At 42.8% G+C, this 144,179-nt stretch overlaps 1 protein-coding gene across 2 annotated transcripts; it reads right to left on the reverse strand.

Moving 5' to 3' along the window:
• Positions 1 to 24,942: 24,942 nt before the first annotated feature.
• KCNG3 (potassium voltage-gated channel modifier subfamily G member 3) lies at positions 24,943 to 104,551 on the reverse strand. 2 transcript variants are annotated; one of them, XM_082251805.1, is made up of 2 exons: positions 102,722 to 104,551; positions 24,943 to 26,014 (listed from the first exon to the last, which is right to left on the reverse strand). In XM_082251805.1, exons 1-2 carry the CDS (start codon positions 103,369 to 103,371, stop codon positions 25,369 to 25,371), a joined length of 1,296 nt encoding a protein of 431 aa, XP_082107931.1. In that variant the 5' UTR covers positions 103,372 to 104,551; the 3' UTR covers positions 24,943 to 25,368. The 2 variants fall into 2 exon arrangements, with proteins under 2 accessions (XP_082107931.1, XP_082107930.1); XM_082251804.1 differs by having other exon boundaries at positions 102,692 to 104,551.
• Between the last annotated feature and the right edge of the window lie 39,628 nt (positions 104,552 to 144,179).

Genomic DNA, 144,179 nt, shown 5'->3' on the forward strand with positions numbered 1-144,179 from the left:
TGCAAACGTTTAGCTTGTATTTTGCAAATATTACTTTTTGAACACTCTGCTGTATTTTGTTCTACTTATTTCACATTTTTTATTAGATGAAACAGGAAAAAGCCATGAAACATTCATGAAGAGTTCAAATGAAGATATTTATTTTTGAAATTTCGTTGATGTCTACGGCATGAACTTTTTATTTGCAGAAGGCTTTTAAGTCCATTTTGGAATCACATAAAGGGAATCTTCTGGTTCATGAATATTCTAAAAATTGACCTACAGTGGAGCCAAATTTGTGTAATCCTTTTAGGCAGTCATTCCAAAATGGTATTTTCTTTGCAGTCATTTTACTGGTGGTCAGGATGGCTTTCTAAATCTTGTGAGGTTATGTAATTTAAATTTCTACTTTAAGGTTTGCACAAGACACAACCTCATTTTGAAAAGTTTACTAAAGCTAAACTCCAGGCTACCAGCTAAACCAGTATTTCTCAACCTTTTTCCAGTCAAGCCACCCTTTTAACCACATAAGCATGTAAAAAAACAAGCAGAGCGCCTCTAAGTGCAGTATTGATTTATTCCAAGGAGACACACGATAATGTACAAACTCACATGGGGTAAAAGATCATGGCTCAGTCTGATGCCGGTGGTCCGCGGTTATGGCTGTGGGATCCAGCGTCCGGAGATGTGATGGTAGCTGTAGCCGGGTGGATGGAGCCGGGAGAAGGAGGGGCCGGCTTTGAGTCTTCCGGGTTCTGCTAGTTTCCATGTATCATGCTGGAACGCAGCTTATGCCGCGTGACGTCACCGGGATCAGGAAAATGACACGACGCGTTTCAGAGCATGCGCCAAGCTCACAACGGGCATGTGCGCTCTTTTCTCAAGTGTAGGTACCTTTATATGCATATGGTTCCCTATGCATATGATTGTATTGTTATACTACCTGTATTATACCATCCTCTTACATTTATGAGCCAATTGTTTTTGTCGGATCATTAGCTTGTATATTGGTTACATCCAACCCTCCTACAGTAGGCCAGAGCGCTTGCTTTCTGTTTTATTTTAACCACATAAGGACTGAAAGGTTTTATCCGCTTAATGACCAGGCCTTTTTTTGCGATACAGCACTGCGTTACTTTAACTGACAATTACGCAGTCGTGCGACGCTGTACCCAAATAAAATTAATGTCCTTCTTTTCCCACAAATAGAGCTTTCTTTTGGTGTTATTTGATCAACTCTGCAGTTTTTATTTTTATGCGCTATAAACAAAAAAAGACCAACAATATAAAAAAAAACAATATTTTTTACTTTCTGCCATAAAACATTCACAATAGAAAAAATCCTGTGCAGCAGGATTCCCAGCCGTTTTGCTGGATATGGGTCCGCCAGGGTTACCGCTAGCAACAGCAGCAAAATTAGGCATATTCTCCAAGTGTGAGCACTGAGACAAGAATCAGTCCAGTATCTTTGGGTTTTTAGGTATATTGAGAACTTGGATGGCAGAAGGGATAAGTGGGATACTCTTCTGGCTCAACTATGCACAGTATTTGGGGGACAACTGAAAAAATGGCTGCTGACGCTGACTTGACGCTGGCTGAATGCCGGTCAACGCCAGTTGGCGCTAATGAACGCTGACTTGCAGTCTGTCTGCTCCACTCGGTCCACAGCACACTGAATCCCTCTCTGCAGCTCAGCTCAACCTTCTGTCCTCTAGGCCGACCACCCAGGACACCTTTCCTGACACTGACAGGAGGAGAGACAGCCGTCACCCTCCTCTTGGGACTCCCGCCAAAGATGCTCTGTCATGTGCTCCCCTCAGACTTATACCCCCTCCCAGTATGCATTGCTGCAAATTCTGCCCTCTGGGGTAGATACAAGCCCTGGTGTGCTATTGGCCAGGTTTCCTCCATTGTCCAATAAGAGCCCTCATTGGACATAGTGGGGAGACTCCCCAAGCTCAACAGGCACACCTGGAAACACATGACAGCCTAGCTGAACAATCAGGCCCCCCTGATAAGCAGACAGGGCCTCCCTTATGGTTTTCCTAGCACCTACCTAGGAGGGTGCTACATCAATTTTTTCATTAATTTAGGCTCCATTCACATATAGGCTTCTCGGATTGTGAGCAGAATTGCTGCGATTCTGCCTGCATTCCCAAACTATTGCAAGTCGCGGGACACCGTGCGATTCCCATGACTTGCAATGGCACCCCAAATTTTGCCGTGATTGTCGCCCGATGAATTGCGGTAAAGTCACGCAAACAGAATTGCGGGATGCCTGTCGCCCAAAAGAAGTTTTTTTGTCAGCCTAACTGACATTTTTGACACTTTTGGGGGGACCAGTGACATTACTACAGTAAGCAGTGCTTAAAATATGCACTGTTACTGTAATAATGCCATTGGCAGGGAATGGGTTAACCCTGTGGGTAATCGAGGGGTTAAAGGTGAGCCTAGGGGAGTGATACTAACTGTGGGGACGTGGCTTCTGAAATGACCATAGAGACATGTGATCCTATATAGAAGGATCACAGGGGCTCTATGATCATTCCAGAGAGAAGAACGGTCGGCTGTGTTTTGTTTACAACAGCTGACCGTTCTCTCTCAGCGGGGAACGATCACGGGTGTCAGGCGGCAATTGGAGCCACCTGACCCATGCATCGGCTTCCCCGCTGCCGACTGGGGGCAGAAGCACGCCACCAGCGGCATGCACTCGCCCCCTAGCTCCCTGTTTGCGACTGCCGTACAGTTACAGCGATTCGCACAGGAGCGGCTGCCTGCCGCAATACATCTGCGGCAGGCGGTCTTAAAGAGCTTAAAAAATCTTCACTGCAAAGCTACCCTATCCTCTTTCCACTGCTGAACTTCCAGCACTGTGGGAATGAACAGCTTTGAGTCTCTGGATTCAGCTACACTAATTGATCTGATGGGGGTCCTTCTCCACTGATAAAAGTTCTTAGACTGATTGCACTGCCAGAAAGAAAGAAAGAAAGAAAGAAAGAAAGAAAGAAAGAAAGAAAGAAAGAAAGAAAGAAAGAAAGAAAGAAAGAAAGAAAGAAAGAAAGAAAGAAAGAAAGAAAGAAAGAAAGAAAGAAAGAAAGAAAGAAAGAAAGAAAGAAAGAAAGAAAGAGACACTGCTTAGGCTGGGAACATTTATGCACTCAGTCTGCTGCAAGCAGAAGAAAGCATTTCTCCTCTTCCTCCAGTGATTAGATAGCACCATTGTGAGTTTGAAGCCAAGAAAAGAAGCTTCAGCGGGCGCCTAATGCCTAAGTTTAATAAAAATAAATAAATAACTTACAAATAAATAAATAATGTAACCCTGTGAAAATTCACGCTAGATAAATAGGATGAAAATTTGGAGACAGCTGCTAGCAGAGGTCAAGCCACGCCCCTGTTGACGTCAAACATATGATGAAACGCGTTGGGTGGTGCCTAACGGGACGTCACCACATACAGCGGCTGCCAGCTGGAAGGGCTTTGTTTCCGATACTTTGCCAATTTTTATAATACAGAGACGCATGTCATTTTCTTCAGAAATGTGAATGCAATGCAGTATTTTTAATAAATTCATACCAATATACACTCACCAGCCACTGTATTAGGTACAGCTTTCTAGTACCACTTTTGCCTTTAGGATTGCCTTAATTCTTCGTAGCATAGATTCAACAAGGTGTTGGAAACATTCCTCTGAGGTTTTGGTCCATATTGACATGATGGCATCACGCAGTTGCTACTGATTTGTTGGCTGCATACCCATGATGCCAATCTTCCGTTCCACCACATCCCAAGGGTATTCTATTGGATGAGATCTGGTGACTGTGGAGGCCATTGGAGTACAGTGACCTCATTGTCATGTTCAAGAAACCAGTGATGAGATGATTTGAGCTTTGTGACATGGTGCATTATCCTGCTGGAAGTAGTCATCAGAAGATGGGTACACTGTAGTCATAAAGGGATGGACATGTTCAGCAACAATACTCAGGTAGGCAAAGAGGCCCAAAGTGTGCCAAGGAAACATCCTCCACACCATTACACCACCACCACCATCAGCCTGAACCGTTGATACAAGGCAGGATGGATCCATGCTTTCATGTTGTTTACGCCGAATTCTGACCCTACCCTCTGAATGTCGCAGCTGAAATTGATACTCATCAGACCAGGAAATGGATTTTTAGTCTTCTATTGTCTAATTTTGGTAAGCCTGAGTAAATTGTAGCCCCTATTTCCAGTCCTTACCTGACAAGAGTGGCACTCAGTGTGGTCTTCTGCTGCTGTAGCCCATCTTCTTTAAGGCTCGATGTATTGTGCATTCAGAGATGGTATTCTGCATACCCTAGTTGCAACGAGTGGTTATTTGAGTTACTATTGCCTTTCTATCATCTCAAACCAGCCTGCCCCATTTTCCTCTGACCTCCGAAATCAACAAGGCATTTTCCACCACACAACTGCCACTCACTGGATATTTTCTCTTTTATGGACCATTCCCTGTAAACCCTAAAGATGATTGTGCGTGAAAATCCCAGTAGATCAACGGTGTTTGAAATACTCAGACCAGTCTATCTGGCACCAACAACCATTCCCCCTTCAAAGTCTCCTAAATCCCCTTTCTTCCCCATTCTGATGCTCGGTTTGAACTTTGGCAAGTCGTCTTCACCACGTCTAGATGCCTAAATGCATAGAGTTGGTGCCATGGGATTGACTGGTTAGCAATTTGTGTTACCATGCAATTGAACAGGTGTACCCAATAGAGTGGCCAGTAAATGTGTACTACACTATGGGTTTTTATGTCTTACATGCCCCCTTATATTGAGAGTGGAGTCGAGAAGCTGAGAGTGTCTGAGGCTGTCCAATTAGTGTGGATTTATTTGGGGTTTATCCCCTAAAGCTTCTTCTGGCTTTTCATTTGTTTGAAAGCCAACAATCTCTGGTAAGCAGCCACTTTTACCTTCACTTCTACTGGGTGTTTGGGGATCCCTTTTCCAGAGGTGGGGGACTCGAGTCACATGACTTGACTTGAGTCAGACTTAAGTCACCCGTTTGAGGACTTGAGACTAAGGATGATCGAACTTTTGAAAAGTTCGGTTCGGCCAGAACATCTGAACTTCCCGAAAGTTCGGCCCGGATTTCAGAACCCCATTGAAATCAATGGGACCCGAACTTCGGTAATCAAAAAAAACAATTCTTAAGCCCTAAAACCCAATAAATTCCTCTAAAAAGTGCCTAGGGTTCTGGGTCATGCCCCATTAACTATTAATCACACAAAAAAAAGTTCTTAAAAATTGTCATTTTTGATAAAAAAAGCCAATTATTGAAAAAATTAAAAAAAAAAAAAAAAGAGAGATTTTTTGATTTTGATTTTTTGATGTAGCATGTCCAGAACCATGAAAAAAAAAAGATAATTTTTCAGTAGAACAGGGATGTGGGACCCTCCTTTTACACCTATATGATCTTTTTTTCTGGTTCTGGACATGCTACAGTGCTGAAACTTCACAGGTACACCTTTTAGACCACCCAGACACAAAATCACACAAAAAAAGTTCTTAAAAAATGTCAATTTTGATAAAAAAGCCAATTATTGAAAAATTAAAAAAAAAAAAAAAAGAGATTTTGATGACTTTGGATTTAGTATCTGGGGGGTCTAAAAGGTGTACATGTGAAGTTTCAGCTCTGTAGCATGTCCAGAACCATAAAAAAAAGATTGTTTGTATTAGAAAACTTTCTGACAGGGGGTTGGCTTCGCTGCTGTAACACCTTGCCGGTTTAATAGAAGGCATTTTTTTGGGTTCTTTGCAGTCAGGAAAAACATCTGAACTTGTGTATAGTGGTACTGTGCACAAGTTCTGATGTTTTGCCTGCCTCCAAAACCCCCCAAAAAATGCCAGCAAAAACACACCTGGGCATTTTTTTTTTGACGCTAGGGTTTTTTTGGCATTTTTTGGGGTTCTTTTGAGGCAGGCAAAACATCTGAACTTGTGTATAGTGGTATATATACACACATAATTATATGTATATAGACACCTAGCCATATATAGGTGTGATAGTAGCAGAAATATATTACTGCAAATGATTTCATTAGCGCAAGCATTTATTTCTGCTACTATCACACCTATATATGTCTAGGGGTATATATGCAGACATATATGTGTATATATACCCCCTATACACATGTTCAGATGTCATGTCTGACATCAAACATGTCCTCAAAAAAGCACTGGCAGTGGCAGCCCCTGCAGCATAAAAAATGCTTGGCTGGTGAGAAGCCATATGGGTGTGCCGAAGCAATTCAGAGAAATGATCATTTCTCTATAGCGGTCACCCTGCTATGGAAGGGTTTTGTCACCCTGCCATAGCAGTCACTGCCAGTTAACCCTACACTACACTACGGTCCCCTTACACTTAACACTTTCCCTACAGAAACAAAATTTTTGAAGCTAACTTAAGTATAAAGGAGCACTCTAACTACACTAGATATCCCTTTCCTCACACTAATAAATAGCTAAATTACACTTTTAAAGTAAAATTAACAGAACTGCTTCCACTCTCTTCCATGTCCAGTATAACAGTGCTAGGAATATGGCGGGGGCGATCTTATATACTGGGGGGCATATTCACTAATGATTGGTCTAGGGACCCCCTAGTCACTCCAATCACATTCCTAGCATTCTCCTGCCCCCTCAATTGGCTTTTGCTAATGGTTCTGGTCCAATCACGGGCTTTTAAAGCCCATTTCCTGAAGCATTGCATTTTGGTCGGTTCTGGTTGCCGAATTCCAAACTTTTTGGGCAAAAAGTTCTAAATTCGGCCGAACCTCGAACACCCAATGTTCGGGCCGAACCGATGGTGGACCCGAACCGTTCGATCATCCCTACTTGAGACTTGCTTGACTAAAATTAATAAAAGACTCGACTTGACTTTGACTTGGTATTCATGACTTGAGACTTGACTTTGACTTGAGACATGACTTTACTTTTTTAAGTTATTAAATATTTGCATTTACTCAAGATGTGTTAAAGCAAAATGAATGTGCCTGTTATGTTTCTGACACCACAGTCACTTAAAACACCTCAGTGTGTTCTGATTTTTAGGACACTGGCTGTTTAACAATGGAAATACTTAACATGTTTTTAGTGACTGTGGTCTTGAAACATGACTGGACGAAGGATTTTGAGCTGTTTTGGGCATTCAAAGTGTTTCTTTAATATGCCAAGAAAAAAGCACTAAGCAGTTTTGTTAATGTTGAAAATAAAACAAAACCTTTCCTGACCACTGACTTTTATCTGATTTAAAAGGTGAAAATTGGGGTAGATCAGTATTTTGACTTGATTTGTGACTTGACCAAAATAAATGACTTGACTTGACTTGCTTGATTTCTAGCAGGGACTCGACTTGAATTGCTTGCTTTTCGCCACAGTAACCTGGGACTTGCTTGAGACTTGAAGGTTAAGACTTGAGACTTGCTTGTGACTTGCACATGTGTGACTTACTCCCATGTCTGCCCTTTTCTGCCTATCTTCTTTCTTGGAGTCATTTCGGGAAGCATCATTCTTTTTGCACATTTGTGGACTTTTCATCCATTTATTATTTTTTTAAACACATCATCACTCATGTATGGGTTCTTCTGAGGACTATTTTACAACTTTTTTTATTTGTATATTTTTTTGTATTTATTTTGCACATATTTATGATAATCGCTGCACTTTGTATGAACTGAACAAATAAATACAAAATCAACAGAAGGGATATTACCTTCAATGTGACATGTCCCTTGTGCTGATGTGTCTTGGTTTAGCAGAAATCTTCCTCCTCCGATGTCCCCATCTACCCCCGATGCTGTAATATTTTGGTGCAGCAAGGCTGAATAGAACTAAGGGAGTTGTGACAGGGATTCATCAAGAGTGCCTGACTATGCCTGACATTTCTTCCCCTCCTCCTATAAAAACAGAAGCAATACTATAGTGTCTATGAATGAAAAGCAATCTATGAATGGGGTGCAGACCTTTCCATCATATTCCCACCTGATATCAACACGTAGCTTGTAGCACCACAGCAACCCCCTTTTTAAAACCTTTATAGCACAGTGACTGTAATAAAGATTAGGGATGATCGGACGGTTCGGGTCGACCATCGGTTCGACCCGAACATTGGCTGTTCGAAATTAGGCCAAATTCCGAACTTTTTGCGGTAAAAGTTCGGAATTCGGCCACCAGAACCGCCCAGGAACTGGGCTTTAAAAGCCAGTGATTGGCCCAGAAACATCAGTAAAAGCAGATTGGAGTGACTAGGGGGTCCAGAGGCCAATCAGGAGTGAATATGCCCCCCATATGCCCCCCAGTATATAACATAGCCCCGCCAAATTTATAGCACTGTAATAGAGAGGCTGTGCAATAGAATGGAAGCATTTCTGTTACTCCTGCTGCTCCAGTGTCATTTTGCAATTATTAGTGTGAGGAAAGGGATATGCAGTGCAGTTAGGGTACTATATACCACTATAGTTAGATTCAATAATCTAGTTTCTGTAGGGAAAGTGTTAAGTGTTAAGTGTCAGGGTGACCGTAGTTTAGGGTGAACTGACTCTGCTATGCCAGGGTGACCGAACTCTTCCATGTCAGGGTGACCGCCAGAAAAAAAAGATAATTTTTCTTAGAATTTCAGTAGCGCAGGGATGGGGCCCCGCTCCGTTCACACCTGGGCGTTTTTGTTGCAGGCGTTTATTGGGCATTTTTTGGGCGTCTTTGGAGGCAGGCATGACATCTGAACTTCTGTATAGGGGTATATATACACACACACACATACATATATATATATATACACATACACATATGAAAAATAATTTCAGTAGCGCAGGGATGGGGTTCCGCTCCTTTCACACCTATATGTGTGTATGTGTATTCATATATATGTGTGTGTGTATATATATATATATACCCCTATACAGAAGTTCAGATGTCATGCCTGCCTCCAAAGACGCCCAAAAAATGCCCAATAAACGCCTGCAACAAAAACGCTCAGGTGTGAAAGGAAACCGCATCCCTGTGCTACTAAAAATTCTAAGAAAAATTATCTTTTTCTTCTGGTTCTGGACATGCTACAGAGCTGAAACTTATCAGGTACACTTTTTAGACCCCCCAGACACCAAATCCAAAGAAATCTCATTTTTTTTCAATACATTTTTCAATAATTGTCTCTCTATCAAAAATGACAATTTTTAAGAACTTTTTTTTGTGTGATTAATAGTCCCTGGGGCATGACCCAGAACCCTAGGCACTTTTTAGGGGCATTTATTGGGTTTTAGGGCTTCAAAATTGTGTTTTTTGATTCCAGAAGTTTGGGTCCCATTGATTTCAATGGGGTTCTGGAATCCAAACCGAACTTTCAGGAAATTCGGGTGTTCTGGTCGAACTGAACTTTTCAAAAGTTCGATCATCCCTAATAAAGATGCCAGCATGTGGAAATGGTTCTTCTGGAGCCTAAATCATGTGGTCAAACATGTTAATTTCAGTGACATGGACTTGTGTTTACCAATAATTTGAATTATTTTCAGTAATAGTATTTAAAAAGATAAGAATCGCCTCAATTTTGTCACACAAGTGTGACTAGGCCTCAGTGAAGCAGTGAAGACAGCCTAGACCTGGAAGTGTTATAGCAGCCAGCTCAGTTCAGGAGTGGCTGATGATCTGATGACGAGGCCCCAGCAGTGGAGTGGTCAGTCAGCTTCCATTGGAGAACTTGTTAGAATGTCTGGGCTAACGTTATAAGGTCCTCAGTCATTAGGCTGGGCTCACCTATGCACCGGATCTGGAATTACCATGAAAGTGAGACCTAGCGAGGTATAAAATGAACTGTACTTCTGATAAGGCACATTGGCTGAAATTGTTCTGGAACCTGTGAGAGGAACACAGCCATTGGGAAAAAGTTGAGCGAGGCTTCTCCATTTCTGCAAGGCTGTAGTGCTTTTGATGCCTAGGCACGGGAAGTGGTTCAACAACCCGGTACCTGGACCAGAGCTGGAACTATTGGGAAAGGAAGACCTCGCTATTTCTAAAGCCAACTGTTTTCCTGATCAAGCATATTGGCCAAAGACCTGCTGGAACCTGTAAGAGAAATAAAGTTGTTGGGATGGATTTGAGCCATCTCTTCAAAGCTATTGTGTTTTCGGTGCCAGGGACAGCAAATGATGAGAGACCTTGGCCACTGGGTAGCCGGTCCTTTACACTCTATCAGATAGTTATGAAAGCCAGTAGTCTTATTGGATAGATTCATAGATTGCCTATAAGGCAGAAGCTGAAGAACCTCGGGATACATTTAAGACTTTGTGATATACAGCTAGACTTCAAATTAAACCATCAAATGTAGATTTCTACTTTCACATTAATATGACCAAAACTTTCATTTCATGAAGCAGTTCAGTTTTTATTCAGCTAAGAAAATACATACTTTATCACAAGCTCTTAACAAAATGTTTATTCGTTCTTACAAAAAACCAATGTATAGAAACAGAAGGATATTTGTCTTTTCAGGTGCACCACAGTTGGTACACTGGCCTATTTTTATCCTTCTGAACACGTTATTTTGTCAATAAATCACTACGGGAAATCCAATTGGCTCCACCTGCTGTGCGCAGGCAGAAGTGCAGTTAACCCCTCATTTTCTAATGCAATTACAGTGCTGTCCATTTCATACTGATATCGTTGCCTAACGTGAAGACGGTATGGTATGTTTTACATAGTTTAAAGCCCAACTCTTGGCACAATAACCTTATCTAGGTCAAAGAATTTATCATTCGCTTCAAAAGCAACATTATGTCCTTCAGACTTTCTTCTACATCCAGTAAATCTTCTAGTTTACGTGCTGGGATTTGTACAGCAGGTCTCATAGACCCCAGTGCTTTAGTTGTGTCTCAACGCCCCCCCCCCAACCATTGACAAAATGAAGCCGGGAGCTGTGTGTTTTGTGAATGTAATATATGTAAAATGTACTATATTGTAGCTTATCAAGCCTTGACTATAATGACTGCATTCTCTTTCTTTTTTTTTTACTTTTTACCTAGTGATCCTGCCAGCTCTGTGTAATGTATAGACGGTCAGCGTTGTTAACCTAGGACAGGGCTACAAAACACCTCCACCTGTTCTCTTCTTCATGACATAGTGAGAAGTATTTTGTAGTTTAAAGGGATAATTATGAACAATATAACTGATAACAACTAGCAATGGCAGAGAAAAGTTATCAACTCACACAATTTCTGACAGGATCAACGGGTATTGTATGCACTTGGTTAACAGATATAACAAATCCTTTCAATTGTACATTTAACAGACCAAAATGGAGAAAAAAAACAAGTTCATTGTTAGGATTTACATACACTTTAAATACCAATTCTTTGAAAATATATAAAAACTCTTTTTATTAACAAAGGTATTCGTTCTTAAAAAAAAAAAAAAGTTTAACTAATGTAATTATCCAAAGTCATATAGTGCCTGTACTTTTGCTTGCTGCCCAGATAATCTGGCTGGTTTGGGGAAATGTGACACTCTACCACCTCCCAACAGTTCAGCAATGAGCAGCCAATCATCAGACCTGACAACTGTCACATGTGGCTGGGAGGAGCTCTGTAAGCTCTGTGTCAGTTTCAACCTTTTGAAAATTTAAACTTGCCTTGGAATATTTGGGTGGTCTGGCAGGAGAGCATAAATAACATAAAATAAAGTAAAAATAGGCTGCTTGTGGTGCCTCTTATGTAGTACACCTTTTAAGTGCAGGAATATTTTGGAGCAGAAGTCTAATCTGCTTAAATTTTCTCTTCCTGGTTCTTCCCTTTCCCCCTCATCAACATGCTAATGGCATTTCTAACCCCTTCCTACAGCCTCCTCTGGGCGTTTTAAGAGCTTCTAAATGCCAGGAGGTGGTGGTGGGCTTTCTGGTCATGTGACTGTTGTGATTGGCTGCCACAGAGGTCACGTGTTCGGAAAGCTCCCAATCGCTAATAAACATCTGGAGCATTTCAGTCCCCACTGATAGCTGTGTTGGAAACGCGTAGGGCGCGTGCTCTCAGCAAAGAAAAGTGTTTACATAGGGAGTTAAAGCCCTACCCGCTGGCATTGGTGGGAAGAGGTAAATATAACCTTCCAAATGCTTTGATGGGTGGATGCCAGTATGGAGGTGTGGACATTCCCAGGCAGAAGGCATTTGCATGCAGATCACCCTAGTTTATGCCCATTTGGGATGTTGAGCCTCCACAAGACACTAGATTTCAATGAATTAAAGGGGCAAGCCAGGGAGAGTCAGGAAGGAAAGGAAAGAGTTAGCTAATGTTTGAGGTCCTCCAGGGAGGGAATGAGTCAGATTCTATCCTTTTTGCTACAGCTTCTAATGCACATCATATGAAGCTCTCAGTTCAGAAGATGAGTCTATATAACTGTACAAAATTTAAGGTAAGGCTGTAGTTCAGGTTTACCAGCAAGCCAGCACAAACTTTTATCTTATACAGTGAAACAAATTGCAGTATATCTTTATTTTTTAATTCGATTTTGCAATTCCGCAACACTCTATATTTTCATATTACTATAAGGGTGATAAACCGAATACCTTATTAACAAAGTGTTTTCATAAAAGACACCAAAGATAAATTACATGGTGGTTTATGTACTGGAGGAGTAAAGTAGTGGAAGGAGAGGATGACTATAATGAATCACATATCATGGTAAAGAATAATTGTACATTTAGTGTATACAGCTTTTATTGTCCATGCATACTGTAAAAAAAGAAAAAAAATGAAAAAGATTTGAGTACGTTAAAGCCTACCTTAAAGAGTATGGCCTGCAGCCCCCCTTCTTCTGCTTATAAGTTATGTGCTGTGCTTGAAGTTGTTGCAACCAACTACCACTAGAGGGAGAACTTGAGAGACAGAAAAGTGCCTCTACCTTGTGATAAATGATTACCCAACTGCTCTCTCCTAAGAGCTCCCTCTTTTGGTGGCTCTTCAGTAACACAGCAGGATATAAACGGCAAGTGGTAGATTGCGTGTTGTGGAGTTAGAACACAGCCTAATTTATTTGTGTAGTCTACAAAAGCAGCCACAGCTGAATGTGAAGTTATTCTTCAAACACATAACGCAAAAACACAGGTCCATAAGGTACCACATCCATGATATAACTAGAATGCAGAGAAAATAAAACAGACTTTACTAGTACCATTCAGAGATAATATAAAATTCTAATAATTTTTATTACTATTGATACATCAAATTAAAAATACTACACTATTTTTTTTAAATTAAGAAAATTACATATCTAAATAAAGCATACAAACAATTATTTAACTATATGCATAATTACTTTAAAATACTGCAATACCCAGCATTTTATTTTAATTATGCATTGTTAACAAAAGTTTATGCATGCTTTAGGCTGGTCATACATGTTCAATTTTCTTGTACAATTTTCTGTTAGATTTACCAAAAACCATATAATATGAGGTCAAAAGTAGCAATGCTTTCAATTGTATCCTATAAGGCAGGCCTTTGTACTACATAGTTGAAGGTAAATCTAAAGAAAATTGTACACCAAATTGTAAGAAAATGGTATAATGTATGGCCAGCCTTATTCAGATATGCTAGGGTTTTAAAAAATGTATGGATATAAAGGTTAATGTAAGATTAAGGTTTTGATTTTTTCTTTTCAATGTGTGTTTAGTGTGGAATTTTTATTCCATCCATCCATAAGAAGCAGACAAAGTCTGTGAAACGCGTAGAGATGGCATGCCAATGCACCACTAAATACACCAGCTTTTCTTAACCTTTTCAACACAGCGGAACCGTTCAATTAATGTTCTGGTCCTAGGGAACCCCTGCTAAAATTACAATATCTACAACTCATGATACATTAGTGTGATAATTGTATGTAGGGGGTATGGGCCTATGCTGGTCTGCACACCAAGGGAGTACAGTCCAAAGCATTGAGCCTAGGGGTTTAGGTGTGCCACGAATACCAATATGAAAATAAAAATACCTCCACACTTCCAGATGGTATAAAAATTAAAAAATTGTACTACTTGTATAATACTGATTTTCCTCATATATTTGCCAATCACTTCTCTTCATGTCTGGCCCTTTCCCAGACATACCCTGGACTTCTCATCCAGGGGTTGCTGGGGTTTGGCCTAAACGCCCCCCCTCAAGCTTCTCTGATGGATTACTTTATATACAAATAATGAGCTTTATTATATTTAATTATTATTATTTTTTTTTTTTTCCCCTTTTCTTTCTTGTCATTTTATATAATTGAATGTCAAATAAGATAATATCCGCTAAGTCATTCCTAGCTTTAAAATCTAAGGAATATACAATAAATATATATTCATCCAATACTGGCTAAAATGAATCAATTTGTGTTTTTAAATGAACAATTAATATCTGAATATTTAGAAATATTTAATATTAAACAATATTGGTAAATAGTTAAACCTTTTTTATTATTTTTTGTAATTATGTATGTTTCGATTAGACGTGTTGTATTACAAGAGCATATATTTCTATTATAAAATAATACATATATTGTTTATCTCATAGAAGTACCTATATCCTTAACCTGCTGGAGCCTGAAGAAGCATATTTTGCGAAACGCGTAGTTCCAGCTTCTTTTCTATTCTGTAAAGCTCTTAAAAATGAATGATCTTTTTGCATCATTCTTTGTTTTCTCTTTGGTCTTTTGAAATTTAATATGTATTGTCATATGTAATTTATGTATTGTCTATCCAATTCCATATATCCCTAAATTATGTAAACGAACTGTGAATAAACTTATATTTTTTTAATTTTTATACCATCTGGAAGTGTGGAAGTATTTTTATTTTCATATTGGTATTCGTGGCACACCTAAACCCCTAGGCTCAATGCTTTGGACTGTACTCCCTTGGTGTGCAGACCAGCATAGGCCCATACCCCCTACATACAATTTTTGCTTTTGAGGGGAGGTGCCAATAAAATATATGTTTAAATAGCCACTTTCCCCCTCCACCACATTTCTCACATTAGTGTGATAGTTAGTGGAAAGAATTGTCCTTACACTTGTGGATATTGGGAAGAATTGCCCCCTTCAGATGGCTAAAAAGATCAATGGTGTCAGTGGGAACTTATCTGAGATACAGAACTTGCTTGTTGCTCAAGGAACCCCTAACAACCTCTAAAGCAGGGAAATGCAAACTGTGGCCCTCCAGACTCTGACAGCCACAAGCATTACACCCATAGGCAGAGGCATGATGGGACTTGTAGACTTCAGCAGCTGGAGGGTGACAGTTTGCATATCCCTGCTCTATAGGAACCTTTGACATAATGGTGTTAGGCATACCTATTGGAATGGAACTATTTATATTAAAGCGGAGTTCCGGCCTATTTTGCAACTTTAGAGATTCCTGGAGTGCTCGCAATGCTGATCAAGCATTTTTGATTGTACTTCCTCCTTCTCCCCCCTCTGTGGCCACGACCACCGACATCACTTCCGCCTTTGCATTGCATCCTGGGAGCTGTTTGTCATCACTCCCAGGTGGCTGGAATCAGGAAGAACTCCCAGAACACTCCCTGGAATCAGGAAGAAGGACACAGCAGATTACACACTTCAGATGCCCACATCCAAAATGGCTGCCCCCCGACAGCGTTTTTAAAAGTAAGATTTTGATTAAAATCCAATACTATACACCTTGTAAGTATGAGAATAGCGGTTCTGTAAAGGGCGATGGATTAGTATTTTAGGGGTATTTTTAGTTAAAAAAGGTATTTGAGGCCGGAACTCTGCTTTAAATATATAGTATATATGGAATGGAATAAAAATGTATGGAATGGAATATATTATGGTTAGACATATGCCGGTTTTCGGTAATTCGATATATCGCGGTATTGCATAGCCACGGTATTGTTATTGTGGCATTTTTAAAATACCGAGTTTCTCTGCTCCTGGGTCTGACTTGTGAATTGATACATTTCAGTGAGCTGGATGACTCATTCACTCACACAGCTAACGCCAGTAACTATAAACAAAAATGATTACATTGTATCTTTTCCTTCCCTCTGCCAGGGAGAAAGGAAGTTTAACCTCTTAAAGACTGGACTTTTTTCTGACACTTGTTGCTTGCAAGTTAAAATCAGTTTTTTTTTTGCTAGAAAAGTACTTAGAACCCCCAAACATTTTATATATTTTTTTAGCAGAGACCCTACAGAAAAAAAATGGCGATTGTTGTAATATTTTATGTCACACTGTATTTGCACAGCAGTCTTTCAAACGCAATTAATAGACTTTAATGAATAAAAAAAAAAAAAACTTAACAGTAAAGTTATCCCAATTTTTTTTTGTTACACAGAGAATCGTGAGAGAATCGTGATCTTTATTCCAAGCTAAAAAATCGTGATTCTCATTTTGGCCATAATCGTGCAGCTCTAATATATATATATATATATATATATATACACACACACACACACACACACGCATTACACACATTACATTATTATATAGCCATCAAGCAGTGTCTGGCCTACCTGGTGATGACTGGTCCTGGCGCTCTGATCCGATGGCCTGGTCTTTAAAGGGGCAAATCCTTGCGGTCCAGAAGTGGTTAAACCTGCAGGAGGACCGGTGTTTTAATCTATTAATTACTTTACTATTGCTTTAGGCCTGGTTCACATGTATGCGGGTTGGTGGTTCACATGTATGCGGGTTGGCGGTTCACATGTATGCGGGTTGGCGGCCCACATTTGCACAGGCATAGCAGCCCATTGATTTGAACGGGCTGCTATGCCCTCATTTTCCGCAGAAAAAAGGTGCATGCAGCATTTTTTTTAAAATTCAGTGGCCTTGAAATCCATCCTGCTTTTGCACCATGTGACTAACCTGCAGTTCCTGCTCTGGCAAGCTTTCTGCATTTTTTGCATACGTGGGCACGGAATTTAAAAACAGTTTGCGTGTGCAGCAACAGCAGGTAAGTCGCATGGTGCAAAAGAAGCATGGATTTCATGGCCACTGCATTTTTTTAAATTCTGCATGCACCTTTTTTCAGCTGAAAATGCAGGCATAGCAGCTCAAGCCCATTCACATCAATGGGCTGCTATGCCTGTGCAAATGTGGGCCCCCAACCCGCATACATGTGAACCAGGCCTAAAGCAATAGTAAAGTCATTAATAGATAAAAACACCGGTCCTCCTGCAGGTTTAACCAATTAATGACTTTACTATTGCTTTAGGCCTGGTTCACATGTATGCGGGTTGGGGGCCCACATTTGCACAGGCATAGCAGCCCATTGATGTGAATGGGCTTGAGCTGCTATGCCTGCGTTTTCAGCTGAAAAAAGGTGCATGCAGAATTTAAAAAAATGCAGTGGCCATGAAATCCATCCTTCTTTTGCACCATGCGACTTACCTGCCATTGCTGCACACGCAAACTGTTTTTAAATGCCGTGCCCACGTATACAAAAAATGCAGAAAGCTTGCCAGAGCTGGAACTGCAGGTTAGTTGCATGGTGCAAAAGCAGGATGGATTTCAAGGCCACTGAATTTTAAAAAAATGTTGCATGCACCTTTTTTCTGCGGAAAATGAGGGCATAGCAGCCCGTTCAAATCAATGGGCTGCTATGCCTGTGCAAATGTGGGCCGCCAACCCGCATACATGTGAACCGCCAACCCACATACATGTGAACCACCAACCCGCATACATGTGAACCACCAACCGCATACATGTGAACCACCAACCGCATACATGTGAACCAGGCCTAAAGCAATAGTAAAGTAATTTATAAACAACACCTCCTTCAGGTTTAACCACTTCTTAACCACAAGGATTTGCCCTCTTAATGACCAGGCCATCGGATCGGAGCCGAGCCCCAGGACCAGTTATCACCAGTTAGGCCAGACACTGCTTGATGACCTATTTTAGGCCTGGTTCACAGAGTCTGTACTGACTGACTATATAATAATGTGCATAAGTGAACCAAAGCCCCTAAATTCAGCAATGAAATTGAAGTGAGGTGGAAATTTAATAATTTAAATTTAATAATAGAATACCGTGATAATACTGTATACCGTGGCAAAACCTTAATCAATTAATCGCAGCATGAAAATCTGATACCGTCACAAGCCTAATTATGGTAAGAGGCAATGTAATTTTCTACTTTTAAAAATGAATACAATTTTTTAAAATCTGATGTATCAATATCAAATAGTGGTACTGGTAAAGTCTGTTTTAATTTTCTCTGCATTCCTAAAAACACAGTTGACTTTCTAACCATTAGGAAAAATCTATTAACTGTCATTTTAGTACATCTTTTATTCTTGCCTAAAATGGCAATAAGAGTAGCCCAATAGGCTAAGCAAAAATGTTACATTAATGTGATAAACTGTATATCAGCTTCTGTATATAGGGAGCATTATTAGAAGTTCTTTTACATAATGCAACTTGTTTCAGGCAGAGTAACACCTTAAAATCACTTACATTGTTCGTAGAAAAATATGAAGCTATAGGTTGAATTGATTGTACACAATTATCAGTAGTTGCACGGCTACATTTGCCTTTATTAAAACATTCACTTGAAAGGTATCTACAACAGGCAGCACTAAAATTGTAAAGCCTTTAAAAACTACCCATTTCCTTTTGAGTGGACAACATGAAAGACAATGACTTGTTGGCTATTCCAAGGATTTGGGCAGGCCAGAGATTAAACCTTTTCATAATATTCTAACATCCCTTCTCTACCATGGCAGTAAACCAGTTCAGTTTAAGTAGTTGTGTCATCCAACCCAACCCTACATGCTATTACAGAGACTCCTGGAGTGACTATGGCCGCTATTCGAAATCATAGTCTACCTGACAGGGCCCCTTGAACATCCAGAGGACAATAATGAGGCAGCATGCCAAGCATGCAGTCGTGAATTCTGGGTATGGAAAAATTGTGCTACCAGTGGGAAGGGCTTAAAAATTGAAACTGCTGTACATACAGAGTGCGGGTGTCAGAAGTATGTATTAGTGATCGACCGATATAGTTTTTTTTTATTGCTGATACCGATATTTTGGTCATCGCATATCGGTATCGGCTGATATGACCAATATTTTTGTACATTACATTTTTTTTATTTATTATTCATTTTTTTTACAGTTACTCTTGTGGAGGGACCTTGGGGTCTAAAAGACCCCAAACCCCTCCTCTGCACTTAAAAGCATTCAAAACGCCAAGTTTGGCTGTTTTGAATGCTGTCATTAATTTTTAATTTGGTGCCGAGTACCTGGAAGTGATGTCATGACATCACTTCCGGGTTTTTACATGGAGACCCGATCAGAGCCAAATGCAGCTTTGATCGGGTCTTTTCTTCGGCGGCCGTGTAGGCTGGTTGCCCGAGTCTCCCGGTGGGACGGGATACCCGGGCGAGCCGCGGAAGGTGGCTGGAGGGGGGGGGGGGGCGTCCCTCTCCTTGTAATGACAGCCGAGCGGCTTCTCAGCCACATCGGTTGTCATTACAAGACAGCCGACCGTCGGCTATGGACGCCGGTACTGGGGTGATGCCTCTAGCTGCAGGCATCACTCCGGTACATGCACTTTCCCGAAACATCGGCAATATCGGTCACCTTGGTGGCCGATTCCGATATATCTGGGAAAGTGCAGATCGGCCCTCGATATATCGGCTTTGCCGATAATCGGTTAATCTCTAGTATGTATCATACTAAATGCAGGTAACAGGAGTATATATTTTACAGAGTGCAGGTTCAGGAGTGTGTAATGTACAGAGTTCAGATGTCAGGAGCTCAGTCTCTTATTATTACTTCATCTGCTCCCAAAAGCAAAAAAAAAAAAAAAAAAGTCCCCTTTCTGGCCTGGTTTCTTCTTCTAAACTAATGGGGCTCAGGAGAACTTTACTATAAATGCTGGGAGCCATGGCCCAAAGAAATCTTCTGCCTGTGCCCCATAAAAAAATACACATTCCCCTTTCTCCCTTGAGACCCCCAACTGGACTAATGGCATCAGGGCCGAGTCCAGAAGGGCCGACTCTACCCTCCATCAGCGGCCCAGGTATTAACACCCCATCTTACTATTAAAGGGGAGCTAAATATATCTTAAGGGGTAAAAATGAAAGTTTGGGTAGTATCTTCCCAATGCAATCTAAAGTTTTTTTGACATGTTGGTAGCTAGCTGTAAATACACAAGAACAGTACTCAATTTTGAAATAATTTAGTCAAACACATTACAGCGATTAGAACACCCAGTTTGTTTTCTCTAATTGTTTCCATTGAGTACCATTTAGCACAATAAGACTACTCCTAAGATCATGCTATTAATCAGGGCTTCATTATTTATAAAACAGGCAAAGTAAGGTCTAAACTGCAAGGGTAATTGATAGGCAATTTGCAGATAATTTCTAGTGTTGCTAACCTATCCCTTTAATTACTAATATATCTAAGTTATAGAGGTTCCCCAGTCATTAGATTTACTTAGCGCCTTATCTGCATTTAATCAGCTATAGAACCCAGGCAATCCATTTGAATCAGCAATTAAAAGGATGGTATTAGTAGCCTGAGTGTCTGTTATTAGATGCAGCATTTCATTACTGACTATGCTACATTATTAAATGACTGTTGTGTAATTTTTTAAATCATCATTCTTTTTTTATTTATTTTTTTAATAAAGGGTACCGCTGGAAATATAACAGTTAAAAGACCCTAAAGTGAATTTTTAGTTCTCAGCCGAGCTTGTTGATTTAAGTTGACCCCTGGACTCTTAGGGCCCTTTCACACAGGCAAACCGTTCAGATCCACCTGTCAGTTTTTTATTTGGCGGATCTGAACAGTCACCACATGCATCTCTATGGGGCATCGGATGTCAGCGGAGACATGTCCACTGACATCCGATCTGATAAATCTGGACGGATGGAAACCCTATTTTCCATCCGTCCAGCGGATTGGATGGGATCGGATGAGAAAGGACAGACGGTCCGTTCCCATCCGATTCCCCCATAGAGATACATGGGGACCTAACAGCTGTCATCCTCCTGCTCAGCGGGGGATTGGCGGATCGATCCAATGCTGAGAAAAACGGAGTCCGTGTGAAAGGGCCCTTATAAGATGAAGGGCGTGCCACCAATGAGGCAAAGTGAGGTAACCACCACAGTTGGAACTCGGGTGGGTGAGGGGGGGTATACATACCTGCACCATACCAAGAAATGGTGCTGTAAGAGTCAACCACCTGCATCCTAGCAACCAGTGACACTGTGTGGCTCAGACACCATCACCCTAGCAACAAATAATGCACAGCCTCATTGGTTGCTGACTGTGCTGGTGTCCCAGGAACCAAAGAGGAGGGGGGTGCAAACATGGGGTGGCATCTGGAGTGTCTATGGGAGGGTCAACAAAAACAGTTTTTAATCTAGTCATACTTCTATATAGGATTCTCCAGCAGTGAGATCTAAATAGCCTGACTCTGTTCTTGTCCACCATGGCATTTCTGGTGTTCACACCCATCTGTGTGTATTTCAACACCCCCTGTTATCCCCATAATCTAATATATACCATATATTATGGAGATAACTTTTCATATTGCAAAGTTTGTATTGGTGTGTTTATTCCACCTTACCATCAATGGAACTATGGAACTAGCCATGCAAAATGCTCTGAATATTTTTATTTTTTTTATAGTTATTCTGGGTGCTAATATGTGGGTACTAATATTTATAGGTAAAGTTGATCCAGGGAATATCCGATTGCCTCTCGGGGATCAGGAAGGAATTTTTTTTCCCCTGCTGTAGCAAATTGGATCATGCTTTGATGGGGTTTTTTCGGATTCCTCTGGATCAACTGCGGGTATGGGATTGTGTATATAGGATTGAATGGTTGAGTTTTCATTACTGTTTTTTTGTTTTTTTATTGGTTGAGCCAGATGGACTTGTGTCTTTATTCAACCTGACTAACTATGTAATTCTTTAAAGACTACTGTGTTTGAAAAATGAAAAAAAAAAATAAGACCAAACTTAAATAATAAAGGGACAATCCATAATGACCAATCAGGTTTCAGTTCATCGATTGCTGAGTTATTTTTCTGATAATGTAAAATATGCAAAAAGTTACTACATTTTGCATATTTTACATTACATTAAACAACATGTCAAAACATGATTATTCTGAGAATCACAATAAATGTTTTGTGAAATGTGGGTCTAATGTAGTGAATAATCTTAATATATCTTGTATATCAGTTCAGTTTTACTTTTGGAATTTGTCAGAAGTGCTGTTTTTAGGCCTTGCTGAAAGTTACACAGACACTAATAATGGTTTTAAGGATTGCTTTGTTAGCAGTTGTTCAGGGAGTTGTTCATTTAGATAGTGGACTATATGGTGCTTTGATCCTAGGTGGATTTTTCTCGCTACCTATGATCCAGAGATATTAGTCATAATATAACAGTTTATTGGAGGATATCAAAACAACATTTTCTAAAAAGAGAAAATGTCAATAGGGCAAAAGGGCAGAGCACATACAGTGATTTATTACCATAAATGATCTAGATGTTACCATCCAAAAATTCAGTTTTCGTTGTTTTATTGCATGGATCGACTGAATGCGCTACACACTTGTTGTATTATATTCCATTGTTGAATTTTCAATGTAAAAGTCAATTATCATATATTATTCCATGGGTTTCTCCTTTTAAAAATACTGGAACCTTCTGTCTGATATAAATATGAAGTTCTAGTCTATTCAGGAGAGAAATACATAGAAATAATCCAAGTGGGGACAAAAATACCACTTCATAGGATAAAATAGTGATTTGTGAGAAATAAGGTTTTGCAGTGGGTATATAACTACGGTACTTCAAGTGAGAAAGAATGAATTGCTCAATTATGAAATATTTTGATATGTGAATTGTATGGTTTAAGGAATAAATAACCATGGGATAGAAATAAAGAATACTGTCTACTCATACAGCTAAGCGGAATAACCCTTATATCAGTAAAAGATAGTGAACTGGTTGTGCAGAGTAGTGCAAAGGACATACATTGAGAACTTCACAAGACGTCCTGTAAAATAAAGGAGTGGAAGTCATTATCTAAAACACTTTCTAATCCGGTTCCCCAGTTCTAGGCAGAAGTAGGGACAGTACTAGTTGTGCACTTTCGCTTGGGCTTGGAGAAGGAAATGGTCCCATTCACTAAGTATCTGCTTATGTAGCTAAGGAAGAGTGGGTGCTTTGTAATAACATTTGGTGTTGTGAAGGTTGACATTAGTAACCTTGCAGCTGTTGGGGCTTGTGGTCAGTTATCACCAGGGACCTTATCTGCATGTTCTCCCCATTTTTTTTCTTCCCTGATGTTCTGTTTCTGCCACAATCTAAAAACATACAGGTAGGTTAAGTAGCCTTCATTAAATTATCCCTATTACATTAATTATTTATCTATTTTATCTAATTTTATCTATTTATCTATTTTATCTATTCTATCTAATTTATTTATTTTAAATTAATTAATTATTATTAATTAATTATCCCTATTAAATTAGCCCTATTAAATTATACCAGCTTGGGTCTGAATATCTATAGTAAATGCATTAAAATGCCATCCAGTTCCAGTCCCAAGTACTCAGAAAGGGTGTGCTGGAGCTGGAGAGAGTCCAGAGAAGGGCAACAAACTTAATAAGGGTACTGGAGGACCTCAATTGCGAGGAATGACTACAAGTACTAAATTTATTCTCCCTGGAGAAGCGACGCTTGAGAGGAGAAATGATAGCGGGTTACAAATACATCAATGGTGATCCCAGCATAGGAGAAAAAAATATTCAGTCTCAGGGAGTGTAAGAAGACACAAGGCTACACAATGAGCTTGGAGGAGAAGTGGTTTAACCTTTAGCTGTATAGGGTTTTTTTTTTTTTTTTACTGTCAGGGCGATAAGGATGTGGAACTCTCTTCCACAATTGGTGGTGTTAGTGGGAAGAATTTAAATTTTTAAAAGACTCTAGGACGGGCATATTAATGAACACAACATACAGGGATACGGGAAGTGATTATCGACACTGACACACGTACATCTACGCAGGTTGAACTGGATGGACTATTGTCTTTATTCAGTCTTACCTACTATGTAACTATGTAAAATGGAAGCTTGTTTTGTGGCAGGGATTGATTTGGTCTATGCTCTGCATGACAGAGTATCTGGACGATATATATAAATGAAAGAAAGCCTGTACTAAAAGATGCTATTGCTGATCTCCTTAAAAAAAATGCTAGTTGCTTGGCTACCACTGACCTGTAGTCAATGACCTGGAAGGAGCATGTGACAAGTTAAGTTAGAGGGAAGCCTAAATGCTTTTTTGTCAGGTTACTGACTCAAAGAATTGAAGATAAACTAGTATTTTCAAATAGGCTAACAACATCCACCACCTACTTATTACCCTTTGTATAGGTTTATATAGAAGTTTAGTTCACATTTTCAGAAATATAATATGAACAAACACCATACATTCTCCCCACTCCCCGATCACTGCTGTATTTACCTTCATAGGTAATGAGCTGTAAGTGCTCATACAGCTGGTGAAGCGGTCCAGAGATCTAAAATCCATATTCTTCTTCCCCTACTTGTAAGGCTTCTGGGACAGATCTGAGTGATTCTGATTTGTCAAAGTCGTCATGTGTCAAGGCTGACCAATCAGAATTGCTCTGATCTGTTCTGCAAGCCCTAAAGAAAGTAGGGGAAGAAGAGCGTGAATTTTGGAAATCCTGGACCACTACACCAGATGCATGGGCACAGACTGCTCATTACCAATGTAGGTAAGTACAGCATGGACTGAGGTGAGAGGTGTTGAGTGTTAGTCCACCTTCTCATTTTCCCTGAAAAGGGGAAGTATCCCTTTAAATAATACAAACAATTTAAACCTTTTTTCTGGAAGATATAAAAAATGTAATATTACAGTAGCCTAACCCCCCCCTACCCCACACTGCAAGGGATAAATGCTAATTTTGTCTAGGGGAATTGGTATAAGCAGTAATGCTCCAATACTTATCTAATTCCTTGCACCTTCAAGCTTCCTCCCTACTGTACGATCGGTACGACAAAGCCTCTTCCATTGCTCTTCGATCGCCGGCTCTCTTACATCATCATGTACAATACAAGACCAGTGGGAGAATAGAGAAGAGCAATGGCTGCCAGGGAAGTGAGGAATAAGTGTTGCTTCTAATTCTAATCCCACTGCACAAAATGACCATTTCAAGCATAATTTTTAAAGCTAGCTGTAGCTTTAAAACCAATGTTGGTTTATACCAGGGATGAGCAGGATGACACTGTGCTTCCTACTTGTGCTGCCTGTTAGATACTGAAATTGAAGTAGAATTGACTACCATTGCGTAATAAAATAAATATATAACAAAGCTTTTGATCCTGTTAATTTAAGTATTCATTCGATAAAGTCCTGCCATACCTGGCAGATTTAAATTTCAGTTCGTGATAACACTGTACAAAACTGTGGTATATAAATGTTATAGGCAAGGCCAGGAGAACAATCCCGCTGACAACACAAACTCCACCGAGTATCCTGCCAGGGACAGATATCGGGTACATGTCCCCATAGCCCACCGTGGTCATGGAAATGATCACCCACCAGCAGGCCGCCGGTATGCTGGAATAATCCTCGTTTTTTGTTTCAAGGTCCAGGCCATGCTCCAAGAGCTGAGAAAGTGCTCCAAATATCGCCATTGCAACACAAATAAACACCAACAGCATGACCATCTCCCGATAGCAGCGTTTCAGAGTGAGGCCCAGTGTCTGCAGGCCTAGGAAGTGTCTGGCAAGTTTTATAACCCAAAATATTCTCATCATCCTTAGGACCCTCAGGGTCACCCCAGCTCTCTGCAATTGGGGGTTTTCGTCAGTGAAAATATTCATGATGACAGAGACATAATAAGGAGTGATGGCCAGCAAGTCAATGATGTTCAAGGGCTTTCTGACAAAGTCACATTTATTCTTTGAGACAATGAACCTGACGATGCACTCTGCCGTGAACCAGCCAATGCAGATAGCTTCAATTATCCTGTGAAAACAAAACACACTGAATTATTTATTTCCATAGGAACATTAAAAGGACATCATTCTCTGAAATAAGATAGTTTTATTTATCATTTTCTAGATTAAGCAACCTATAAAAACCTGCAACACTGCATACTGTAATGTAAATGCATATACATTAAATTAGAGTATAGCTAAAAGGTAAGTATATTGGTTTTATATATATGTTTCATTTTAAGGTGGAGACTAAAAAAAATAAAATGTATAATTTTTAATCTGGTATGAAATATTTAAGTTTACATTTTTATTTCCAGCCAGCAGGTGGAGCAGTAGGCTTTCTTTATGTGTTTTCAAGGCTATCCTTATTTGCTTTGCTGAAAAAAAAGTTCTGTTTGCAGAGCTTCATAGCTCAAGCTGAAATTTACACAGATAACTAAATATGTCTGAGAAGTGCCTCCTTCTGGCTCTTTCCTTTTCTCCTCTTTATCTGCTTGTGAAAATGCTGGACATTTTAAGCAGACAAGGGTCTTAAAATAAACAGCTACTGCTGTACTCTCTCTTGATAAATATCACAGTGCTTTGTGTGCATAGTGCTTTTTGTGTTTTAAATGTTTATTTATATTGTATACAGTCTACATACTAAAAACAGACATGAAATATTAGTTTAAAATATTATAAACTTAAAACTATCTGACCCAAAACAATAATGCTTTCTCTTTATATAGTAAAGAAAAAAATAATATAATATAATATAATATATTATATTATATTATATTATATTATAAACTTAAAAATAAAATTGACCCAAAACAATAATGCTTTCTCTTTATATAGTAAAGAAAGAAAATATAATATAATAGTATATTATAAACTTAAAATAAAATTGACCCAAAACAATAATGCTTTCTCTTTAAATAGTTAAGAAAAAAATATATAATATATTATAATATAATATAATATAATATACTATAATATAATATAATATCATAATATATTATGTTATATTATATTATATTTAATAAAAATCAGTTTAAAAGCATGCAAACTTAAGAAAACTAATTTGACTTAAAACCATTTTAGTTTATTTTTAGACGTTAAAAACAAAACTTTTTTTTTACATAAAGTGTTTTATAAAATATCAGTTTTACGGTATTCCATTTTATTTATAATATTACTTCCCTGTTATTAAAATATAATATTCTAGAATTATAGTAAACATTGCCCTCTTTTATAAAGCAATGTGTAAAACTTTTCCCATGTTCTATTCAGGTGCAAAGCTGCAAATGAGGCAACACCAAAGTGTTAATAGAGCTCAGACTTTGTACATTGCGGGATGTCAACTCTTTGCTCCCCAGTTTTAGTTGCACAGACTTCTGAGGGTCTATTAGTCACTATGTTCTTATTAATAACCAGATTTTATTCTCTTCATCCACCAAACAAATGGTAACCTGCCCTGCAAATTTAAATAATATTGGTGGCTACGGGGAAATAATTCCATTTCTTAGTGAGAACACATTGATACATAAGGATCTTTGTGCATGGAGCCTTAGAAGACTTCACAGGTAATTAGGAAAAGATGAAACCAGGTGGCAAGCTCTGTCATTGCCTTTCGAAGCAGCTCACACATGTCAGCTTCAGAACACAATTATTGTCATAGAATGCAGACTGTCATGATTATTCACTAAAACAATACAGAAAGTAAAGTGCCATACCTATGACAATCAGTCAAATACTTTCTTTTCTAGTTTGCCTCCAGTAATGTAATATTTGACTGATTGTTATGGGTTTTTGCAATGTGCACTTGCTATGTTTATTGAATGACCCTGCATAAGTGAACGAGACAGGTATAGTATCAATTCTAGTATGTACTGTAGCTATGTCATTTGAAATTGGATATAGTTTTTATAATACACAGAATACCCATGTAGCTTACAATGAACCTGCGCTATGACTACAAAGGAGTTTACATAGGGCTGGGGACTCTCGCAGGATTCCTGTTTGGTCTTCCAGGATTCCTCTCAGGATTTCCGGGAATCCCAAGACCCCCACTACTTCCAGAGTTCCCAGTAGGTTGACTTGTTCCCTGTGATGTTGGGGGTGTCCTATGACCAGAAGGATTTTAAACCTATTAGCACCGACAACACGCAGATATGCAGCCTCTTGGCTGGTGGTCCTTGGTGCAGAGCGGCTGAATATTTGCGTGCAATATTGCAAAAACAGCTGTGCTAAGACCACATGCCCTGCACGCTCCCTGCACAGTTACTGGTACTTCAGTCTTTGAAGTAGTTGATGCTTAGTCTTTTTGCCAGCTTACCTATGACCTAAAAGCACTATAATACTTACCTGCTAGTTGCCTGTATTGCCAATCTTGAATAACCTGACAAATGTCTTGCCGGTCTAGACCCCTGCTTGGACCTGACTACTCCCAAGCATACAAAAACCCCTGCCAACTCTATTGTCTACAGTCCTATGAACAGTCTCTGCATCATAGTCTTTCCATTCCAGCCACTCCTTTGGTGGGGCAACCTGGCCATGACCTGGTGCCAGTTTGCAGCAAAGAAAACCAGGATCACTAGGGTTCAAGCCCATCTTCACCAGCAGGAGCTCTGGTGAAAACCAACTGCCAATACATCCAATACCTTGAGTAAGTCCACATCATCTTCTGCGAGGGGTGCACCATGACAGCGCCTAAAAGACCAAATGCCAACTAACATCACTAAAACCTGGGGGTAATGGGAGTGACTCATATGCTCCCTCATACCTGTATGAGTAAACACAGGGTGACTATGTGTTGTTGGTGGTGCTGCCATTAAGGTGATATTTTTGCTTTACCCCTTCTTGGCAAAGCATAGTTTCTTTCTATAAAATCTCCCTTAAAAGTGCTATTATTAGCTAGACATTGTAGACACCAACAAGAAAGAGCAGAAATAAATAAAATGTATTATATATAGTCATCAAACTTATGTTGATCTTGTGGTCATTAAGAGGAGAATTGCTAGCAAATGCCCTTCTGCACAATCATCAAAGCTGGTAACACAGTGTAAAAATGGTTGGGTTGAATAAATAGTCCCCACTTTACACCTCACCTGACCATCCTATTTTACCTGTACCAGCAGCAGCACCACCTATAGTTGAAATGTGGTGGCTCAAAGCTTTATGTAGGGTCTACTTTTAGTCTGCTGTCTATTATGAGCTATACATATGGGCAGGTTAGCATATCTGCAGCACTAGGGTCGTCAGTTGGAATTCCAGCCACAGCACTACCTGCCTAGAGTTTGCATGCTCTCCCTGTATCTGCATGGGTTTCCTCCGGGTACTCCATTTAACTCCCACACAATAAAGACATGCTGGTAGCTTAATTGGCTTCTGTCTAAATTGACCCTTGTATGTGTATGTATGAATGTGAGGTGGGGACCTTAGATTGTAAGCCCTTTGAGGGCAGGGACTGATATGAATGTACAATATAGATGCAAAGTGCTGCATAAATTAATAGTGCTATATAAACACCTGAAAATGTGGACATTTAAAAAATCTATTTCTGATTCACACATGTGCAAATTGGAGCAATTTGGGTTAGATCTCAATCTGCCACAATCCAGTAGATTACAGTAACTCACTTAGGTTGGTTCACACTCCCAAACTCATTCTGAAGTTTCATCTGGATGATCCAGGACAGACCAAATAAGTTCCCTGTAATGGGGGAGCTTTGATCAATGCCAAGCACCACGGACTTTAACCACCACTGATCTGGGGAAGGTATTTCCAATTTAATGACCAGGCCATTCTCTGCTAGTCAGCACAGCGTTAATTTAACCAGCAATTGCTTGAACATGCAACTCTGTACGCAAATGAAATTTATAATTTTTTTTTTTTTTTTACACAAATAGAGCTTTCTTAAGTAGTATTTGATCAAATCTGGGTTTTAAAAAATGTCAGTTAGGGGTCCGATCTGTCCGCCGCAATGTCGCAGTCCTGCTAAAAATCACTGATTGCCGCCATTACTAGTAAAAAAAAAAAAAATTACATAAATCTTTCCCCTAGTTTGTAGATGCAATAACTTTTGCACAAACCAATCAAAATAGGCTTATTGGGATTTTTTTTATCAAAAATATTTAGCATAATACAAATTGGCCTAAAATAATGAAAACATTTAATTTTGTCATTTTTTTTTCTGGGAATGTTAGATAGCAGAAAGTGAAAAATATTGTTTTTTTTCTTTTTTTTTAGAATTGACGCTCCTTTTTGTTTATATCGCAAAAAATAAAAATCATACAGGTAATCAAATACCACCAAAAGAAGGCTCTATTTATGGGGAAAAAAGGACATCAATTTTATTCTGGTACAGCGTCGCATGACCACACAATTGCAGTGCCAAATCGCAAAAAAAAGGCCTAGTCATTAAATCGGTAGTATACTCCGCTATTTCACTTTTGCCTACAGGTTAGCCTATAATAAGACTTACTTGTAGGTAAAATTAATATCTCCTAAACCTGCAAGGTTTAGGAGATATTCGCCCTGCAAGCAGCCGCTTCTTGCCGGAAATTTAACTCCCGAGCCCATGCGCGGGAGTGACGTCATTGCGGCTCCAGCCACTCACAGCGCCGGAGCCACCGAACCCAGAAGAGACGCCGAGGGAACATGACAGCTCCCTCAGCGGCGTCTGGGCGACCGTATGGGGGCTTTGTTCTAAGGTAAGTATTTCATAATGAGCTAGTATGCGAGGCATACTAGCTCATTATGCATTTGTCCTGCAGGGTTTGTTTTTGTTTTTTTTTTTGTGAGGATACAACCGCTTTAAGGGGGAAAATCTTCCCGTCCAGAAGTGGTTAACATTAGAGAACAAATCTAGTGACTAGAATGTGACTAACCAATACTAGCAATGACATAGGCTCCTTTCACACGGCCGCTCCGTGTGAAAGGTCCGCTGCGGGACTTTTTTTTTTTTTTTCCATGGAGCGGATGACATTTCTGTCATCCGCTCCGTGTGCCCGCATATCATCCCATCCGTTTGCGGATGATATACGGACATAATGTAAGTATATGGCACTGCGGATGTCAGCGGATGACACCGCTGACATCCGATTTTCCTTCCTTTCCGTTTTTTACACGGATAGAAAAATGGGGTTCTGTTCCGTTCCAAAAAACGGAACAGAACTGAAAGGAGGAAAATCGGATGTCAGCGGATGGTATTCCGCTGACATCCGCAGTGCCATTCACTTACATTGATGTCCGCAAATCATCCGCAAAAAAATAGGATGATTTGCGGACACACGGAAAGCAGCGGAGCGGCCGTGTGAAAGGACCCTTAATCAATCATAATCTTAACAGACAATATTACCATTTTTACTTGACAAAGAATAAATATATGAATAAATAAATCAATTCTACTGTTTTTTTCAAGAATGTAACGTATTGGGTTTAGTTTACTAAAGGGAAATAGGCTGTCCACCTTATTAGAGTAGTTGCACTTTGTAAGGGAATTTGCCCAGAGCTTAGTAAATAAGGTAAGCTCTGCTGGCTTCCATCGTCTAATCATGTGCAAGCTATTTTTGAACTTCTCCTTGCACCTGATTGGGAAACTTCACCACATTCACTAAGTTCTGGGGCAAATCCCCTTGCAAAGTGAAAAGCCTATTTGCCTTTGGTCAATCAGCTTCAATATGTACAAGATGCTACACATCTTATTTTAGTTGCTAGATGGACAATTGCTAACAAAGTCAGTGACTTATTTATGAGGGTATTGCTGCTATTAATTGTACCACATTCTAATCTTGTACGTAAACAAAGAAAAAGGAAAAAAAACGGACTTTACTGGTGCTAGAGAAGAAGCAAATATGTAAAATCTTAATTCCATTTATTACATGATTAAACCATACAAAGATTAAAATCAAAATGGGAAATAAATCCCAAGCATACGGTCACATCTCTGATAACTATACTGTATACACATAAATATATCATTCAAATGGTTACACATAACTCCTTTGTCTCAAAAAATCCAAGAGGTCAATTTGCTTCTTCAGGACATTTTTTTGGAAACAAAAGAGTATAAACCGATTAGAAAAAAATATAATATAATGCACATACTATGGTACAAACTTTATTTTTATACAACCATAAAGGTAATTATCTGTGCAAACCCACATGTCACTTCAAGCCACTAGTAAGTATACTATAACAAAAACCATAAACAGCAAAGGAATTACTATGGGATACATGCTACCTCATAGGAAAAGAAGGCTATACCCTGCCAATCCCCCTATGACCCCCTCTGAGTTAGTTTGTATCTGTTTAATATATTGATCCAGCCCATATAGCCATAGGCCGCCGTTACCTGCTATCCTCACCTGACATTCTGAAGTGACATGTGAGTTTGCATTGATAATTCCCTTTATGACTGTAAAAAAACATTTGTACTATATGTGTGTAATAAAGGTTTTTATATCTATTTTACAGTATGAATTCAATTTTTTTTTTTTTTTTTTAGTCAGATTAAAGGGAAAAGAGTCCTGAAGAAGCCTGTATACGAAATGTGTTGGCCTGATTTTTTTAATAAAGGAGTTATTGGTAACCATCTGAATGATAGATTTATGTATACAGTGGGTATAGAAAAGAATCACCCCCTTTAAAAATAATCACATTTTGTTGCTTCACAACCTGAAGACAGAAAAATTTTAGTTTTATCCAGCTGTACGGAATGGTCCAGCCAATCATCTGATTTGAATCCATTTGACAATCTAAGGAAAGAACTAAAGATCAGAGTTCATAGAAGAGGCCCACAAAACCTTGAAGATTTAAAGACTGTTTGTGTGGAAGAATGGACCAAAATCTCACCTGAGCAATGCATGCGACTAGTTTCTCCATACAGGAGGGGCCCTGAAGCTGTCATTACCAACAAAGGATTTTCTACAAAGTATTTAATAAATGTCAGTGTTTAATATGTTTCCCTTGTGTCATTCCATTTTATTACACATAACCTAATTTCTGAACTTATTTGTTTTGATTTCTTTGTATGTATGGATTGCCCTGGTTGTTACCATAAAATAAAATAATAGCATTTTTCAAAATATATTTACCTATAAAAATGGTGACGTGGTCAATACTTATTTTACCCGCTGTATCCAAACAAACTGAAGGCTGTAATTAAAACAAAATGTGGTCCAACAAAATACTGACATGGGGGGGGGGGGTGATGCTTTTTCCAACTCTCTTTCTTTTTTTCGCTCACCCTCCATCCCTCTTTCTTTCCTTCTCTCTTTTTTTTCTTTCTCTCTCCCTCCATCCCGCTTTCTTTCCTTCTTGCTTTCTTTATTTTTCTCTCCCTCTTTTTCTTTCTTTCTTTCTTTCTTTCTTTCTTTCTTTCTTTCTTTCTTTCTTTCTTTCTTTCTTTCTTTCTTTCTTTCTCTTTTCTCTCTCCCTCCATCCCTCTTTCTTTCTCCATCCATCCCTCTTTCTTTGTTTTATGTCTCTCCCTCCATCCCTCTTTCTTTGTTTTATTTCTCTCCCTCCCTCCATCCCTCTTTCTTCCCTTCTCTTTTTTTTCTTCTCTCTTTGTTTCTTGCTCTCTCCCTCTCTCTCTGTCCCTCCTTCCCTCTTTCTCTTTTTCTTTCTCTCTCTCTCCATCCCTCTTTCTCCCTTTATTTCCTTCTTTTTCTCTCCCTCTCTCCATCCTTCTTTCTTTCTTTCTCTCTCCCTCCATCCCTTTTACTCTTTTTTCTTTCCCTATATATTACCACATTCTCCACTATATAAATAATCTCAGGCTCTATTTAACCTCACCCATCTAAACCACGCCCATTAGTTTACCATAATTGAAACCACACCCGTTTTTACACTCCCATTAGACCATACCTACAGATGAATGCCCCACCCCTAATTAAAATAATACTCTGCCTATAGGCAAAAAAGTGTCTCTAAACATTTTTTGAGAATGTTGGCAACTATAGTAGAGCTGGGAACTGAAATGAAGAGATCATACTGGTGGAGTCACTAAGAAAGCTGTTAGGTGTTTGCTGAAATTCACTTGCAAGTTATAATTTCATTTTGGGCTGACACAACCTTTAAAGTACACCTGTCATGAGAAAGATATGTATGGTTTCTTTTCTGGCCTCTCTTGAAAATGCTAACTACCTACCTATCACACTGATGCTTTGTGACATGAGTTTCATAGGCACTCCAGGCTATGATTGGAAAGGTCAGCGATCTGTGTGTTACGTTCCTCCAGGGAGTCCCTGAAAAGGTGAAAGGTCTTTGTCCTTTGGAAAGCCTCATAAAGGTGTCAAGTTTTTGTTGCAAGGCCATAGTTCCATGTTGTGACTTCTCACAGTTTTAGTTTACATCTTATATTTTAAGGTTATACTATTTTACATACATTCGAGGGTATGTGATTAATATTTATATATCAGCTTTCTGTTGCATAAATTCTTAGGTAACAGCTGGTTGAACGCTGTCTAGTCTATCCACTGAGATGCCAGTGGTGGAACTAATACAAAGCTTCTATGGGATTGAGAGAGAAGAGTATCCATAATTAGATTCTTCAGTCTTCAGACAATCCCACCAGAATCTTATTTCATGATTCCTGTAAGCTTGAACGAATATACTGTAAGTAAATCCGAAAAAAACACAACATTTTTAGTATCTACTTAAAATTGTAATAACTTAAGGTGTTACTAAACCCAGGAGCCTGCATTCACTATATCTGGTCTCCCACAGTACACAGAACATGGAAATGCAATAGTTTAAGTAAATATAAACTGCTAAATACCTTTTCTCATCAGCAGTATATAGCAGTCTTGTGACTTCTATCAGTGTCTGGCCGAGCATTGGTTAAAGCTTACAAGCTTTAACCAATGCTCAAGTGGCCACTTGTTTGTATTTTGATTATATTGGTCAGGCAATGCACTGCCACGTTTGCTGCCATAGTGTTATGTGCTGGGTGTTCAGTGCGCCCCTGTACCTTTAAGGAGGGCTGGGCTCCTTTCAGGCTCACCTGACCTCTGCCTATCTATTAAAATGCATGTGCTCCCACTGTGGAGACTCCCAGAAATTAGAGGTAGGGACTACAGAAATCAGGGTACCTTGACGGGGCCTGTAGCTTACGCATGTATTTGCAAATTTGTGCAGTCTAACCCCTGTTCTTAACACATATTGTTAGACAGGTCAATTCGGTTGGTCGCTGGCTGGTTGGTAAGTTTGAGCATGGAAATCTCTTTGTATATGCTTGACTGGTTAAAGCTTGTAGGAGGAGTTTTCATTCCACTCTGACTTTCCTATGAGGCTGCAGGACCCTTGACCCTCTGTCTGGACTGATTGGCCCTGTGCTGATTACATGCCCCCTCCCAAAACAAATTTCTAGCAATACACACCAAACTGAGCATTTGCAGAATGCCCCCAAGGCTCTGTTCTATCAGCAGATGGGTTGGGGACTGTGGAAGAAGGGGAGGATCAGAGAAGACAGGATCATATGGCCTTTTTACACAATGCGCAGGATTAACCCCTTAGGTTCCACAGTGAGTATAAGAAGCATGTTTTTCTGCAACCAGCGACGTTGCTTATGCGCCCAGCCCCTGCTGCTCATGGCTCCAAGCTCCCACTCTTTGCCAGCCACGAGGTATGATATCTCGCAGCTCCCCCCCCCCCCCCTGCAGCTTGCCACCTCTGTGGAATCCTGCCATCAAGCACATTTTATGTTAATGGCAACTCTGATGGCCACATTTTGTTGTGCCCATCAGAGTGAACCTTAACATAAAATATGCCTATCAGTATGCCCCTTAACAAAATTTGCCTATCAGCGTGCTCCCTTAACATAAAATAAAGGGTATGCTGGGACAAAAAATGTGCCCATCAGTGTGCCCCTTAATATAATATCAACTAAATTTGTCCCACCCCAGCAGCTTTAAAATTGCACACGCAATTGTACAACAATGACAAACGACTTAAATTTTACTATCCATGTGTGATGCTTTAAATGCCTTTACAAGTGACTACTTTAAGTTTACACAGGAGGCCTAGTACTAGAATTACTGCCCATGATCTGATGTTCTTGGTGATACCTCAAAGTTGCAGGCATCATCCCAGGACAGGCGCGGCCCCCTTCAAAAATGCTGCCTAAGGCAAGTGCCTTGTTTGCCTCATGGTAGATGTGTCCCTAATGGCCATCAGCGTGCCCCTTAACATAAAAAAGGGGCATGCTGATGGGCACGTATTATGTTAAGGGGGCACTCTGATGGGGACACCTGATGTAAAGGGGCACTCTGATGGCCACACCTGATGTGATGGGGACACCTCATGTAAGGTGGCACCTTGATGGGGACACCTGGGGTAAAGGGGCACTATGATGGGGACACCTAATGTAAAGAAGCAATCTGATGGGCATACCTCATGTGATGGGAACACCGGATGTAAAGGGGCACTCTGATGATGAAGCCTAATGTAAGGGGGCACTCTGATGGGGACAAATGATGTAAGGGGGGGCACATGGATGAGAGACACTAGGGGGGCCTTCTGATGCAAAAACCTGATGTACAGTGCCTTGCGAAAGTATTCGGCCCCCTTGAACTTTGCGACCTTTTGCCACATTTCAGGCTTCAAACATAAAGATATAAAACTGTAATTTTTTGTGAAGAATCAACAAGTGGGACACAATCATGAAGTGGAACTAATATTTATTGGATATTTCAAACTTTGTTAACAAATAAAAAGCTGAAAAATTGGGCGTGCAAAATTATTTAGCCCCTTTACTTTCAGTGCAGCAAACTCTCTCCAGAAGTTCAGCGAGGATCTCTGAATGATCCAATGTTGACCTAAATGACTAATGAAGATAAATAGAATCCACCTGTGTGTAATCAAGTCTCCGTATAAATGCACCTGCACTGTGATAGTCTCAGAGGTCCGTTTAAAGCGCAGAGAGCATCATGAAGAACAAGGAACACACCAGGCAGGTCCGAGATACTGTTGTGGAGAAGTTTAAAGCTGGATTTGGATACAAAAAGATTTCCCAAGCTTTAAACATCCCAAGGAGCACTGTGCAAGCGATAATATTGAAATGGAAGGAGTATCAGACCACTGCAAATCTACGAATACCTGGCCGTCCCTCTAAACTTTCAGCTCATACAAGGAGAAGACTGATCAGAGATGCAGCCAAGAGGCCCATGATCACTCTGGATGAACTGCAGAGATCTACAGCTGAGGTGGGAGACTCTGTCCATAGGACAACAATCAGTGGTATACTGCACAAATCTGGCCTTTATGGAAGAGTGGCAAGAAGAAAGCCATTTCTTAAAGATATCCATAAAAAGTGTCGTTTAAAGTTTGCCACGAGCCACCTGGGAGACACACCAAACATGTGGAAGAAGGTTCTCTGGTCAGATGAAACCAAAATCGAACTTTTTGTTAACAATGCAAAACGTTATGTTTGCTGTAAAAGCAACACAGCTCATCACCCTGAGCACACCATCCCCACTGTCAAACATGGTGGTGGCAGCATCATGGTTTGGGCCTGCTTTTCTTCAGCAGGGACAGGGAAGATGGTTAAAATTGATGGGAAGATGGATGGAGCCAAATACAGGACCATTCTGGAAGAAAACCTGATGAAGTCTGCAAAAGACCTGAGACTGGGACGGAGATTTGTCTTCCAACAAGACAATGATCCAAAACATAAATCAAAATCTACAATGGAATGGTTCACAAATAAACATATCCAGGTGTTAGAATAGCCAAGTCAAAGTCCAGACCTGAATCCAATCGAGAATCCGTGGAAAGAACTGAAAACTGCTGTTCACAAACGCTCTCCATCCAACCTCACTGAGCTCGAGCTGTTTTGCAAGGAGGAATGGGCAAAAATGTCAGTCTCTCTATGTGCAAAACTGATAGAGACATACCCCAAGCGACTTACAGCTGTAATCGCAGCAAAAGGTGGCGCTACAAAGTATTAACTTAAGGGGGCTGAATAATTTTGCACACCCAATTTTTCAGTTTTTTATTTGTTAAAAAAGTTTGAAATATCCAATAAATTTCGTTCCACTTCATGATTGTGTCCCACTTGTTGATTCTTCACAAAAAATTACAGTTTTATATCTTTATGTTTGAAGCCTGAAATGTGGCAAAAGGTCGCAAAGTTCAAGGGGGCCGAATACTTTCGCAAGGCACTGTAAGTGGGCACTCTGATGGGAATACCTGATATAAAGGGACAGTATAATGGGGACACCTGATATAAAGGGGTACTCTGATGGTTGCAACTGATTTATGGGGATAGTCTGATAGGGGCGCCCAATGTAATGAATTACTCTGGTAGGGGCACCTAATGTAAGGGGGAACACTATTGGGGACATTTACATTCACAGAGTATTACCAGATGTGTGGAGAAAACAGTAACAAAAGCGCCAGAGAGCGTGGCTTGCGCCAAAAAAAGGAAAGTAGACACGTACAATCTTTCAAAAAGCATGTAGGCTGACCTGGGTTTCTGATTAGAAAACAAAGCCTGGTGTACAATTTGAGTGCAATAGATGCACCCAATAATAAACGCTTAGTAAAAATAATATGGAATATCAATTTACTAAATCAAAAGAGTATGATAAAATTGCTTTTAACCACTTGCCGACCAGTCACTGGGACTGTACTGCGGCAAAGTGGCTCGATTCCATCCAGCGACGTAGGACTCCTCCCCTTGTGGGCGGCGCTCGCACGCCGCCGGAGGCTCGCTCCCGCTGTTTTCAGTCACAGCGGGAGTCGGGCCAGGGGACGAGCAGTGGCGATCGCCGCTGCTCTTCCCCGATCATCGGGGAATCGAGTTTGGAGATCCGCCCGCTTGTGTAAACAAAGCGGGCGGATCTCCTAAGTGACAAACAGTGACAGATTGCAGGGTTCAGCGTAGCTGAACCTGCGATCTGTCCCTGTGTCACTCAGTCACCTCCCCCCACACACGTTAGTAAGCACCAGGCATACATTAACCCCTCCCTCTCCAATAAAATTAACCCCTTCCCTGCCAGTGTCATTTTTACAGTAACAGTGCATATTTATAGCACTGATTACTGTAGTAATGTCACTGGTACCCCCAAAAGTGTCAAAAATGTCAGTCAAGGGTCCGATCTGTCCGCCGCAAAGTTGTAGTGCCGCAAAAAAAATCGCAGATTGCCGCCATCACTCGTTAAAAAAAAAAACACCAAAAATGACAGAAATCTTTCCCTTAGTTAGTAAACGCAATAACTTTTGCGCAAACCAATCAAAATACGCTTATTGTGATTTTTTTTACCAAACATATGTAGCAGAAAACAAATTGGCCAGAAATTTAAAAAAATTTAGATTTTTACATTTTTTTGGGGGGGAATTTCATATAAAAAAATTTGAAAAATATTGTTATTTTTTAAAAATGTACGCTCTTTTTTTGTTTATAGCGCAAAAAGTAAAAATTGCACAGGTGATCAAATACCACCAAAAGAAAGCTCTATTTGTGGGAAAAAAAGGACGTAAATTTTGTTTGGGTACGGCGTCGCACGACCGCGCAATTGTCAGTTAAATTCGCACAGTGCCGAATCGCAAAAAGTGGCCTGGATGTAAGACAGCAAAATCCTCCGGTGGTAAAGTGGTTAAATGTGTCTCTCCAGTATTTGTATTGTAATAAAATGTTTGCTTGACTTTTCTAAGTAGGTCATCTAAACTGCCCACACTGCATTGTGAAATGTCTTTATTATGTTCAGCGTTAAGAAATAATACATTTTACATTTTATTAAGTTTCTCTTTACAGGTAAAAGACAGTAAATATAAAAGATTGTACATGTAACAAGCAGGCACTACCCTTGAGAAAGTTAATTACAATTTTGCAGGGTCATTTTATTGCTCTGCTGTAATCAGAGGCAGACTGGCAACTATCAGCCCAGTGGGCAAGTACAAACCAGAGGCTCATGGTGCAGTGCCTCTGCCCCTTCCCACTCTCCTGTCCTCCTCCTGACCCCCATCCAGGCTGAAGCCCTGCTCCAGGTACTCTCTACTTACCGGCTGACTCCGGGTTCCAAACCTAGCCAGCAGGGGGCTGTTTGGGGGAACTGGGACAGCTTGGTTAGGGCTGGCCAGGGGAGGAGAGTCTCAAGTGAGGCATGGAACCGGCCTCTGCTCAGACACAGTTTACACCATCCCTTCTGGGGAGGGAGGCCTGTGCTCTGTCCTAGTCTTCATCCCGCACTCAGTAGGTCAGTGGCAGAGACTTTTTACTTCTCTTCACCAGGAATCCTAGTTGGACATGTCTGTGGCAGAAGCAGGGCAGCCTTTTACAGGACATCAGACAGCCCAGGGCCCCCCTGGCCAAATCCTCCCCTGGCTGTAATCAACCTGGCATAAATTGTTGTCCTGTTTTTTTAATGCTGTTACCACACACATAGTTATTCAGAGGATGCCCATCCTCCCCTCTGTCTTTAGCTGTGCCCCATATGCAGTGTTGGGGTAGTTACTCAAAAAATGTAACTAGTTACTAGTTGCTAGTTACTTCTGTAAATTGTAACAAGATTACTTTACTAGTTACTGCATTTGAAAAGTAACTTCACTACTTATTACTTTACTTTCCTCTTTCTTAAAGCGGAGTTCCACCCTAAATTTATACTTACCTCCATCTTCTCGCTCCGGGTCACCTGAAAAACAAATGGATAATCGCAATTTTTTCTTTTTTTTTTTTACTTACCTCGTATAGAAGAAAATATACTTACCTTACTTCCTTCTTCCTCCCCTCGGCAGCCACGGCGATTCGTCACTTCCTGGCTTTGCAATGATTCCTGGGAGCTGAACGTCATCGCTCCCAGGAATCAATGCGCCTGCACCGGCCCCGCCGTCACTTCCGGTGCGCTTGCGTCATTCCCTTCTAAACAGCTTCTGGGCATGCCCAGAAGCTGTGGAGGGATGACGCGCGCGCAGCGGAAGTGACGGCGGGGCCGGTGCAGTGCATCGTGGGACCGAAGAAGACGGAAGAGGACGCAGAAGAGGATCGCGCTGGCTTCAAGCTGCCCACACCTGAGATGGCAGCGCTGGACAATACTTTTTCAAGGTGAGTATTTCTCCTAAAAGGTAAGTGCAACCCGGGACAGATCAGAGGGTAGCCATTGTGAAATGTACTAGCCCTGATTGTCCCGGGGGTGTTTTTATTAAAAAATGTATTCCCAGGGTGGAACTCCGCATTAATTGACCGTGTAGAAGAAGATACATGATACTCTTTCTGCATAGAGTTTATTGTATAAACACAGGCTTTGGGAAACATGAGAACAAAACCTGAAAAAACAGAATAAAACATAAAGTGCAACAAAAAGTCATAAACTTCCTCCCTCTCTATTCTTCGAAATAACGATTGTATCGCACGGCTTGGGTAACGCAGGAAAGCGCGTTCCTATAGCCTAGTAAAGTAGTGTAGTTACTTCCTATAGCCTAGTAAAGTAGTGTAGTTACCAATATTAGTATTGTAACTAGTTACTTTACTTAGTTACCAAAAAAGTAATGTAGTTACTGTAATCAGTTACTTTGTAACTAGTTACCCCCAACACTGCCCATATGAAGTTTAAAGCTATTTTAAATGGGAAAAGGATCAACCCTTCCACGGAGTGTCAGAGTGTGTCTGCTCTCTCCACCACATACCTTCCTTTTGGCCTATCACTATGATAGACTACTTTTTGGATGGTAAGAAAATGTGGGAGGAGATAGTACGAAAAAAAATGAAAACTGAACAAATAGTTACTTTTAAAGAGATCTTGTTAGGTCTCTAAATGTTTTATACCAGCAGATCCCTTCAATAGAAAACAGCTAGTCTCATCTTTCAACTTCCCCATTTTACTGCAGGACTCATCAGTTACATTGGAGGAAGGAGCAAATGCATGGCAAGAGACATAGACTTCCACTACTACTGGAAATGTTGACTGCTGAAAAGGCTTTCCAAGGTTGCAGCACTGGAACGGAGGATAGGTTGGAGAAACAGGCCTCTGGAGAGGGGAATATATGCTGTATTCAATTGGAGGGACCTGCTGTGTTGAAACATTTAGGATACGTGCACACCACCTCAGGAGGGACATACAATGTAATTGCAGGTGTATTTTTGTTCCTGAGAGACACAATCGCAGTGTACATCCGCCCATAGCAATGAATGTCTATGTGCTAGCTATAAACACGAGCACAAGCGTAAATCCATTGTGCGTGTCCAGGAATTTACGCCTGTGTTTATGCAAGCACTATATACAGTATCTCACAAAACTGAGTACACCTCTTAAATTTTTGTAAATATTTTATTATATCTTTTCATGTGACAACACAGAAGCATTGGCGCTTTGCTACAATGTAAAGTAGTGAGTGTACAGCTTGTATAACAGTGTAAATTTGCTGTCCCATCAAAATAACTCAACACACAGCCATTAGTGTCTAGACCGCTGGCAACAAAAGTGAGTACACCCCTAAATGAAAATGTCCAATTTGGGCCCAATTAGCCATTTTCCCTCCCCGGTGTCATGTGACTCGTTAGTGTTAGAAGGTTTTAGGTGTAAATGGGGAGCAGGTGTGTTAAATTTGGTGTTATTGCTCTTACTCTCTCATATTGGTCACTGGAACTTCAACATGGCACCTCATGGCAAAGAACTCTCTGAGGATCTGAAAAACTGTTGCTCTACATAAAGATGGCCTATGCTATAAGAGGATTGCCAAAACCCTGAAACTGAGCTGCAGCACGGTGGCCAAGACCATACAGCTGTTTAACAGGACAGGCTCCTCTCAGAACAGGCCTCGCCATGGTCGACCAAAGGAGTTGAGTGCATGTGCTCAGCATCATATCCAGGGGTTGTTTTGTGGGAAATATACATATGAGTGCTGCCAGCATTGCTAAAGTGGTTGAAGGGGTGGGGGGTCAGCCTGTCTGTGCTCAGACCATGAGTCGCACACTGCATCAAATTGGTCTGCATGGCTGTCGTCCCAGAAGGAAGCCTCTTCTAAAGATGATGCGCAAGAAACACAAGAGGACATAGATTACTGGAACCATGTCCTGTGGTCTGATGAGACCAAGATAAACTTATTTGATTCAGATGGTGTCAAGTGTGTGACGGCAACCAAGTGAGGAGTACAAAGACAAGTCAAGCATGGTGGTGGGAGTGTGATGGTCTGGGGCTGCATGAGTGCTCCCGCACTGGGGAGCTACAATTAATTGAGGGAACAATGAATGTCAACATGTACTGTGACATACTGAAGCAGAGCATGATCCCCTCCCTTCAGTGACTGGGCTACAGGGCAGTATTCCATTTCCAACATGATAACGACCCCAAACACACCTCCAAGATGACCACTGCTTTGCTAAATAAGCTAAGGGTAAAGGTGAGGGAGTGGCCAAGCATCTCTCTAGACCTAAACCCTATTGAGCATCAAATGGAAGATGGAGGAGCGCAAGGTTTCGAACATCCACCAGGTCCGTGATGTCATCATGGAGGAGTGGAAGACAACTCCAGTGGCAACCTGTGAAGCTCTGATGAACTTCATGCCCAAGAGGGTTAAGGCAGTGCTGAAAAATTATAGTGGCCACACAAAATATTGACACTTTGGGCCTAACTTGGACATTTCCACCTAAGGGTGTACTCACTTTTGTTGCCAGCAGTTTACACATTAATGGCTGTGTGTTGAGTTATTTTAAGGGGACAGCATTTACATTGTAGCAAAGTGTCATTTCTCCAGTGTTGTCACATGAAAAGATATAATAAAATATTTACAAAAATGTGAGGGGTGTACTCACTTTTGTGAGATACTGTGTACCCACATACAGTTAGTGTACAGCCATGCACTACACAGCACAAAAACATGCTGTTCTTACATTGTACAGCCTCATGAGCTCATGAAAAAAAAAAAAAGCGTGAAAACTGCGCTATTACCATATAACATAAAAAGCTACACTAGCAACTCTTCTGTGAGAGACGCACAACACCAAAAATATATACCCTTATAGAGTTGCGCTTATTATTGAAAATAATTAAATAAAGAACGTGCAAATTGTGAAAAATTCCTTCAAATGGTCAGTGCATCATCTATCCCCAGAAAAAGTGCGTGATCCTGAGTTAACACCTCCATCTTATAAAGTGCCCCAGGACGACCGCACAGTGTGACTAAACGTGTTGGGTGGAGCGACGTGAAGGGTACACATAGCCAGCCGGCTTGTACATTTATGCGTGTTTAAAGTTTCTGTCTGTAAGTGTAACTATTTTTTATGGAATACATGTCTAAAGGGTTTTATGCTATGGCAACTTTTATCTTCTTTTGGGGATCTTATATGATCGAGTCCTCCGAAAAGTGGGGAATTCTCCTATCTTCAATTGCAAGTCCTCCTGAATGGAGAGAGGCCCTGGCTGGGTTTTTTAGCCACAAGTGATATTGTCCTTCCGTAATAGGGGGTCGCCACTAGCTGGTAAGCGTAACTTTGTAGGGTGGAGGTGTTCACTCAGGATCACGCACTTTTTCTGGGGATGGATGGTGCACTGACCATTTGAAAGACTTGTTCACATTTTGGACTTTCTTTTTAATATTAGGCACAACTCTATATGGGTATATATCATAAGCTCATGCGCATAGGGCCTTAGAGACCTGATAAGATCTTTTTAAAGTTCTTCACTTTCTCAATCAACACTGACTATGTTTAATCCTTATGCTGCTAAATATAGCTGGAAGGTAGATTATATTTACTTGCTCTAACCTTTTTTTTTTTATTTTTATTGTTACTTCCTGGTTTCTAGCCTAGGAATACGATGTAATACAAGTTTCCAGGAGGGGAGGAGGGGTTTTCTCAGCTAAGTCCACCCTCCTGCCTGCATGCCTGAGGTAAGAGCAGATAGATTCCAGGAAGTAAATGCTACATTAATCATCTGCCCTTATTCAAGATGGCCAGAGCCAGAAATGCTAGCGGGGGGTGATTTCTCAGCAAAATAAAGCACGGAGACATGGATGGATGGGTGAGTTTGCTTTGAATAATTAAAATGAATTAAATTGCGTTTTTGGCTCGGTCACGACCCAAAAAAAATGCAATGCATTTTCTTTCTGCCACACGGCAACTAATTTCCAGATTCTGGAAATCCAGTTCCACCCCTCCCCTATCTCTGTTGGTAGACATAGTCAATGACACCATGCTGATGGAGGAGATGCAGGCACGAGACCCAGACATGTGGGATAAATTTACCACTCTGTGGTACATTTGGATGCATAGTTCGGCTCCCTCTAAACTCAAAAATTTGTTTTCCCAGTAGTCTTTCTGGAGTCCGTTTGTGTGTGCCCCAACCACGCCCCTACCCAGCTTAATCTCTGTTTTAGACAGTTGAACACCATGTCCTGAACACCATTAATGTTGGGCTTAGGGCCCCACACTGTTTGCGGATAGGCTTGCCTAGCACCTTCTCATTTCATTTTGCATCCTGAATATCTTCTGAATATCATTGATCATGTACACCACATACTAGATTGTTGCTTGCCAGCTGCTTCCCTTCACCAACCCCGCCCTTTTCCTTTCATCTTCCTTCCTTCTCCCTTCCTTCTCCCTTCCTCTACCCGTTTTTTATTTTTCTTATTTTTTTCATCTCTTACTTCTCTCTCTTCCGGTATTGCATTACCCCCGGTCCAAGTGGGGCTCCTGGTGGATTCATTGTATACTATCAGTTGTTAATTTTGTTTCAACTGCAGTCTCCTTGCAGTCCCTCGGGACCTAGTTACATTTGGAATTATTTTTTGGTGCCAGCATTTATGCCTTTTTTTTTTTTAGTTCTTTACATTTGCATTAGGATACACTTATTTGCTGTGGAGCTGATGGCTATTATTACGTTATCTTCCATGCTATTGTAATGTTTTTCAAAACCAATAAACATATATTCAACCTAAATAGCGTTGTTGGTTTGTGGTGCTCAGATGCAATGTAGTTTGGTTTTAGGTACCGACTTAGAAAACAGTTTGGGAACTGTATACAACAGTGGTTCTCAACCAGTGGGCCATGGCCCACTGCTTGCCCGTGTTGTCATCTCTCCCGGGCCTCCAACCCTTGGCAGATATCCTAACCTCCCCCAGTGCCTCCCATAGTGCACCCCAAATTCCCATAGTGGTCCATAGTGTCCTGAAGCCCACTGAGAGCTTGCAGCCTCCACAGTGCTGCCCAGCCTCCTACAGTGCCCTCCCAGCCTGCTACAGAGCGACCAGCCCTCTACAGTGCCACCAACCTCCCACAGTGCCCACCAGCTTGCTGAAGAGCCCTCCAACCTCACACAGATCCAGCCAGCCTCTCCTTGTGCCACCCAATCTCCTGCATAATCTCTATCCTCCATAATGCCCCCACCTCCAACAGTGTCCCACAGTGCCCCAATGTTCCTGAGCCCCCTCCAGAAGCCTCATTCCATACAGAATCAGCTGCAAAAGCCCCTAACCCTCTCCACAACCCTACCCTGCCACAGTGACACTCAGCCCCATTCAGAACCAAGTTCCAGCATATCAATACATGATTTGTAATATAAGTTTCATTCCTTACTATTCGGGCATTAATAAAGGTTTTGGAAGAACTTCCTGACCTTGGTTTCAAAAAGGTTGAGAACCAATGGTATACAACGTATGGGGGCTGCTATTGCATGAAGATGCCGGTTTCTTTAGAATTTTCTGAAGAGAGATGCATTTTAGATTCAATGTTTTGGTGGTATGTGCTGTCTCCCTGTGAATTCTGGCTGGTATGTGTAGCTTGGCAAAAGCCAATCTGTCTGCGCTTTGTATACAGTTCGGCGAGGTGTCTGCGGTGTGTACATACTATGCAGTAAGCCAGGCTCAGCAGTAAAACGGATTTCTCCGGCACAATACAAAACCTTATAAAAGGACACTAACAAGGCAGTTGGCAGGCAAGCCAGAGGTTAAACGGATGGGGTCAACCACTTTATAAAGTACATTCTGCAAACATTCTGCCCCGGGAAAAAGACGTTTCCCTGAATTGTTAATGGTTTCTATGGATCGCGCTGTGAGTCTGTAGATAAATACATTAGACTGTCCAATGTTCTCTTCACAGTTTGCAGTCTCTGCTCATTTACTGTGAAACCACTCAAAATGAAAACATATTAATAAGCAGGACAGAGCCGGTCCTCTGAAAACTCTATTGGTTTTCCAGTTTGGGCTCTCCCTAGGTGGTAACTAACGTGAAATAATCCTTCAAAAACTTCTCTCCCAACCTTTCCTTTCTAGAAATGTAAAATTCAAACTGCAAAATATAATATATTACAGGTTAGCAGCCCATGCATGCATTTGTTTACTTTTTCCCTTTTTTTGTACTTGGTGATCCTGTAAATAACACATTTCCTGTACCTTAAAGTGTCACTAAACGCACAACAGTAAAATCAGTCTGTATATGCAGTAAAGCATGCTTAATATACTCACTGTGGAACCTAAGGGATTAATCCCCTGCATTGTGTAAATGTTTATTGTCCCAAATCCAGTGGTGGCTGGTGCTCAAAATGTTTTTTTTTTGGGGGGGGGGGGGGGCACAAACAGAAAAATCGAATAGGCATTGCTTTGTGTCGAAAAAAACGGCAAAGAATTGCATGACTTTGAGGTCGCAAAAGTGTGAAAGGGGCCTTCAGTAATCAAAGTATAGTGTGCCCCCTTGAATGCAGAGTTACCACAGCCTGCCCCCTTTCAATGCAGAGTTACCACAGCGTGCCCCCATTCAATGCAGAGTTACCACTGCGTGCCCCCATTCAATGCAGAGTTACCACAGCCTGCCCCCTTTCAATGCAGAGTTACCACAGCGTGCCCCCATTCAATGCAGAGTTACCACAGCGTGCCCCCATTCAATGCAGAGTTACCACAGTGGGCCCCCATTCAATGCAGAGTTACCACAGCGTGCCCCCATTCAATGCAGAGTTAGCACAGCTTGTCCCCTTTCAATGCAGAGTTAGCACAGCGTGCCCCCTTTCAATGCAGAGTTAGCACAGAGTGCCCCCTTTCAATGCAGAGTTAGCACAGCGTGCCCCCTTCAATGCAGAGCTAGCACAGCGTGCCCCCATTCAATGCAGAGTTAGCACAGAGTGCCCCCATTTAATGCAGAGTTAGCAAAGCGTGCCCCCTTTCAATGCAGAGTTACCACAGCGTGCCCCCATTCAATGCAGAGTTACCACAGCGTGCCCCCATCAATGCAGAGTTACCACAGCGTGCCCCCATTCAATGCAGAGTTAGCACAGCATGCCCCCTTTCAATGCAGAGTTAGCACAGCGTGCGCCCATTTAATGCAGAGTTAGCACAGTGTGCCCCCATTCAATGCAGAGTTAGCACAGCGTGCCCCCCATTTAATGCAGAGTTAGGACAGTGTGCCCCCTTTCAATGCAGAGTTAGCACAGCGTGCAGAGAGACCAGCGTGCGCTTACCTGATGCAGCCACGGCTTCTCCACAGTCCTCCGTGTCCCCCTCCTACTCCTCCTCCTTGGCCAATCGCAAAAGTTTGCCTTTCGGCCAATCAGGAAACGGGTCTCGGACCAGTTTCCTGATTGGCCAGGAGGAGGATCCGTGTGACAATAGCGAATATTCATTCGCTATTGTCACACAATGGGTGGGCCCGGGGCGCACTGCTCTGCGCCCCGAGTCCACCCCTTTTATGAAGCCTATTTGAACCTTTGGCTCTAATCACGTGCTTCAGAAGAAAAAAAAACCCCATTGAACTCCATGCGTCCGACGACCCGCATGCAGATTAGGGGGCCGGACGCATGGATGGGGGGGGGGGGGGCGGCGCCCCACTGCCCCAATCCATCTCCTGATAAAACACTCTGTACACTCTATACATGCTCAGTTTGTGTATTGCTAGAGATTGCTTTTTTTTTTTTTGGGAGGGTGCATGCGATCAGCACAGGGCCAATCAGCACTGTGCAGACAGAGGGTCAGGAGTAATGCTTCCTCATAGGACAGTCAGAGTAGAATGAAATATTCTCATACAATCTAAAAAATATTGTTTTTGTTTTTTAAATTGCCGCAAAATCTAAAAACCACAGAGATGTTAAAATAACACCAAAACAAAAGCTCTATTTGTTGGAAAAAAGGACATCAATTGTATTTGGGTACAGCGTCGCACGACCGTGCAATTTTTTTGTTAAAGTAACACAGTGCTGAATCTCAAAAAATGGCCTGGTCATTAAGGGGGTAAAACAGAGCTGAAGTGATTAACAGACCGAGCTGTCCAGCAAAAGTGGCGGTTAGAGGGTTGAGGCAAACCATTTACCACTGACCAGGGTGCTTAATAAGGTCAGCTTTTATTTATTTCTGTCTCAATGTTTTTATTAAAGTGATACTAAACACATACTATTTAATTTACATTGTCCCTTCTATTTCTGTATATAGATGATTGCACTGTAATTATTTTAATAAAAAAAAAAAACATCTAAGTACCTTTTTCCTTAATGATATACAGCTGTCACATGACCCTGCTCTTTCCCAGCCTGTCTGCAGGGAAAAATAAGCAGAAAGAGCTGCTGCACGCATGTTCAAAATAAAAACAAAAATAAAAAACAGCCTTTGCAATACAGAGTAAATATAAATAATTAAAATCAATAAACTGTTTTAAATCGTCATTCAAATAAATATTTGAATTAAAATCTTTACTATTTTTTGGCAACAACATGGTGTGGGCGGATTTCTTCCAGTCACAGGGGGTGTCACACCCCTCCAGCCTGTGTCTTAGAATAACAGGGAGGTGAAGCCTCCATCAATCTGCATGTAATATCCTGCCCTCATTGTGTTTTGCTGGTTAGTGGGCATGGAGGAGGGAGAGAGTGGGCTGTCATTTACCACTGTGTATACACCCACATGTGTGACTCTATAGTCACATGGGCTGCTCAGATATGATAGGGAGGAAACGCTCAGCATAGAAACTCACTGAAAACTAAGCATGTGCAGAGCTGCCAACACTGCTCTGCAAAATCCCTGGCTGAATTGGGGACATGAACAGAAGGGGGAGATAGAGAGCAGCAGGATCAACCAGGTTTTTTCCAGAATATAGATATAGAAAATCTAGAAAAGGAATCTCATAGTGAGTATGAACAGCATGTAATACAACATTTATTGAGAGTTTTTTACGATGTGGGTTTAGTGACACTTTAAAGTTTTAAAACAGGAGAAAAATACATTGGTAAACCTTTGATGGAAAAATCCTGCAACACATATGTAGGCACAGGTGGTGAATGCAGTAAACTTGCACAGGTTGCAATATACAATCATGTATCAATCAAAGATAGTCAATGATAGAAATGAGGAGTGGCTGTGCTAGATTGATGAATAGGCAAGTAGGCTGGAACTGGGCACCCGTGACATTCCACACCGGGAGATATTGCGGGCATGACCATCATAACACAATATGACCCCTCATAAATCAATAAGATATCATTGTAATAGCTTTTATTTTTTATGTAAAACTTTTATCCAAAAAGGAAAAAAAAATCAGATGCTGTAACTGCTTATAAAGTGTTTAATTTGGTACTCAAGTCTATCTAAATGTGCTAACATTCCCCTCCCCCCCAGACTGGCAACGCCGCTGTCCACAAGTGTCTCCTTTGCTCAGATACCATGCGATTGCTCCGCGATCACTTCTCACATACTGTAGTAAACAATAGTCATGAACAGAATTTATTCATGCCATCATTGTTTACTACTGTTTGTGATCCGTGATTGGTCACCAGTGGTCACATGCTACCTGAGCCAATCCCGGCATCACAATAGTAAACAATGAGTCATGAATGAAAGCCTTTCATAACAGTTCAAATGATTGCTGTTACAGTGATCATCACTGTAACAAGCAAGCACAGTATTAAAAAAAATCCTAATCACCCCTAGTACAGCATGGTGACACCAAACTACTCTAATGACAGTGTGTAAAAAAAAATTCTAAAAATTTTTATTACATACTGTCACCAGTCAGTATCCCTGATCACTGCCTTACCAGTCATATGATGACACTGTATTGCACTGGTGACAATTGTTTTTAATTTTGGATAGAACAAAGGAGAGTTATAACCCCTGTCAGATATTTTTTTCTCCATCTCTGTCCCATTGAGGAGATTTCCCTTCACTTCCTGTCCCATAGCTAAACAGGAAGTGAGAGGAAATTCCTGCAAATAAAGGGAAATCCTCGGGGACCTCCAGGCCATCAGAACTAGTGTCCCCATAGTAAGATTTCCCCGCTATTGCTTTTATGGGGACAACCCAAAATGTGAGATTTTCTTTTACTTTCACTTGCAATGATAATGGTAAACAGGACAAATAGAGAGGGTGAATCTCCCTAACAGGAGCACAAACAGCAGTAAAAACTGACAGGGGTTCTAATCCCTCTCCACTATGTCCAAAACCAAAAAAAACTTTTGCTTTTAATCATACTTTAAGTATACTGTATTTACCATCATTTCTGGACTCTATAACTTTCACACAGACTTAATATTATACACTGATTGGGGTTATTTTTACCAAAGAATTGTAGCAGATACTTTTTGGCCTACATTTATGAAGAAAGATTATTTATTTGCAAACTTTGTTTTTTTTTTTTTTTTAATTTTTGTATTTTTTTGTATACATAGCAAAAGATTAAAAAAAAAAAAAACCCAGTGGCTATTAAATGACACCAAGAGAAAGCTCTGTGTGTGTGAATAAAATGAGGCTCGGCTCATACACGTCCGGCTGCGGTTTGCAGTCCGTGCGGTTTTGTTCACCGGTTCTGGTGCGATTCAGGGGCAAATGTTTACTTGAATTCGTACCTGAACCTAAAATCCCACAGGACCCATTTTAAAAACAGACCAAGGCCGTCCCGGAAATGTGTGAACCGGCTCTATTGCAAGCCGGTCTGGTTCACATGTTATGCGTTATATAATTCCCATATACAGTATGTGAATCAAGCCTGATATAAATTTGATTTGCATACAGCATTGCAACACTGAGCAAAGTTAAAGTTAACCACTTGCCTACTGGGGACTTTCACCCCCTTCCTGCCCAGGACAATTTGCAGCTTTTAGCGCAGACACAATTTAAATGACAATTGCGCCGTCATGCAACACTGTACCCAAATTCAATTTTATTATTTATTTTGAGACAGACAGGGCTTCCTTTTGGTGGTATCTAATCACCACTGGGTTTTTTTTTTAAAAAGATCAACAATTTTAGTTTTGGTTATAACATTTTGTAAATAGTCCCCCCCCCCCCCACTGATGTGCACCAATGAGGCTGCACTGATATGCTGCACTGATAGGGTGCAGTGATGGGAACTGATGATGTGGCACTAATGGGCACTGATTGGCAGCACTGGTGGTAACAGATTGGTAGCACTGGTGAGAACAGATTGGTAGCACTGGTGGGAACAGATTGGCAGCACTGATGGGCACTGATTGGCAGCACTGGTGGGAACAGATGGTTAGCACTGGTGGGAACAGATTGGCAGCACTGATTGGCAGCACTGATGGGCACTGATTGGCAGCACTGGTGGGAACAGATTGGTACCACTGGTGGGAACAGATTGGAAGCACTAATGGGCACTGATTGGCAGCACTGGTGGTAACAGGTTGGTAGCACTGGTGAGAACAGATTGGTAGCACTGGTGGGAACAGATTGGCAGCACTGATTGGCAGCACTGATGGACACTGATTGGCAGCACTGGTGGGAACAGATTGGTAGCACTGGTGGGAACAGATTGGCAGCACTGGTGGGAGCAGATTGGTAGCACTGGTGGGAGCAGATTGGTAGCACTGGTGGGAACAGATTGACAGCACTAATGGGCACTGATTAGCAGAACTGGTGGGAACAGATTGGTAGCACTGGTGGGAGCAGATTGGCAGCCCTGGTGGGAACAGATTGGCAGCACTGGTGGGAACAGATTGGCAGCACTGGTGGGAACAGATTGGTAGCACTGGAGGGAACAGATTGGCAGGACTGGTGGGAACAGATTGGTAGCACTGGTGGGAACAGATTGGCAGCACTGGAGGGAACAGATTGGTAGCACTGGTGGGAACAGATTGGCAGCACTGGAGGGAACAGATTGGCAGCACTGGAGGGAACAGATTGGTAGCACTGGTGGGAACAGATTGGTAGCACTGGTGGGAACAGATTGATAGCACTGGTGGGAACAGATTGGTAGCACTGGTGGGAACAGATTGGTAGCACTGGTGGGAACAGATTGGCAGCACTGGAGGGAACAGATTGGTAGCACTGGTGGGAACAGATTGGCAGCACTGGAGGGAACAGATTGGCAGCACTGGAGGGAACAGATTGGTAGCACTGGTGGGAACAGATTGGTAGCACTGGTGGGAACAGATTGATAGCACTGGTGGGAACAGATTGGTAGCACTGGTGGGAACAGATTGGCAGCACTGGTGGGAACAGAATGGCAGCACTGGAGGGAACAGATTGGCAGCACTGGAGGGAACAGATTGGCAGCACTGGTGGGCACTGTTGGGGCTGCACTGATCATCAGGACACTCTTGTGTGGATTTGCCAGTTTTTGGTTCTCCTCCCCTCACACGCCGTCAGAGTAAGGGGAGGATTGCCCATAGCCTGCAAATCCTGTTGACATCTGTGACCAGCTGTGATTGGACACAGCTGACTCCGTAAGAAAAGAGCCTGATCTGTGACCAGCTGCATCCAAAGGACTCAGTGATCACAGATCCCTGCCATTTTGCACCACAGGAAAAAAGAAAACCCCCCTGAGGGAATGGGATTTTGGAGGCCAAAATAACACCAAAAAATTGATTAAAACATACATTTATTAATTAGACATAAAATCATCTAAATAGAAAAAAGCGCCAGATGTACAATACAATTATATGACATGATAAAATGCTTGTCGGGGGGCACGCAAGCAGCAGAAGTCCATTATATGACAGTCTCCCAGCAAAGTGTGGCCGCGCTGTAGCTGTCATTCGGCTATAGTCCGGTCGCGAAAGGGTTAAAGTAGCACAGTGCTGAACAGCAAAAAAATGCCCTGGTCATGAAGGTGGTAAAACCTTCTTGAGGTCAAGTGGTTAATGTCTACACTTATTTCTCTACTGTATGTATGGAATCAGCCATGATTGTCATACAGGTTGGACTTGAACTATCGATTCCCCCGAAACGCGTTAGCTTGATCTGTACATGTTTTAACAGATTTTATTCTTCATTAAGAGTTCCTTATGCTGGACACTGGACGCTCCTTTCTCCCTACTCAAGTACCACATAATTCTATCAGGAATCATTCTACTGGTCCAAGTGCAGTCTCCAGCTCAAACTAAGGTCTTCAAACACGTCTGTCTTTGCTCATGGTGGATTGATGGGACTAGTAGTTTACACAGTGAAGATTAGGTTCCCTGTGATTTCTGTTCAGATCACAGGGACAAGGACAATGGATTTCCGGAGTTTTTTTGTACATGCTGAAAGTGTTCTGGAAAAAAAATATATGCAGCCACCACATGTAAGGATTTGTAAGCTGCAATATATTAAATGTTTGTGTCTGCGTTTATTTATGCTTTACAGGAGGGAGCCTATAGCAAACCAAACAAATGCAAAAAATTGCCATTGCTGACATATTTGTGAAAATACTAGCAGCCTGGCTGTCTGTGACTTTCAGGCTCCATGCACACTAGCGTTTTTTAAGCTCCTAGAAGCCATTATTAGCATTTTTTAGAAGCTATAAGTGTTTTTCTATGTGTCCATCCACACTACTTTGCTATAAGTATTTTTTGAGCTTCAGCGTCTAATGGCAGAAAAAAAATAGTTTTTGTAGAATTTTTGGGAGTGTATTCCTGACAGAATAAACATTTCTAAAAACTACTAAAATGCTCAAACAGCTTTTTTCCAAAAGTTTATTTTTCTTCATGTACTGTAAACACATTAATGCTCCTAAAAGCACTCAATCCTCATACACACTGCGGCTGTTATGCTCACATTTTTGAGAGTTTGGGTGGTTTTTTTCCTGCCCTTAAACTCCTCTCTTTGTTATCCTATGTACACGTGGATGTTTTTAGCAGTTTATCAGCAGGGGAATAATAGGCTGTTTTTCTGTACGCTCTAAAATCGCATTCAGGAGCGGGAATTCCGACCACAAAAAACGCTGAACGCTTAAACGCTCATAAACGCGCATAAACACTCATAAATGCTCATAAACACTCAAAAACAATCAAAACCACACATAAACACTCATGACTAGGGTTGAGCGGACACCTAGATGTCCGTGTTCGACGGGTTCGGCCGAACTTTAAAAAAAAGTCCGGGTCCGTGTCCCGGACTTTTACCGAACTTTTCCCGGACACCGAACCCCATTGAAGTCAATGGGGACCCGAACTTTAAGGCACTAAAATGGCTCTAAAACACCAAAGGAAAGGGCTAGAGTGCTGCAAATGGCAGCAAAACGTAATTAAGAGCATGGCAAGTGCTCTGCAAACAAATGTGGATAGGGAAATAACTTAAAACAACAAAAAAAAACAGAAAAATAAAACAATGTTCTTCTTCATCTCTGAAGGACGAGGCCCATATGGAGTAGGAGGGAGGTTGAGGTGGTGGTGGATGTGGCGGTGACATAGGCGTGCGCACAGGGTGTGCTGGGTGTGCCTGGGCACACCCTAATCACCTAGGGCACATAGCATTGCCAGTGAGGAGATGGGAAAGATCTCCCTGGGACCTGCTCTGCTCTATTTCTCCTTGCCTACAGGTACATGGCCCCGATACATTACTCTCCCTGCTGGCAAACACATGCATGTGTATTTCAACTTTGGGGTGCACACCTTAATGCAATAGGCTGCGCACACCTATGGGCGGTGTAGGTGGAAGCGGCGGTGGAGGAGGACCAGGGCCGGATTAACAGCATCATGGGCTTGGTGCTGAGGATTTTGAAGGGCCTTAGGGCCGTGCCTTGCCATGCACCCAGAGGAGGAAGGGTGCAGCCATGCATGCCTAATTCAACATGGGATGCTGTCTCTGAAGCCCATAAACACATCCATGCATCGCCAACTGTCCCTCCTTGTCCGGCCTTCACGCTGTGTGGGGAGGTTCTGAGGGTGCTGCCTGGGGAAGCGAGCATAGAAGCCAGACTTCTGTGTTTACAAGTGACAGAAGAGCGGTAACAGTGAATATGGCCAACCCGGGGCCTATATAAAAGGTAGGGGCCTGGAGCTGCAGCTCCAATAGACCCTACATTAATCTGGCCCTGAGGAGGAGGACGAGGTAGCCAACACTGCTTCTTTTCACAAATTTTAAATGAGGGTACACCCCAAAAGAGTGAGAAAGAGCAAAAATGGAACAATGGGTGGGTAAGGTCGGTATCCATTGCTATTCTGCATAAGGTACGGAAAAGTCCCGTGGGATCCATGCCTGGTTCATTTTAATGAACGTGAGCTTGTCCACATTGTCTCTGGACAGGCGGCTGCGCTTGTCTGTTATAACGCCCCCAGCCGTGCTAAATACCCGTTCAGATAATACACTGGCTGCAGGGCACGCCAGCACCTCCAAGGCGTAAAGGGCAAGCTCAGGCCATGTGCCCAATTTGGAGACCCAGAAGTTGAAGGGGGCAGACCCGTCATTCACTACATGTAGGCGTGTGCACACATACTGCTCCACCATGTTGGTAAAATGCTGCCTCCTGCTAAGACGTTCCATCTGAGCTGCTGGTGCTGCTGTTTGTTGTGGCGTGCTGACAAAGCTTTTCCACATTTCGGCCATGCTAACCCTGCCTTCTGAGGTGCTGGCGGTGCCCTGGTTGCGTTGGCGACCTCCTCCTCCTCCTCCTCTGCCTTGTGCTTCCACTGTGGCCCCGCTGTCAGATGGGAATACCAGCAGCATGGCGTCTACCAGCGTGCGCTTGTACTCGCGCATCTTGCGATCGCGCTCCAGTGAGTGAATTAAGGACGGTACGTTGTCCTTGTAACGGGGATCCAGCAGCGTGGCCACCCAGTAATCAGCACAAGTTAGAATGTGGGCAACTCGGCGGTCGTTGTGGAGACACTGCAGCATGTAATCGCTCATGTGTGCCAGGCTGCCCAGAGGCGACGAAAGGCTGTCCTCTGTGGGAGGTGTATGGTCCGTGTCCTCTGTATCCCCCCAGCCACGCACCAGTGATGGCCATGAGCTGGCCTGGGTGCCACCCTGCTGTGAACATGGTTCCATCTCCTCCTCCAGCTCCTCCTCCTCCTCATCCTCCTCATCCTCCAGAACTGTGCCCCTGCTGGACAATTGCGTCCCTGGCGTTTGCGTGTGCAGGAACCCACCCTCGGAGCCCCTTGCGAATGACTGCCCTGAAAGCCTTGGAAATGTTACCTCTTCATCCTCCTCCTCCTCCTCATCCTGTGCCACATCCTCTTCCATCATCGCCCGAATTGTTTTTTCAAGGAGGCATAGAAGTGGGATAGTTAAGCTGAGAACGGCGTCATTGCCACTGGCCATGTTGGTGGAGTACTCAAAACAGCGCAACAAGGCACACAGGTCTCGCATGGAGGCCCAGTTATTGGTGGTGAAGTGGTGCTGTTCCGCAGAGCGACTCACGCGTGCGTGCTGCAGCTGAAACTCCACTATGGCCTGCTGCTGCTCGCACAGTCTTTCCAGCATGTGCAAGGTGGAGTTCCACCTTGTGGGCACGTCACATATGAGGCGGTGAGCGGGAAGGCCGAAGTTACGCTGCAGCGCTGCCAGGCGAGCAGCAGCAGGGTGAGAACGCCGAAAGTGCGCACAAACGGCCCGCACTTTCTGCAGCAGCTCTGACATATCGGGGTAGTTTTTAAGGAACCTCTGCACCACCAAATTCAGCACATGCGCCAGGCAAGGGATGTGCGTCAAACCGGCTAGGCCCAGAGCTGCTATGAGATTTCGCCCGTTATCGCACACCACCAGGCCGGGCTTGAGGCTCGCTGGCAGCAACCACTCATTTGTCTGCTGTTCCATGCTCCTCCACAACTCCTGCGCGGTGTGTGGTTTGTCCCCCAAACAGGCAAGTTGTAAAACTGCCTGCTGTCGTTTACCCCTGGCCGTGCTGAAGTTGGTGGTGAAGGTGTTACGCTGTCCGGATGAGGAGGCGGTAGAGGATGAGGAAGCGGAGTAGGAGGAGTTAGGAACAGGAGGCAAACTGAAGCGCCCTGCAATCCTCGGTGGTGGAAGGACATGCGCCAAATTGCTATCCGCCTCAGGCCCATCCGCCACTGCATTTACCCAGTGTGCCGTTAGGGAGATATAACGCCCCTGACCGTGCTTACTGGTCCACGTATCCGTAGTTAGGTGGACCTTGGCACAGATGGCGTTGCGCAGTGCACACCTGATTTTTTCCCCCACTTGGTTGTGCAGGGAAGGGATGGCTTGCCTGGAAAAGTAGTGGCGGCTGGGCACGACGTACTGTGGGACAGCCACCGACATAAGGTTTTTAAAACTGTGCGTCTCCACCAGACGGAATGACAGCATTTCAAAGGCCAATAATTTTGAAATGCTGGCATTCAGGGCCAGGGATCGGGTAGGTAGGGGGGTACTTCCTCTTCCTCTCAAGTGTTTGGGAGATGGAAAGCTGAACGCTTCCACGGGACATTGTGGAGATGGTTGTTGGTGACCCAGGTGGTGGTGTTGCTGACAGATCGTCTGTTTGCGGGGTGGCAGGTGCCGGTATCACTACAGATGTGGCTGGAGCGGCCGAGACTGCAGCAGAAGAGGAAGCAGGATGAGCCAGAGACGTTTCTTGGTTTTGAAGGTGTGTACTCCACTGCAGCTCGTGCTTTGCACTTAGATGCCTGATCATGCAGGTTGTGCTCAGGTTGAGAAGGTTCATGCCTCGCTTCAAGCTCTGATTGCACAGGGTGCAAACCACTCGTGTCCTGTCATCAGCACATTTTCTAAAGAACTTCCACGCTAGAGAACTCCTTTGAGCTGACTTTGGTGCGCTCGTTCCCTTGCTGCGTTGGGCAGTAGCGGGCGTAGTGTCTAGGGCACGGCCGCTCCGCTTCTGCACCCTGCTCCCTCTTCTGCTGTGCTGGTGGCTCTGTGCGACCACCGCCTCTTCCTCCAAACTACTCAGTTCACCTGCATGACGTTCATTCCATGTGGGGTCGAGGACCTCATCGTCCTCCACATCATCTTCCACCCAGTCTTCACCCCTGCCCTCCTTGTCGGTCTCCACAATGCTGAACGCCGCAGCAGTTGGCACCTGCGTTTCGTCATCATCGGAGACGTGCTGCGATGATCCTTGCATGTACTCATCTTGAGGAATAAGTGGTTGGGCATCGCTGCACTCAATCTCTTCCACTTCTGGGGCAGGGCTAGGTGGATGGCCCTGGGAAACCCTGCTGACAGAGTCCTCAAAAAGAATAAGAGACTGCTGTATGGCTTGGGGCTCAGACTGCTGGCCTGATTTGCAAGGGGGTGAGGTGAAAGACGGTTGGACATTGGCTGCAGGTGCCAACTCTGACCTTTCTGCAGTAGACTGGGTGGGAGACAATGTGAAGGAACTGGAGGCACTGTCAGCAGCAAACCAATCTACTATCGCCTCAACTTGTTCTGGCCTCATCACTTCTAGGGGCGTTTGATGCCCTACCAAATACTGATGCAGGTTCTGTCGCCTACTCACACTTGAGGAAGGTGTTTCACTTGTGCGTGTAGCTGGCACAGATCGACCATGTCCTCTCCTTGCAACAGGAGCTCTACCAGCAGCACCACGACCCAGGCCACGGCCCTTATTTGACGGTCTCCTCATATTTCTGTAATTTAAGATCTTGCCCTAGAAAGGTTTTTATTGAATAGCGGAATAGAAAATATGATCCAAAAAAAGTGTATGTATATCACACGTACACAACCACACTAGGCCCCAATTACTATTGTTTGTACCCCTAAAAGGCTAGATGAGGAGTAGGGGGAGTATGGAACAGGCAGCACCCTCAAACCTTCAGAAGTATGAGATGAACCCCAACAACTTGGAAAGGTGGATCTCTCTCACACGTACCGACACAGACTATCCCGCAATTCAATTGATCCTCAAAGGTTTTTATTGAATAGCGGAATAGGAAATATGATCAAAAAAAGTGTATGTATCTCGCACGTACACAACCACACTAGGCCCCAATTACTATTGTTTGTACCCCTAAAAGGCTAGATGAGGAGTAGGGGGGGTATGGAACAGGCAGCACCCTCAAACCTTCAGAAGTATGAGATGAACCCCAACAACTTGGAAAGGTGGATCTCTCTCACACGTACCGACACAGACTATCCCGCAATTCAATTGATCCCCAAAGGTTTTTATTGAATAGCGGAATAGGAAATATGATCAAAAAAAGTGTATGTATCTCACACGTACAGAAACACACTAGGCCCCAATTACTATTGTTTGTACACCTAAAAGGATGGATGAGGAGGAGGAGGAGTATGGAACAGGCAGCACCCTCAAAGCTTCAGAAGTATGAGATGAACCCCAAAAACTTGGAAAGGTGGATCTCACACGTACCGACACAGACTATCCCGCAATTTAATTGATCCCCAAAGGTTTTTATTGAATAGCGGAATAGGAAATATGATCAAAAAATGTGTATGTATCTCACACGTACAGAAGCACACTAGGCCCCAATTACTATTGTTTGTACACCTAAAAGGATGGATGAGGAGGAGGAGGAGTATGGAACAGGCAGCACCCTCAAAGCTTCAGAAGTATGAGATGAACCCCAAAAACTTGGAAAGGTGGATCTCACACGTACCGACACAGACTATCCCGCAATTTAATTGATCCCCAAAGGTTTTTATTGAATAGCGGAATAGGAAATATGATCAAAAAAAGTGTATGTATCTCGCACGTACAGAAACACACTAGGCCCCAATTACTATTGTTTGTACACCTAAAAGGATGGATGAGGAGGAGGAGGAGTATGGAACAGGCAGCACCCTCAAAGCTTCAGAAGTATGAGATGAACCCCAAAAACTTGGAAAGGTGGATCTCACACGTACCGACACAGACTATTCCGCAATTTAATTGATCCCCAAAGGTTTTTATTGAATAGCGGAATAGGAAATATGATCAAAAAATGTGTATGTATCTCACACGTACAGAAGCACACTAGGCCCCAATTACTATTGTTTGTACACCTAAAAGGATGGATGAGGAGGAGGAGGAGTATGGAACAGGCAGCACCCTCAAAGCTTCAGAAGTATGAGATGAACCCCAAAAACTTGGAAAGGTGGATCTCACACGTACCGACACAGACTATCCCGCAATTTAATTGATCCCCAAAGGTTTTTATTGAATAGCGGAATAGGAAATATGATCAAAAAAAGTGTATGTATCTCGCACGTACAGAAACACACTAGGCCCCAATTACTATTGTTTGTACACCTAAAAGGATGGATGAGGAGGAGGAGGAGTATGGAACAGGCAGCACCCTCAAAGCTTCAGAAGTATGAGATGAACCCCAAAAACTTGGAAAGGTGGATCTCACACGTACCGACACAGACTATTCCGCAATTTAATTGATCCCCAAAGGTTTTTATTGAATAGCGGAATAGGAAATATGATCAAAAAATGTGTATGTATCTCACACGTACAGAAGCACACTAGGCCCCAATTACTATTGTTTGTACACCTAAAAGGATGGATGAGGAGGAGGAGGAGTATGGAACAGGCAGCACCCTCAAAGCTTCAGAAGTATGAGATGAACCCCAAAAACTTGGAAAGGTGGATCTCACACGTACCGACACAGACTATTCCGCAATTTAATTGATCCCCAAAGGTTTTTATTGAATAGCGGAATAGGAAATATGATCAAAAAATGTGTATGTATCTCACACGTACAGAAGCACACTAGGCCCCAATTACTATTGTTTGTACACCTAAAAGGATGGATGAGGAGGAGGAGGAGTATGGAACAGGCAGCACCCTCAAAGCTTCAGAAGTATGAGATGAACCCCAAAAACTTGGAAAGGTGGATCTCACACGTACCGACACAGACTATCCCGCAATTTAATTGATCCCCAAAGGTTTTTATTGAATAGCGGAATAGGAAATATGATCAAAAAAAGTGTATGTATCTCGCACGTACACAACCACACTAGGCCCCAATTACTATTGTTTGTACCCCTAAAAGGCTAGATGAGGAGTAGGGGGGGTATGGAACAGGCAGCACCCTCAAACCTTCAGAAGTATGAGATGAACCCCAACAACTTGGAAAGGTGGATCTCTCTCACACGTACCGACACAGACTATCCCGCAATTCAATTGATCCTCAAAGGTTTTTATTGAATAGCGGAATAGGAAATATGATCAAAAAAAGTGTATGTACCTCGCACGTACACAACCACACTAGGCCCCAATTACTATTGTTTGTACCCCTAAAAGGCTAGGAGTAGGGGGAGTATGGAACAGGCAGCACCCTCAAACCTTCAGAAGTATGAGATGAACCCCAACAACTTGGAAAGGTGGATCTCTCTCACACGTACCAACACAGACTATCCCCCAATTTAACTGATCCCCAAAGGTTTTTGATTAAATAGCGGAATAGAAAATATGATCCCAAAAAAGTGTATGTATATCACACGTACACAACCACACTAGGCCCCAATTACTATTGTTTGTACCCCTAAAAGGCTAGGAGTAGGGGGAGTATGGAACAGGCAGCACCCTCAAACCTTCAGAAGTATGAGATGAACCCCAACAACTTGGAAAGGTGGATCTCTCTCACACGTACCAACACAGACTATCCCCCAATTTAACTGATCCCCAGAGGATTTTGATTAAATAGCGGAATAGAAAATATGATCCCAAAAAAGTGTATGTATATCACACGTACACAACCACACTAGGCCCCAATTACTATTGTTTGTACCCCTAAAAGGCTAGGAGTAGGGGGAGTATGGAACAGGCAGCACCCTCAAACCTTCAGAAGTATGAGATGAACCCCAACAACTTGGAAAGGTGGATCTCTCTCACACGTACCAACACAGACTATCCCCCAATTTAACTGATCCCCAAAGGTTTTTGATTAAATAGCGGAATAGAAAATATGATCCCAAAAAAGTGTATGTATATCACACGTACACAACCACACTAGGCCCCAATTACTATTGTTTGTACCCCTAAAAGGCTAGGAGTAGGGGGAGTATGGAACAGGCAGCACCCTCAAACCTTCAGAAGTATGAGATGAACCCCAACAACTTGGAAAGGTGGATCTCTCTCACACGTACCAACACAGACTATCCCCCAATTTAACTGATCCCCAAAGGTTTTTGATTAAATAGCGGAATAGAAAATATGATCCCAAAAAAGTGTATGTATATCACACGTACACAACCACACTAGGCCCCAATTACTATTGTTTGTACCCCTAAAAGGCTAGGAGTAGGGGGGAGTATGGAACAGGCAGCACCCTCAAACCTTCAGAAGTATGAGATGAACCCCAACAACTTGGAAAGGTGGATCTCTCTCACACGTACCAACACAGACTATCCCCCAATTTAACTGATCCCCAGAGGTTTTTGATTAAATAGCGGAATAGAAAATATGATCCCAAAAAAGTGTATGTATATCACACGTACACAACCACACTAGGCCCCAATTACTATTGTTTGTACCCCTAAAAGGCTAGGAGTAGGGGGAGTATGGAACAGGCAGCACCCTCAAACCTTCAGAAGTATGAGATGAACCCCAACAACTTGGAAAGGTGGATCTCTCTCACACGTACCAACACAGACTATCCCCCAATTTAACTGATCCCCAAAGGTTTTTGATTAAATAGCGGAATAGAAAATATGATCCCAAAAAAGTGTATGTATATCACACGTACACAACCACACTAGGCCCCAATTACTATTGTTTGTACCCCTAAAAGGCTAGGAGTAGGGGGAGTATGGAACAGGCAGCACCCTCAAACCTTCAGAAGTATGAGATGAACCCCAACAACTTGGAAAGGTGGATCTCTCTCACACGTACCAACACAGACTATCCCCCAATTTAACTGATCCCCAAAGGTTTTTGATTAAATAGCGGAATAGAAAATATGATCCCAAAAAAGTGTATGTATATCACACGTACACAACCACACTAGGCCCCAATTACTATTGTTTGTACCCCTAAAAGGCTAGGAGTAGGGGGAGTATGGAACAGGCAGCACCCTCAAACCTTCAGAAGTATGAGATGAACCCCAACAACTTGGAAAGGTGGATCTCTCTCACACGTACCAACACAGACTATCCCCCAATTTAACTGATCCCCAAAGGTTTTTGATTAAATAGCGGAATAGAAAATATGATCCCAAAAAAGTGTATGTATATCACACGTACACAACCACACTAGGCCCCAATTACTATTGTTTGTACCCCTAAAAGGCTAGGAGTAGGGGGGAGTATGGAACAGGCAGCACCCTCAAACCTTCAGAAGTATGAGATGAACCCCAACAACTTGGAAAGGTGGATCTCTCTCACACGTACCAACACAGACTATCCCCCAATTTAACTGATCCCCAGAGGTTTTTGATTAAATAGCGGAATAGAAAATATGATCCCAAAAAAGTGTATGTATATCACACGTACACAACCACACTAGGCCCCAATTACTATTGTTTGTACCCCTAAAAGGCTAGGAGTAGGGGGAGTATGGAACAGGCAGCACCCTCAAACCTTCAGAAGTATGAGATGAACCCCAACAACTTGGAAAGGTGGATCTCTCTCACACGTACCAACACAGACTATCCCCCAATTTAACTGATCCCCAAAGGTTTTTGATTAAATAGCGGAATAGAAAATATGATCCCAAAAAAGTGTATGTATATCACACGTACACAACCACACTAGGCCCCAATTACTATTGTTTGTACCCCTAAAAGGCTAGGAGTAGGGGGAGTATGGAACAGGCAGCACCCTCAAACCTTCAGAAGTATGAGATGAACCCCAACAACTTGGAAAGGTGGATCTCTCTCACACGTACCAACACAGACTATCCCCCAATTTAACTGATCCCCAGAGGTTTTTGATTAAATAGCGGAATAGAAAATATGATCCCAAAAAAGTGTATGTATATCACACGTACACAACCACACTAGGCCCCAATTACTATTGTTTGTACCCCTAAAAGGCTAGGAGTAGGGGGAGTATGGAACAGGCAGCACCCTCAAACCTTCAGAAGTATGAGATGAACCCCAACAACTTGGAAAGGTGGATCTCTCTCACACGTACCAACACAGACTATCCCCCAATTTAACTGATCCCCAAAGGTTTTTGATTAAATAGCGGAATAGAAAATATGATCCCAAAAAAGTGTATGTATATCACACGTACACAACCACACTAGGCCCCAATTACTATTGTTTGTACCCCTAAAAGGCTAGGAGTAGGGGGAGTATGGAACAGGCAGCACCCTCAAACCTTCAGAAGTATGAGATGAACCCCAACAACTTGGAAAGGTGGATCTCTCTCACACGTACCAACACAGACTATCCCCCAATTTAACTGATCCCCAGAGGTTTTTGATTAAATAGCGGAATAGAAAATATGATCCCAAAAAAGTGTATGTATATCACACGTACACAACCACACTAGGCCCCAATTACTATTGTTTGTACCCCTAAAAGGCTAGGAGTAGGGGGAGTATGGAACAGGCAGCACCCTCAAACCTTCAGAAGTATGAGATGAACCCCAACAACTTGGAAAGGTGGATCTCTCTCACACGTACCAACACAGACTATCCCCCAATTTAACTGATCCCCAAAGGTTTTTGATTAAATAGCGGAATAGAAAATATGATCCCAAAAAAGTGTATGTATATCACACGTACACAACCACACTAGGCCCCAATTACTATTGTTTGTACCCCTAAAAGGCTAGGAGTAGGGGGAGTATGGAACAGGCAGCACCCTCAAACCTTCAGAAGTATGAGATGAACCCCAACAACTTGGAAAGGTGGATCTCTCTCACACGTACCAACACAGACTATCCCCCAATTTAACTGATCCCCAGAGGTTTTTGATTAAATAGCGGAATAGAAAATATGATCCCAAAAAAGTGTATGTATATCACACGTACACAACCACACTAGGCCCCAATTACTATTGTTTGTACCCCTAAAAGGCTAGGAGTAGGGGGAGTATGGAACAGGCAGCACCCTCAAACCTTCAGAAGTATGAGATGAACCCCAACAACTTGGAAAGGTGGATCTCTCTCACACGTACCAACACAGACTATCCCCCAATTTAACTGATCCCCAGAGGTTTTTGATTAAATAGCGGAATAGAAAATATGATCCCAAAAAAGTGTATGTATATCACACGTACACAACCACACTAGGCCCCAATTACTATTGTTTGTACCCCTAAAAGGCTAGGAGTAGGGGGAGTATGGAACAGGCAGCACCCTCAAACCTTCAGAAGTATGAGATGAACCCCAACAACTTGGAAAGGTGGATCTCTCTCACACGTACCAACACAGACTATCCCCCAATTTAACTGATCCCCAAAGGTTTTTGATTAAATAGCGGAATAGAAAATATGATCCCAAAAAAGTGTATGTATATCACACGTACACAACCACACTAGGCCCCAATTACTATTGTTTGTACCCCTAAAAGGCTAGGAGTAGGGGGAGTATGGAACAGGCAGCACCCTCAAACCTTCAGAAGTATGAGATGAACCCCAACAACTTGGAAAGGTGGATCTCTCTCACACGTACCAACACAGACTATCCCCCAATTTAACTGATCCCCAGAGGTTTTTGATTAAATAGCGGAATAGAAAATATGATCCCAAAAAAGTGTATGTATATCACACGTACACAACCACACTAGGCCCCAATTACTATTGTTTGTACCCCTAAAAGGCTAGGAGTAGGGGGAGTATGGAACAGGCAGCACCCTCAAACCTTCAGAAGTATGAGATGAACCCCAACAACTTGGAAAGGTGGATCTCTCTCACACGTACCAACACAGACTATCCCCCAATTTAACTGATCCCCAGAGGTTTTTGATTAAATAGCGGAATAGAAAATATGATCCCAAAAAAGTGTATGTATATCACACGTACACAACCACACTAGGCCCCAATTACTATTGTTTGTACCCCTAAAAGGCTAGGAGTAGGGGGAGTATGGAACAGGCAGCACCCTCAAACCTTCAGAAGTATGAGATGAACCCCAACAACTTGGAAAGGTGGATCTCTCTCACACGTACCAACACAGACTATCCCCCAATTTAACTGATCCCCAGAGGTTTTTGATTAAATAGCGGAATAGAAAATATGATCCCAAAAAAGTGTATGTATATCACACGTACACAACCACACTAGGCCCCAATTACTATTGTTTGTACCCCTAAAAGGCTAGGAGTAGGGGGAGTATGGAACAGGCAGCACCCTCAAACCTTCAGAAGTATGAGATGAACCCCAACAACTTGGAAAGGTGGATCTCTCTCACACGTACCAACACAGACTATCCCCCAATTTAACTGATCCCCAAAGGTTTTTGATTAAATAGCGGAATAGAAAATATGATCCCAAAAAAGTGTATGTATATCACACGTACACAACCACACTAGGCCCCAATTACTATTGTTTGTACCCCTAAAAGGCTAGGAGTAGGGGGAGTATGGAACAGGCAGCACCCTCAAACCTTCAGAAGTATGAGATGAACCCCAACAACTTGGAAAGGTGGATCTCTCTCACACGTACCAACACAGACTATCCCCCAATTTAACTGATCCCCAGAGGTTTTTGATTAAATAGCGGAATAGAAAATATGATCCCAAAAAAGTGTATGTATATCACACGTACACAACCACACTAGGCCCCAATTACTATTGTTTGTACCCCTAAAAGGCTAGGAGTAGGGGGAGTATGGAACAGGCAGCACCCTCAAACCTTCAGAAGTATGAGATGAACCCCAACAACTTGGAAAGGTGGATCTCTCTCACACGTACCAACACAGACTATCCCCCAATTTAACTGATCCCCAGAGGTTTTTGATTAAATAGCGGAATAGAAAATATGATCCCAAAAAAGTGTATGTATATCACACGTACACAACCACACTAGGCCCCAATTACTATTGTTTGTACCCCTAAAAGGCTAGGAGTAGGGGGAGTATGGAACAGGCAGCACCCTCAAACCTTCAGAAGTATGAGATGAACCCCAACAACTTGGAAAGGTGGATCTCTCTCACACGTACCAACACAGACTATCCCCCAATTTAACTGATCCCCAAAGGTTTTTGATTAAATAGCGGAATAGAAAATATGATCCCAAAAAAGTGTATGTATATCACACGTACACAACCACACTAGGCCCCAATTACTATTGTTTGTACCCCTAAAAGGCTAGGAGTAGGGGGAGTATGGAACAGGCAGCACCCTCAAACCTTCAGAAGTATGAGATGAACCCCAACAACTTGGAAAGGTGGATCTCTCTCACACGTACCAACACAGACTATCCCCCAATTTAACTGATCCCCAGAGGTTTTTGATTAAATAGCGGAATAGAAAATATGATCCCAAAAAAGTGTATGTATATCACACGTACACAACCACACTAGGCCCCAATTACTATTGTTTGTACCCCTAAAAGGCTAGGAGTAGGGGGAGTATGGAACAGGCAGCACCCTCAAACCTTCAGAAGTATGAGATGAACCCCAACAACTTGGAAAGGTGGATCTCTCTCACACGTACCAACACAGACTATCCCCCAATTTAACTGATCCCCAGAGGTTTTTGATTAAATAGCGGAATAGAAAATATGATCCCAAAAAAGTGTATGTATATCACACGTACACAACCACACTAGGCCCCAATTACTATTGTTTGTACCCCTAAAAGGCTAGGAGTAGGGGGAGTATGGAACAGGCAGCACCCTCAAACCTTCAGAAGTATGAGATGAACCCCAACAACTTGGAAAGGTGGATCTCTCTCACACGTACCAACACAGACTATCCCCCAATTTAACTGATCCCCAGAGGTTTTTGATTAAATAGCGGAATAGAAAATATGATCCCAAAAAAGTGTATGTATATCACACGTACACAACCACACTAGGCCCCAATTACTATTGTTTGTACCCCTAAAAGGCTAGGAGTAGGGGGGAGTATGGAACAGGCAGCACCCTCAAACCTTCAGAAGTATGAGATGAACCCCAACAACTTGGAAAGGTGGATCTCTCTCACACGTACCAACACAGACTATCCCCCAATTTAACTGATCCCCAAAGGTTTTTGATTAAATAGCGGAATAGAAAATATGATCCCAAAAAAGTGTATGTATATCACACGTACACAACCACACTAGGCCCCAATTACTATTGTTTGTACCCCTAAAAGGCTAGATGAGGAGTAGGGGGAGTATGGAACAGGCAGCACCCTCAAACCTTCAGTATGAGATTGTGTTCACTGTACCCCACAAAGATTGAGTTCACTGCACCCCACAATGATTGTGTTCACTGCACCCCACAAAGATTGTGTTCACTGCACCTCACAAAGATTGTGTTCACTGTACCCCCCAAAGATTTTGTTCACTGCACTCCACAAAGATTCTGTTCACTGTACCCCACAAAGATTGTGTTCACTGCACCCCAAAAAGATTGTGTTCACTGCACCCCAAAAAGGATGTTGTTCACTGCACCCCAAAAAGGATGTTGTTCACTCCACCCCAAAAAGATTGTGTTCACTGCACCCCACAAAGATTGTGTTCACTGCACCCCAAAAAGATTGTGTTCACTGCACCCCAAAAATGATTTTGTTCACTGCACCCCAAAAAGGATTTTGTTCACTGCACCCCAAACAGGATGTTGTTCACTCCACCCCAAAAAGATTGTGTTCACTGCACCCCAAAAAGATTGTGTTCACTGCACCCCACAAAGGATTTTGTTCACTGCACCCCAAAAAGATTGTGTTCACTGCACCCCAAAAAGGATGTTGTTCACTGCACCCCAAAAAGGATTTTGTTCACTGCACCCCAAAAAGATTGTGTTCACTGCACCCCACAAAGGATTTTGTTCACTGCACCCCACAAAGATTGTGTTCACTGCACACCAAAAAGGATTGTGTTCACTGCAGCCCAAAAAGATTGTGTTCACTGCAGCCCAAAAAGATTGTGTTCACTGCAGCCCAAAAAGATTGTGTTCACTGCAGCCCAAAAAGATTGTGTTCACTGCAGCCCAAAAAGATTGTGTTCACTGCAGCTCACACACAGAAAAATGGATGTGGATCACTGACACCTGCCTATCTCCAATCCCACACCACACAGCAATATCGATTGTAGTTTGTAGAACACAGTTTCCCTAAAATTCAGCAGACTCTGTCCCTAACAGGATTGAGAAGAGATCGTAGATCAGGATTGAGTGCAGATTCACCCCACCCCCCACACAGCAATATCGATTGTAGTTTGTAGAACACAGTTTCCCTAAAATTCAGCAGACTCTGTCCCTAACAGGATTGAGAAGAGATCGTAGATCAGGATTGAGTGCAGATTCACCCCACCCCCCACACAGCAATATCGATTGTAGTTTGTAGAACACAGTTTCCCTAAAATTCAGCAGACTCTGTCCCTAACAGGATTGAGAAGAGATCGTAGATCAGGATTGAGTGCAGATTCACCCCACCCCCCACACAGCAATATCGATTGTAGTTTGTAGAAGACACTGACCCTATATAATTCAGCAGACTCTATCCCTAAAATGCCTACAACTCGCCCTGCCTAAACACTCCGACCTGTCCCTCAATTCTATCCGGACACAAATGGTTTTTTCCTGCCTATCTTTCCCTAATCAGCAGCCAGCACGTTGATGTGTGCTCTCTGTCCCTGAATCTAAGCAGCATAATGACGCCGCTGCGGCTGCCTCGAACTTATAACGACTTGGTCACATGCTTCAGACGGCCAATCACAGCTACTGAGACATTTGCAGGCATGGCTGGGATGGCTTAAGGCACACCAGTTAAACGATTGTTGATTGGCTGTTGAAAGCCCGCCATGAAAAGAGCGCCAAAGCATGCAAAACCCGGAAATAAAACGACCGAACACGGATTTTTACCCGAACATACAGTAAAGTGTCCGTGTCCGTGTTCGGGTACAAAAAATCCAATTATTCGGTACGAACACGAATAATACAGTCCGTGTTCGCTCAACACTACTCATGACCACTCATAAACGCGCATAGACACTCATAAACACTCCAAAATACTCATAAACGCTCATAAATGCGCATAAACACTCATAAATGCTCATAAACACTCATAAACAATCAAAACCACACATAAACACTCATGACCACTCATAAACGTGCATAGACACTCATAAACACTCCAAAATACTCATAAACACTCATAAACAAACATAAATACTCATAAACACTCATAAATTCTGATAAACACTCATAAACAATCAAAACCACACATAAACACTCACAAACGTGCATAAACACTCATAAACAAACATAATTACTCATAAACAATAAACACTCATAAATGCACATAAACACTCATAAATGCACATAAACACTCATAAACTCTGCTAGGGCACATATAGCACTTCAGCATTTATTTATTTTGAAGGCCAGTATAAATTAAAATTCTGGCCAATGAAATACCGTATTTTCCGGCGTATAAGACGACTGGGCGTATAAGACGACCCCCCTAATTTTCAAGTTAAAACATAGGTTTTGGGCTTTACTCACCGTATAAGACTCCCCCCCCTTCCGAAGCAAGGCAACACCATTGAAAAACATCAGATTTCTCATAGATCTCCAAGGTACCCTAGTACTGTAATACATGTAATCTCTCATAATATCTTCAAGGTACCCTAAGTATTACCAGTAGATGTAATCTCCGTGCTTCGACTACATAGGGTATACCGCGCTGAGCCAATCACAGTGAGCGGTGTATTCTATTATTGAATGCAAAGCCTGCTCGGATTGGCAGAGTCAGAGAGGCGGGCTGATGTTACTTCGCCAATCCGAGCAGGCTTTGCATTCAATAATAGAATACATCGCTCTCCCTGATTGGCTCAGCGCGGTACACTGTATGTAGCCGAAGCTACGGTACATACGGTATACTGCTACAGGATTCCCACACAGCCAGCGTCTTGAGAGATTATATCTACCGGTAATACTTATACTTAGGTCACCTTGGAGATATTATACTCGGCGTATAAGACGACCCCCCATTTTTGGGGGATTTTTTTGAGCTTCAAAAGTAGTCTTATACGCCAGAAAATACAGTAAATAAACTCCCAAACTCTGATAAACTCACCTAAACTGTTTTGAAAAAATCCGGCTTAGGTGAGTTTATAAAGCTAGTTATTTCCTGTCAGGGTAAAAAGCGTTTACAAGAAACCAGAGTGCATGAGGCCTAAAAAATTCTAAAAGCTAGTAAAACGCTACTACAAGTAGAGATAGGCGAACGGTTTGGCCCGAGCATGAGTTCGGGCCCAACATTTGCCTGTTCGACCGTTTGCCGAAAACCCGAATTTGCAGCGTGTTCGCTGGGTGTTCACCCCAACCAACACCCTGCAATGCACAGTGCAATCTGCGCTCTGATTGGGCAAAGCTTTCCCGTCGGAGTTAGAACATTTCCCCTGTTTGGGAGTTCTGCTGCGAACCGAAGGGGGGCGTTCAGCCCAACCCTAACTATAAGCTGAGACAAAAACGCTGTAATCAGTGTTTTTCATCTAGCGTTTTTTTCTAGTGTTTTTTGAGCTTTTTAAAAAAATGCTACTGTGCATAGAGCCTCATAATTTTAGTTCCTGACTAAGGCTCGGTTCACACCTATGCATTTTGCTTTTGAGATTTTCTGCAGTGCTTTTTGCGGATTTTACAGCGATCTTGCCGCATTCTTGCTGTGAATTGCATTATTGTTTTTTTATGCTTTTTTGTTTTTGGCAAATTTGTTGTTGGGCAGATTAAAAAATGCAAAACGCAAATGGGGCACAATCATGGTAAAAACGCAATAAAAACGCACTACATGCTTTTCTGCAGCTTCTCCATTGAAGTTTGTTGAACCAAAAAAGGAAAAAAAAAAGCACCATTTTTCATTTGCATGTTGTGTCCTAGGGGTTTAAAGCATCTGAGCTCGTATATCCAGAAGGTCTCCCTCCTGGATATACATCTTCTCAGATTGCTGCCCCTCCAATGTGGCACATATTTTTCAATGGTGATTATTTTCAAATTTTCCGGATTTTTCTTATGGCACTTGGCATAGTGTTGAGACAAACTGTGCCCTGGAAAGTCTTTATAAATATTGGCCAGATGTTCACCAATACGTATCGAGGCGGTGCGGATGGTTCTTCCCACGTATTGCAATTTGCATTCACATTCTAATAGATATACCACCCCCTTGGTATGACAGGAGATAAATTATTTTATAGGGTACTCCTTTCCTGTGACCGTGGATAGAAATTTATTGGTCCTAACAGTGTTAGCTTCCTTACACATTCTGCAATGTTTGCAGGGAAAGAAACCTTTCATGTCAGGAAAAATCTTTGACATGTGCGGTTTCTCCACCGGATTCTGTGCTATTATGTCTTTCAAGTTGCGAGCTTTCTTGTAGATGACCTTTGGGGTGGTAGGTATTACAGGTTCCAGAATTTTATCCCCTTGTAGGACTCCCCAATGCTTCCGAAAGACGTGGTTCAGCCATTTATAGTGGCATGAGAATTGGGTGAGAAAAGCGTATTCAGAATGGGAATTATTTTTTCCAGAAACCCCTGTAACTTTCGGTGCGACTAATGCCTCTTGCTTGACCAAACTGAGGGTTTGAATTTCTTTTTACAATTCTTCTGATTTGTATCCCTTTTCCAGGAATCTCTGTTTTAAAGTTGATGCTTGCTTTTGGAAATCTAGATCCTCTGTACAATTTCTCCTGACTCTCTTGAACTGTCCCTTGGGTACAGCTCTGAGCCAAGTGGGATGATGGCAACTGTCCAGCGCTATAAAGCCATTCCTATCAGTAGGTTTAAAATAGGATTTGGTCTTAAAACCTGAACCATGTCTCAAAATCGTGAGATCTAGAAAATTCACTGCTCTAGCGCTATGTTGATAAGTGAATCTGATCCCCCAATCGTTACAATTCAGATCTTTCATATACATTTTCAGTGAACTTTCATCTCCTTGCCATACCATCAGTGTATCGTCTATATAACGCCTCCATAGAATAAGTTCCTTGGCTCTATTGGAAAAGACATTTCTGTCTTCCCATAAGGCCATGAAAAGGTTTGCTAAGCTGGGGGCAAACTTTGCCCCCATAGCTACACCTAGGCGTTGACGGTAGAATGACTGGCCATAGTAGAAGTAGTTATGTTCTGTGCCAAAAACTAATAGGTCCAAAATGAACCTTTTTTGTTCAAACGGAATTTCATAATTCACGTCTAAGAAGGTGCAAACGGCTTCATAACCTATATGGGGTGGTATTACCGTGTATAAAGATGTCACATCTGCTGTGACTAGCAGTACCTCACCTTTGACCTCTAACTTTGTCATTTCCTGGATGCACTGGGTCGTGTCCTTCAAATAGGCAGGTGTCTCTTGTACTAATGGTTGCAAGAAGAAGTCTACATATCTTCCTATTCTAGAGGTCACAGAATCGATCCCACTGACTATGGGCCTTCCTGGTGGTCTAGTGAGGCTTTTATGTACCTTCAGAAGGTAATATATCATAGGTATCCTAGGGGACAAAGGGACTAGGAATTCTTTCTCCTTTTTATTTATAATACCTTTTTTGAATCCTTTGTTGACTATTTTCTCCAATTCTTTTTTGTAAAGGTGTGTGGGGTCTTTTTTCAAGATCTCGTACGTATGGTTATCTGAGAGGAGTCTCTCCATTTCATTCCTGTACTGATCTTTACTTAGCAGCACGATACCCCCTCCTTTGTCCGCAGGTCTTATAACTAGATCTTTATTCTCACATAAAGTTTTCACTCCTCTAGTTAAATCTCTCTGCGGCTGCTGTTTAAAGTCCTTTTCTTCCAATTCTTTAATCACTAGGTCTTTAAAGATAGTCACATGGTGACTTTGCATTCCTGATGGGTTGAATAAGGAAGCATTTCTTAGGCCAGTGGGAATAAAAGAGGCAGGTTCATATGAAACATGGTTCCTTTCATTAGCCTTGGAGAGAAAATGTCTTTTAACATTCAACTTCCTAATATATTTCTGAATGTCAATAAAAGTTTCGAATTTGTTCAGTGTTTTTTTTTTGGGGCGTATTTTAGCCTCTTATTCAAGGTACGTTTCTCTGAATCCGTAAGTTGAATCCTACAAAGGGACAAAATTCTTGGACCTGTAATACCTACCACCCGAAAGGTCATCTACAAGAAAGCTCGCAACTTGAAAGACATAATAGCACGGAATCCGGTGGAGAAACTGTACATGTCAAAGATTTTTCCTGACATGAAAGGTTTCTTTCCCTGCAAACATTGCAGAATGTGTAAGGAAGCTAACACTGTTAGGACCAATAAATTTCTATCCACGGTCACAGGAAAGGAGTACCCTATAAAATAATTTATCTCCTGTCATACCAAGGGGGTGATATATCTATTAGAATGTGAATGCAAATTGCAATATGTGGGAAGAACCATCCGCACCGCCTCGATACGTATTGGTGAACATTTGGCCAATATTTATAAAGACTTTCCAGGGCACAGTTTGTCTCAACACTATGCCAAGTGCCATAATGAAAATAATCGCCATTGAAAAATATGTGCCACATTGGAGGGGCAGCAATCTGAGAAGATGTATATCCAGGAGGGAGACCTTCTGGATATACAAGCTCAGATGCTTTAGACCCCTAGGACACAACATTGAGTGGGATATTAATGCCCATATCAACAACCGCTGAATTATACCTCTATACAGTCCATTTCTTTATTCACACACATTTACCTTTTTAACTAGGGTTATTTTAACTGTGGTACCTATGCTATATAATTTAACCTGGTTTTATAATATTTTATATTTTATCCATTTTAAATAATTAATGTTATCCCCAGAATTTATATATTTGCCAAAAACTTCTGAGGGAATATTTTTATTGTAATAACTTTTATTATAATATTTTATTATATTATTTTATTGTAATACATTCGAACTAAAGTGTGTATCTATTTAGAATAGCACTTTTTTAATCTAAACTGGGGTGTAGACACACAGGAACTATGCTAACTTCTACTTCCGGTGTCACCCCCTTTGATATTTAGATCGTTATGGCAATTGGTCTACTTTTGACATAAAGGTTGATTTGGTTATCATATCGGGACACTGAGTTCCGTAATGTAGAAATTTGCCCTTTTGCTATGTTAATTGCATCCTTACATTTGCATCCATACCGAACGGACAGACGTCCTTTGCAGACACCGGAAGTATGGCGGCTAGTTCAGATGCATAAAAGGCATAAGTACGGTACGCAAACCACTCCTATCTCGGTCGATGTCCAATAGGAAGAAACGCGTCAGGGAGGAGACGTAACCGTCACGTATGATCGCTCGTGGTCCGCGCTGCAGCCGGACGCGAGCATACCTAAGGATTCCTTGCATGAAATACCATCCATGCTGATTTACTACTCATCTCTTGTAAGCGCAATACTGTTTTTTCAATAAATTGTCTAGAAGATATCACACTATTGGCTGCTTTTGTCCTTTACATCCTATGCTTGGGAATCATCGGCTTTTTGGTCTGAGAGTTACCCTGCTGGAGGCTGGATATAGAGGAGGAGGTAGTGGATATCATTGGAATTACAAGTGCTTATAACCTGCTGTCGGGTAAGGGACCATTTTGGGTGTTTCACTTGGAGACTGGAAGCACTTTATTTGGTGGTCATCAGTTGATTTGTATTTTGCGTGCACGTTATTTCCGTCTGGTAAGGAGGAATTTCACCTGGTGGTGGGCTTTTCACACTGAAGTTTAAGAAGTAATTTATTTTGTGAAACACCAGTTTGAATTCATCACATATGGACACTAAATGATTTATGATTTATTCATTATGGACTTTTGAAATATATCATGCACCTATTATCCAACATCTATGTTTGATTGCAAATTTTTGATCTGTTTAGGTTGGATTCATTTATTTGTTTTAGCGCACCTTCACCATTTTTCATTTATTATTTATATTCATCTGGCACTGAATATTGGTAGCAGATTTAATCACTGTCAGCGCACCCTTTCCACACATATCCAGAACTAGCATTGCTTCCGGGGGTCAGATGAAGGCAGTGGGCACCCCATTATAGGAGCTTCAGCTGAGCCAGATAAGCTGGGGTCTACCATCATCCCTTTGACTCTACTTCTTCTGCTTTAACAATGTCCTACATGGTACACTGTTCTGCATATTAGGATTATTTAAAAATTCAGTTTGCAATGGCATTTTTTCTTCAGTTCATCAGTCATTGTAGAGGTACAGAAAAGTGGCTGAAATAACTTTGTTTTACAGGCATTTATTCAATTGGCAGTGTCAGAATTGTCCTTTCTGGCTCAGTTAGCAGAGATCCCCTATGGAAAATCCATGTTTGTTGTAGTGCTGTAGGCATAACACTGCTTCTGAGAGATCATACTGCTTCATTCTCATAAAAGGGTCTGTTTTTTAACTGATAATTAACCTTTGCAGGGTCCTGAGCCCCCCTTCTCTGCTCTGAATTGAACAGACGAGCTGTCAGACGATCTCCAAGTCACACTATATCTTTCCTCTAAGCCTGTAAACTACAATACACCGGGTATGACATTGAGACACAGAGTGCTAACTTCATGCTGGATCTCTAAATATGTCTGCTGAGAAATGCAGGGTAATTACATTGGCCAGGACTGGGAGTTTTCACCGTATACAGTCTCAGTGGGAGGAGGGGTACGTGCGATCGTTTTTTCCCTTGCAGTACTGCTACTTATTATTTATGTTTTCCACTGCTGAGAATGAAGCTCCCTAATAGATTGCAGCGATCATCTAGTTATTTGCGTATCTACCCTTAAAGTGGAACTCCAGTCAAAATCTAACTAACGCTAAACCTACTCTCTGCCACAATCTAAGGGTAATCTATGTAACCCTGTAAAGCAAAATTCACTTTACACACCTTTTCTGAAACCAATCTGGTCCGGTCTCCAGTGGCGGATGCTGTGTGCAGGAAAGAACGGACAATGGCTGGGAGAGCCTGGGAAGTGACGTCACCCATAGACCTACTATGGAGCTTCCATTGTCAGGTGCCTCTCCTGTATACGCTTCTACAGAGAAGGTGCCGCTGACAGCTCAGTGTGGGACTGAATCAGCTGCAGAACAGGTAAGTACAACGATTTTTGCTTTACAGGGTTATAGATTAGTCTTAGAATGTGGCAGAGAGTGGGTTTAGAGTGGGTTAGTTAGGTTCTGATTGGAATTCTACTTTTAACCACTTAAGCCCCGGAAGATTTTACCCCCATTCCGACCAGGGGGTATTTTGCGATTCGGCACTGCGTGACTTTAACGGACAATTGCGCGGTCGTGCGACGCTGTACCTAAACGAATTTGGCGTCCTTTTTTTCCCACAAACAGAGCTTTCTTTTGGTGGTATTTGATCACCTGTGCGATTTTTTGATCACGCGCTATAAACAAAAAAAGAGCGTCAATTTTGCAAAAATAACAATATTTTTCACATATTTTATATGAAATTCCCCCCAAAAAAAATGTAAAAATCTAAATTTTTTAACATTTTCGGGCAATTTGTTTTATGCTACCTATGTTTGGTAAAAAAAATCGCAAAAAGCGTATTTTGATTGGTTTGCGCAAAAGTTATCGCGTTTACTAACAAAGGGAAAGATTTTTGTCATTTTTGTTGTTTTTTTTTTTAACGCGTAATGGCGGCGATCTGCGATTTTTTTTGCGGTACTGCGACATTGCGGCGGACAGATCGGACCCTTGACTGACATTTTTGACACTTTTGGGGTTACCAGTGACATTTCTACAGTAATCAGTGCTATATATATGCACTGTTACTGTAAAAATACACTGGTAGTGAAGGGGTTAACTTTATTTGGGAGGGAGGGGCTGTGTGTGTCCCTAGGGGCGTGCTTTCTACTGTGATTGGCTGTGGCTTCAGCTGTAAGGACACTGATCAACGGATCTACATAGTAGATCCATGTGATCTGTGTCTTTGCAGCGAGGAGAATGACAGGCAGCTTGTTTACACAAGCTGCCTGACATTCTCCCTCTCCCCCGCCGATCGCCGAGTGACCGGCGGACATCGGGTCCGCTGGTCACACGCGCGGGGGGGTCCGTGACCACGCGGGAGCGGGAGCGCGCCTCCGGGGGCGCGCGCTCGCTCCCTAGACCCTCGCAAGCAAGCAACGTAGCCCTACGTTAGTTTGCCTGTGAGGGGCTGACCGCCGACGTAGATAGTCGTGCGGCGGTCGGCAAGTGGTTAAAGGAGTTGTAAAGTCAGAAGATTTTTTTTATCTTAATGCATTCTTTGCATTAGGATAAAAAGCCTTCTGTGTGCAGAAGCCCCCCTCAGCCCCCCCCCCCCCCCAATACTTACCTGAGGTCCCTCTCTGTCCAGTGATATCCATTTTCTCCATCAGCTCATCCCTCACAGTTATTGCCTTCTTTTTCACTTGACCCTCCCTTTTAGATTGTAAACTCTAACGAGCAGGGCCCTCTAATTCCTCCTGTATTCAATTGTATTGTAACTGTATCTGGGAGTCTTGGTAGATGATAGATTAGGCAATAGCATGCAATGTCAAGCTGCAGCTGCCAAAGCCAGCAGAATATTAGCATGCATAAAGAAAGGGATGTATTCCAGAGATAAGACTATAATCCTTCCACTTTATAAAACTCTGGTCCGATCGCATCTGGAGTATTCTGTCCGGTTCTGGTCGCCAGTCCTCAGGAGGGATGTGTTGGAGCTGGATAAGGTCCAGAGAAGGGCAACTAAACTGATTAGGGGATTGGAGGACCTTAATTATGAAGAGCGTCTGCAATCGCTTGATTTATTCTCCCTGGAGAAGAGACGCCTGAGGGGGGACATGATAGCAATTTATAAATATCTCAATGGGGATCTCGGCATAGATAAACAGCTATTCAGTCGAAGGGATTGCATGAGGACTCAAGGGCATACAATGCGATTAGAGGAGAAGCGTTTTAACCTCAGGCAACGCAGGGGGTTCTTCACTGTTAGGGCTACAAGATTGTGGAATTCTCTACCACAAGAGGTGGTTTCTGCGGGTAGTATGGTGGCTTTCAAAAGACTCTTAGACGTACATCTCAAGGATCAGAACATTCAGGGCTATGTGAGATGATTACAGCCACACACACCTACACAGGTTGAACTGGATGGACTATTGTCTTTATTCACCCTCACCTACTATGTAACTATGTAACTATGTATTGTCTTCCCTCATATTGTAAAGTGCTGGGCCAACTGTTGGCACTATATAAATCTTGTATAATAATAATAATATTAATAATGATAATAACAATAATATCCGCGAGTGTCTCAGCTGTCCGAGATTCTCCCTCCTGGCTGTTGTCAATCAAAGTCAGCTAGCCAAACAGGAGAGAGAGGGGGCAGGGCTAGGTCGGGGCTCCATGTCTGAATAGACACAGGGAGCTGTGACTCGGCTCGGGTGCCCCCATAGCAAGCTGCTAGCTGTGGGGGCACTGAACAGGAGGGAGGGGCCAGGAGCACAGAAGAGGGACCTGAGAAGAGGAGGATCCGGGCTGCTCTGTGCAAAACCACTACACAGAGCAGGTATATATAATATGTTTGTTATTTTTATAGGAAAAAAAAAGAAAACTTTACAATCACTTTAAGCCCAAAAGCAAAATTGTTATATATGGCAGATTATCAATCATTAGATGTGGTGGCTGCATTTGTTTTCTTTTTTTTAGGCTTTTTTTCCCTCTGTTTTCACCTAGTGATCTAGCCAGTAACACACCTCTTGTATTAGGCTAGGTTCACACTGGCCTGCGCTGTGCGTTCCGGAATTGATGCGATTCCCGCACCCGCAACCACTCGCAGCTGAATTGTACTGCTCTTGCGAGACACTCAGGGCTGCCATTAATTCTAAATCACAGGCGCAATCGCGGGTGCAGGAGCCACAGGGAAACCCTGCGGCCAAGTTTTTTAACTGTACCTGTTTTGTGCGTTTTTGTGCGTTTCACGCAGCACAGCAGCCAATTTAAATGAATGGGGTGCCATGCCTGAGCAAACGTGGGCCGCACGGCCCGCACTAGTGTGAAATGAGCCATATACAGACAAAACTCTGAATGAAGGAGCACAGGAGGCAGATCTGGACAGCAGCATTGTCAGTCTGGGGGGAGGGGAATGGTAGGTTAGACTGGCAGATTTAAATACATTGAAGCCAAACTCCAACTAATACTTTATAACCAGTTACATCAAACAGCTTTATTCATTTTGGGATAAAGGTTTTACATAAATTCGTTTGCCCCCCAGTGCCCTTTCCTGATGTTCTACTGTACTTTTTATGTATATATATATATATATACATACATACATACATACATACTTTAACTTATTTATAGTTATTTATTATATTATAATTTATGATTTTGTGTTTCAAACTTTATCATACCCGAGATGTTATAAAGAAGAACGCACAGTAAAAAAAATCATATGTAAATAGTTGGTTTGGTCTGCTCGTTCTTAACCACTTAAGCCCCGGAGGATTTGGCTGCTAAAAGACCAGGGGGTATTTTGCGATTCGGCACTGCGTGACTTTAACGGACAATTGCGCGGTCGTGCGACACTGTACCTAAACAAATTTGACGTCCTTTTTTTCCCACAAACAGAGCTTTCTTTTGGAGGTATTTGATCACCTGTGCGATTTTTTGATCACGCGCTATAAACAAAAAAAGAGCGTCAATTTTGCAAAAATAACAATATTTTTCACATTTTTTTATATGAAATTCCCCCCCCCCCAAAAAAAAAAGTAAAAATCAATATTTTTTAACATTTTCGGCCAATTTGTTTTATGCTACATATGTTTGGTAAAAAAAAATCGCAAAAAGCGTATTTTGATTGGTTTGCGCAAAAGTTATTGCGTTTACTAACAAAGGGAAAGATTTTAGTCATTTTTGTTGTTTTTTTTTTTTAATGCGTAATGGCGGCGATCTGTGATTTTTTTTTTGCGGTACTGCGACATTGGGGCGGACAGATCGGACCCTTGACTGACATTTTTGACACTTTTGGGGTTACCAGTGACATTTCTACAGTAATCAGTGCTATATATATATGCACTGTTACTGTAAAAATACACTGGCAGTGAAGGGGTTAACTTTATTTGAGAGGGAGGGGCTGTGTGTGTCCCTAGGGGCGTGATTCTAACTGTGATTGGCTGTGGCTTGAGCTGTAGTTACACTGATCAACGGTCCTACATAGTAGAACCGTATGATCAGTGTTTCTACACAGGGGAGAATGACAGGCAGCTTGTTTACACAAGCTGCCTGCCTTTCTCCCTCTCCCCCGACGATCGCAGAGTGAGCGGCGGACATCGAGTCCGCCGGTCACACGCGCGGGGGGGGCCGTGACCACGCGGGAGTGCGCCAGCGGCGGCGCGCGCTCGCTCCCCAGAGACTCACAGGCTAGTGACGTAAATATACGTCACTTTGCCTGTGAGGGGCTGACTGCCGCAGTAAATCTACTGACGGCAGTCGGCAAGTGGTTAAGAATTGCATGCAAAATAATTGTACCGCTTTCAGCACATAAAAACGGAAAGAATCATACCGCCAGGGAGGTTAAAGGTGCACTCCAAGCAGTATGTTGGCTCTAGTTATACTAGTTATACTAGTATTAAACCTAGTTACTCTAGTTAAACCTAGAGTTATACCTAGAAATAAAATGCCTTGATAGGTGAATGCCAGTCTGGAGGAGTGGGCGCCCAATACTCTTGTATTTAGACAATATTTGCTTATCCCGTAGTTTAGCTTTAACCTGCTAAAAACACTTCTCCAATAACTTTTAGCAGCTCCTAGCTCCTGCCAGCTACTTATCATGGAACACAACTGCTGTGGGGGTTCCCATGCACTTAATTGAAGGGGAAATTTGTGTTCAGGCCAAGCTGTTAATTGGCTGAGACTCCCTGAACACCATCTTTTCATAGAGTCACCCCCTTACCAACCCATCCCCATTGTGACTTTGCTTTGACACAGCCAGTAGGACAGACCACACAGAGGAACCCTTGAAATAACCTTCCAGTTTCGGGGAACCCCTGATAAAAAATACTATATTTACAACTCATGATACATTAGTGTGATGGTCAGAGGAAAGAATGCTCCTTAACCACTCTAGCCCCTGAGTATTTGGCTGCTCACTGACCAGGGCCTATTTTGCAATTCGACACTGCGTGAATTTAACGGACAATTGCGCGGTCGTGCGATGCTGTAACCAAACGAAATTGACCTTTTTTTTCCCCACAAACAGAGCTTTCTTTTGGTGGTATTTGATCACCTGTGCGATTTTTATTTTTGGGCTATAAACAAAAAAAGAGCGACAATTTTGAAAAAATAACAATATTTTTCAAATTTTTTTACATGAAATTTTCAAAAAAAAATATAAAAATCAAAATCTATTACATTTTAGGCCAATTTGTTTTCTGCTACATATTCTTGGTAAAAAAAATCGCAATAAGCATATTTTGATTGGTTTGCACAAAAGTTATTGCTTTTTACTAACTACGGGAAAGATTTATGTCATTTTTATTGTTTGTTTTTTTTTTTAACTAGTAATGGCGGTGATCTGCGATTTTTTTTGCGGGACTGCGACATTGCGGCGGATAGATCGGACCCTTGACTGACATTTTTGACACTTTTGGGGGTACCAGTGACATTACTACAGTAATCAGTGCTAAAAATATGCACTGTTACTGTAAAATGACACTGGCAGGGAAGGGGTTAACATTACTGGTGATCAAGGAGTTGAGTGTGACCCTAGGGGCGTGATTCTTTTTTTTTTTTTTAAGAAAATTTTTATTCGTATTTCAAAAGTTAACAACTGTGCACAAAACATCATGCAGTTACAGAAACTCAAAAAAGTCAAACAAACGTAACAAAACCATCAGGTGTCTCTGACGTTCCGTAAAGCATTATGAAATAGGTATGTATTAACCGTGAAAAGTGGGTCGTGAGGGGGGGGGGGTAGGGTATTTGCAAGGATGCACTAGGGCATCTCTTTCTGGTATCAGATCGTCAGAGGTGCTGTGCCCCCCCACGATGTGGAGAATGGGATTTGAATAGGAATATTGGGAGCAAGAGGGTAGGTAAAGATAGGGGAGGGGGGAAAGGGGAGGAGGAGTAGGGAGGCAGGAAGAGAGAGATTAGGAGGGCCGAGTGTGCAGAGAGCGAGAAGAGGAGCAGCCTAATAATAAAGCTAAATCATTCAGTACATATCTGAATTATAGACACACATCTAAAATTTTAGACATTGGATGCAAGCTGAGTAGTGACTCTAATATCTGGACAAGACTGGAGCGCTTTTGAGGGGATGATTAGAGGTGAGTGGAATGTGGTGGGGGGAAGGATAGCCTCCCAGCTGTGGCATCAGGGGAAGTTCCATTCGGGCTGCGTGGGAGATGAGTAGGGTGTAATTCCATGTACGCAGACCATTTTCTCCAAAACCTATCAGGGACGGTTTTGCTTAGGACCAAGTCCAGGTATTCCCTTTGAAGGAGAGCAGTAAGGTCCGACCTGACTTCTCCCACTCGGGGAGGCGTGGGAGACACCCAATGGCGGAGTAAGACCCTCCTGGATACCATGTAGCAGGTGACTAGCCAGGGTTTGTGTTTACAGAGAATGGTCGCCCGTTGTCGGGAGTTCATCTCTGCAACGGTCTTGGGTGTCCCCTCCAAGTATCCGAATAAAAGGGGGAGAGGGTCTCTGGAAGGTCGGAGGGATGTGACCCTAAGGGTCATGTGTTCCACTTGGTCCCAAAACTTAGAGATGTGAGGGCATGACCATAGCTTGTGTAGCAGTGTGGGGCGAGGGGACAAACACCAGGAACATGCTTGGTAAGGGGAATCGAGTCGGGAGGAGGAGAAGGGGGAATAGGCATGGTGCAATATTTTGAGTTGTTGCTCTCTCCAAAAGGCATTGCAGATATAGGTGCAAGTGGTGTTAAATCCAGCTAACAGAAGAGGTTTTGTGGCCTTGAGCGATAAGGCTTTGTCCCAAGAGGAAGATAGGTAGTCCTTGGCCTTGGTTTCCAATGCAAACTGAAGCGGTCGGTATATCTGTGATAGCTTCAAGGGGGGTTCCAGGTTCAAAGATTCCAGAGGATTAAGGGTAAAACGTACAAACGGTTTAGAGCAAAGGGAGTTGACAAAGCTATGGAGCTGGTGCACGTAGAGGTATTGAGTAGCGGGTATTCCAAAAGAAGATTGGAGGGTAGAGAAGGAAAGTGGAGATCCAGAAACAGGGTCATAGAGTTGGTGAAGAAATTTCAGGCCACGGTGTGCCCAAGTAGAGTAGATCCGTTCCAGGTTGAGGTGGAAGAGAGCAGGATGGCCTCCAATGTGTAGACACCTAGATAAAAACTTAGGACAACCAAGTTTCTTGCGTACTTCCTTCCACGCAGCCCCAGTGTCTCTGAGCAGGACATGTTGTCTTAAATGCACAGGTAAGTCACCCAGCTTGCAATGTAAGATAGCGCTAAGGTCGAATGGTTTTGCAATTTGTGATTCCAGCGAAAAGTTGGAGACAGTGGAGGTGCCATGAATCCAGTCTAGACCTACCCTAACGAGACTACACAGATTATATAACCTGATGTCGGGAAGGTTCATGCCGCCTCTGATTCTCGGGGGGTATAATTTGTGCAAGGCAATGCGGGGTTTCTTAGAGGACCATAAAAAGGCAGTGAGGGATTTGTGAAAGGTCGTCAGATCTTTGTGTTTTATCAGAAGGGGTAGGGTCTGTATCACATAGAGCAATTTGGGGAAGGAAACCATTTTATATAGGTGACATCTCCCAATGAGGGATATGGGGAGCTTGGACCACCCGGATATTTCTTTGGTGATTTTCTGGAGGAGTGGGGTATAATTCAAGTTATATAGGGCCGATGGGGTCCTGCCAATGTGGATCCCCAGATATTTAATGTGAGACTTTGCTAACGGGAAAGGGGAGGACTGCGACCATGGAGGTGAGTGCGTGTATTTCAGGGATAAAATCTCACTCTTGGCATAATTTATGCGGAGGCCAGAGCACAATCTAAACCTATCAAATATGGATTTCACCCTTCTCGCATCTTGTGCTGGGTTGGAAGAGAATAGCAGTATATCATCTGCGAACAGTACCGAGCGTAGCTCCATATTGCCAACCTGGACTCCGGATAGATTTGCATGGTTAGCGAGATAGCGGGATAAGGGCTCTAAAGCCAAGTTAAAAAGGAGGGGCGATAGGGGGCAGCCTTGGCGGGTACCCTTGTGGAGGGATATGTTGTCAGACAAGACATTGGAGGTGACCACTTTCGCAGTTGGTGATGCGTACATGGTGGTGATGAGGTGTAAAAACGGGCCCGCAAAGCCAAATTTTTGGAGGACTAGGTGTAACCATTGAAAGCTGACGTTGTCAAACGCCTTTTCGGCATCAAGTGTGAGTATAGCGATATCCGAATGCGGGTTTATCTGTTGTTGGGACAAGACGGCTAATACTTTACGAATGTTGGCTGTAGCAGATCGGCCTTTGGTGAATCCTGATTGAGAGGGATGGAGGATCGTGGGCATTATGGTTGCTAGTCTGCGGGCTATTATTTTGGAAAGTAGTTTGGCGTCGAGATTGATCAAAGAGATGGGGCGGTACGACCCAGGTTCGGACGGGTCCTTACCCGGTTTAGGGATCAATTTTATGTGGGCTTGGGACCCTGTGGGGATGTAGGGTCCACCATCTAAAATAAATTGAAAGAGGGACAATAAAGAGGGAGATAGGGCCTGTGTCATTAATTTAAAAAATTCGGAGGAGAAGCCGTCAGGGCCAGGGGCTTTGCCAGGTGACAAGGAAGAGATGGCTTCAAGGACCTCTGAGATGTGGATGGGTGCATTGAGTTGCGAGAGTTGGGAAGCAGAGATCGTGGGCAGAGATACTTCCCGAAGGAAGGAGGAAGCCTCGGTCTCGTCTATGGGGTCTTTACCATACAGTGAGGCATAGAATCTTTCCATGACCAAATTTATGTCTTTGGGGGACGAGACCAGGGAGCCTGCGTGATCCCTCAATGACTTAATTGGTATGACTGTGTGCGGACCTTTGCAGAGACGTGCAAGGAGTTTGCCCGACTTGTTTCCAAATTTATGAAACTGTAAATCGTGTACCGACTTATGGAATTGTTCCTGAGCCAGTGCCCATTTATCAAAATCTTGCTTAGCTTCCTTCCACTGTGTTACGTGTAGGGGTATATGTTGCTGCTGGAGACGAGCGTGCGCAGCCTGGAGTGCCGCACTGGCCTTAAGATAGCCAGCCGTCGCTTTCCTTTTGTATGACGAAGCGAAGGCGATGATACGCCCTCTGAGGACAGCCTTGCCCGTCTCCCACAGCAACACCGGGTCGTCAGCGTGTTGGGCATTATCCGAGAGGAAGGCCTGCCATGTATCCTCCAGTACGCTACGTAGTTCAGCATTATTTGCCAAGTATGAGGGGAAGCGCCAAAGTTTATAGGAAGGCTGTGGGGTGGAGATCGAAAGGGTTATCGAGAGGGGGGAGTGATCGGAGATCACCATATCGTGGAATTCAGGGGAGTGCATTATGCGCAGACTCGGGTGATTGCCTAGAAAGTAGTCGATGCGAGAAAAGGAGCTGTGTGGTGAGGAGTAGAAGGAATAAGATCTATCAATGGGGTATGTCAGTCGCCAGAGGTCTTGAAGCTGGAGACTGTCAGCAAAGTTAGCAAGGAGGGAAGGGGCGACATCCGTCGGGTGGTGTGATTTGGGAATGGGAGTCGACCTATCCATGAGGGGGTCCATCACTGCATTTAGGTCACCCCCCAGTAGAAGAGGTAAGTGGACATGAGGGGCCAGGAGGCCTGTCAACTGCTGGAAAAAGGATACGGACGGGGGGGTGGGGGCATAGACATTAGCTAAGATCACTAATCCAGAGTGTAGAGTCAGTTGGAGGATCAGCAGTCGACCCTCGTCATCTGAATGTAACTGTGAAATGTCGATGGTGACCCGCTTGTGGACTAGGATCAGTACACCAGCTTTACCCTTGGGGGATGGAGAACCGTATACCCGACCCACCCATAACTTTTTCATACGATCTATGTCAGACTGGGACAGGTGTGACTCTTGGAGGAGAGCTATATCGGTGTTTAATCTGCGCAAGTGCCGCAGTATGGCCATGCGTTTATTGGGAGAGCGCAAACCCTTCACATTCCACGAGGTTATGCGCAAGTCAAGGTGGGCGCAGCAGGAGGATTAGGAGCTTGCACAAAGGTAGTGAAGTAGGAAGTGAAGCGTGGGTCACTCGGACTGGGAATACAGGGAAAGTGCAGGGAGGCACAGGGACGGCATGAAGGAAGGGGATAACCAGGGGAGACGGGCCGTACCGTTCCCACTCTAGCCAGGCTAGTGGGGGAAGGGACGAGACATACAAAAAAACAAATAAAGCAGTGTAACGTATCATAAGGAATGCGGACTTCACTTTTTTCCGTATGGAAACATACCTCCGACAGCGTTACCGAGTAGTGGCTGGGCCCGCTCGCTCTGAGGTGAGATGAGACGTGCTGCAGAGAATAATGCAGATCATTCGCCAGGCATGGCATCCCGCTGGGGGTGACGGGGAGGCATCAGTACATCGGTAAGGCTGTGGGTAGGGGGATAACAGGTAAAGCATTATAAACAATTTCTACCGTAACATTGGCAAGTAAGCAGAGGTCATCATATATGCACTCAAGTGAGGCGCATCAGAGGGCTAAAAGGAGAGTCAGAAAGCCAGTCAAACAGTGGATCCAGGAGTATAGATTGGCTTGGTGTAAGCAGTAGGACAGCTCACTGCTACAGAGACAGGCTAACATTGCTTAGCAAGTAGAAACAAAAGGGAAAGTCAGCGGCGTCTGTCTCTGTGTGAGGAGTTGGAGGAGAAGCGACCCCTCTTAGGAGGTACCTTGCGGGGACTGCGAAGATCTCTATGAGGGGGCGAAGCAGACGATGCCGCAGGGGGTAATGTATCCATCGAAAGATGAAGGTGGGTTTGTATGTATTCCGTGGCATCTTCCGGAAGGGAGAAGGCTTTTGTTTCGCCAAACTGATCCGTGAACCTAAGTGTGGCTGGATATGCTAGGGTAAACTTTAGGCCTTTTTGGAACAAGGCATTACAAGCTGGTTGAAATGCTTTGCGACGACGTGCCACTTCTTGTGAATAGTCCGCGAATAATAACAACTTATTGCCATCCAGGACCAATGACTTGGCATTCTTGAAGGAGCGGAGTATGGATAGCCTGTCAGCATAGTTCAAGTAGCGGACAATGACAGGTCGTGGGGTCTTACGATCATTGGAGGGCGCTCCCAAGCGGTGTGCTCGTTCGACAGTGCATGGGGCTGGAAGACCAAGAGCTTGGGGGATACGATTGGAGCAAATGTCAGGAAGGTGACCCGCATTAAATGATTCCGGCAGACCAATGACACGTAAATTGTTCCTACGAGACCTGTTCTCAAGGTCATCGATTTTCTCCAGTAAGTACTGCTGGGTTTGTGCAGTCTTAGTTTCGTTGGCAAAAGTGGATTGGATCTCCTCTTCCAGGTCGGAGACTCTGGATTCCACCTCCGTCAGTCGTTTGGCTTGGTCACCCAGCTCCTTCCTCAGCTGGGTGATCCCCGCAGTCACCGCCCGTTCCACCGCCTCAGTGATGGTGGGGGTGAGTATGGCAGCCACCGCTCGTGCCATGAGCTGGTACTGAGGGTCAGCAGCTAGTTGCGGCGGGAGAGCTGAGTGCTGTGGATCCGCGCCATCCACTACAGGTGCAGCGGCCATATTGCCTGAGGGCTGGGGAGCGGCCTGGAGCTGCGGATCAGGAGGCAGCACGGCCGGATTGCCGGAGGCTCCGTGGACAACGAACCGGTCCATCGATGCAGGGTGATGCAAGGAGACTCACCGGCACTAGATGGGGCGATGAGGGCCGTCAGCGAGCGGTGTAAGCGGGTTTTGTAAGCGGGGTTCGTCGGAGCCGCTGCGCTCACTCCCTCTCCATACGGCGCCGGAACCGGAAGTTATAGGGGGCGTGATTCTAACTGTAGAGGGGCGTGGCTTGTGAAGTCATCACAGAGACATGCGATCCTATATAGCAGGATCGCATAGCCTCTGTCATTACTTCAGTGAGAATGAAAGACGGCTGTGTTTACATCAGCTGTCTGTCCTTCTCTCACTACTGGTTACATGCGCTGGCTCCCCAGGTAACGACCGGGGGTGGGAGCGCGACGCCGGCGGCGCGTGCTCGCCCCCTACAGTCTCCTGAGCGAGCGAAATAGGGCTACGTCGCTTTGCCCAGCAGCGGCTGAGTGCCGCAGTAAATGTGCGGTGGGCGGGGCGCAAGTGGTTACAGATAGCTAAAAGGAACAATGGTGTCATTGGAAACTTATCTGAGAGGCAGAAATTGCCCATTGCTCAAGAAACCCCTAGCTACCTCAGGAGGAACCCTGGTTGGGAAACCCTGGGTTACAGTCTAGCAGTGAAGAACGGAAGTAAATAATTGTTAACCACTTAAGCCCCGGAAGATTTTACCCTCTTCCTGACCAGGGCCTACTTTGCGATTCGGCACTGCGTGACTTTAACGGACAATTGCGCGGTCGTACGACGCTGTACCTAAACAAATTTGACGTCCTTTTTTTCCCACAAACAGAGCTTTCTTTTGGTGGTATTTGATCACCTGTGCGATTTTTTGATCATGCGCTATAAACAAAAAAAGAGCGTCAATTTTGCAAAAATAACAATATTTTTCAAATCTTTTTATATGAAATTCCCCCCCAAAAAAATTTAAAAATCAAAATTTTTTAACATTTTAGGCCAATTTTTTTTCTACTACATATGTTTGGTAAAAAAAATCGCAAAAAGCGTATTTTGATTGGTTTGCGCAAAAGTTATTGCGTTTACTAACTAAGGGAAAGATTTTTGTCATTTTTGTTGTTTTTTTTTTTAACGAGTAATGGCGGCGATCTGCGTTTTTATTGCGGTACTGCGACATTGCGGCGGACAGATCGGACCCTTGACTGACATTTTTGACACTTTTGGGGTTACCAGTGACATTACTGCAGTAATTAGTGCTATACATATGCACTGTTACTGTAAAAATGACACTGGCAGTGAAGGAGTTAACTTTATTGGAGAGGGAGGGGTTAAGTTTGTCCCTAGGGGTGTGTTTCTAACTGTGATTGGCTGTGGCTACTAGTGTAAGAACAGAGATCAACGGTCCTACATAGTAGAACCGTGTGATCTCCATTCTTACACAGGGAAGAATGACAGGCGGCTTTGTTTACATTAGCCGCCTGCCTTTCTTACGGTGTAACGGAAGATCGCGAGTGCCCGGCGGACATCGGGTCCGCCGGGCACACGCGCGGAGGGGTCTGCGACCGCTGGGGAGCGCGCCTCCGGTGGCGCGCGCTCGCTCCCTAGAGCCTCACAGGCTAGCGACGTAGCCCTACGTCGCTTTGCCTGTGAGGGGCTGACCGCTGCAGTAAATAGTTGTGCGGCAGACGGCAAGCGGTTAATATAGCTTTTTTTGCCTTGTCTAATTTATATATGGCTTTCCGATTTAAAGTAGAACTGAACTTTCTCAACCAACATTGCCTATTTGTAATCCTTATGCAGCTAGCATTAGTAAATAGGAAAGTATATTATATTTACTTGTTTTAAACTCTTTTTTTTACATTTCTTCAGTTACTTCCTGGTTTTCCAGGCCTAGGCAAATGACATCATACATCCCAGATGCCTTCAGGAGGGGAGGAGAGGAGGAGAGATTTTCTCAGCTAAGCACAATCTCCAGCCCACATGCCTGAGCTAAGAGCAGATGGATTCCAGGAAGTGAATGCTACATGAATCATCTGCCCTTACTCAAGATAGCCACGGGCAGAAATGCTAGGGGGTGTTTTTCAAAGTGATTTCTCGGTAAAATAAAGCATGGAGACATGGATGGATGGGCGAGTTTGCTTTTATTATTAAAAATGTATTACATTTACATTGTCTGTACCACTTTCTCTGTATCTGTTGATAAAAACCAATAAAATTTGTTTGGGAAAAAAAAAAATAAATTAAAAAGTGTTTTTGGTTTGTGGTACTCAGATACAATGATTGTTCTACTTTAACCACTTAACGTCTGCTCACGTTGCTGCTACTGCAGCAACGTGGCTCGTTATCGTCTAACGACGTAGTACTACGTCGCTAGACTCCTCCCCCCGGAGGCGCGCTCCCGCTGTTTTCAGTCACAGTGGGAGTCGGGCCAGGGGAGGAGCGGCGGCGATGGCCGCTGCTCTTCTCCGATCGTCGGGGAATCGAGTTTGGAGATCCGCCCGCCTGTGTAAACAAAGCGGGCGGATCTCCTAAGTGACAGGGAGTGACAGATCGCAGTGTTCAGCATAGCTGAACATGCGATCTGTCCTTGTGTCACTCAGTCACCTCCCCCCACACACGTTAGTAAGCACCAGGCATACATTAACCCCTCCCTCTCCAATAAAATTAACCCCTTCCCTGCCAGTGTCATTTTTACAGTAACAGTGCATTTATATAGCACTGATTACTGCAGTAATGTCACTGGTACCCCCAAAAGTGTAAAAAATGTCAGTCAAGGGTCCGATCTATATGCCGCAATGTCGCAGTCCCGCAAAAAAAAAAACGCAGATCACCGCCATTACTCGTTAAAAAAAAAAACACCAAAAATGACAAAAATCTTTCCCTTAGTTAGTAAACGCAATAACTTTTGCGCAAACCAATCAAAATACGCTTATTGTGATTTTTTTTTACCAAAAATAGGTAGCAGAAAACAAATTGGCCAAAAATTAAAAAAAATTTGATTTTACATTTTTTTGGGGGGAATTTCATATAAAAAAAATGTGAAAAATATTGTTATTTTTTCAAAATAAATGCTATTTTTTAGTTTATTGCGCAAAAAGTAAATATCGCACAGGTGATCAAATACCACCAAAAGAAAGCTCTGTTTGTGGGAAAAAAAGGACGTAAATTTTGTTTGGGTACAGCATCGCTCGACCGCGCAATTGTCCGTTAAAGTCGCACAGCACCGAATCGCAAAAAGTGGCCCAGACGTAAGACAGCAAAATCCTCTAGTGATAAAGTGGTTAAACTCTTTTTGCAGTAGTCCAGTGTTACAGCATTTTTGTTCTCTTGTACCCAGAAAACAAACATTCAGATGGCTGGTCAAAGTAATGACAGTAATTACTAAGCAACCTCTGGCACAGCAAGGATTTCCCTCCCTCCTCCCCTATCATTCATATTGCCAGTGGGCTTTAGCTGTGTCCATCCATCACAAACATTAACCTTGTTATATATAACAAATCATTGCATTATTTCTCCTCTTTATATGAAGCTGGTTAGCTGCCCACTCTTTGTTATATATTCAGCAGGGTCTCAAAATCATCAGCATTGGGATGATTTACTTAAGGAGTAATATTTAAAAAAAAAATGAAGGAATCAAAAAATCAATGACAGCATAGAGCACACTTTCTCAAACTTTTTTTTTACCATAGATCATGGTTTCTCAACCAGGGTTCCGGGGAACCCTAAGATTCCTCTTGAGGTTTCTAGGGGTTCCTTGAGCAATAGGCAATTTCTGCCTGTTCGATAATTTCCCAATCACACCATTGTTCCTTTTAGCTATCTGTAAGGGGGTTATTCTTCCCAATGAAGACAAGAGTCAGGAGCATTCTTCCCACTGACTGTCACACTAAAGAGTTGTAGATTTTACATTTTTAGCAGTTGTTCCCGAGACCAGAAATTTATTTCAAGGGTTCCTCTGTGTTGAAACGGTTGAGAAAGGCTGTCATAGAGGAACGCTTATAATAATTTTCAGGTCATAGAGAACCCCCCGCTAAAACCAATTCATTAGCGGTCAGTGGGAAGAATGCCTTCTTAACATGGTCACCGGAATGCCACCCTTAGAAATATTTAACTTGACAGCGAAGCGGTGCGGCTCTCATTCTGGGACAACATTATATGATGGCGTACGAGAACTACCACTCGCAGGGGCACGCAGCATGGTGTTTGCAGCCGTGCCCTGTCCCTAGCACATAGGGTGATGACGCGGCTCTTTACCCATGGGATCAGCGGAGTACAATCACAGCCGGTCACCTGTAAATGAGGAAGTGCCGTTTATCGGCGCTCCTCGCCTCACACTGTCAGAGTGTGTGGCGAGGAGAGCAGATCAGTGGCATCTCCTCAAAAGGATGACCAGGACAAGTAATAAGGGCACTGATCAACAGTGCCCTGATTAGAGTAAAGCCCCAGCAGTGCCCATTAGTGACACCAATCAGCAGTAGCGTAGCGTGGGGGGAGCGGAGGGGGCCACTGGCACCGGGCGCAACATTTAGGGGGGCGCATCCCACGCCCGCCATCTGCGGGATAATAGTGTCCCCCATCCCTTTATTATGACAATGCCCCGTCCAGCGGTCCGCCCGCCCACTGTTTCCTGCATTTGGCTCCTTTACTGTCTCTTTGTGCAGGATGAGCAGTGGACGCTGAAGGTGTCACGTGCGGCCAGGGGGCGGGGCTGGTCGTGGGTGAAGATGGCAGCCGGTGGCTCTGTGCATGTGCAGCACCGCTCTTGGAGTCTCTCCCTGCTGTCCAGACCGGCTGCCTCCACGCTGGCTGCTGCTGGCACGCTGTGTCTCTCCTCTGCTCCAGATTGCCTCCTCAAGTCCTCAGTGTCTGGACACAGAAAGATGTGAGTGATGTGCTGCCTGCCCCGGGGGCCCAGGGAAGTGGACATGGGAGGGGGGGAGATAGGTCAGTGTAGGGGGTTGTCAGTGTAGGTGTCAGTATATGGGGGGGGTGTCAGTACATGGGGGGGGGGAATCAGTGTAGGGGGTGTCAGTGTATGGGGGGGTCAGTGTAGGGGGGGACAGTGTAGGTGTCAGTGTATGGGGGGGGTCAGTGTAGGGATCAGTCTAAGTCTCAGTGTAGGGGAGTCAGTGTGTGGTGTCAGTGTATGGGGGGTCAGTGTAGAGGGTGTCAGTGTATGGGGGGGGGGGGGGGTCAGTGTAGGTATCAGTGTATGGGGGGGGGGGGGTCAGTGTAGGGATCAGTGTAAGTCTCAGTGTAGGGGAGTCAGTGTGTGGTGCCAGTGTATGGGGGGTCAGTGTAGAGGGTGTCAGTGTATGGGGGGGGGTCAGTGTAGAGGGTGTCAGTGTATGGGGGGGGGTCAGTGTAGGTATCAGTGTATGGGGGGGGGGTCAGTGTAGGTATCAGTGTATGGGTGGGGGTCAGTGTAGTTGTCAGTGTAGGGGTCAGTGTAAGTCTCAGTGTGTGGTGTCAGTGTAGGGGGGGTCAGTGTGTGGTGTCAGTGTAGGGGGGTCAGTGTGTGGTGTCAGTGTAGGGGGGTCAGTGTAGGTGTCAGTGTATGGGGGGTGTCAGTATAGGTATAAGGTAGGTCTCTGTGGTGGTCAGGTAGGTCAGTGTAGGTGTCAGTGTATAGGGGGGGGGGTCAGTGTAGAGGGTGTCAGTGTATGGGGGGGGGTCAGTGTAGGTATCAGTGTATGGGGGGGGGGTCAGTGTAGGTATCAGTGTATGGGTGGGGGTCAGTGTAGTTGTCAGTGTAGGGGTCAGTGTAAGTCTCAGTGTAGGGGTGTCAGTGTAGGGGGGGTCAGTGTGTGGTGTCAGTGTAGGGGGGTCAGTGTAGGTGTCAGTGTATGGGGGGTGTCAGTATAGGTATAAGGTAGGTCTCTGTGGTGGTCAGGTAGGTCAGTGTAGGTGTCAGTGTATAGGGGGGGGGGTCAGTGTAGAGGGTGTCAGTGTATGGGGGGGGTCAGTGTAGGTATCAGTGTATGGGGGGGTCAGTGTAGGTATCAGTGTATGGGTGGGGGTCAGTGTAGTTGTCAGTGTAGGGGTCAGTGTAAGTCTCAGTGTAGGGGTGTCAGTGTAGGGGGGGGCCAGTGTGTGGTGTCAGTGTAGGGGGGGTCAGTGTGTGGTGTCAGTGTAGGGGGGTCAGTGTAGGTGTCAGTGTATGGGGGGTGTCAGTATAGGTATAAGGTAGGTCTCTGTGGTGGTCAGGTAGGTCAGTCTAGGTGTCAGTGTATAGGGGGGGGGGGGTCAGTGTAGAGGGTGTCAGTGTATGGGGGAGGGTCAGTGTAGGTATCAGTGTATGGGGGGGGGTCAGTGTAGGTATCAGTGTATGGGAGGGGTCAGTGTAGTTGTCAGTGTAGGGGTCAGTGTAAGTCTCAGTGTAGGGGTGTCAGTGTAGGGGAGTCAGTGTGTGGTGTCAGTGTAGGGGGGGGTCAGTGTGTGGTGTCAGTGTAGGGGGGTCAGTGTAGGTGTCAGTGTATGGGGGGTGTCAGTGTAGGTATAAGGTAGGTCTCTGTGGTGGTCAGGTAGGTCAGTGTAGGTGTCAGTGTAGTGGCCTGTGTAATGGTCTAGTAGATTTGTGTAGGGGGCGCAAATTACTTACCTTGCCCCGGGCGCTGACAACCCACGCTACGCCACTGCCAATCAGTGCACATCAGTGACACCAATCAGTGCCCATCAGTGACACCAATCAGTGTTCATCAGTAACCCTAATCAGTGCCCATTAGTGATGCCAGTCAGTGCCCATCAGTGCTGCCCATTAGTGCCCATCAGCGCCACCCATCAGTGCTGCCTATCAGTGTCCATCAGTGCCGCCTATCAGTGCTCATCAGTTTTGCATATCAGTGCCACCCATCAGTGCCCATCAGTGCGGCATATTAGTGCCTCCTCATCAGTGCCAGCTAATTAGTGCCCTTCAGTGCTGCCCATCAGCGCCACCCACCAGTGCTTCCTATCAGTGCCACCTATCAGTGTCCATCAGTGCCACCTATCAGTGCCGCCTATCAGTGGTCACTAGTTTCGCATATCAGCGCACATCAGTGAAGGAGAAAAATGACTTATTTACAAAATTTACTGACAGAAACTAAGAAAAACGTTTTTTTCAAACTTTACATTCTTTTTTTTTTTGTTGTAGTAAAAACATTAAAAAAACCAGCAGTGACTGAATACCACCCAAAGAAATCTCTATTTGTGTGAAAAAAAAATGATAAAAATTTAATTTGAGTACAGTGTTGCATGACCGCGCAATTGTCATTCAAAGTGTAACAGCGCTGAAAGCTAAAAATCGGCCCAGGCAGGAAGGGGGAGAAAGTGCCCAGTAGGCAAATGGTTAAAAAGGTCATTGGTGTCATGCCATTGTGGTGTTGGCACTGGGACTATGCAGGCACTATCAAATAGCAGACCAATTAACCCTGGTTGAGAATGACTGGTATAGAGGTAGTATAGGGGCGGCCATCTCTGCTCTCTTTTTGCCTCTCTGGTCTACTTCTCACAATGCTAGTCCCTTGGCTTTCATGCTAATCCGTTGGCTTCAAGTTATTCTTAAGCTGGTCATACACTGTTAGCAGGGAGGGTAGAAGGGGTGACTGCCCCTGGCACAGGGAACTTATGTGCGGGAGGGGGGGCACCACATTGTGTGTTCCCACCTCTGTAGCACTTTAGGTCTATACGTTTTATGTAGAAAGGGGGGAATTGTATTGGAGACACAATGGGGGGGGGGGGGCTGGATTTGTGGTAGGAGGGGGGATTTGACAGAGGTGTTCGACAGGTGGTGACAAAGGGCGATTTGTGCAAGTGGAGATTTGGGGAGTTGATAGAATTTGTACTAGGAGGGATGTTTTGGAGGGGGGGGGGGTGCTAGGAGGGGGGGATTTGGAGAAGGTTTTTTTTTTTTTTTTTGCTGTGGCATGATGCTAACACTTTTCGGGGGTGGGGGCACTTTGTTATCTAGCCCTGAGCACTAGATAACCTTGTCCCAGCAGTGACATGGATTCTAGAATCCCCACCACCAGTACATTTATTCTTACAGTGACACCCACAGCTGTTGATTGAGAAAAGCTATTCAACGTGTCCCTTCAACAGAGGTCAATTTAACAATCAACGTCTTTTGGGTAGGAGTGGCCACACAATAATCAAAACTTGTTTGGGCCGTGCTGAACCAGCTGAATTTTGATCAGTATATGGGCAGCATAATTCACTGACTACGCAAATCAAGAGTCCTGACTTCATTCTGACTTTCCTTATATGCATACTTGTTCCAGGTCTTTCAGAAAAAAATGCAGACAGCCAGGCAATTGGTATTTTTAGGAAGTCAGGAATGGCAGCCTTCACATATTTTCTATCCATATAGGTTTCCCTCAAAGGGGTATTCCACTTTTACTTTGCTGCTGCAAGGACAAGTTTCTCCTCTCACCCTTACCATACAGTTTTTGAAGTTGTTACACACTCAAATTCCTGTGACCTGGTCTTCCACATATTTGTCCATGAATTTACAGTACTGTGCAAAAAATTTAGGCAGGTGTGAAAATGCTGTAAATTAACCACTTTACCTCTGGCCACTGTGCCTCTACTGCGGCACAGTGGCTCGTTATCGTCCAGCGACGTAGACCTACGTCGCTGGACTCCTCCCCCTGTAGGCGCGCTCCCACTGTTTTCAGTCACAGCGGGAGTCGGGCCAGGGGAGGAGCGGTGCCGCTCTTCCCCGATCGTTGGGGAATCTAGTTTGGAGATCCGCCTGCCTGTGTAAACTCCCCCCCCCCCACACGTTAGTAAGCACCAGGCATACATTAACCCCTCCCTCTCCAATAAAATTAACCCCTTCCCTGCCAGTGTCATATTTACAGTAACAGTGCATATATATAGCACTGCTTACTGTAGTAATGTCACTGGTAACCCCAAAAGTGTAAAAAATGTCAGTCAAGGGTCCGATCTGTCCGCCGCAATGTCGCAGTCCCGCAAAAAAAAATCGCAGATCGCCGCCATTACTCGTTAAAAAAAAAAACACCAAAAATGACAGAAATCTCTCCCTTAGTTAGTAAACGCAATAACCTTTGCGCAAACCAATCAAAATATGCTTATTGTGATTTTTTTTACCAAACATAGGTAGCAGAAAACAAATTGGCCAAAAATTTAAAAAAAATTAGATTTTTACATATTTTTTGGGAGGAATTTCATATAAAAAAATGTTAAAAATTTTGTTATTTTTTCAAAATAAACGCTCTTTTTTTTGTTTATAGCGCAAAAAGTAAAAATCGCACAGGTGATCAAATACCACCAAAAGAAAGCTCTATTTGTGGTAAAAAAAAGGACGTAAATTTTGTTTGAGTATGGCGTCGCACGACCGCGCAATTGTCAGTTAAAATCGCACGGCGCCGAATCGCAAAAGGTGGCCTGGACGTAAGACAGCAAAATCCTCCGGTGGTAAAGTGGTTAAGAAAGCTTTCAGAAATTGAAGTGGTAAGAGTTTATTTTTTTATGAATTAATAAAATTATTAAAAAAAGTAAACAGAAGAGAATCCAAATCAAATCCATATTTGGTGTGATCCACCCTTTGCCTTCAAATTAGCATCAATTCTTCTAAGTACACTTGCACACAGTTTTTGAAGGAGCCCAGAAGGTAGGTTGTTCCAAACATCTTCCAAACATCTTGGAGAACTAAGCAAAGATCTTCCAGGACTCCTTTTTCTTCTTTACGCTAAAGATAGTTCTCATGACATTGGCTGTATGTTTGAGGTCATTGTCTTGCTGCACAGTAAATGTCAGGGCACCATTGATCCTGACGAAATTTCCAACTTCATTTGCAGAAATGCAGCCACAAACTTGCAAGGAACCTCCACCATGCTTCACTGTTGCCTGCAGACACTCATTATTGTACCATTCTCCAGCCCTTCGCTGAACAAACTGTCTTCTGCTACAGCCAAATATCTCAAATGTTGACTCAGTCCAAAGCACCTGCTGCCATTTTTCTGCACCCGAGTTCCTATGTTTTCATACATAGTTGAGTCTCTCAGCCTTGTTTCCATGACCGAGGTATGACTTTTTTGGCCACACTTCTTCCATGAAGACCGCTTCTGGCCAGACTTTTCTGTAGTAGATGGGTGTACCTGGGTCCCACTGGTTTCTGCCAGTTCTGTGCTGATGGCACTGCTGGACATCTTCTGAAGTCAAAGGGAAGCAAGCATGATGTGTCCTTCATTTGCTGCATTAAATTTCCTTGGCTGACCACTGTATCTACAGTCCACAACGTTGCCTGTTTCTTTGTACTTCTTCAATAGAGCTTGAACAGCACATCTTGAAACCCCAGTCTGCTTTGAAATCTTTTCCAGGAAGAGACCCTGTTGATGCAGTAGAGCTACCTGGTGTGCTAGGTCTTGCCATGGTGTATGACCTGTGACATAAAACTCTCCCACAACCTCACCTTAGTAGCAGAGTCTGGCTGTTACTCACCCAGTTTTAAGCCTTTTACAAAGCTGTTTCTGTTTCAGTTAATAGCTGTTTTTCAACCTACATATGAAATTGATGATCATTAGCACCCCCTTGGTAAAATTGGTTCATCATACACCTGGCTTTAATCTTACAAAATCCCTGACTTTGTGAAAATGTAAAAAGCGTGCAAATGTAATAACTAATGCTGGTTCGAAACCAAATGGTAGTCACACCAAATATTGATTTGTTTTAGATTTTGCTTCTGTTTAGGCCCCGTTCACACTGGGGCGATCCGACTTCCCGGGGCGACCTCTGAGGTCGCTGTGCGAGCAGTGCGCCGCGACCTCGGAGCGGCCGGCACGGACTTCATAACATTGAAGTCTATGACGGTCGCTCCGGGTTGCCCCAAAGAAGCTCCGGACCCTTTTTCTAAGTCGGAGCGACTTGTGTCGCTCCTATTAGAACGGGTCCGCAGCTTCTCTATGGAAGGCGACCTATGGCGACCTGTGAGGCGACCAGGTCGCCTCACAGGTCGCCCTAGTGTGAACGGGAACTCACTCACATTTTGTAAATTGATAAAAATAAACAATTAAAAAAATCTATATTTTTGAAAACATTCTTACTTTACAGCATTTCTTCACACCTGCCTAAAACTTTTGCACAGTACTGTATATTGTCAAAACTGCAAAACACAGATGCTTGGATATGAACTGAATGTTATGGAAAGTGATACTGGAAAATGAAATCATTGTGGAACTGAATTTTCCATTTTTACATTTTGATGTTTGAAAGGAGAGAGATCATCCAGCACAAGACTTATACAGGTCTTCAAAAGCTGAATTTGCCTAGAGGGAACCAATAGCAATTTGCTGCCTGCAGTGTAAATGTACAGCTCGAATGTAAATTTCTGTGTATATAGCAGGTGCCCCTTGCTCCAACTTTATATTGTTTTCTACCTCCTTCCCAGGAGCAGTTGGCCATGGTGTTTCCTGCAGTTTAAATTTAACACCGCTATTGTTGGACAATCCCAATGGAATAGGCAGCTATCATATAACATCTGTGGTCACCTTAACATGAACTAATCCGTCTGACTTAATTTGTCAAATAATCAACCCTCTTGTGGACAAGAACAACAGGACTGCCATCACACTTGAGGAAAGTCGCTAAAACAGCAGCTTGAAGTCATTAAATGTGTAAAGGGTCTAAAAAACATTCTAGTGGAAAGCATGTATCTAGACCAACAGGAGATTATTGTTTTTTATAATGAATAGTATGGGCCATCTAGAACAAGCTTATAGCAAATACAGTAAGTAAAAGCAGCAGCAAAAGCACATAGACATCCCTGGTATGAGTATATAGTAGGTACCTATCATAGGTGGGCATACCATATGTGCAGATTGTAAAGCTTGTACCAGGATCCTTAGGGTTTTATTTTTACCAAATACATGTTAGATGGGTGCTGGGACCCCACATGGACTTAGACACTGCTCGTTTAAATCTAGCTGCCAATTAATACATACACAGTAAATACATCTTTTTAATAAGCCAGCAGGTGAATAGTGGTGCCCAAAAATTGGTCTTGTACAGGGGTCCCTTGACGACTCTGTCAACCTTTGATATTTATGAATCAAGATGATCAAGATGTCTCCTCTACTTTGCAAAGTCTGCTGGACACAGATTATTACTAATGTCTTTTTAAGTGAAGATTTTGACAAAGTGATTTTAATCTCTGGCCAACTGTAGCAAAGATTTGGATTGGTTCATATAAGCAAAGACTGGACTTTGGTTCCATTTTTTTTTTCCCCACACATTCACATGAATCATCCCAGTTGTCATACAGGCTTCTACAGTAGGACAGTATATGCACACATGTCATTAAAATATATATATATATAATATATTTGCTAGCCTCTGAGAAAAGTATAGCATCTGTTGTCAGTTTTTAGCAAAAGTATTTCAAATATTCTCTATGCAGGCGTATACAATACTACTAAATAAATATCTATTGACAAAAGGTGCATTCTAAGAAAATATACCTTTAGAGTGATGTTCTTTGAGTTAAAACAGTCTTAAGCAGAGTTAATGATTTTGTGCACAAGCAGCAGGATGGCAAGGAACATGTTAATGCGTAGTATGTGACTCCCTGGTAAACACGCAGAGGTCTGATAATGAGGTCTATCAGGATTACTGTACAAGTGTTTCTATGTGATGTAATCCCAGAGCTTGAAGAATGTTTTAAACTCTGCTAACTTCTAGTGTACCAGTCTATTTCCTATCCAGCTAGAGAAAGAAATATGATGCTTATTGCTGCACAAGCCCTGGCTTATGTTTGGTTTATGCCCTTCTGTCACATGATTGTCTTGTAATATAAGCAGCCCCCTTCCCCCCAAGACAGACGTACACTGATAATACTGAGAATGACTGGTCGTACCCCGAAGGTTCCCACAGACTTGCTGTATACCTGTGCTCCTCCACGCTCCTATTCTCTGCTGTCTTCCAGTCGGGCAAGGTGCTGGCACAGAGGACCACCATGGAGACAATAACAAACAGTATGGACACGACCGCCAAGATCTGGGCTGCCAAGGATGAGGTGGGCTCCTCAAAAGTCCTTCTCATGCGCTCCAGCCACTTCTTGTCCTCAGGAGGCGGAATGTTCTCTTTCACGGTGCTCTCATCAGGCTTACTCTCGTCGGACAGGTAGGTGTAAGTGTCCGACATGCGGTCATCAAGTCTCCTCTGGCAGCAGTACTCTAGTTGGGAGCACTCCAAGCCCCAGTAGATCATCTCATTGTAGAAGGACAGCTCGCACATTTGGGGCACGAACCTCAGTTTGCCATACTTGACGTACATCATGATAAAGCCAAAGGCTTCAGAATGCCTGTCGAAGAAAAACTCGTTCCTCTCCTGGTCGTAGTCGTCACACACCTCTAGAAGATCCTTCTCCGAAGAACAGTCGTGTAGCCTGCTCACCCGTCGTAGAGGGAAATCCTTAATCAACTCCTGAGAGAAGGAATACTTTGCACCCCCGACATTGAGAGTAAAGGAATCTCGGGAAAAGTTCATTGCGGTGGCGGAAACGTCAGTGCTATCCTTCAGTACCACCCCAAACATCGGAGGTCCTTTCACCTTAAAGTTTTCCCTCTGTTTCCACCTCCGGATTCCTTACAGCCTGTCTGTCCGGGTAGGTCCAGGCAGGTAAAAAATACAGGGCACAACATGATGAATTAACTGATGAGGTTAAAGAAAACAAAGTTCTTGACCCAAAAAAGGTCCAACATCCCTCTAAGGCTCCTCTTGAGCTACATCTTCCTGCCACATCATCCAAATTGTCTTGCAGTCGCTTGCAGTCATCAGGTCTCTCCTCTACATTGTATTTTCAGGGAAACTCTGGGGAGCTAATGAAATGAAGAGATGGAAGGAAGAGGGAGAGTGCTGAGAGCTACCAGCTCTACTGCCTGCTCTGTGTCTGGTGAACTTTACTCAATGTGAGAATCACTCAGAGGCAGGCAGGGAGGGGAGGGAGAAAGGAGGCGATAGGGGAGGTGGAGTGGCTTGTGTCTGCTACACAAATCTACTAGGTACTTTCCTATAAAGCTCTATTACAAAGATGACTGTAACGTTACTGTATACATGCTGCACACTGTGACAGCTGTTCCTCCCTTATCGGTCATTATTGCATTAAAAGCATCGGTAGAGGGTCAACTGGAAGGAGCAGATGAAGCCAACTTTGTCATTTCATTGTTTTAGTTTCCATCACTTTTCTTCTGAGAAGAATATCTAAAAGAAAAATGCAGAGCGTAAAATGAATAGACTTTGTATTCCTTTGCATTAATTTCCCGTCTTCTCTCGTCCTCTCTTTTTGTGTCTCTTTCTTCTGTCTCTCTCCTCATCACACAGGATATAATATAATAACCAATTCATAATTTAGGAAGTACCGTGTCAGCATTCAGCTGATTATGTTCTACTTCTCATGACGAAATATTTATTGTGCTATTCATTTTTTTTTTAGATCAATACAGCAAATAATGAACTCATCGATGGGATGACAAGGGGAAGATCCCAGCCATACAGAATATAAATTGTAACTTCTACTGCTCCAGCTGCTAGTACATTAAACCGTTCTTTGAAGCATTGATGTTCCCAGCCAATACGGTACACACAGCGCTCTATCTCCACCACTGTGCTGCCACAAAACATAGTTTGCTTTGAATTACAGTGCGGTCGTGCTCACTGTCTGTACTCCCCATAAATAAATTACAGACATCTATCTAACCCAAGTTGATGGATTTATTGGTGGACTTTATTTAACCCTTAAAGCTCCTGACAGATAAAAAAAACCCCCAACAAAAACTATTAAATCCCAGTATGCATTTATTAAAAAGTCATTACATAAATTTTTCCATGTAGCCTGCATAAGTACCTGAATCTGTCTTGTAATCCTCCTTCTGTAATTTCTACACTGGTTGAGGGTAGGCCAGCTCTTGAAGTCAGTAAGCCTCTACTGCTTATTCTATATGAACAAATGAAAAATACCGTAGATGGTATTATGTTGCATAAAATATGTATCAATTAAAATGTTTTATATTTTCACTTTTACTTTTATAATATTTTTAATTTTCTGTGCCCAATTGTTTAGGTAGTATATTTCCCCCCTTTTTTTGTTGCTCGGTGGCGTTGGGCCGCTGTGAACCTCCAGATGTATGTCTGCCGGGCAGCATTAAAATAGAGTCACGTTTTGATTATTTTTTCACATCAATGCCATTTGCAGAGGCTGGCTCTATCATGGTTGTCAGGCTTAAGAGTGAGGCTTGTACCAGATTTCCTCGTTGGTTTGAGCGGCATCCATACCGAGGCTTGAAGCAGGAGCTATGTGTGTAACTGGCCTTCAAAGCGGGGCTAGAAACGCACGCCCGACGTTATCTGAGATGGCTATTGTTTTTATTGTGACCCGAGAGCGAGGCTTTAAGTGTATACCTTGCGCCATCTTAGATGATTACTGTTTTTATTGAGAGCCGAGAGCGAGGCTTGAAAGGTACGTCCAGCGCCATCTTTGATGGCCATTTTCCTCAGTCTGATTTCGAATTTTACATGATTGAAGAACCAAACAGATGATTTCCATTGGATGCTAGGTACTTTATAAACACAATGACCGAACACAGCCCCTACACCCCAGACGATGTCAATTATGATGAAACGCATCGGGTGGAGCTCGTGTCTGTGATGTCATTGCATTTTCTGATTCAGGACTTTTATCCTATCATCCTTGGGATTAATGTTTTATACAGTGCTGTATTTCACTGTGTTTAGTACATTTTGATAAAAGTTTTAGTAATAGTTTTACACTATGTGCAAATGCTTGGTATTTCTTTGCATATATCCATGAGATGGGAAGTTGACCTGTGAGTGTGGTGGCCATCCATCCTGTCCTGGAGTGCAGGGAGATCCACAAATAGCTCTTACAGTCAGATTGAGTCGGTTCTATTATTATTTATTATACAGGATTTATATAGCGCCAACAGTTTCCTGTTTGGGAGCCATACACAGCTTTGTTGACTCAAAACCAACAGTATTTGAATCCACTTGTTCTGGTAAGCTTGTTATCTATACATTTGGTGGTGGATCAATGATTTACTTTGGAACTTTGGATATACTACCTACACACGGAGATTTTTTGGACTATATAATCTATATCTTTACTTCACATATTATTCCTTGTTATTTTAAATGATTTGTGCATACAACTTTGCATTGTTACTTCTTAGCGCTGCACCATGGTTTATGTATTTTATATAAACAAGCTTACTACACTTCCTTACTACAGGAAATAAAAATCGCAAGAGTGATACACTCTATACCATAAACAGCGCTAGCTCTGCAAAAAAAAAACATCCACAAAATCACAAATGAACAATGTGACGATAATATCCAAAGTGACTATAAATAAAAATATGCAATGTGAATGCTTGTGCAACAACAGAAAAAAAAGGTTATGTGACCCCTATAACCCAGTGCACACAAAGCTTAAATTAAAGTCCAGTGACAACAGTCCCAATATAAATCCTCTGTTGGCATTGCAGGTGAACTCTGTTCCTGTCCATCTCTATCAAAGGAAGACCAAGTAATAGTGAAGGATGATCCTCTATGGTATTATGCAAAGGGTTTCCTTTAGAAGAAAATAAATGAAGATTGTCATTTCTTTTTTCCTGGATTCAGCTCGGAGCTCTTTATCACTTGGAGGAAGGGGAATTGGAGGACCGGTTGGCGACTGCATCTTGGTCACAGAGCCCATATGGAAGAAAAATACATTTCCAATATATTTAGGGAACATTTTTTAGAAATATATTGAATATGGTCAAAATTGTAGCATTTCAATTATATTTTTAATATATTTTGGAAAAATAAATTAAGAATATTTTTTTAAAATATATTTTAAATATATTTTTCTTCCATGTGGGAGACCACCAAGGCTTTATTTGATTGCCATGCCATATGGTAAGAAGGATCAACATAGTCTGGTGAGTGTGAATTTTTTTTCACTCAGTATTCACGGAGGGTGTCACTATCCCTGTCAGGAGGATTCACTTTTAGGATGCATCTGGCCATTGTGTCGTGAAGATTGTGTTGTTTTCTCTTGGAACCCATGGAGGATTTATGTTGGGACTGTTGTCACTGGACTTTAATTTAAGCTTTGTGTGTTATAGGGGGTCACATAACCTTTTCTGTTTTTGCACAAGCATTCACATTGCATATTTTTATTCTGTCACTTTGGATATTGTCTTCACATTGTTCATTTGTGATTTTGTGGATGTTTATTTTGCAGAGATCGCTGTTTATCGTATAGAGTGTATCACTCTTTTTAATTTCACAGTTTAACCATTGGGTTTGTAACAGCAGCTGCCAAATTATTCACGGTATATTTAATTTTATTTTAATTGTTTATTGGCGTGGGTGGGTTCACAGTAATCATACTACACAGGAAAGCAGAGGGGTGACCTCATCAGTTTGCTGCTTCCCATTTTTCATCCAATGACAGGCTGGGGCAGGTCTTTGACCTGACTGTATTTCTCAGCTACTTTGTAGTCTATAGAGAGGTCAAGGACCTGGCAGTGCAGCATGGAAGGGGTGCAGGACTAAAGAGAATTACACATTCTTTGATAGTTAAACCATTTACATATCTGCACTAGAGCTGTGTATATGACTGCCATGAGTTTAACTTTATCCTATTTTCTTCCAGCTTGTCAGTCCCTATAATGTAAAAGTATACAAATATAAATCTCTCGCATTAGTATTTATTCAGTATCTATGGTTTAATCTGAAAATTGATGGTAAATCCCATATTCTTAGCGGTATGTTGATAAAACATTTTCTGTACATTTGTACTGTATTTGTTGGTCTGATTTACTGAAGATATTTGTCAACAATATCTATTATTCAATGCAGACTGGTGGTCACTGTAATATATTATATACAGTATACAATACATTGTATGTACTGTATGTATATATACTCCTTATTCTTTATGCTGAAGATAGTTCTTAATTACATTGGCTGTATGTTTGGGGTGCTTGTCCTGCTGCAGAATAAATTTGGGGCCAATCACACGTCTCCTTGATGGTTAGGCATGATGGATAAGTATCTGCCTGTATTTCTCAGCATTGAGGACACCATTGATCCTGTCCAAAACCTCAACTACATTTTCAGAAATGCAGCCCCAAAGGTGCAAGGAACCCCTACCATGCACAAGCACAGTGTGTACCCAAAGATATTGATGCTGGTTTGAATATTGATTTGATTTAAATTTTTCTTCTGTTCGCTCACTTTAAATTTTGTAAATTGATAAAAAAAAAAAAAAATGACAACAGTATCTATTTCCTTCTCTACAGCATTTTAAAACACCTGCCTAAAACTTTTGCACAGTACTGTGTGTATATACTATTATATATATATATATGTACACACACACACACACACACATATATATATATATATATATATATATATATATACTGTATATATATATATATATATATATATATATATATATATATATATATATATATATAGGCAGTCGCAGAAATAATGGAGCAGACCCAGAGGTGAGAAAGGCACCTTAGGCACTGCATTGAGGAGGCTCAGCTGGGGTTTTAGAACCTCTGCTGTAAATTTTTGGGGCTTGACTATCAGAAAAGACAGCTGGGTCCTGCGTTCTTGTATCAGAATATTTGACAGCAGCTCTGTTATGAAGGAAGTGCCAGCAAATGTACAATTAAAAAAAAAATAAAAAGTTCCTATTTAATTAGAACCTAATTTTCTTCAGTATTTAAACCAAATTAGTTTGTTATTACCATCTTCCTCCCCTCCCTTTCTATTTCTTAGGTTATTTTTTCTTCCCTTTTTTTCTTTTCATATGTAAACTTTTTTTCATTTTCATCCGTTTTGTTAGTCTACCTTTGTAGTATGACATTAAGAATATGATCAACATTTAGGGAAAAAAAAATTGTAAATAAAGATAACATCCTTTGTACCAGAAAAAAAAAAAATGCCTTTGTAAAAGGGTCAAATTGTAGAAACAAATTGTGCACTGTTGCTGAATTAAAGGCTATGTTTGTTCCAAGATGGTAGATGAAAATTTGGTTTATAATATTGATAATAGCAACCTGACTCTGTTTTATCATGCTTATGACTACATTGCTCTGGTTTAAAACACTAAACCCTGGCCCTTCTGGCCTTAGCAGACCTTACCTTTAAATAGTGGGTCCAAAAGACCTCAATCCCGCTATCGACAAATCCTTAATTGTTAATACGACAAAGCCATGAGCTTTGTGGACACCATAAGCTTGACCTTATCGGGTGATTTTAGACTGTAACTGATGCTCCAATAGTGACAGGTCTCGATCGTTCCCTGAACTGCACTCTGGGGACACTGTGTTCGGTATCGGGGGCTCTCCACTCCTTCTATTCCGTGGGGGGGGACTGAGTCAAGTGGGGCCAAATGCCTATGACCAAGGGGAACCCCTGTGCACCACTAGATCGAGCTCCATACCGGGCACTCACCTGTAATGTACATGTGGATGTGAATGATAACTTACCAATTATTTCCCCCTTTCTTTTTCTTTACCCCTTCTTTTCTCTCCCCCCTACCCCCTTGGTATTATTGGGGTCATCCTCCCCTTCCTACCCTCTTATCCCAAATGAAGTGCCCCCCTGAGCGTACGACCTCTAAATGCACATTGTATTATTGTTCAAGTTGCGACAAATGTGGACTAGGACCACCAGATACCAGCTTTATATGTCTATTATGTTTATTAAGTCTTTTTTGTTACTTGTTTAAAGCTGAAAATAAAGATTATGCAAAAAAAAAAAACATTAAACCCCCCCTTCCCCCCCTAATCCGATTGGTTTTCCATGAACAAAACCCTAGGGTCGAAAGACAACATCTAACATCTCTGCACCTTGCTCCCTCCTGCCTGCCTTGGACCTCAGAGGACTTTTTCTTCCCATGCTTGGCAATAGCTGCATCCTATAGTTAAGGCCTAGCAGCCCACAGAGCCAGTTCAGGCTAAACTGTGGTTCAGATAATTACCCAGGCATAATGCATATAACACTGTTGATTTAGCTGCCAAGAATTGGTATTTATATCCATTCAAGTCTTGAGACTTACCCAGTTCTGCCAGTACTACACCAGCAAAGTCATTTCTGGCGGAACCGGAGGAGACCTGATTTTTCATTGCTGCAGTAACGCGACTGGACAGTTAAAGGAGATGTAGCTGACTAATGAGCTTACCTCTCTGTCACTATCTGGGGAGGACTGGGCCAGGGGGCAGGGGGGCAATTGCCCCCTGGGCCGCTCTGATGCCCCGTAAAAAGCCTGCACCGCTTCTGCCACAGTCATGCCTAAAGGATTCCTGGTGAAGGGAAGTAAAAAGTCCCTGCCGCAGACCTACTGAGTGGGTTGAAGACAAGGATAGAGCCAACCCCCAACCCCCCCCTGCCCAGCATGTATGGTGTCTGAGCAGAGTCTGGTTCCATGCCCCACTGGAAACTCTTCTGCCATGGCCAGCCCCAAACAAGCTGTCCCAGCTCCCCCCAACCTCCTCCTGCTGGCCAGGTTGGGAACCCAGATTCAGCCAGTAAGTAGAGAGAGTATCTGGAGCAGGGCTTCAGCTTGGAATGGGGGTCAGGAGGAGGATTGGGAGAGTGGGAGAGTGGGGGGGGGTGAGGGAAAGTGGGAGGGGGGCCAAGTCGCTGCACCATGGGCCTCTGGGTTGTACTTGCCCCCTGGGCCAAAAGTTGCCAGTCTGCCCCTGGTCACTATGGTCTATTCTACTATCAGAATGCTGCTTGCACTGCAGCACAACCAGAGGCGTACCTAGGGTCTCCAGCGCCCTTGGCGAGAAACTGTATCGGCGCCCCCCCGAAAGAGAGAGGGGGGTTATGGAGAGAGGGGGGCTTACAGAGAGAGAGAGAGAGAAGGGGGTGACAGAGAGAGAGGGGGTTGACAGAGAGAGAGAGAAAGAGGGGGGTGACAGGGAGAGAGGGGGGACAGAGAGAGGGGGTGACCGAGAGAGGGGGTGAGAGAGAGAGGGGGTGACAGAGAGATAGATAGATAGAGGGGGTGACACAGAGAGAGGGGGTGACAGAGAGAGAGAGAGAAGAGGGGGTGACAGAGAGAGAGAGAGAGAGAGAGAGGAGGGGGTGACAGAGAGAAAGAGAGGGGGTAACAGACAGAGAAAGAGAGGGGGTGACAGAGAGAGAAAGAGAGGGGGTGACAGAGAGAAAGAGAGGGGGTGACAGAGAAAGAGAGAGGGGGTGACAGAGAAAGAGAGAGGGGTGACAGAGAGAGAGCGGAGAGAGAGGAGGGTGACAGAGAGAGGGGGTGACAGAGAAAGAGAGAGGGGGTGACAGAGAGAGAGAGAGAGGGGGGGTAACCGAGAGAGAGAGGGGGTGACGGAGAGAAAGAGAGGGTGACAGAGAGAGAGAGGGGGGGTGACAGAAAGAGAGAGTAAGGGGTGAAAGAGAGAGTGGAGTGACAGAGAGAGAGGGGGGTGACAGAGAGAGAGGGGGGGTGACAGAGAGAGAGGGGGCGTGACAGAGAGAGAGAGAGAAAGGGGTGAAAGAGAGAGAGAGAGAGGAGGGGTGACAGAGAGAGAGAGAGAGAGAGAGAGAGGGTGACAGGGAGAGAGAGAGAGAGAGAGAGAGGGGGTGACAGAGAGGGGGATGACAGAGAGAGAGAGAGGGGGTGACAGAGAGGCGGGGTCCCCCAGTCAACTTTGCCTGGGAGTGGAGAGGAGGTTGAAGGAGTCTCACCGTGCTGAGCGGCGGTATGGGCTCCTCTGACAGCCCCAGTGCAGTCCCCATCCCCAAGACTGCCGCTGAGCTGGAGCCGATTGATGATATCACGGTCATGATGTGACTGCTGACTGGCCGCATGTGTGGGTGGACAGAGCTCCGGAGAGCCCGCACTGCCGCCTGGAGCGGACACAGGGCTCCAGGATTGGAGTCGCACGCTGCCTGGGGGCGCCGGGGGTGCAGGCTGAGCAGAGGGAGCAAAATTCACTGCTAACACTGCCAATTTTTTTGCGCCCCCTCAGCCTGCGCCCCTGGCAGGCGCCAATCTGGCCAACCCCTTGGTACACCCCTGAGCACAACTGATTACCTATTTGTGTTACTATTACCACCCCAAATATGGCCGTTGCTGTACAGAAAAATGTCTCTTTTGCGGAGACAATTGTATATGCTGTGACCTTATTCCTTGATAATTATGGATATTTATTGTACATGTTCATGTCTGATTTTTGTATTTTCTTCTGATAATTCATTGGTGTTCATTATTATTTTCAGTTATGTAAATTGCCACTAAGACGTGGATCCTAGAAGCAACTACATGGTGAAAAGCGCTGAGCCCTTGAACGTCATTATGATTTGTGCACCTACTGTACAAGTATTACTAACATGACCATTGATGCTTATTAGAGTGTCATTTTTATGTGTTTTAATTACTTGCTGACCATCCTATAGCAGTTTCCCCCCCCCCCCCATTAAACAATTATTATTGAAAATAAAGTAGGGTAACAGAGAATTGTTGCAACATATTTGAGAGTAAAGATAAAACCGCCCAACTGCGGACCAAAGCATACACACAAGTAACAAAACAGTAGCTATGTAACAACAGTATTTTGGTGCAAGGAAATTAGCAGTGGATAGCGAAATGGAAGGCCTACGGGGGTTGCCAGTAGATGCCAGGTAAATATCGGTTCTTAGTGGACGTGCTATCAAAGTATGCATAGACCGATACCTGGCTTGGACAGTCACCTGAGTGATTTTCCAACTGTTGTAATGTCAAATAGAAAAACAAAACCCCCAAAGGTGTGGAAGAACCCAAAGGGTTTAAGCGTAGAAAGAAGAAAGGGAAAGAGAGAAGAAGAGAGAGACAAAAAAAAAGGGGGGGGGGGAGAAGCACAGATACAAAATGGGTTGTCCCAGTCGGGTTCTCGGTGGCACCCCAATCACAGAACCATCCCCTCAGCTGGATAAGATTTTGTATCGGTTCGTCATTTTAAAGTGAGCCCAGCAACTCCAGGTGGAAGTATATTTGGGCATAAGGTCTTGTGAAATATGGATCAGTTCCTCCATCTCCTCTATGTTACTCACCCTCTTAAACCAGTCCCGTGCCGTTGGGAGACCTATAGCAGTTTTACTGCTACAGGGCAGGAGCTGTGCGCTGAATTATGTACATATACATAATTTGGCATTTCCGCCCACAGGAGCTCGCCCACCGCCGGCGCGCTGCTTCTGCTGTGAATATTTACCGCAGAAACTGATCTGTGTGTGGCGGGCACTCAATGTCCTCCGGCACTCGCGATCGTCAGTGAAGAATACAGAACAGCGATCTGTCTATGTAAACAAGGCGTACAGTATTACCGTTCTGATAGGGGCGAAGAGATGGATTCTGTGTTCCTGCAAAGCAAGGACTCAATTTCTTCCCCTAGTTAAAACAGCACACAGTGTACACCAAAACATTGGCTAGGCACACAATAAAACCCTTTGTTCGCCCTAGATGTTTAACCCCTTCCCAGCCAGTGTTATTAGTAGAGTGACAGTGCATAGTTTTAGCACAGACCACTGTATTACTGTCACTGGTTCCCACAAAGTGTCAAAAGTGTCAGTTAGTGTCCGATTGGCCGCCGCAATATTGCAGTCCCACTATAAGTCGCTGATAGACAGAATTACTAGATAAATAAATAAATAAAACTGTCAGTATATATCCTATAGTTTATAGATGCAGTCCTGCAATATTGCAGTCCCGCTAAAAGTCGCTGATCGCCACCATTACTAGTAAAAAATAAATAAATTAATAAATAAATAAAAATTTCAGTATATATCCTATAGTTTATAGATGTTATAATGTTCGTGTTGTAAACCAATCAATATACACTTATTGGGATTTTTTTTTTTGCCAAAAACGTAGCAGAATGGATATTGGCCTAAATTTATGAAGAAATTTGATTCTTTTAATTTTTTTTACTGGATGTGTTTTATAGCAGAAAGTAAAAAATATTGTTTTTTTTTTTTTTGTTTTTTGTTTTTTTAAATTGTCTGTCTTTTTTTGTTTATAGCGCAAATAATAACAAACGAAGAGGTGATCAAATACCACCAAAAGAAAGCTCTATTTGTGTGAAAAAAACGACACAAATTATATTGTGTACAGCTTTGCACGACCGCGCAATTTTCAGCTAAAAATAATGCAGTGCCGTATCGCAAAAAGTGGCATGGTAGGGGGGTAAATCTTCCAGAGGTCAAATGGTTAACTATTGTACTACATTTTTTAGAATTTTAGCTGTTTTGTATGTGTCCCTGTTAGGGCACATTTAAAGCCCCACCACTCTGACTTTTTCCCAATAGGTCGGGGGAGTTTTTATAGAAAATTGTCTACTTTTAGGGAGGGTGCTTTGACAGGTTGATCTATAACTTAGCACCCCTGACAGATATATTATGCAGAAAAGTTTTCTATCAGGTCAAGTACTTACACTACTTGCATTTAAAAAAAAAAAAAAAAAAAAAAAAAATGAAATTGCATTACTGAATACAGAGCTGGCATACTTTGTGCCTTTTATATCTGCCTGGAGATCAGCTTTAGTTATAATCATTTAAAAGTGAAAATATTAGGTCTTACCAGTGATCACTCATGTGTGCACTGTAAAATTTACACGGAAAAACTTTTCTATATTATGTTTTATTTTATTGCTAGTATTCCCTCTAGTGGCTTTTTTGCATGTCATGTAACGTACACTGCTATCCTTGCTGCATGACTGCTGTGATCCAATATGGATGTTCCTTGTATTCCATATGCAAACTCCAAATGCAAAAAAGATCCTTGGCTAGTCGCACACATTTCAATCTGATTCTACCATTTCTATACATTCACATTTAGCCATCACCGTACTTCATTTGCTTCTGCAATCCCATGCACCGAGTCTGAAAAAATAAATAAAAATCGTTGAAGGTAATACATTGAACAGCTATATTCATTCAATAGAGTGCATTGGTATTAGTATGGATGTATGCATGTGTATATGTTTTCCTGTATTCTGCACACCTGCGTGTGTGCATTTTGTTTTTAATTTTCAATTTGTATTGTTTCTGTGTGCAAAAATAAAAATCTTAAAAAAAAAAAAAAAAGATATATATATATATATTTTTTTTGGGTTCATATTTTAGTTTTTATTATGGTAAAATAAAAAATAGAGGGAAGAACCAATGTGCTACCTCAGGTAAGTGATAAAATATGTGAAGTGTATGTAAATGAAAAGGGTACCACAAAAGGAAAAGCAGCCAATTCTAATCGTTGTCTCCACCGTATAAAAGTATATGAAAAAAAGCAAAATCGACGCAGATTCCTGGTACAGATGGATAAATGATAAGTGAGTGTGTGTGAGTACCAAAAAAATATCCAAACAAATAAGCATATATAATGATGAGTATCCTCACCGGGTAAAAATGAAAGTAAAGATACAGTGGTGGTGCAAGGTACAGATGGATAAATGCACAAGAATAAATCCAATGATATTCTTCTAAAAATGCAATAATGTTCTATACACTGGTGAAGTGAAAAAAAAAAAAATAAATGACATCCAAAAAAGAAATATCTATAAAGACGTGCACATAATAATACCAAGGTGGCTGAGTGCAAAAGTGGAAGTGACGATGATTATAAAGTGAATCAGCAAATTGCTGACATGGATTCAATAATGAAGACACATGGACAAGATAAATGAAACCAAAAGACAATCCACAAAATGAATTAGTCCATAAGGTGAGCAATGTGGGTGGTGATGACTCAAAATAGATGGTGACTTGCAAAAGTGAATACAAATCAATATATAACAAGTGACTTCTGTGAGTGATAAAACATGTGTTGTCTGAAGTAGTGGCGTGTCACTCCAGTGAGCTAAATAAACCAATAGGTGCAATGGCCGCTCACCTCCATGCACACTCAAAAAAGCGTATTGTGATGTAAATCACTCAAACTGGTGGCAGCCTCTCTTTCTAGGATGGATGGATGGATGGATCCACTAAGCAGGGAGCCTCTATCTTCTTGCATCAATATTGGGGAATATTCACACACACAGTAAATGGTGTACATCAGGGTATGTCACCGGTAATTCTGGCCCATACGAGGTAATCCTCCCAGAGATGGGGGGGCAATCACAGACAGGATCTCATGGTGCAGTATGCCAAATATATTTATTCAAATAGTAGCAAGCACTTACAGTTAAGCAGACACAGTAGCGTACACCGCCGATGCGGTACTCTCCGATACTTCCGGTTACGGCCGTGAACTGGAAGTGACGTCACCCGGCTCCTCCCGACGCGTTGCATCACTAAACACGCAACTTTTTTAAGAGGTCCCTTGAGAAAGTCACATGAATCCATGTCAGCAATTTGCTGATTCACTTTATAATCATCGTCACTTCCACTTGTGCACTCAGCCACTTTGGTATTATTATGTGCACATCTTTATAGCTATTTCTTTTTTGGATGTCATTTATTTTTTTCACTTCACCAGTGTATAGAACATTATTGCATTTTTAGAAGAATATCTTTGGATTTATTCTTGTGCATTTATCCATCTGTACCTTGCACCACCACTGTATCTTTACTTTCATTTTCTTTCATTTTTACCCGGTGAGGATACTCATCATTATATATGCTTATTTGATTGGATATTTTTTTGGTACTCACCCACACTCATTTATCATTTATCCATCTGTACCAGGAATCTGCGCCGATTTTGCTCTTTTTCATAAAATAAAAAATAAAAAACTTTTGAAATGGTTTCTAGTTACTGCCAGAATCTCCCCTGTGTTTTAGGGGATGCCAGCCAGAAGGCACATTGAAACTCACCCGGTGGGAATGTCCAACTATGAATCAATTTTTGCCTAAACTTTATCAACAAATCCAAATTGCCATGAGTTCTTCTCTAGGAAAAGACCCATACGGAGCGTTGTTGAACAAAAATACCCAGAAACTGCTTTATTAACCACTTCTGGACTGGAAGGTCCCCCCCCCCCCCTTAATGACCCAGCCATTTTTTGCAATTTGGCACTGCAATACTTTAACTGACAATTGCGTGGTTGTGCAACACTGTACCCAAATAAATTGATCTTCTTTTTTTCCCACAAATACAGCTTTCTTATGGTGGTATTTGATCACCTCTGCGGTTTTTATTTTTTGTGCTATATACAAAAAAAGAGCGACAATTGAAAAAAAAAATACTTTTTACTTTTTGCTCTATAACATTCCCAATAAAAAAAATCAAATTTTTTCATCATTAAGTCCAATTTATTTTCTGCTACATTGCACTGTTACAGTACTAATGACACTGGCAGGGAAGGGGTTAACACCAGGGATGATCAAGGGGTTAAATGTGTCCCTAGGGGGTGTTTTCTAACTGTGTGGGGGATGGACTTATGGAATGAACACAGAGATTTGAGTTCCTAAATAAGAGGAACACAGGATCCCTGTGTTCATTACTGAAAGAACAGCAGTCTGTCGTTCTGTGTCCACGGGGAGCGATCAAGGGTGCCCAGCAGCAATTGCGGCCCGCTGGACCCGCAGATCAGCTTCCCCTGTGGCGAATGGGCGCACGTGCTCTCCCACTCGCGGTCCCAGGAAGCGACGTACAGTTACATTGTTTGGTGGCACAGAGCCGACCTGCCACAGTATATGTACTGCTGGCTGTCAGCAAGTGGTTAATACAAGGCAAAACTTTTTTTTTTTTTTCTAGTTTTGGATAGAGTGGAGAGGGATTAGAACATCTTGCAGGTATTTATTGCTGCCTGTGCCCCCATTAGGGAGATCCACCCTCTCTGCTTGTCCTGTTTATAGTAAATCCCAAATTTTGGATTCCCCCCCCATCAATAGAGGGGGAATCTCCCAATGGGGACAACAGTTCTGAGAGTTCCTCTCACTTCCTGTTTTGGCTATGGGACAGGAATTTAAGGGAAATCTCCCCAATGAGACACAGAAGGCAGAAAAAAAACTGACCGGGGTTATAACCCTCCCTTACTCTATCCAAAATGAAAAAAAAAAAGTTTAACCTTTAGTTTTACTTTAATTTAAATTACTTCTACATACACTATACAGGCAGTCCCCAGTTTACAAACAAGATAGGGACTGTAGGCTTATTCTTAAGTTAAATTTGTTTAACCACTTAAGCTCCGCTCACTGTGCCTCTACTGCGGCACAGTGGCTCGTTCCCGTCCAGCGACGTAGACCTACGTCGCTGGACTCCTCCCTTGTGGGCGGCGCTTGCGTGCCACCGAAGGCTCGCTCCCGCTGTATTCAGTCACAGCGGGAGTCGGGCCAGGGGAGGAGCGGCGCTGCTCTTCCCCGATCATCGGGGAATCGAGTTTGGAGATCCGCCCGCTTGTGTAAACAAAGCGGGCGGATCTCCTAAGTGACAGACAGTGACAGATTGCAGGGTTCAGCATAGCTGCGATCTGTCCCTGTGTCACTCAGTCACCTCCCCCCACACACGTCAGTAAGCACCAGGCATACATTAACCCCTCCCTCTCCAATAAAATTAACCCCTTCCCTGCCAGTGTCATTTTTACAGTAACAGTGCATATTTATAGCACTGATTACTGTAGTAATGTCACTGGTACCCCCAAAAGTGTCAAAAATGTCAGTCAAGGGTCCGATCTGTCCGCCGCAATGTCGCAGTCCCGCAAAAAAAATCGCAGATCGCCGCCATTACTCGTTAAAAAAAAAAAACACCAAAAATGACAGAAATCTTTCCCTTAGTTAGTAAACGCAATAACTTTTGCGCAAACCAATCAAAATACGCTTATTGTGATTTTTTTTACCAAACATAGGTAGCAGAAAACAAATTGGCCATTTTCTTTGGGGGGGGGGGATTTCATATAAAAAAATGTGAAAAATATTGTTATTTTTTCAAAATTTACGCTCTTTTTTTGTTTATAGCACAAAAAGTAAAAATCGCACAGGTGATCAAATACCCCCAAAAGAAAGCTCTGTTTATGGGGAAAAAAGGACGTAAATTTTGTTTGGGTACGGCGTCGCACGACCGCGCAATTGTCAGTTAAATTCGCACAGTGCCGAATCGCAAAAAGTGGCCCAGACGTAAGACAGCAAAATCCTCCAGTGGTAAAATGGTTATGTCTGAACAGGTACATTTTTAAGTGTAGCTCCACCCAAAAAAATAATTTTCACATTTTTTGGATAGCATAGGGAAGGGTTAACACCCCTGTACCATTTGTTTTGCTGTCTATGTTCCTGTTCAGAAGATTTCACCTCACTTTCTGTCCCTATGACAACTGGATTTTGAAAGGTTTTGGTTTGTTGTGGAAACAAGGATTGGTGATAAAGCCTCAGTGGAGACACCTTTTACCCATGAGAACTCTACAGGAGTGAATTTCCCTTCCTAGGGGGAGATTTCTCCTCACTTCCTGTTGTCTCTCTCCGTTTGTAAGTCGGATATTTGGAACCCGGGGGCCGCCTGTATTTTCGAAAGTATTGGGATGCCTGCCTTTACATGCACATGAACTTTAATGGCATCCCAGTCTTAGTCTGTAGGGTTCAATATTGAGTTGGCTCACACTTTGCAGCTATAACAGCTTCACTGTTCCCACAAAGTTGGGAGCATGAAATTGTCCAAAATATCTTGGTATGCTGACGCTTAAAAGTTCCCTTCAATGAAACTAAAGGGCCAATCCCAACCCCTGAAAAACAACCCCACACCATAATTCCCCTCCACCAAATGATTTGGACCAGTGCAGAAAGCAAGGGTCCATAAAGACATGGATGAGTGAGTTTGGGGTGGAGGAACTTGACTGGCCTGCACAGAGCCCTGACCTCAACCTGATAGAACACCTTTGGGATGAATTAGAGTGGAGACTGCGAGCCAGGCCTTCTCGTTCAACATCAATGCCTGACCTCACAAATGCACTTTTGGAAGAATGGTCAAACATTCCCATAGACACACTCCTAAACCTTGTGGACAGCCTTACCAACAGAGTTGAAGCGGTTATAGCTGCAAAGGGTGGGCCAACTCAATGTTGAACCCTACAGACTAATACTGGGATGCCATTAAAATTCATGTGCGCGTAAAGGCAGGCGTCCCAAATCTTTTTGACAATATAGTGTATGTGTATATATATCACAGCTGCAAAAAAAAAAAAAATGAACCGGTTGTTATTAGAAAACCCCCACCCTTTGCTTATGACACTATATAGGTCAGACCAAAATGAGGGACACATGAGGAGGAAAGAGAGACAGACAGACTTTGTTCCAAATCAGGGACAGTCCCTCAAAATCAGGGACAGTTCCTTTGAAATCAGGGACAGTTGGGAGCTATGCAATTATAAAGATGCACACTAGTATGGAAATAATACAAGCTTTATATAGGGAAAGACTAATGTTTGTACATACATCCAATGTAGAAACAGGTATTATCAGCAAAGGCACCAGTAGGAGTCCAGAAGGAATTGTGCTCATACATAGGTATTTACAGAGATACCTCCAGATGAATGTTGCAGCAAAGTCCCATTGCAGAGGCCCCTAAGGAGACCTGAAGACAAGATTATCGGTATTGAGGAGAGTCACCAACTATTGTCCAACCAGCCTAGAATGCAGCTTCTCACACAGAATTTGTGGTGTGGCACTGGAACTCAGTCAGCCTATCTACTCTGCGCTTTAGTCCCTCTCTTGTAGTTTTAAATTTGATATGCAATCTGGACCTCTAACTACCAGAAGTGTTAATCAGATACCTAACTTAGCTGTAGTCTGTGCTGGTTATTGAACCCTGAGCTAAAACTAGCTATAGAACCCCAGACGGGTAGGGAGAAGGTTAACTAAAATGGCATATAAACTCTATTGCATTAAACGTGTTCACCTACGTTTTTACACTAAACACATATAGTAGCACAGATTTTACTATCTGGCACTGTTCATGTGAGATAATAACTATGAAACAGAGGCTGTCTGTTACTAAGTTTCAGATCCTTTATGAGCAGCTACAGTTAAACATCCAAAACACAGGAACAATTACCAAATAGTCTCTGTTACTGGTCTGGATAAAATACAGTATTGCAGAAAGCAGCTCCTATATGTGGTGTCAGATCCTCTCTCTCTCCACTTTCTTCTTCTGTGGTTTTTAAACCATCCCCTCAGAGACAGAAGGGGAAAATACATAGTTATAATAACACTGTGTGATATTAGCAGCCAACTGAAGAGGGCAGCAGATCTCTACACTTTATTATGCTAGTAGCAAATATAGATATAATAAAGGAGCATATGAAAATCCAAAAATAGTGCAATGAAATGCATTTATATCTTAACATCATGAGACCACCTCCTTAATTGATATTTATCTCAAATTAGTCTTAGCATGGAACTTATATCCCCAATCTTTGCTCACAAGAAAGAAGACATAAATCTGGCTGTGGAGGATCATGTACATAGGAACTCTTGCTAGTGTACATGTTTTATGCCGGCTTCTATCTACATGATCCTTTGGCATATGGTACTGTTTTTCATTTTAATGGAGACACATACCATATTCTACACTGTATTACAACATATTATTTCTTAGATGGAATATGATCAATAAAGTCAAGTGTCACGGAATACCATTTGCTTGCAGCAGCAGAACAATATTACACAATATTAACCCAAGTGCACATTACCCAGCCAATGTTTGAAATCTATGGATATAGATATTCTTGGATTTAACCCTTTATGGAACATTTTAATGCAATATTCATCCTGTGTACTCACAGCCAGCATACTATATATATTTATTTATATATATATATATATATATATATATATATATACAGTATATATAGAGCACTGGACCTGCTGAGTATTGTCTTTACAGGCTCCCCTGGTTACCAGCACACATTCCCTTGAACAAGTCTCTTAGTCCCTCCTTGTTCCCACTGGCTCGACACATGAATGAAAAGTCTAGGGGGCGTTGTTTGTTTTGTTATTTATTGATGAATTTGGGATAGAAGAAGGGAATAGTGGGATATTCCAATTGAACTATTCACATTGTTTGAGGACTTCTATCTTCAGAGTTCTTCTTGAAAATATGGAACAGCCAGGCTGTTAATCCACCCTGCCATTAGGGTGGATGGGGGTTTGGTCTCTTGTACTCTTTGCTCTCTAACAGGATGAATTGATGGATGATAATCTATCTTCAGGACACTCTCACTAGCATCCTCTTCCTGCTGACACCTGTCCACTGACTATCCTAGGACCAGGGGTGGCTGCCCTCAGGTCAGGCCCTTTGACACGAGTTTCTGTACTCACTGTATTGCAGAGACAGATCCTCCAGTGTCTCCCCTCTCAGTCAGCTTCCCAGGACCTTTGGGTTCAGCTCCTCACTGCTTCTCCTCCGACCCTCAGGACGACCCCCTGAGGCTGCATGGCACCTCTACAGAAGAGGAGGCAGCCGCCCCCTCCCTCCGGGACTCCGTTCCCCAACGAAAGACTTTGAGCACATGTTCTCCTGGCTTTTATACAGTATCCCAACATGCACCAAGGCACTTTCCCTCTGCCAATCAGCAGGACTGTATTAAAAGCCCATGCACCCATTCGTCAGGTTTTCTCCCACTGTCCAATGTGACTCCCTATTTGACCAGTGTGATACACTCTCTAGACAGAATGAGTTGCACTCTGAGCACAATAAGCAGACCTCACTAAAAGATCCTGCTCTCTGGTAGGCAGAGAACAATATAGATTTACCTGCAGCTCCTCTGGTAAGCAGACAGAGCTCAAAAACTATACTTTCTCTTTAGCACCTACCTAGGAGGGTGCTACATATATATATTATATTTTCAGCCAGTAAATTGGTTGCTTTTACACAATAACCACTATAATTGGAAAGATCTTACAGAGAGATACAAATGTATGTTTTTTTCTTATGGACAAAATTGAACTCGCAAGTTTAAAGTTAAGGCTGCAATCACATTTAGCATTTCATGAAAATGCATTTTTGCATGTTTTTTGCACCATAGACATAGGCAGTGCTTTCATTTGAATGTGCTGCCCTATGCATGACAAATGCAGCAAAGTAGCTCGGGCACCTTTTTAAGCATTGAGCCTTATATTTATTGATTTTATTTTTAACTGCGTTCACTCGCTTTTTTTGCATGTAAAATGCATGTCTTTTTTTCCATATTTGAGGTGCCATTAAAATTGTCTGGCAGCACAAGTGTGACTCGTTCTTTTTACAAACATCCAAGAAATCATGCAATTTTGCACATGTTCCAAAAATTCTAAAGTGTAAATGCAGCCTGATTCTACATAGACATTGGGGGCCAACAGAGCCTTGGGGGCACTCTACAGATGCAAATTTTTGTGTGTGTGGGTGCATGTGCTAATGGGTTTAGGCAGTTTAAGGTTGATCCACTTCTCCTTCAACTTGATCAAGTGGCCATGTGTCTTCTTGACCGACCCGAGACTGACCCATGGATCGGCATCCCCGCTGCCTAGTGGGGGCGAGCGCGCACCTCCGGTGGCGCGCGCTCGCCCCTCCGGTGGCGCGCGCTCGCCCCCATTGTGCTCCCAAACAACCGCCGTACAGGTACGGCAGTTCGCGCAGCTGAGAATATCTGCGGCGGATGGTTGGCAAGTGGTAACTTTGTGTTTAGCTGTTTGCCTGGAGTCCAGCTTTAGTATTTGCCCAAAATTTACCATTCAGAGTGTTTTTTGCATCATGCTTACTGCTAGGTTTCCTTGGTTTTCTAAATCTTTTATTATTCTCTTTGGCTAGTAGTCCCTGGCCGTCATACCTCATAAAACACATGCATTACAGTGGGGATTCCTTGTTCTGATACAGAAAATCACAGTGAATATTTTAATCTGTTTTTGTCGTTAGTATTCATGAGCATTTTAATAACTCTACATGGGATTACATTTGCTGCACTTGAATTGCAAAGATTTTAGCTTTGAAAGCTGCAGTTGAATTAACTCACCCACCTGACACCTCTTCTGTAAACCTGGAAGAGCTCGAACACGCCAAACACATTTGGAAAGGAAGCTGTGCAGGGATGGCTGAGCAAAAATAATGGCGTATTTACTAGTATGTTCACATATTAATTAAAACATCAGATGTTATTTTGCTGAGTTTAGATGAGAGAAAGATATTCTGGGCAACTTCTAGACACAGCGGGGAGCGTTATTGGAGATAAATTGAGCAGCACGCAGTTATAGATCTACTTTTTGCATATCTGTGATGATGATGCAGCTGGTTTTAAAGCCCAGCGCACAAAAGGTGTCAGAGGAGTGTTTGGCGCATGTCCCTAATGCCTGGTAAACGCCTCTTGATGCCTGGGGCAGATATTGTATGCTCAGATGTATGGCTCAATACACCCGAGCACTTAGTGAAGCATCTGCTCTACTTCACACTGTGTTATGTTAAGAAAGTAATAGCTCGGGCTGACTACGGCAGTCCTTTTTTTGTATTGGTTCCTTGGATGGGTCCATCTGCCTGCTGTGTTTCAAGCTTGCAATAGTATGAATCAGCGGCAAATAATTTGGATCTACTTTTATCCACCAAGTAAAAAAAAAAACTAAAATCTTTTTTACATTTACCTGTAGCTTTTTTACTTTGAAGTTTCTGCTACAGTTATTTCTTAAAGAGTTGCAAGAACTTATTGCAGGGCTGCCTTGACAATAATAAAAGCAGGTCGTTGCTCTGGGTCTATCAGTTTGGGTGGCTGATAGACAAATGAAAGTGATGTTAAGTGTCCGTTCACACTACCGCGGCACGACTTTAGGGGCGACCTGTGAAGTCGCATGCACCGCGACTTCGGCGCGACTTGCACGGACTTCACATAATTGAAGTCAATGCAAGTCGCTCCGATGTCGCCCCGAAGTAGTACAGGAACTATTTTCTAAGTCGGAGCGACTTGAGTCGCTCCTATTAGAATGGTTCCCGTAGCACAGAATGGACCGTGACATGTCAGACTGACAAGTCGCCTGACAAGTCGCGGTAGTGTGAACCGAGACTAAAAGGCAAGTTTTTTTTTTTAAAATAACAAACATGTTATACTTACCTGGTTTGTCCAGTGGTTTTGCACAGAGCAACTCTAATCCCTCTCTTCTTGGGTCCTCCGTCAGTGCTCCTGGCCCCTCCCTCCTGTCAAGTGCCACCCAAGCAGGCTCATTCACAAGCCGTTGCTGTGTGTCCATTAAGACACAGAGCCGCAGTTCTGAGATGCCCCCTCTCTCTTCATTGGCTCTCCGACTGTGATTGACAGCAGCAGAAGCAAATGGCCCCTGTTGCTGTCTCCAATGAGGAGGGAGAATCCCTGGAGAGCCAGGCTCCCATGCACATTGCTAGATCAAAATGGGGCTCTGGTAAGTATTGGGGTGGGGGTGGGGGCACACAGGAGGTCTTTTAGCTTCATGCATAAAATGCATGAAGGTGAAAAAACCTTGAGCCTTTAGAACCACTTTAATTTTCAATTGATTGTGGCTCACAAATGAATAAGAATGCCTCCACAATCTGGTTAAGAGACCCTACAAGGACATATAAGGATAGTTTTACCCTAACTTTTCTAATGCTATAGGAATGTCACTGCAAACTGACCATATGGCCAAGCCCATCAATTCCTTTTCTGGAATGTGTACAATCTTACTTAAAAGGTAATATTACTTTCCAAACAGTTCCTATTGGTCTTTACCCACTAGTCCTGTATATACCACAGCCACAGAACTGTGATAAGCATGTGTTTGCCCTGATCATCTGCCAAGTCATTGGAAAATAGGCAGGGACCCTTGGGAGAGCATCTGTATTCTACCTATAGCTAAGTATCCTTGTTACATTTTCTAATATCATTACATTTGTTATCTTTATTATTTTTCTGCCATTTCTTAATTCAATTTTATATACAGTTTGATTTTACTTACAAGTGTTTGTGTGATCTCTCTTTGCACATCTCGAAAAACGGCAAAAACTTAAACTATCATGTAACTGTGATAAAACAGTTGCCCCACCACCAGATCTTCAAACCATCTTGGATTCCAGGGCATAGGTTATTATGCCTCACATAAATCCCACTGGTTGCCACTAAAACTAGCACAGCTGAAACCTTCTTCTCAAACTCTTCCTACAATAAAACAGCTACAGTACAGTAAGATTGAGAAGAAAGTTACCGCTATGTTGATTACAGTAAGGGGCAACTGGACTTATGTGGGGCATAGTGGGCTTTGTCCCAGAACTGCTAAGGGGTATGGCAGTATTTTAAATGAAATAGTAAAGGCTCCATTGAGATATTGCACCCTAACCATTTCTGAACATGGATCCATTAATTTAATACCTGCCAACCCAACATCATCGTATGGCCGCTCATCTAGCACTGTTGTATAACTGTCCAACTCCCCAACATCAGTGCATGATTGCTCATCTAGTACTGCCATAAAACCTTCCACCCAACATCAATGAATGACATCAGATCATACCTTCCACCTAACAACATTGCACAACCCAATACCTTTGTATGAGGTGCAACCCAATACTATGGAAAAACTCTTTACTCTGTCTAAATAGTGGCAATACCCAACATCATGGCCTACATTATGACACTGACAAGGATTATAGGTGGAAGACAATGAAGATAGGATTTATTGTCAGTTGTGATTGGTCTCCGTATTGTAAAAACTGAAGTTGCAGCAGGTGCAACTGCAACCAAGCCAGGTGGTACTCAACCAAAACCAAAATATAATCACCTGTCCCTATCTAGTTACATCTGAACTTTTTCCTGTCCCATAAAGAAAAATAATTAGGCCTAATTAGATCAATAGTACACACCCTGTGTATAGAGCAGCCTTTCTGACATTTACCATGGCTGGCAGTTCAGGCCCATTTTCCTTGCCCTGTGCTGGAAAACAGGAACTGATACAAGACGCAATCATAGAGACTGTCAAGAGGGTGGGGATAAAAGCTTCTTTCCCTCTAAAGTGTATATAAAGTCATTATTTTTAGTTTTGGATAAAGTATAAAGTATTAGCACCCCTGTCTTATTTTTACGAATGACGTTGTCACTGCAGGGCTCTTTCACACATGCTTTGATCTATGAAGATAGATCTGCATTCAGATTGCTCTTCAGAGAGAATTCATCTTTAGGGAATGAGGAGGTGTTGTTTTTCCTCATCGCGCATGCTTTAATTCCTTGAACCCTGCGAGGCACTTGAAGAGTAACCCTATTCACTTGAATGGGCTGCGGTTGGCAGTTTTTAAACCCTCAGAAAGTGGCAGAGGCTAAAATTCCTCCTGTGGCCACAAAGCAAAGCATCACAACTGTGGCATGTGCACACCCCTAGCTGCTGCCTCTGTAACTAAAGGGGGAGCAATTGGGGGACATTAAAACATGTCTCAAGCGTGGGGTTTTACTGCCACTCAACTGCTAGTGTGAATGAGCCTTATCTGATTTTCCTGGTAACACTCCCACCGGTACTAAAAGTTTGTAATAAATTTATATTTAACTACTTAAAGTGGAGTTCCACCCTATTTTTATACTTACCTCCATCTTCTCGCTCCGGGTCACCTGAAAAAGAAATGGATAATCGCATATTTTTTTTTTTTTACTTCTATAACCATCAAATGGATATAGGAGGAGTCCCCTGTAGTGCATTTGCACATCCTTCCTAGCAAGGAGTATTATCTCCAAGGGTTAGAAAGGCTGGATTCATCTCTTTTTCATGGATAGTGTAGGACCCACTGATAATGGGGTACTTTGACGCAGTAGTGGGCTTGAGCACGATATGGCCATATGGTGGGACCAAACCCCCATTTTTATTTATGGATTGTCTTCAGATTTGGTAGTTATTTCTTTTGCATTTGCGCGCTATTCTTTTTTAATATACATGTCTTTTGGTTCATAGCTGCAGCAGCTTTAGAAATACATGGGTATGCTCCCCCAAATTTTTTGCCTGTTTTTTTTTTACTTACCTCGTAGCGAAGAAAAAATACTTATCTTACTTCCTTCTTCCTCCTTCCTCGGCCGCGGCCCGTCGTTACTTCCTGGCTCTGCAATGATTCCTGGGAGCTGAACGTCATAGCTCCCAGGAATCATTGCGCCTGCACCGGCCCCGACGTCAGTTCCGAGTCGCGCGCGTCATCCCCTTCTAAACAGCTTCTGGGCATGCCCAGAAGCTGTAGAGGGATGACGCGCATGACCCGGAAGTGACGCCGGGGCCGGCGCAGAGCATCGTGGGACCAAAGAAGGCGGAAGAAGACGCCGAAGGGGATCTCGCTGGCTTCAAGCTGCCCACATCTGAGATGGCAGCGCTGGACAAGACGTTTGCAAGGTAAGTATTTGTCCTAACAGGTAAGTGCAACCCAGGACAGATCAGGGGCTAGCCATTGTGAAATGTACTAGCCCTGACTGTCCCGGGGGTATTAAAAAAAAAAAAAAAAATCCAGGGTGGAACTCCGCTTTAAGGCTATTTATGCTTTTGAATATCTTTGTTTCTTATATATGGATATTTTTCTTATAGAACCTACTACTATTTCTGTCCACCAGAACCCCCTGAAGAAGTCTCTATGAGTTGAAACATGTAGGGATCACCAATGGGCTTCGCAGTCCTTGTGGCAGACTTAGAGTAATATGTGTTATGTTCTTATCATATACTAAAGGTGCTGTGCTTTATTCTCCCTAATCTTTTAAATCATGGTCTAATAACATTTTTTTTGTAATTTTATATATTTGTTTATGGTTATTGGTCCTTCAAAGTCCCCCCCCATGGTGTTGTCTATTCATATTATGTTATCAGGGATTGGCACCTCTACCTGTGAGCCCTACTAGGCACAAGTGGCATATTTGAGGACTGAAAGATAAGCAAAATCAAAAAGTTGTGTCAGGGATAGGAATAAAGGGTACATTTTTTTCAATACTGTTGCACTTTTCTAAGAGGAGATTTCCTTCACTTTGATTGGTTCAAAAGTATTGGAAGAAAACAGAAATATCCCACACCTAAATGGCAAGAAAAAAAAAATGGAGAAAAGTTTTAACACTTCCCTACCTTTGTCTTTGGATATACTTCAAATAATTTTTGCAAAGCAGTTGATCGATTAAAGGAGAAGTAGGGCCAAAGCTCTTTTGGCCCTACTTCACCTGGGGATCAGAGGAGTGCACTTCTTTCTGCACTGCTGTGACCCGTATTCAGCCTACAGAGGGCTAAAGTCCATTGTCAGCTAATGTGACTCAAAAGTTCAAGACTCTGAAGAGATCCCAACTTTACTGTCGGGATCCACCCAGATGCCTGGCTCAGCCTCTCACACAGCCGCTTACAGCCTGAGCCAGTCGCTCCTGCCCCCTCCACAGTCTGGTGCTCCACTGAGTGCCAGTCACCACTCTCTGCTAAGTGAAGACCAAGAACTGAGCGATCAGCAGGCTTTAAACGCTAAGTTCTCAGTGTAGAGGTGGCAGGAGATATATGCAGCATTGGATTAATGCTGCATCCACCTAGGTGAGAATAAATGTTTTTTCTTTAATCCCAAACTTCTTTTTTAGGCTGGGCTCACACTTATGCGAATTGGATGCAGGTTTCCTCACATCCAATTCGCATGACAGGAGACTGTGATCCTCTCTCAATGGAGCCGGTTCACACACCTCCGGGGCAGCTGCAGAGCAATTTGCACAAGGGTTCTGTGCCTCCTTGGCTCTGTTTTAGGTCCAAATTCATGCAAAAATTTGGGTCTGATTTTTCCCTGAAAGGAAGAAGAGGGGTGCCTCGGACCCCTGCTGTGAGCAGCATGCAAATCAAGTGTGAACCCAGCCTAAATCATGATACAGCTTGGTCACCTTCCCTATCCCCAACCCGTGATTGGAGAGTGAAGGACAAGCGGTACATAGATAGGCCCCACCCTCTTCTCACTCTGCTCTCTTCTCCTGTGGTCCTTGTCAGCCCATATATATATATATACAGCCCACTGGACTGGCACCTAGCCCTGCCCTTCATTCTCAAATGTAGCTACTTACATTATTTTTTAATTGATTACATAGCTATATTTATTAGTGTTTTTAATATCTGGCCAAAATCCAGCTTTACATGGCATTTCATAGGTTTTACTGAGGTCAAAAGTGTTTTTCTTTGAAAATTTGATTTTCTTTTGGAAGTGACATTTTCTCCTTTTTATGATATCATTTTAAATTTTAAAAACCAACATGGGACAGCAGTATTTGCTTTCTCTGCTTTTTTGTTTAGAGGTATTGCACGGTTATAGTATGTTCTTATTCCTATTATCTGAAAGTTAGTCCTTGGGGTCTGCTTACAAAGACAATTCAATTCCAAACAGGCTCAATTAACCTGGATTCACCGGCTGCTTTGTAAAAATGTATAAGGCAATACGAGGCTAGTGAATTCAAAGAATACAACACTGGTTTAGAGAAGTAACGAAATGTGGCAGAAATAAAAATGTATGCATTAATATAAAAAGCCTTCTGTGTGCAGCAGCCCCCCTAATTCTTACCTGAACCTCATCTCAATCCAGTGATGTTGCAGCACTGTCTCGGCTCGACTCTCCCTCCTCATTGACAGAGACGACAGCATGGCGCCATTGGCTCTGGCTGCTGTCAATCAAAGTTAGTAAGCCATTGAGGAGAGAGAGGGTGCGGGAACAAGCCGTGGCTCTGTGTCTGAATGGCTGTGGCTCGGCTCAGGTTCCCCCATAGCAAGCTGCTTGCTGTGGGGGCACTCAACAGGAGGGAGGAGCCAGGAGAGCCAAAGAGGGACCTGAGAAGAGGAGGATCGGGGCTGCTCTGTGCAAAACCAACTGCAAAGAGGAGGTAAGTTTGACATGTTTGATATTTTTAATGAAAAAAAAAATGAGACTTTACAATCATTTTAACAACTCAAAATGTCTAACCACAGTAATTCTCTAGTTTCCCTATGAACTTTCTTTCTCCCATCATTTAAATTTTTGAATTGAATTTCATATTAAACATTAGAGCTTCGCTGGACCTTCTTAACACTGTTAAGAAATGCTGCGGACACTTTCCCTCTGAATACATCCAGGCAGCTCATTTACTATAATTAGCTCTGACACCTGCGTCCCCCAGGCAATACTTTATATGACTATGAACGAACAATTGGACTGCAGCTCACCCGGCTAATCCCTTGGTGTAAGAAAATGCCTAGCAAGACTTTTTTTTTCATTGAATGTAAGGTTTTTATAGATTTGATTACATATTATAAGCCTTTATTCTGGTCTACATGTATGGAATTATGTTTTTAACCCCTCCTGGTGGTCCTGTAAGTGGGCTTTAATGCCCGGGAGAGTGCATGACTTCTGCATCATGTGACCTCTGTGTTTGGCTCCCACAGTGGTCACATGAATGAAGACCTGTCACGCTGGCTCCCAATCAGAAGGCTTGACTGAGAGTTATCGGCGACAGCTCAGTCAATGTGCTAGGAGCCGCCAGTGAGTGTGCAAGCTGGGTTGTAAATTCGAAGGCCTGGTGCATTATCCACAGGCCACAGCACTTTATTAAAGGATAAAATAGTGCATGCTCGCAAAAGCAATAAATGTAGCAGCATTGTATGTAAGCTCCAGGACCAAAAGAACTTCAACATAAGGAGATCCATGTAAAGCTCTGAATACAGGGGTATAGCCCCCAAAACTGAGCTCTGTTGTATTGGGTCAAATTGGGTCATGTATATAGGTTGGATAAAAAAATTATGAAAATAGTGAAAGAAAACCATGACACTAGTTGCGCACAAAATAAATAAAATAAAAGCAATCCTCAATAAATCAAATAATGGTGCATCAACAAACTGTGAGCAGAAAGTAAGTCCCCAATATGAATGTTGGATATAGAATCCAAAAAACTAAATATACTGTGAATAAATGTGAGTCCAAAAAATGAAGTCCAAAAAATAACTTCTATAAACGTGATAAACCAAATGATCTTGTGAGATTCCAATGATAATAAAAAGGTGACACCCAAATTAGATCCACCACCGATGTGCTCCACACCCGTCAGATTAGCATCTCACCCTCATTTGTTGCCTACCACTCTCGTGGATAAGGCAAATTTCGCTGTGTATATTACTGTTAGCTGTGGTGTTCCACCAAGGCAATGCAGACAGCGGTCCTCATATAAACCAGAAGGTTGGGGGATAATCCTTAGCTCTAAACCATGTGGAAAAAACATATAACAGAGGGACCCCACTGGTGCAGTACCATTAAAACACTTTATTAATTCCACAAAAACAATATATATAATGCCCGTACATGTATTTAACTTGCCAAGCACATACTGTATATACATCCAATAAACAAATGAGAGGGATAGGGGAGCTCACTCTAGTCCGGAATGCTGCAGCGTGAAGTACATAATGTCCACGGACCCAGATGAATCACCCTGCTCACCTCGATCACTCCTTCAGTCTGTCGTGTAGCCACGCCCCTAACGTTTCGTCACTTCCTGACTTTTTCAAAGGCGGGTCCCTCTGTTATATGTTTTTTCCACATGGTTTGGAGCTAAGGATTATCCCTCAACCCTCTGGTTTATATGAGGACCGCTGTTTGTATTGCCTTGGTGGAACACCACAGCTAACAGTAATACACACAGCAAAATTTGCCTTAGCCATGAGAGTGGTAGGCAACAAATGAGGGTGAGTTGCTAATCTGACTGGTGTGGAGCACATTGGTGGTGGATCTAATTTGGGTGTCACCTTTTTATTAGCACTGGAATCTCACAAGATCATTTGGTTTATCACGTTTATAGAAGTTATTTTTTGGACTTCATTTATAGGACTCACATTTAGTCTCAGTATATTTAGTTTGTTGGATTCCATATCCAACATTCATATTGTGGATTTATTTTCTGGACACAGTTTATTGATGCACCATTATTTGATTTATTGAGGATTGCTTTTATTTTATTTATTTTGTGCGCAACTAGTGTCATGGTTATCTTTCACTATTTTCATTATTGTTTTATTTAACTTGCGGCACATATATATATATATATATATGTGTGGACTCACATTTATATATTTATATATTTCAGCACACATTTGGAATTTTGATTTTCAAAAGGGTGTGTATACATCTTTAGCGCAAGAATTTTTGCATTTTTATTTCACATGGATAAAAAAATTATTTATAAGGCTAAATCACACAGGTGGCCCAAGGAGGCATAAAGGGAGGCAGTTGAGATGCAGTTTTACCATCCCCACCCTGATCTCCAACCTAAACACAGAAATGCAGCCTCTAAGGTGTGTACCCACTTAACTTTGCTTTGTGGCCATGGTAAAAAGTTAACCACTGGAAGAAAACAAATGACACAACTGCGCAACCCCATAGTGTAGCATTAAAATAAAATATATGACAATTTATTGAAAAAAAAAAAAGGTACGCATGTGTAGGGCATGGCATAAAGGTGACTTGGAGCCAGGAAAGTCCAAAGGGAAGCCAGAGAACCACACCAGCCTTGGCCACTGGCTGGGGATGAAGCGTGCTGAAGATGGATAAAGCCGCTGTCACTGCAACTGCAATCGGTGTTCAACCCAGGGCTGGAATTCCCAACATCACTATAGACACATGCGTTATAGACTGAACGCGTTTTGAAGCCAGATGGCTTCTTCATAAGCCTGTCTATGCTGGGCTATCCTATGCTCTAAATACATCTTGGAAGAAGTGGGACTGCAAGGATGCAACTCAAAGGGAGTGAGGCACACAGGGGTTGATTTAGGGGTTGATCCTCGTTAGTGAGCTGCACTGTGGGGTTGATTTACTAAAGGCAAATAGACTGTGCATTATGCAAAATGCAGTTGCACTCTGCAAGAGAAGTTGCTCCAGAGCTTGGAAAATGCGGTAAAGCTTCACATTATAAAGAATACCCAATCACGAGCAAGGAAGATAAAAAAACATAATTTTTGCTTGCACATGATTGGATGATGGAAGGGTTCTGGGTCATGCCCCAGGGACTATTAATCACACAAAAAAGTTCTTAAAAATTGTCATTTTGATAGAGAGCCAATTATTGAAAAAATTATTGAAAAACAAAAATGAGATTTCTTTGGATTTAGTGTCTGGTGGGTCTAAAAGGTGTACCTGTGAAGTTTCAGCTCTGTAGCATGTCCAGAACCAGAAAAAAAAAGTTTGTTTGTATTAGAATTGCTATAGAACAGGATAGTGGCTTCACTACTTTTACACCCGGCTTTTTGTTGTAGGCGTTTATAGGGCTTTTTTGTGGACGTGTTTGGAGGCAGGCATGACATCAGAACTTCTGTGTAGGGGTATATACATACACACACATGTATGTATATATACACATACACATATATAGGTGTGAAAGTAGCAGAACCCTATGCTTGCGCTAATGAAATAATTAACATGCATATGGCTTCGCTCCTATCACACCTATATGAGTGTATGTGTATAAAAACATATAAGTGTGTGTGTATATATACCCCTATACAGAAGTTCAGATGTTATGCCTGCCTCCAAAGACCCCCAAAAAATGCCCAAAAAAACGCCTGCAACAACACACCTGGGCGTTTTTGTAGCAGACGTTTTTTTTGGGCATTTTTTGGCCTTCTTTGGAGGCAGGCATGACATCAGAACTTCTGTGTAGGGGTATATATACACACACACGTATGTATATTTACACATACACATGTATAGGTGTGATAGGAGCGAAGCCATATGCATGTTAATTATTTCATTAGCGCAAGCATAGGGTTCTGCTACTTTCACACCTATATATGTGTATGTGTATATATACATACATGTGTGTGTGTATATATACCCCTACACAGAAGTTCTGATGTCATGCCTGCCTCCAAACATGTCCACAAAAAAGCCCTATAAACGCCTGCAACAAAAAGCCGGGTGTAAAAGTAGCGAAGCCACTATCCGGTTCTGTAGCAATTCTAATAGAAACAATCTTTTTTCTATAGCGATCACCCTGACATGGAAGGGTTTGGTCACCCTGCCATAGCAGTCAGAGTCAGTTAACCCTACACTACACTACGGTCCCCTGACACTTAACTCTTTCCCTACAGAAACTAGATTATTAAATCTAACTATAGTGGTATATAGTATCCTAACTACACTAGATATCCCTTTCCTCACACTAATAATTGCTAAATGACAATTTGAAGCAGAAGTAACAGAACTGCTTCCACTCTCTTCCACATCCCTGTATTACAATGCTAGAGATTTGGCGGGGCTATCTTATATACTGGGGGGCGTATTCACTACTGATTGGCCTCTGGACCCCCTAGTCACTCCAATCACATTCCTAGCATTCTCCTGCCCCCTCAATTGGCTTTTACTGATGGTTCTGGTCCAATCACGGGCTTTTAAAGCCCAGTTCCTGTCCCATTGCATTTTGGTCGGTTCTGGTTGCCGAATTCCGAACTTTTTCCGCAAAAAGTTCGGAATTCGGCCGAATTTCGAACAGTCAATGTTCGGGTCGAACCGATGGTCGACCCGAACCGTTCGATCATCCCTACTATGGAACCCCAGGGAGTCTCCCTGAGCAGTACACAAACCGCAAAAACTCAAGAACAGAATGTGAACATTGAATCAATAGGAAATAAATATTTACTATTATGTGTTTAAAATAGGATAAAATAAAGAATCAATTACTATGAAATATGACATTATTAGTATAACTGAAATAAAATATAATTAGAAAGAAATATCTCTCTCCCTCTCCCTCTCTCTCTCTCTCTCTCTCTCTCTCTCTCTCTCTCTATATATATATATATATATATATATGTATATAGATAGATATAGATATGCATTAAAATGTTAAAAATAATTATCAACTTCATAACGAGGCGCTAAAATGGTGTGATTTACATGCTTCATTATCCTAAACAACATAATTTTAATTATCTAAGACTGGATACTAGGTTGGTATAATTTACATATAAAACAGGATAGAAAGAGCTGGTGAAAAAGCCAACTGGCTTCGAAATGCCTCCCATATCTGCAATGCATATGTCTACAGTGATGTCAGGGATTCCAGTCCTGGGTTGAATAGCAATTGCAGTTGCTGTAACAGCTTCTTCCATCATGGTTCTCTGGCTGTCCCTCTGACTTTCCTGGGTCCCAATTCACTTTTTATGCCATGCTCTACACATGGGCACCTTGGGGAGTGCATTTTTAATATTCAAAAAATTGTGTTTAATTTATTTGGTATGCTACACTATGTGGTTGCACTGTTGTTTCTTTTGTTTTTTTTTTCCAGTGGTTGGAAAGCAAATGTCCTCTCTGGTCTTCTAGCAACGGTTTCTAGTTTTAGCTATGTTTAGCACTCTGGGCTATCCTACACAAACCTTTGAACACTGTTGGTATATATCATTAGTATTGCCATTTACCAATCTTTTTTCCACACATTTCATCCCCTATTTTTCATTTAGTACTTTTTATTTTTTATTTTTTTACCCATTTTGAGCCTGGTTTATCAGACCACTCCTGAGCACAGGTGGTACCTCCACCAAACGCGACCTGTTCAAGTGAATGCAATCAGATGATAAGGGGTGCTCCTCACTGACTGATCCACAGATGACCATTCTTCAGAGGGACAGCAGTCTGGCCTTGTAGGCAGATGCAGGTCCCCTCCCTCCGTCCTGTAGGTGGGACTGTGCCTTTATTACAAATCGAGTGGAGGGGAGCTGTTAGGGGAATTGTCCCCTAGGGCAGCGGTAGCGAACCTTGGCACCCCAGATGTTTTGGAACTACATTTCCCATGATGCTCATGCACTCTGCAGTATAGTTGAGCATCATGGGTAATGTAGTTCCAAAACATATATATATATATATATATATATATATATATATAGATAGGGTACCCACATAATTCAGAGATACCTGGAGAAAGTGGTAGGTCAGGGACAGAGAGCCTGCTGGCTAGGGCAAGTGATTAGTGCAGGGAAAGTTCCCTAGTGAGTAGGATCAGAATAGGGAATATACCTGCAGAGAGAAAACATCCCGGCATACAGAATAGCAATTTGGAGCTCTCCAAAGCAGCGGTACCGAGCTGTCCCAGTGCCATACAAACCGCCACCCCAACAGTAGAAGCTGTCTTTAGGTACTACAGGCCCAAGCCTTGTAATACTGTGAAAACACCAATTGCCATATTGCCTTATATCAGTGCCTATATGACGGATGTTATCAATAGGATGAAATGCGTCGGAGGGAGACTAGATGCTGATTAAACGCCTCTGCATGATCCCGGATTGGCAGTGGCCATCTATGTGAGATGGCTTGCTAATAATGTTTGTACAATATTGGATTCAGAGGTTCTAATAAAATACTCCACTATTGGCTAGATTTATCTGGCTCCTGGTGAGTTTTATTTGCCATAGTTGGTACTAAATTTGGGTGCCATTGAACATGAGGCTGGTTCACACATCCTGGAAGGATCCCGAGGCGGGGTTCACATATGTGCAGCTGCAGTTTGCAGTCTGGGGTCCAGTGCATTCCTGTTCACCGGTTCAGGTGTGATTCAGGTGCAAATTTTTGCCTGAATTCACACCTGAACCAGACCCAAAAACGCACAGGACACTTTTTGAAACCACACCGCAGTTGCCCTGGACATGTGTGATCAAATTCACATGTCATGCGAATTGGATGCAGTTTAAAACACATCCAATTTGCATATATGTGAACCCAGCCTGTTTGTTACACATGCCATTGATGCTGTAGTTACCTGCAGGATATACAGTACATTCAGTGAGTTTGCATTTCATAAGAAGGTGGTGGCTGGTGTCTTTCTTTGGCACATGGAAGACAGGAGTTATTTAAGAAGTTGGTGGATGATAAACTTCTTTAATATTGTACTGGAAGTGTTTATGGGACTCTTTTGTATCATTAATTGATTTAATTATTCATCTACAGCCATGGCAAAAAGTTTTGAGAATGACACAAATATTCATTTTCATAAAGTCTACTGCCTCGGTTTTTATGATGGCAGTTTGTAAATACTTCAGAATTTTAAGAAGAGTGATCAGATGAATTGCAAATAATTGCAAAGTCCCTCTTTGCCATACAAATGAACTTAATCTCATAAAGAACCATCCACTGCATTTGTGAAGAAGGCTTCATGGCGCCCAAAAAAGTCCAGCAAGCTCCAGGACCATCTACTACAGTTGATTCAGCTGCAGGATCGGGGCACCACCAGTGCAGGGTTTGCTCAGGAATGGCAGCTAGCAGGTGTGAGTGCATCTACATGCATAGTGAGGAGAAGGCTTTTGGAGGATGGCCCGGTGTCAAAAATGGTGGCAAAGAAGCCACTGCTCTTTAGGGAAAACATCAGGAACAGACTGATATTCTGCAAAAGGTACAGAGATTGGACTGCTGAGGACTGGGGGTAAAGTCATTTTCTCTGATGAATTCCCTTTCTGATTATTTGTGGCATCCAGGAAAAAACTTTGTCCGGAGAAGAAAAGGTGAGCGCTACCATCAGTCCTGTGTCATGCCAACAGTAAAGCATCCTGAGACCATTCATGTGTGGGGTTGCTTCTCAGCCAAGGAAGTTGCTTTTTAATTCACAATTTTGCTTAAGAACACAGCCATGAATAAAGAATGGTACAAAAACATCCTCCGAGAGTTACTTCTGCCAACTATCCAAGAACAGTTTGGAGATGAACAATGACTTTTCCAGCACGATGGAGAACTTTGCTATATGGCAGAAGTGATAACTAAGTGGCTTGGGAAAAAAAACATCAACATTTTGGGTCCATGGCCAGGAAACTCCCCAGATCTTTAATCACATTGATTACTTGTGGTCTATCCTCAAGAGGTGGGTAAACAAAAAACCCCCCACAAGTTCTGACAAACTCCAAGCTTTGATTACGCAAGAATGGGCTGCCATTAGTCAGGATGTGGCCCAGAAGTTGGTTGACAGCATGCTAGGGTGAATTGCAGAGGTCTTGAAAAAGAAGGGTCACCACTGCAACTATTGACATTTCCATAAACTTATTGTAATTGTCAACAAAAGCCTTTGACACTTATGAAATATTTGTATTTATACTTCAGTATACCAAAGTAACATCTGACAAAAAGATCTAAAAACACTTAACCACATACTGCCCTCCCACCGTCAAATGACGGCAGAGCGGTGCAGCTATTGTTCTGGGACGCCGTCATATGACGGCGCACCAGAACTGCCTCTCTTGCGCGCCCACTAGGACACGGCGCCCCCGATTCTATGACATGGCTCTTTACCCATGTGATCGGCTGTGTCCAATCACAGCCGGTCACATGTATATGAGGAAGTGCCCTTTATCGGCTCTCCTCGCCTCACACTGTCAGAGTGTGTGGCGAGGAGAGCTGATCAGCAGCTCCTCCTCACAGGGGAGACCAGGACATCAGTGCCCTGATTACAGAAACGTGAAAATCAGTGCCAATCAGTGTCCACCATCAGTGCCCACCATCAGTGCCTACAATCAGTGCCCATAGTGCTGCCAGTCAGTGCCCATCAATGCCTGCTCATCTGTGCTGCCCATCAGTGTCCATCAGTGCCACCCGTCAGTGCCCATCAGTGCTGCCCGTCAGGGCTCATCAGTGCCGCTGATCAGTGTCCATCAGTGCCGCCCGTCAGTGCCCATCAATGTGGCCCATCAGTTCCGCTCATCAGTGCCCATCAGTGCTTCCCGTCAGTGCCACCTCTCAGTGCCCATCAGTGCCACCTCTGTGTCCATCATTGCCGCCTTTCAGTGCCCATCATTGCCGCCTATTAATCCTCATCAGTGTCGCCTATCAGTGCTCATCAGTGCCGCCTATCAGTGCCACCTATCAGTGCCCATCAGTGTGGCATATTGGTACCTCCTATTCAATGCCACCTCATCAGTTCCCATCAGTGCCACCTCATCAGTGCCCATCAGTGCAGTCTATTAGTGCCCATCAGTGCCGCCTCATCAGCGCACATCAGTGAAGGAGAAAAATTATTTATTTTCCAAATTTACTCACAGAAAATAAGAAAAACTTTTTTTTTTTTTCAAAATTTTCTCTTTTTTTCTTTTTTTTGTAAGAAATAAAAAACCCAGTGGTGGTTAAATACCACCAAAATAAGGCTCTATTTGTGTAAAAAAAAAAATGCTAAAAATTTTTATATGGGTACAGTGTAGCATGACCGCGCAATTGTCATTCAAAGTGTGACAGCGCTGAAAGCTGAAAATTGGCCTGGGCAGGAAGGGGGTGAAAGTGCACTGTAGGCAAGTGGTTAAACAGCAGACTTTGTGAAAATTAATATTTTTGTCATTCTCAAAACGTTTGGCCACGGCTGTATAGCGAACACTTATTTTTGATATTGAGTTTAGACATTTGGTTTATTTGTGCTTGATTATATGTTTGGCGCTACACTTTTTATTTTGTTTTTAGTTTCTTCTGGGTGTTGTATATCAAATCTTAGTGTTTGCAGCCATATATTTATAGATTTACACAGTGCGGATTTACATTTGTAATCATCACTCTTAACCAACTGTATACATTATATGCATAATACCAGATAAATATAATAATTAAGAGCTGTGTGTGTGTGTGTGGTCTCCTGCTGATTGGGTGCCTTGGGTCCACCTACAGCCATATGTATGAATGAACCCTAAGTGCCGGTTCACACAAACGCGGCACGAGTTCGGGGGCGACCTGTGAAGTCGCGTGCACCGCGACTTCGGCGTGACTTACACGGACTTCATATAATGAATGTCTATGCAAGTCGCTCCAGGTCGCCCCGAAGTAGTACAGGACCCTTTTTCTAAGTCGGACGACTTGTGTCGCTCCTATTAGAACGGTTCCTGTAGCACACAATGGACCGCGACGGACCGCGACGGACCGCGACTTGCTGTTTAGGGCAAGTTATCCATTCATTTTTGTTTTTAGTCAAACTTATTTCTGTCTCTTTCATTTTGCGAGCCACGGTCTTCTATCTCTAGTGTTATGGAAGATCCTCTCCAATACAAGGAGCCCCAGGGACAACAACAATGTTCCTAAGTAGAGAAACAAATACAAAGAGAGAAACATTAGTGAGTGTGAAATGTGAGCACGATTAATGCGGAGGACAGGAGCCAGTACTCAGGATAACAGGTCTCATGTATCATCTCTGTTTCATTATCAAGCTGCACTCTGCAGGGGATTTCATTTACATTTGCCTGAAGAGCAATTGTACTTCATTTGGCAGCAAAACCCCGTTCTTAGCACCAAAGCCATCTTATTTCTTTCCCAGATCTCACATTAACTGTTTCTCTGTGACAGGAGCTTGCATGAGGAAGCACGTACTTCAAATCATTTAGGAGAATCCTAAAAAGTTTTTTTATTTTTTTTACCTTTTTTCTGGATTGGACTGTCCTTCTGCCTGAACTATTGCCAGATAGGATGGCAACATTGAGAAGATTGTATCTTTTTTTTTTTTTTCCAAAAAGTTTATTGAAGGATAATAAGTAGTACAGAACAATAAATGATTAAATGTCATTTTGTGGAGTAACAAACAATATTATGTAAGATATATGAACAAAGAGAATATTATATGTACAGTTCTATTCAAAATTATTCAACCCCCGCTGAAATTGATTGCTTTGGCCAGTTTGACATTGATTTTGATCATTCAGTCATCCTGCTTACAATTAAATCAAAGAGGCACGTATAGGTCAGACAAATATAACATAACATTTATAATGAAATAACCACAAATGTCTTTTCTGTGCTCACATCATTATCAGTTTTATTCAACCCCCAAGTGACATTCAATCTTAGTACTTAGTACAACATCCTTTTACAGTTATAACAGCTTTTAAACGTGAAGCATAGCTTGACACAAGTGTCTTGCAGCGATCTACGGGTATCTTCGCCCATTCGTCATGGGCAAAAGCCTCCAGTTCAGTCACATTCTTAGGCTTGTGCACTGCAACTGCATTTCTTTAAGTCCCACCAGAGGTTCTCAATCGGATTTAAGTCTGGTGACTGTGATGGCCACTCCAAAATGTTCCAGCCTTTAATCTGCAACCATGCTCTAGTGGACTTGGAGGTATGCTTGGGATCATTGTCCTGTTGAAAAGTCCAACGTCTCCCAAGCCTCAGGTTTGTGACGGACTGCATCACATTGTCATCCAATATCTCCTGGTACTGAAGAGAATTCATGGTACCTTGCACACGCTGAAGCTTCCCTGTACCTGCAGAAGCAAAACAGCCCCAAAGCATGATTGACCCCCTGCCATGCTTTACAGTAGGCAAGGTGTTCTTTTCTTCATAGGCCTTGTTCTTCCTCCTCCAAACATAGCGTTGATCCATGGGCCCAAACAGTTCTAATTTTGTTTCATCAGTCCACAGAACACTATCCCAAAACTTCTGTGGTTTGTCCACATGACTTTTGGCATACTGCACTCGACTCTTCTTATTCTTTGGAGACAGCAAGGGGGTGCGCCTGGGAGTTCTGGCATGGAGGCCTTCATTACGCAATGTGCGCCGTATTGTCTGAGCAGAAACTTCAGTACCCACATCTGACAAATCTTTTCTCAGTTCCTCAGCAGTCACACGGGGACCTTTCTCCACTCTACGCTTCAGGTAGCGCACAGCAGTCAAAGTCAGCATCTTCTTTCTGCCAGGTAGCGTTTCAACAGTGCCCTTTGCCTTGAATTTGCGAATGATGCTTTCTATGGTGTCTCTTGGTATGTTTAACATCTTTGCAATCTTCTTATAGCCATTGCCCTTCCTGTGAAGAGTAATCACCTCTTCTCTTGTCTTCCTGGACCATTCTCTTGACTTCACCATGTTTGTAACTACACCAGTAAATGTCTAGAAGGAGCTGAGTATCACAGTCATTTTAAAGCTGCCTAATTGGTGCTTATTAGGCTTTATTGCTGCTCCCTGACATCCACAGGTGTTTTTAATACCTGATTGAAAACACTTCAATGAACCACTGTTCTTCAGAGTGGTAGTCTTTAAGGGGTTGAATAATTGTATCAATGAAGAATTCACAAAAGAAACATTTACTACTGGTTTACAAAACCAATTGATGTCATTTTAGTTGCATATGGTTCTTTAAGAAGTCCTTGTAGGATTTCATTCTGAATACAATTACAAATGTACACTAAATTCCCTAAAACCCTTTACAGCATTGGGGGTTGAATAATTTTGAATACAACTGTAACAAGGATAATAAAGCAACATTGTCGTACTCATAGATCTCAAGGAGTTTTCATAAATCAAGTGTAGTACAACAGGTATTCGATCAGCATATGTTAGAGATATATGGGAGATATCTCGAGTTCGGTGTATGATATGGCAAGGTAGAAACATCAGCATAAGGAAATACCAAAAAAAACGCTGAGTATAGGTTTATAAAACAAGCTGCTGCTCCCTGCACAGCAGCTCAAAGTGCTTGAAATAAGAGGGGTAAGAGAAGGGAGGAGGGGGGGGGGGATAAGGAAGGATGGGGAGGAAGGGGAAAGAGAGGAGGAAGAAGAAGAAGACAAGAAAGAAGAGAAGAACGAGAGAGGAAGAGAAAAAAATAAATAAATAAAATAAAACCATCGCACAGCCCCAGTATTATTAATATGCAGCATATTTTATAAAAAAGAAATCACTTGAGAGGACATTAGAGCGGAAAAATTACGTAAAGCAGTTAGACATTTTTTGATACTTTGAAACTGAGATATTTATCAGATGATCTGAATGTTATCCACTCTCGCCAGATTTTAATGTATTTGTTAGGATTGTCTTGAGATATACATATTAGTTCTTCCATATCTGAGATTTTTTCAATTTGAGAAAACCAAGTATAAAGCAAAGGGGTGGAGGTGGAGTTCCAAAGTCTAGGGATGCAAAGTTTTGCTGCATTAATCATTATCCTAAGAAAGAAACAGATGGAGCGCCTCTAAGTGCAGTATGTTTAATCCAGGAGTGCCCACGAAATGTAAAAACTCACATGGGGTACATGGTGTAAGGCTCAAAACTGGTGCCAGGAGATGGAGTCCAAAGTCCAGTGTCCGGGAGTAGAAAGCAGATGGATGCTAACAGATGGAACGGGAGGACAAACAAAGCCTGCCATAGTCTTCCTGGATCAGCTTGCTTCCGCGTGTCAGACTGGAACGCAGCGTATCACCGCGGGACGTCACCAGGACCAGAAGGGGAACACGACACGTTTCAGAGCATGCGCCAAGCTCTCAGCGGGCATGCGTGCTCTATCAGCATCCATCTGCTTTCTACTCCCGGACACTGGACTTTGGACTCCATCTCCCGGCACCACTTTTGAGACTTACACCATGTACCCCATGTGAGTTTTTACATTTTGTGTGTACTCCTGGATTAAACATACTGCACTTAGAGGCGCTCCATCTGTTTCTTTCTTTTAACCCTTTCCACAGAGCCTGACTTCCCTGTGCTATGGAGCCAGCCCTTTGTTATGGACTGTTTTATCTTTGAT

This window comes from Pelophylax lessonae (assembly GCF_965119305.1).
Source record: "Pelophylax lessonae genome assembly, chromosome: 3".
Lineage (NCBI taxonomy): Eukaryota > Metazoa > Chordata > Amphibia > Anura > Ranidae > Pelophylax > Pelophylax lessonae.

Coding starts and splice junctions, on each gene's coding strand:
- KCNG3 (XM_082251804.1), bottom strand. CDS start 103,371: ATGTTTGGGGTGGTACTGAAGGATAGCACTGACGTTTCCGCCACCGCA. Junction 26,015..102,691: donor AGTCTGTGGGAACCTTCGGG/GTACGACCAGTC, acceptor TTGTTTTCACAG/GATAATTGAAGCTATCTGCA.